Raw genomic sequence first — 135,000 nt, forward strand, 5'->3', positions numbered from 1 at the left:
GAACTAGCATTAGCATTAGCCTTGTAATTAGCATTAGCATACAAACAACTAACACACGGTAACGGTATCACATATGAACAACACATTTATTATACATGACTGATGTATACATCCCCAAATATACATTCCCTCCCCGCCGGCCACACACACACTCAATCACTCACTCATAGTCTCTGGCCTGAACAGGCTTATAGTCCAGGGCGGTGGTGCGCGTTGAGGCCTGGTTGGATGGCATGTGCGTCGATGAAGTTAGCCGACGAAAAGGGGGGGGGGACGTAGCAACGCGGAGGGAAAGGGCCGTCTTCGTGGTCCACAACGAGGTGAAGGGCCCAGGTCCGGTGGTCCGCGTCGAAGCTCCGCTGGAGTCAGTGTTCGGTCGCAGTCCGCTCGTGGAGGCGACGATTATGTCCAGCTGGCGTCTCGCTTGGTCCAACGTTGAACAGCCGGCTGCTGGCAAGGCGGTCCAACGGGAACACTACTAAACGGGCTACAGTGGTACACTCAATAATCGCTTTCCTGGCGTCTTCAGCTGCTGCACGGTGTGCGTGTTGCTGAATCCGCCATCTTAGATTGTCTTCTCTTTACTCTCTCTCGTTCGGTCTCTCTCGTTCTGATTCTCATCACACACTGACTCGCGGACTACTTCCGTCTCTTATATATACACCACCGAACCTAACATCCGGGTCACGGACACACCCCGGATATACTACGTCATCAAACATATACAGAAACATTACAATAATAATACATATACCTTCATAAACGTACAGAATAGTATAGAAAATAAGAAAGTAAATAACAGGGGCAAAATAGGGCTGGTTTGGGGAAACTAAACTGGCACTAAACTGTGGGCCTTCACAACAGCCGCCCCATGAAACCCTCGGTTTCAGTTAACTAAAGAAGGCACACTGGCTAGGCTGCTCTAGCAGCGTGAGGTATGAGGTGATAGGACCTTGGTCACTCTGCCTGTCTGCCAGGCGGCGCGTGGAAGGGACTGGTCGATCACCAGTACCACGGCACCTTCGGACAAGTGGTCTCTCTCCCTCAGCAGAGTCTTCTGCTTCTCCTCCTTCTCCAGGGCGCGGATGTGCTCCTCGAAGCAGATCAGAGCGTCTTCCTGGTCCATGTTCTGCAGCTCCTCGTACTCAGCGAAGGTGGGGTCGTCCAGCAGGTACTGCTGGGCCTCGGACCAGGTGGTGCGGTAGGTGACGTTGGCCATGTTGTCCAGAATGCTCTTCAGCGCCTCCCAGTTCCTCTTCCTGAGCTGCTTGGCTTGTTCCTTCTCCTTCTTAGCCTTGTAGGCCTTAAACGCTTGCTTCTTCTCACTCAGCTTGGGCAGGGCGCTGTAGCGTGGGTCGTTGATGATCATTCTCATGGTTTGCTCCCATGACGCGTTGGATGAACCACCATTCTCCTTCAGAAGCTCTTTGAAGGCCTGCTTGGCCTCCTCTTTTGGGTTCCACTTGTACGTTTTCTTCGCCAACTCCGGCCTTTCCTCCTTGGAGGCGTCTACAATACTGGCTGAGACTTCCATGGCTGACGTGTACTCGACGGAGTTGACGGGCGCGTCAATGCTGACCTCGGCCACGTGAGGGTGCATGGCCACCTGCAGGTGTTCCTCGGCAACAGCTGTTGCCGCCATGGCACGGTAGCGCCACCACCGGGACTCCTTAGTCTGGGAGTTGTAGTAGTAAGGCTTTCCCGTGTCAGACTTGTACTCCTTCCACGGGCACTTAGACAACCTTTGCTCAGCAGGAGATTTCAGGTCGTCTGGTTTCTCCCCTGAGGACTGTTTAGTCTCTGTGTTGTAGAAGTAGGTCTTCCCATCCAGAGACTTATGCTCTGTCCACAGAGACTTCTTCTTTGGTTGGTCATCCTGTGGTGAACCATTTGTGGTACTAACTGTTCCAGGTGCACTGGCAGCAATAGATTCCACTCCAGGCGGTCCGGTTGGTTGGTTTGCTTCTTCGGTTCGGACATGGAGGGATGACGTAGCTCTCCCGTCTCTATCTCTCCCCTCGGTAGCGCCTTGGAGGGCCCACCCAAGCGCAGTCTTAACAGCCATCGGGCAGCCTCGTGGTCCTCTCAGCGGAGGACGGAGCGACACGATCAGTTCAGCGTTGTCCGAGCCGATGAGAAGGGTTGGCTCCGCTCCTTCTATCGGATGTAGGTCTACTCGCCGTAGGTGGGGATATCTTGCGCGTAATCTCTCCAGGGGGTAGTCGTAGCGGGAGAGCGCTAGCTGGTCGGCGGTGAAGACATTCTGAAGCCGATGTCTATCCGACGGCCGCCCCGCCGGGGAGATAGAGAAGTTGATTCTCGCCCCGGTGACCTCTTTAAGGTCGCGACGGATCGTGCGCAGAGTCAGCTTCTCCGCAGTCCCTTGGAGCCCCAACTGGCGCACTGCCCCCTGGAGAAGGATGGTCCGTTCCGACCCGTCGTCTAGAACGGCGTACGTGTCGTACACAGCGTTGTTGTGGTGAAGTCGGACCTTCACCACCTTCAGTAGAACCTTGGAGCCGCTGCTCTGTGGCGAGTCTAGGTAGTAGACAGGGGTTTCCTCTTCCGGTGCGCGACCGGACCTAGGGCTTCTGTTGCCCTCCGTGGACCTGGCGAGGGAGACCTCGTGTAGGATGTTGAGGTGGACCTCCTCACAGCGGTTGCACTTCCTCCTCAAGGTGCAGTTCTTCGCCAGATGGTCGCGCCCACAGTTCCAGCACCTCTTGTGCTCCTCGAGCCACCTCTGCTTGGCCTCGGTACTCAGGTTGTTGAAGTCACTGCACTCATTGAACCAGTGCTCGCTGGGGCAGTACGGACATGGCGGTGGACCTCTCCGTCCCTTTTGAGGGGGTTGAGAGGAATCCTTTCCCTCAGGTCGGGTGGTCCTCTCTCTCCGAGGCTCCTCCTCCGTGTGCAGCACTCCTACTGGGCGTCCTCTGTTCGAGCTCGGCCCGTCCCAGCGGTCTCCCTTCTCCCTCTCCTTCTTCGGCTCAGCGTAACCCATGGCGTCTACGTTGGTGTCATGCACTTCCTCCAGTAGGAACTCCGCGAAGGCAGCCATGCTCAGACCCAACTTCCCGGGGTTACGAACGCGCTGCTGTCGCCGGAACCTCTCCTGCCGGAAGCGTGGGATCTTGCGGAGCAGCCGCTCTACGTTGGAGGTGCTGGTGATCTCGCTGGCGCCAGCTGGGCCCTGCGTCTTCAGCATTCCAACCAAGGTGTGCACGCGGAGCGCGAAGTCATCCAGCGCCCGGTCATCCTTGATGGGGGCCTGCTGTTCGAGGGCTTGCAGTTCAGCAAGGGCGTGGTTCCAGGGACGACCGTAGCGGGCATCCAAGTCAGCGAGCGCTCTGGTGTAAGGTGTCGGTGCGGAGGCATGGGCCAGTACCATGTTGTGGGCTCTGGGGTTCCTCACATGCTGAAGGAGAATCGCATATTTGTAGGACTCTGAGCAGGAGTCGTCCAAGAGCGTGTCTAGGCAGATGCGTAGCTCCACATACTGGCTCCTGTCCTCGTCCTTGAAGAAGGGGAACTTGGGTCCCTCCACCTGGGGGAACATCCTGTAGTGGATCATCGGGGCTGGAGTGACGGTCTGGGTGTCCGGCCTGCATGCATTTTGGTGCACTGGAGGACCTAGGGGTGTGCTACGCTCTTGGGGGATGGCTCCCCTCCCGGGCAGCGACGCTGGCTCCCTCTGGGCCGCGTAGCGGTCGGGTCCCTGGTCCTCTTCCTTCCAGGTGGTCAGCTGGGCCGGTAGTTGGACAGTCATGGCGGGGGTCATGGAGCCATCGGCGGGGGGTTCAGGAGATGGCACTCGAGAGGGCCGTGCGGATGATGCTCTGGAGCTACGGGCCGACGGAGGTCTGCTGATGCACACGTCGCGCATGGTCTGCATCACTTCCTCCATCTTCTCCGCGTGCAGTTGCTCTCTCGCCATCTGCCTCTCCGCCGCGCGTTCCGCCCCCTCCATCTGGAGGCGGTCGCGCTCCATCTGGAAGCGTTCACGTTCTAGCGCCTCCTGGCGCTGTCTCTCCGCCGCCCCCATCTGGAGGCGTTCACGTTCTAGCGCCTCCTGGCGCTGTCTCTCCGCCGCCCCCATCTGGAGGCGCTCGCGCTCGAAATGGATGCGTTCCCTCTCTCGTTCACGCTCGAACTGGAGGCGTTCTCGCTCTAACGTCGCCTCGGCCTGTTGGCGCATACATTCGGACAGCGCGGCACTACTCCCTCTGGAGTGCAGGCTATCCGCCCCAGAGGCAGAACTGCCCACGGAAACCCTGGACCGGGAGGAAGCCACTGAGCGGCAGGAGCTAGGTCTCGAGCGCGCCGTACTGGGAGGCAGATCGTTAAGGCTGAGGCCCTCCCTCTTCCGCCCGCAGGCGCTGTCGGACCGGGCCTCTCCTTCCTGCTCTTCCGTTTCCACGGCAAAACCCTGCGGTTCTGCCATCTCATCCTCAGGCTGGTGCTCTTTGAGGGCTGTCTCAGTGCTAGCCACCCGCGCACCGGCGGACACCTCGGCCTCTCCGACCACTGTATCCCGTGGAGTGCGCTCCTCGCTACCACTCAGTGAGCTTTCGAGCTCAAGCTCATACTCCTGTAACCTCGGAGGCAACCGCGGGACTCTCTGTGGTCGTGGCTCTGGCTCAGGGGGCGGAGAAGGGGGGGTAACTGTCTGGTCTGGTTGGCTGCGCTCAGCCATGCTATCACTACACTACCTATCCGGCTCGAAGGACCAATTGTAACCAGGGAGTAGCTGAAAAGGACTGTATAATTTAGGAAGGGGCTGGTTATCTAACTAATGGAGCTAAATAGGCAGTGTAGGAGGATACAGGCAGGGGGCGCCAGCAAACCGTTAGACTAGCAGTTACTATCGTTAGCATTAGCATGGGAACTAGCATTAGCATTAGCCTTGTAATTAGCATTAGCATACAAACAACTAACACACGGTAACGGTATCACATATGAACAACACATTTATTATACATGACTGATGTATACATCCCCAAATATACATTCCCTCCCCGCCGGCCACACACACACTCAATCACTCACTCATAGTCTCTGGCCTGAACAGGCTTATAGTCCAGGGCGGTGGTGCGCGTTGAGGCCTGGTTGGATGGCATGTGCGTCGATGAAGTTAGCCGACGAAAAGGGGGGGGGGACGTAGCAACGCGGAGGGAAAGGGCCGTCTTCGTGGTCCACAACGAGGTGAAGGGCCCAGGTCCGGTGGTCCGCGTCGAAGCTCCGCTGGAGTCAGTGTTCGGTCGCAGTCCGCTCGTGGAGGCGACGATTATGTCCAGCTGGCGTCTCGCTTGGTCCAACGTTGAACAGCCGGCTGCTGGCAAGGCGGTCCAACGGGAACACAACTAAACGGGCTACAGTGGTACACTCAATAATCGCTTTCCTGGCGTCTTCAGCTGCTGCACGGTGTGCGTGTTGCTGAATCCGCCATCTTAGATTGTCTTCTCTTTACTCTCTCTCGTTCGGTCTCTCTCGTTCTGATTCTCATCACACACTGACTCGCGGACTACTTCCGTCTCTTATATATACACCACCGAACCTAACATCCGGGTCACGGACACACCCCGGATATACTACGTCATCAAACATATACAGAAACATTACAATAATAATACATATACCTTCATAAACGTACAGAATAGTATAGAAAATAAGAAAGTAAATAACAGGGGCAAAATAGGGCTGGTTTGGGGAAACTAAACTGGCACTAAACTGTGGGCCTTCACAACAGTTCTGTTATTATTGTTAATAATATTGTTATTTGGATAGTTGGATGGTTGGCTGTTTGAGTGAGGAAACAGTTGAAACTGGTGCAGAACAGTTCTCACTGACCCCTCTGTCTCAGGGTGAGGCTGGCCATCTCTCCTCCTGACGTCTACTCTCACATAGGGCTTTCACACCGGCAAAGAACCATTTCGGTTCGCGTTTGCGAACCAAGTCTGGAACCGGCCGGCACGTTCAGACCGAAACTCAATTGGTTCGGAGATTGAAAAGTTGGTATGCAGCGGGAACCAGAAAATAATGGTTCTCAAGCGGGAACCAAAACGTAGGACAGTCACGTCGTCAGTAGGTGTGTCATATCAAAACAGGCATGATCAAAACAATTATCAAAAGTTTCATCATTCTCTCTGTCTTCCTCACATGCTCAGCAAACACACACACGCACACACACGCACGCGAACGCAAATTTCGTAAGCCATTTCTATTCCAGCAATGGAGCAGCTGGTTAGTAAGAGAACGCGTGTAGAAAGTGTCTTTTGTTTTGTTTCATAGAAAATAGTGTTTATTTCAGATACTGTAGTGGAAGATATTATCCTCATTTCCAGTGAAATAGCTGCCATCTAGTTGTGACATTTTTGTTCATCCCGCCCCTTCATCACCCATCGTTGATGACGCGGATGGTTCTGGTTACACTGGTATGAACGTGGGCTGGTTCGCCAGACAGCACTAAGGTTCGGAGGTTCCCGCGAACGGTTCTTTGCCGGTGTGAAAGCCCCAACAGTAAAAAAATAAAAATATCCCTCTCTTACATGTTTACCATTTAGCAGACACTATTATCCAAAGTGATTTACAATTTGAGATTACAGGGACAGTCTCCCTGGAGTAATTTAGGGCTAAGTGTCTTACTCAAAGGCACACTAGTGGTGGTGTTCCCAGCTGGGATTTGAATTCATGACCTTCTGATCACCAGTCCAAGTCACTATCCACAAGGCCACCACTACCCATCTCTTCTGGCAAAGGCTGCTGTTGTCACTTGTCCCTTCTCTTATCCCTTCTCTCATTCTTATCTAAAACCCTTGAATGTGATGTCTCTAACCAACTGTCTGTCTCAGTATCTCCTTCAGAACAACCTCCTTTACCCTCACCAATCCGGATTTAAGGATTGTCATGGAGGCCCTCCACTCTACTTATCCTGTGCGGCGAACATCACAGCGACAGCACGCTCGTGTAGATTCTTCCTCTACAACATGTAGGATACGTCCATTCCTCACGAGAGACGCAGAACAACTCCCGACACCCCCCTCCTTTGCACCCTTCACTGGCGCTCCCGGTAGCAGCTCGCATCAGATTCAAGACCTTGGTGCTCGCCTATCAGGCGGCCAAGGGAACAGCCCCTCCCTACTTGCATGCAATGGTCAGCCCCCTAACCCCTGCCCGACCACTCCGCTCTTCCACCTCGGCTGGCCCCTGGCACTGCCACCTCTACGTGGATGCAGCAGTCGCGCTATTTGATCATGACTTTTCACTGTCCTGGTGCCCCGCTGATGGAACAAGCTTCCCACTGCTGTTAGTAATTGTCACTGACTGCAGAGTCACTACCTAGCTTCTGTCGTGAAGAGCTTCTCTTCAGTCTACATCTTGACTGTCCCTCCTAAAGACCTCTTCATCCCCATTACCTCCTGTACAGTTTCTCTAATACATTCTCTGTAAATAAACACACACACATTATATATATATATAAATAAGTAATACTTCCTTCTTCTAGCATTGTGACTGCCAATGGCCCCTGGTCCTAGCATAGATTAGTTTTTCTTATGATGATTCACTTACTTAGACAAATGTAGTTGTTGATGTTAGTGGCTTTGGATAAAGGCGTCTAAAGGTGTCTAAAATGTAAATGTCATGGTCAAATGTCAAATGTGTGTGTGTGTGTGTGTGTGTGTGTGTGTGTGTGTGTGTGTGTGTGTATGAGTAGGGGGGGTAGAATTCCTGCTATTCAAGGTGCTCAATTCAATGTCTCTTTACTCTGGAGAGGGTTTTATGAGCAGAGAGATGACAATGAATCATTTGATTGACAGCAGAACAAAACAATACAGCTCAGATACAAGACTAAATATTTTGAACCAGCATTTAATTAATGTGTTTACTTCATGTTGTCAACAACTTTACAGTGACATAATTATCATGCTTTTTGATCATAGCCGACAACATGTTTATTTAATTGTAGTCACATGAGGAGATAAATCTTTATGTGTTCTCCAAAGTCAGATGATAATGATTACATCTGGAGCTGAAAATAAATGCTCGTTAAACATGAAACGTTTATTTCTGTAAAATGTCTTCCAAGTCGTCAACAGCAGAATCAGGAATTAGTGAACTGTTCTGGCCTTTTCATGGCAAAGATAAAGCTCATGTGAATGGCAGCCACAGCTGACCCACTTCTGGATGCCAGTAGAAAAGAGACATGCGCCAAATCTGTACGGTCATTACTCTGCTGACAGGCATCGTGATCCAAGAACTACAGGGACTTCATACCAGAGCTGGCCCATGAGCAAAGTGCCAACTCTCATCCAGTGCTGGTTCCTCACCTTTAGACCAAAAGTTAGCCCAGTAATAACAGAAAGGTATCAGAGCCACATCCGTCATACCAGAGTTGGCCCACCACATTCAGACCAGTTCTGGCCCATAATACTTGTCATTTCTGGCACTGAGCCATATGTACCCCACACCCAGTGCCTGCTGCTGACTGGGTAATATTGATGTTACGTAAATCTCCCTGGGTGGTATCGGATAGCACTCAAGAGCGTGTCAGTGTTTGCCCACCGTTTCTGCTGGTTCTCTAGCTTGAAGGAAAACAAGTTTTTGCTATTGTGACAACGTTGCTACAGCATTGCTAGAATGTTTGGAAAATGTCATGTGTGCGCTTAGATGGGGCTGTGGTGTGGGTCTGTGTGTGTATGAGAGAGAGAGAGAGAGAGAGAGAGAGAGAGAGAGAGAGAGAGAGAGAGAGAGAGAGTGTGTGTGTGTGTGCATGTGTATGTGTATGTCAATTCTGTGGGGACCTTAGTGTTTACAGTATGCTGTTGTCAGGTTGAGGCCAGGGCACAGCTGGTGCGAGCATTAAGCACTAGAAAAGCAGTACATTCTCCCAGTGTTGTTATGATGCCTTTGAAAACAAACAACATCGCCTCGACGTTCCTTGAATGCTGAGTGTGATCAGGGTCGGGCCCGGTGCTTGTGTTGGCCGAGGACAGAACGACTCAAAGGGTCAGAATTTCCATTTTTTTCTTGTTGGAATGCCAGTCTTTTCCATTCCAGCTTCATTCCTCTCTCCCCCAGAAGGGAATAAAGTGGGCTTACTCTTATTTGGTAATCCCAACCTCATATCAACAGCTGCAGCCTGGCACAATACTGCTCCGACATCCCAACAACCCAGCTGACCAGGATACCCCCTCAGAATTCCGACAGAATTCCCAATGTAGAAATGTGTGTGTGTGTGGGTGGGTGGGTGTGTGCATGTGCATGCGTGTGTGTGTGTGTGTGTGTGCATGTGTCTTCAGCAGTGCTTCCAAGAGCAACAAACATTTCAACGGCTCATTTGCAGAACCCTGCTGGGTCTAAAGAGATGATGTTAGTTGTCCATGCAAAAATAGGTTGTTAGTCGTAGTTTATTAGTCTTTTTTTTTTTTACATTGTTTTTCGCTTGAACTTAAGAGAGTTCACTTTCTCTATCAGTGTGATCAAGTTCAGGTTTGTAGGTCAATGGAACAAGTTGTTATCCCTCACTCTTTCTCTTACCCTGACTCCTAGTCTCTCTCTCTCTCTCTCTCTCTCTCTCTCTCTTTCTCTCTCTTATCCTCTCCCTATACCTCTGTCATGCTCTCTGCCGTTCACTTTCACTCACTCTTAGATTCACTCTCCTCCTTTCTCCCTAACTCTCCCCCCTCTCCCTCTCTCCCTACAGTGTCTGTGAGAGAATACATGGCACAGTCTCAAAGCAAACATTAGCTGAAAGGTTAACTCACTTTGTTCCTGCTGTTTTTGCCTTATTAAGCTATTGGATGAGTACATCGCAGATCTAGTTGGCCTTCCAGCAGCAGAGGTCAGGGGAGAGTTTGTATGCTCTCCTTCCATCAGATCTGGAAAATATGGGTCCATATCTGTAGGTGTAAGGTTAGTGAGGATTATGGTGTCCTGAGAGGTGCTGACCTTTCCCTGAAAAGCTCCCTTAACCCTGTGTGTGTGTGTGTGTGTGTGTGTGTGTGTGTATGTGTGTGTGTGTGTGTGTGTGTGTGTGTGTGTGTGTGTGTGTGTGTGTGCAGGGTGGCCAAGGCCATGAAGGTGGCGCTGTATGAGACTCCCACGGGCTGGAGGTTCTTTGGGAACCTGATGGATTCAGGCAGATGTTCGCTGTGCGGAGAGGAGAGCTTCGGAACAGGTGAGAGCAGCACACCTGGAGTATATACATACATACATACACACACACACACACACGCGCGCGCACACACACACACACACACACACACACACACACACACACACACACACACACACACACACACACACACACACACACATAAACATACCTGAAACACAAACATACCTGAAACACACTTTTAATACACCTACACCTATGTGATAATGTAATACCTCAGTCAAACTTTAGTTTGTCAGCAGCTGCTGACATTTTTTAAAACCTATCAATCAGCAAAGCCCAATCTGTTTTTGGCCCATCCAACAGTACAGAGTTATTTTTTGTTGTTGTTTTAAGTAATTTGTTTCTGAGTGGGGCAGTCCCACTCATATTTTTCATTTTATTGGACAAATACAGTGAAGACAGACAGGAAAGTAAGGAGAAGAAGGTAAAGAGAGCATGTCAGCAGGGCATGGGCCAGATTTGAACCCATGCCGACATGGGCATATGTGTACACTGTAGACCACGGTGCTAGACCACTGGACCACCCCAGGCCACCAGTACAGAGTTCTAAATAGAGTGTCCTGCCTGCCTGTGGCTAGCTGTAGTCATCCCAGTCTAATAGATGAGAGGTGTGTGTATGTGTGTGTGTGTGTGTGTGTGTGTGTGTGTGTGTGTGTGTGTGTGTGTAGCTGTAGTCATCCCAGTCTAATAGATGAGAGGTGTGTGTGTATGTGTGTGTGTGTGTGTGTGTGTGTGTGTGTGTGTGTGTGTGTGTGTGTGTGTGCGTAGCTGTAGTCATTCCAGTCTAATAGATGATGGCTGTGTGTGTAAATAATCCTCATTCTTCTGCTATAAAAGGAGAGAGGGGCTCCTTGAATCACCCAGAATACAAGGCCTCTACTGGCAGCTGCTCACACACCAGGAACACTCTCCCTCTCTCTCTCCCTCTCCCTCTCTCTCTCTCTCTCTCTCTCTCTCTCTCTCTCTCTCTCTCTCTCTCTCTCTCTCTCCCTCTCCCTCTCTCTCTCTCTCTCTCTCTCTCTCTCTCTCTCTCTCTCTCTATACCCCTCTCTTCTCTCTCTCTCTCTCTCTCTCTCTCTCTTTCTCTCTATACCCCTCTCTTCTCTCTCTCTCTCTATCTCTCTCTATCTCTCCCTCTCTATGTTGTAGTGGGAATCTGAGAGAGAGAGAGACATAGAAGTAGTGAAAATAGAAGTAAGGAGAGAGTCCGAGGGAAGGTGAGAAGGAACAGGGGAAGTAGAGCAGGTGGGTGTGAAAAGGAGAGAGAGTCAGAGGGAAGGTGAGAAGGAACAGGGGAAGTAGAGCAGGTGGGTGTGAAAAGGAGAGAGAGAGAGGTAGGGGTTCAGAAAGCAAAAGAGTTATAGAGCGAGAGATGAAGTGCAGAAGGGAGAGAGAGAGAGAGACAGAGAGGACAGAGGACTGTGTGAGTTTATGCCTCACTCAACCCATTTAAGGCCAAAAGCATGGAGCGAGCTCGGAGCAGTAAATCATCTCTGCTCTACTCATGTTCCCTCCTCCCTCTCGCTGTCTAGGGAGGCCTGTCCCTCCCCATTATTTAAAGAGAAATTGAAAACGGGTCTATGCGGGGGTATTTCTTTTTCTTCTTTTTTTCCTGAGGACAGAGCGTGATTGCTGATTAATTGTTCTGTCCTGATTCACCCTGTCAAATTTGAAAGTTGTGCTTTGGATTGTACATCACATCACACCTCCAAGAAACAAATGTCATTCTCTGTTGCATTTTGGGGGGAAATGAGGAGGAAGGAAATCAAGGCGAAATCAGCCAGTGAACTTTACTGTTAATTTTAATAACATTATTATTAACGTTATTATTATTACAAGGTAGGATCTTTGTAGTTGATAAGAAACCTTGAAATACATATTATGATCAATTTCATATGATCTATTACACTTCTTAACTTAAAGTACAGTGTGTTCACATTTCTATGTTATATAGCACTTAAATAACGTTTAACTTTACGACAACATGTTTGAACTGAGAGGGTTTTCTTAGCCCTGGGTTATAATGCAGGCAGGGAAAGGCCTGACTGATCTTGTGATATTATGACAATGCTAGAGAAATTAGATTAGGTTGTTTTACGAGACGACTTATGACAGTACCAACAGTAGGACAGAGAGAGAGAGAGAGAGATAAAGAGATGGAAGGAATGATAAGGAGAGACATGGATTGGCAGCTGTCTATTTCCCCAACAGCTGTATATTGTATTGCTAGAGCCAGATTTCCTGAGAATCTACACCAGGGCAAAGGCTGCGCCTGTTTTTTTCTCCAGAAGGAGTATACAATACAACTGGATACAATACAAATCATAGATTGCTTATAAGTAAGATAAGTAAGAGGTAGGATATCATAAATACAGTATATACATGATGTAAATGAAGACAGCTCAGTTTTTACTATCTTTATTTTGGTCTTTATTCACTTCTAAAAATAACAGGCGCAATCACTCTTTACATCTGGCACTCAGAATGTAACCCCACCACCGTCAGAGACCACTGGCTATGTGAGGCTCTGAGAATAGACGGATCCCTCCATCGAGAGAGTAGCTACATTTAGTTACCAGTCTATCTGTGTCAACATTAGCATACTCTCATCTCCCTAGCCTCCCCTGTTTCCTGGTCTCCTATGGTGAGAGCTAGGCCTGGGCCTCCTTGGTCCACTCCTGTACAGAAGCCCATTATGAATGAATGAATGAATGAATGAATGGTCTTTATTGTCATTTATACAGTACAGGTACCGTACAACGAAATTTAGGAGGGGGGGCTCCCCTGGTGGTTGGAAAAAAGACTAAAAACCAGAGGCCTGGGGAAGGGGGGACGACCACTCAAACTACATCTAAGGGAAAGACTTACGTAAGGTTATGTCATGTCCTTATGACTGTTTGGATGACGTCACGGTTACGACAGGGTTATGACAGGGTTAAGAAGTTTCTTCTTTTTTCTCCACAAGGTTCGGACCACATCCGGGAGAAAGACGGGCTGTGGTCGGTTCTGGTGTGGTTGTCCATCATGGCCGCCAAGAAGCAGGGGGTGGAGGAGATCGTCAAGGAGCACTGGACCAAGCTGGGTCGCAACTACTTCTGCCGGTAGACACTGTGCACTCTGTCATTATCAGAATTCTGAATTCTTTTTATTTATTTGCACATACAGGAAATGTACTTTGTGTGGTTGGTGTGTAGGACATAAAGATACAAACAACAATATAATAACAAACAACAATGTAATAAACAAGAACATATACGCAAAAATGGTTTAAAAAGACAATGACAGAAAGAGGCAGTAGAACAATAATTTTGTAGACTGTAAATTAGAGTATGTAAAACTCATATGGATTACATTGTCAGTTGTGTGTGTGTGTGTGTGTGTGTTTGTTTGTGTGTCTGTGTGTCTGTGACAGGAGGGGGTAGGGGGGGGAGTGGAAGTACCAGAGTCAATGAGAGGCAGGGGGCTTGTTTGTGAGGCCCACTGCCATGGGGAAGATTAATAAACACATTATCTACCAATGGCCTTGTTTTTATGTCCTTATCTGATATCCATGCCCTTGGATGACTCAGGTTTGCTTCTCTTTACAATGGCCCCATTGAAACTACTATTGCCTCGGGATTAGGTTCAGAGGCCTCTAAGGTTGAGTTCCTCTTCCCCTCTATCTCCGCCCCTAATGAGTCCCTTATGCCCTCCCCAATCCCCCATAAGTCCCTTCACCCCACCCCTCCTTTCTAACTCCCTTTTTAGTGTCTCCCCCAAGAGAGAGAAAAGGGACATGTCACTGTTGGATATTGGAAAGCTCCAACATTCCCACACAAACGTTCCCTAATTCGTCACACACTTCCCACAGCACACACAAAGCAACAGGGAGGAGGCCAATAGGGAGGAGAGAGACCATGGAAATAACCTCATATCATGTCCAGTCTGATACTCTGGTATGAGCTTGGCTGTGGTGGTGACCTAGTCCTGGAATATTCATTATGTCCATCTGACAAGGCCAGGTTGATATAAGTCAGAGAGATCAGGGTCAGGGAATGTCTTGGTAGAATGCCAGGCAGTTTTATACTGAATCTCGAAACTTGGTCTCAGATAGTAAGTTGGTGTGTGTGCGTGTGCACGCGCGTGTGTGTGCGTGTGCGTGTGTATGTGTGCCACATTTGTGTGTGTGTCTGTGCTTATGTTCACACCTGTGTGTGTGTGTGTGTTTTGTGTTTCCAGGTTTGACTACGAGGGTGTGGACCCCAGGGCAGCGTTCTACCTTATGAGAGACTTGGAGGGAGTGATTGCAGACAAGGCCTTCACCAGTCAGAAGTTTGCTGTGGGGAACAACGTGTACAGTGTGGAACGGGCTGACAACTTTGAATACATCGACCCAGTAGATGGAACTGTATACCGGAACCAGGTTAGTCTGAGACCGTGAAGAGGACAGGTCACTTTCAATATGATGACTGTAGCCAGGGAGAAGCAGGAGGGGAGAGAGGAGAGGAGAGGAAATGGGAGGGAGGAGGCGGGGAGGTTGGAGAGGTGAGGAGATGGGAGGGAGGAAGGAAGCGGGGGGGAGGGGGAGGAGAAGAGAGGAGGTGAGGAGATGGGAAGAAGATGGGAGGGGTGGGGGGGGGGGGGAGGAGTATGGCTTTTTTATGGTAAGGTCCACATCTTATCAGTCAATTGAATAACACACACGCGCACACGCGCACACACACACACACACACACACACACACACACACACACACACAGACACTCACACACACACACACACACACACACACACACTACCTTGACTGTCTCTCCTCCATCCTGTTCTACCCCCCCGGCCCTCTCTAATCCTTATGGAATACCTCCCCCCCACCTCTCTATCTAGCCCCCCAATACTAACCCTGTCTCTGAAGTCTACCCAGCTGACTCCCTCTGTTCTGTTCAGGAATGTGTGGAAACTCTCCCCTGGCGTCGACGCTTCTCAGCCTCTGGCCCCACCTCATACCACACACAGACCGTCACATGCACACACACACACACACACACACACACACACACACACACATACACACACACACACACACACACACAGACAGTCCCCTGACATTAGTGTGTTTATATTGTGTGTGTGTGTGTGTGTGTGTGTGTGTGTGTGTGTGTGTGCGTGTGCGCATGTGATCGTGCGTGTGTGTGTGTGTGTGTGGTCGGCCAGTCACCCACCCAATATGGCCTGTGACAGAAGTGCATCAGACCTCAGCTATCTTTCACTGTCAGAGTGCGCACGCTCCACAGGGGCACAGCAGCTACTCAGCTAGTTAGTCATTCACCCAAAAGTGTGACAGTGTTTCTGGTCCGCCCAGTAAATCCTGCTAGCCCCTGTGCATATTATTCCAGCAGACATTCCTCACAGGACAGGGTTGTGTCAGCTGTTGTCTCCCTCCCTCTTCTGCCTGTCTGGGAGAGGTGGAGCGAGCGGTGTCAGCTGTCTAGTACACACACACACACACACACTCACACACGCACTCACGCACGCACGTATGCAAGCACACACTCACGCACGCACGTATGCAAGCACGGACATATGCAAGCACACAAGTACGCACACACACACACACACACACACATACACATACACACACACACACACACACACACACACACACACACACACACACACTCCAGTAGGAGAGAGGTAGGCTGGCTGTGGTGACAGGATGAGAGGAGAGGAGAGGGGCTTTACAAAGCTATGCCTTGGCTCCCTCTGCCTTCTGCTACTGAATTCATACTGCATAGACTACATTAACACACTCCCTCACTCCTTCTCTGTAGTGGGGGTAGTGATGGCCTAGTGGTTAGTGAGTTTGACTGGTGATCAGAAGGTCATGAGTTCACATCCCACAACACCACTAGTGTGCCCACTTAGCCCTAAGTTACTGTCCCTGTAATGTCTAATTGTAATTCGCTTACAATTAAAAGCATCTGCTAAATGGTTAAAAATGTTAATAATAAAAAAAAAGAAGATCAAACACAACATTTGCTTGCCCATAGCTCCTCAGAGGAGGATGTTTTTAACTGGCATTACTAACACAACATTACTTAGCTTCCTCATGGTTGCATGGTTCTATTGTTCTATTGTTAGAGATGAGCGGGACATCCCTCATTACCACTGTCTTCACAGGCCCCAGGTCTGTCACCAGCCCAGACACTCACGTGTGTGTCTGGGCTGGGGACAGACCTGGGGCGTGAAAAGACAGTGGTAATGAGAGACGGACTACACTGACATCTAGTGGTAGATGGATGCAAGTTATTTTCGGCCATGATCCATTATCATGACATGCTCTTTTCTGTCTTTTCTCTCTTTGAGCCCACTGAATTATCTTGAAACGCTCTGTTTGCTTTTGGCATGCTTTAGCACTCCTCCTATCATCTAAACCTTGTTGGGTAATTAATAACGGATGGCGTTTGTCCACTGTTCTTCTCATCTGTCTGTCTGTCTGTCTGTCCGTCCGCAGGGTCTGCGGATCGTCTTCACAGACGCATCCCGCCTGGTCTTCCGTCTGAGTGGGAGTGGAGGAGGCGTGGGGGCCACCATCCGCATCTATGCAGAGAGCTTCGAGCGAGACCCAGAGAAGCATGACAGAGAGACTCAGGTAAGGGATTGCTCTTTAGTTGTGGGCATTACTCTTTAGTGTGTGTGCGTGCGTGCGTGTGTGTGTGTGTCTGCTGGGAATATAAACACTTTTATTACTCCCACATATTTCCTTGAGCCAATTCTCTGTCATTTGTTTTATGTGTGTGAACGTCTGACAACGCCAGTGTAAAAACATCCCATGCCAATGCTTTATTGAGCCTAAATGAAGTAGTAACTGTTAATATGCTAGACAGGGTATTCTCCTCCTTCTGTTGTTTTCTTCTACAGTCACAAGCCTTCATGGCCATAAACGAGTGCATTTTGATATGATCAATTTCCTTTATTGTTTAACAATACGTTTAACAGCATTGACACCAATATGAGCACGGGGTCAAAGCAGGTCAACCAATGGAATAACATCCTCTGACACACCCTCTACGCTCAGCATGCAGAGCCCAGCATGCAACGGAATGTTCAGATAGAAATATATCATGTAGAACACACAAGCCTCTATACTATACTATACTAGTAAGATGTTTCTATCCGCAACGTTCAGTACATTGCACTTTGCTGACGGCCCTCTGCGACCATGGTGTATGATCAACACATGACATGACACAAGTTGTTTTGCTTGTAGACTTTGGAGTGAGTGTGTGCTTCTGCTGGTATGGTTGACAGTATAGTGACTGGTAGTTATGTACTGTACTTTAACCACGGCCTGGTGCTATAAAAAAGCTGCTGCTGTTAAGCTGCTGTTCTGATTGGGCAGTTCAGTAGTTTAGGTGAGCCCACCCATACCAGATGATCTAATCAAACATTATGGACATGTATGCCCTTTCTATGTCCTTCAGATAGCGATGATTTCTCTAAACCCAATCCTTGACCAATACATGATGATATCAGATCAGATGATAAAGTCAGTCATGCACACAGTCAGTCACAAACATTCTAGTCAGAAACAACTCACAGGTCAGCTAGAAAACCCTGCTCCTCTATTGGCAGTTTCCTCACACAATAGTTTTGAGGATGTGTGGTTAGTGTGTATGCTTGTTCACAGCAATCAAAGGGGACTACAGGTTAATGGCTGTGCCATACAAACCAATAAATGCTGTAGGTTTCATTGTGTCAGTGTCGTTGCCTTGAACAAGGGTTAGGCTGTACACAGTTCATGAATGCAACGCCAAGTAATATTAACATGAAAAAAGATAATATACGATCACGTATTTAAATATGTACATACATACCGGTAATACCTAACAGCATATAATATATATAATCATATGCACCACAAATTAATAGAAAAACAGTTATTCGGCTACGGCTAATTGATTCATATACTAACTGTAGACACTTGAGTGACGTTGATAGATTCTCACACTTGTTTGTTTACGTGGCGAATTAGCCAAGTATTAGCTTCAGGTGGTTTTATGACCATGCTATGCTAATACAGTCTTAATGAATCATCTCTTTCCTGATGGGTTGTGCGTTAAAGTAGGCTAATGCCTTCTCAATGACCTCCCTATCCACTTGGACGTGGCTATGATACAACTCTAATAAGGTTGCTCCTCTGTAAGGTTTTGGGTAGGATGAGCAGACCCAGGTGCGGTGCACATAAAAGAGGCATACAGGTAGGCAGCGATACCCCCCAAAAATGATTTTTACTTGAAGTTTAGGTAGACAAAACAGGAAACAAACACAGACTTAACTAAGAGCACACAGTCTCAGCGTATATACTAGTATATACTCAATGGCTTACGTATCTCGAGGTGACCAACACACAGCGAAGAACCAGCAGGGAGTGAAGGGAAGTGAGGGTATATAAAGGAATAGTGACAATTAAACACAGGTGCAGGCAGGTGATTAGTCCATGAGTGAGTGAGGCGGCAGTGGGTGGCTTGAGGGAGACACCTAGGGACCGGACTGGGGAGTGTGACCCCTATCCCTAACACTCCTCCTTTTGAACTATGTACTGTACTGGATAACATGATTGTCATCATGTGTGTGATAGTAAAAACTTTTGATAGGATTATGAATGAAGTTCCCTGAAGTCTTGGTGTGTGTGTGTGTGTGTGTGTCCATCTGAGAGTAATGTGTTTATTTTTGTTTGTATTGGCATATAATTCAAATACTCAAATGTGACAGCAGCTGGTGAAAGCGGGAACAAGACCAAATGTTTAGACTTTTATTCTGAAAAATGATACATTTCAACGTTGTTGAAAATCAATGACACACTTGTTAATCAAGCCAAAATATTGTAATGCAATGGATTCGGTGAGTAATCCCCACTACTACCTAGTTCGATTTTCAGTGACGTTGACATTTATTTATATGTTTCTGAATAAAAGTCTGAAAATGTTTGCCGACTTGTTCCCGCTTTCCCCATCTGCTGTCACAAAATATCTGTCTGCGTGTTTCACAGGCGGTGTTGGGTCCCCTGATTGCCATTGCCCTGAAGATATCTGATGTCCATGAGAGAACAGGACGCCGTGGCCCCAGCGTCATCACCTGATCTCTGTCTGACTGGCAACATCCACACACACACACACACACACACACACACACACACACACACACACAAACACACACACACACACACACACACACACACACACACACACACACACATACACACAAACACACACACACACACACACAAACACACGCACACACACACACACACACACACACACACACACACACACACACACACACACACACACACACACACCGGGTGTCAAATCATTGTGCCTTGTCCTACCCCACAGTTCATCACCCTGCCTTTGGCTGCCAATAGCTGTCCATTTCTCTCTCACTTCACCTATCCCTCTTCCTCTCTCAGTACTCAGAATATAATATCATATGAATTGATATTAGGCTTTGATTACTGCTACCATCTGGTTACAAGAACTATTGTGAAAAAAGTCGTTTCTGATCGACGCTATTAGAGCCTGGGCCTTTTGTGTGTGTTTGTGTGTGTTTTTCTGTGTTTGTGTGTGTGTTTGTGTGTCTGTGTGTCTGTGTGCGCCTGCCTTATTTGATTGTAAGATTGTCCTACTGATGAAGATAAAGGGAGTAGAGTCCAGTTTTTTTGATACACCATATTTTCTACATAGCATCATTTTATGCAGTCACCTTTTAGGAACTTATGCCGTGCACACACATGCATTCACGCACCCATGCTTCCAGTATGTTTGTCACTCCAACCTTGAGTTATCAAACGCCATCAAATGTTACAATCACGTAAATGTAGAAAATATGGCTGACATTGTGCCACTTCTGTGTTATCAGACTGAGATCATATGTGACACATTCTAATGCTTTGGTCCTCGTGTCGGGATCCAACGTAATGATTGGACTTTTCTTTTGAAAAATGTAAATACATTTCCGTGTTGTTGAAAATCAATGACACATCGCTAGTCAACCAACACAGCTTGTTTTGTGAACCTGCTAACAATGTAAAATAGTGCTATAGTTAACTAGGTAATTGAAATGTAGTTCTGTTTCAAAAGAAAAGTCAGAACATTTTGGTTGGTTGCCGACATGCGGACCAAATGATCAGACTGTCACATAGCAAAACAATTGAATTTCACATATGTAGGTGATTAAGCAGATATGCCATCTTGATCTGTGAAGTTGGTAGCTTTCAGTCGCCCTGACCATGACCATTTTCCTACCCTAAGATAGGCTACCAATGCCAATGTGAAACTGCTTTAGCAAGACGCTAAACCACTGCTAACAGCAGGCTACTCCCCCTGACCAGATGTTATTTTCACACAGGCTTCTTACAACAATGCGTTTTTATATTTTACCATGCTTTTATCCAGAGCAACTTACAATTAGAGATGACAGTAACTTAGGGCTAAGTGCCTTACTCAAGGGCACACTAGTGGTTGTGTTCCCAGATAGGACTTATGACCTTCTGATCACCAGTCCAACTCACTATCCACTAGGCCACCACTACCCTCGATGTGGTGGTGTCCGTCGAATTGTCACACAGGTCAAGAAGTAGGCTACCTATTCCAAAGGGGATACCACTAGTTTCTTTTCCGTTGTTGTTGTTTATTATATAGCCTGTTTATGTGCTTTGTGATCTGAATAAGCCATAGCTGTATTTAATTTCTTTTCTTTTTATTATTCCAAATAAACTCTATCTTTTGTGTGTGATCTCCTGTGAGTAATTCTTTTTTCCTCTTCTGTTGGTGGGTAATGTCGTGGTACACCTCCTTCAGACCTTTCGAGTTCAACTTGACACAAGTTATTTGCACAGAGTTTCCCATTAGTTAATGGGTTGAAACGTGGTATTGTAGACTGTGAGATGAGGGCTTCTGTAACTTTCTTGTAACATGAGATTATAACTAAATACGTAATCCAACACATAATGGAAACATGATCACGTAGAAATACTTTTGGAAGCGAAACTTTTGGAAGTGATTTGATAAGATTAGATGATTTATATTTGTATTTTACTCTGGCAGCACACAGGGTATACTACTACAGCACATATCACATATGAAGTTGCTTGTATTGTCCTCAAGTCAAGTCAAGTCTCGTTTACTTGTCATTACATTGTACAAGTATACAATGCAAAATGCATTGAGACGCACCTGTTCAAATGCATGCACTGTGAAGGTTTGTGTGACCGCTGTGCTCAGAACAGGTGCATTGACCAAGAACAAAAGCAGAACTCTAAAATAATGTACAGTAGCTGGTCCGCACTGAAAAGAGATTCACAGTAGGGTTTCTTTTGAGTATTTGTTTCATTCAGGGATACGTAGGTAAATGTTTGGGCCTAAGCCTTTGTCATTGTCATCCAAATACATGCACTGTACACCACGTCGTTTTCTTACTGTGCAGAGGTTGTTTGTGTGGTGATAACAGTGAACCAGTGTGTGGTGGATTATTATTATGCTCTATAAAGAGCCTTATTGCAGTCATTAAAATTAGAGTCCATACCTGTCTGTTTCCTTAAGGATACAGACAGATGCTTGTAAAAGCACTGATCGGAACTGATTGTTCCTTTGCATGCACTCTGGACATCTGATCTGTCTGTGAAAGCTAAACAACAGACATTATGTTATTAACCCCTTCAGGCCTGGAGTGTGGATTGACATTGATTGAGAACACATGCTCACACAGTTACCTGGGGAAGAGTTACAGAACACCAGAGGTTTAAAGGGTTGAATGAGCCAATTGGGAACTGTGGGTGATTTTGTGATCATGGTGGTATGATGTTAGTGTGTGTGTGTGTGTGTGTGTGTGTCCTTATCGTTGACTCCTTCCCCCTGACCCCTCCCCCCAAGCTTGTTATGTGCTCCAGAGACCTACTTTTAACCTCTGTTTTATTGACAAATTCTTATGAAATATCCATAAATGTGGAAAAAGTATCAAACACTTTGCTTTTCAGTTGTCATAGATACACAGACAATCACAGTTTGATGCAAATCAGCTTCTTATATTATTTCCATGAATACAGTTTACTTACAAAAAGAGGCTTTTTGAACACATAAACTCTCAAGTAATACAAGTAACCCTCAAGCCATTCAATTTGTTGAACTAAAATAGCATCATCAACAGTTTCTCAGTGGCACAGTATTCTTACACAGATAAAACCAAAAGCAGCTTTAATGACTGAGGATAGATATGTTTAACCTGATGCATACAGTGCTCATCATTGTAAACAGATACCAACACCACCGTCACATCAATAGTAAGCATGAGCAACCAGACTCATAGAGAGAATGATTTCTGTAGTTCTGTGTGTCATCTAGGTTCTAGTCTTATCAAACTGGTTGTCTTGTGCTTCCATGACATTTACATTTCAGGAGAATTTCAGTCATTCAGCAGACGCTCTCATCCAGAGCAACTTATATCAAGTGCATTCATTACTAGCCAACAGCTATTGGTTCAGTACAGCTATACCTGAGATTTGCTAACTCCTACAGCCCAGATATATTTTTATTACATTTGGAGTTGGGCTTTCTGTTCACAGTTCAGCAGCACTTTGGTCAAGGGCCGCTTCATTGAAAAATGTAATTGTTCTTCCTGATTGTGTTTTATAATGCGTTATTTCTGTAATTGTTGTCAACGGTGTAAACAAGGCTCCTTCATAATCCATGATAAAATAAAGGTTCAATACATATATGAGACCACAACTCTGCTCAGTCTCACTGTACAGTGGCTCACTGCAGCTCACACAGCTCGTTTTCTAAACCAGGCAACCATGGAGTCAGGAGAAACACCTGCTTCCCATGTCCACACTAGGCAGAGGACTGCTCTTTCACCGACACTGCCTTGTCATTGTACCCACACTTCTCTCTTGGAGGTCAGAGGTTAGAGGTTAAATGGTCAGGATTGTAGACATTGACACAGCACACAATAGCGATGTCATCACATCCAAAACTGTCCATCACCTATTGGTCGTCCAATGTTGGAACCAGAAGCCACGTCCAACCGGGAAGCTTCCATGGGTCACCATCGCCCAGGATACAAGTTACCCTCAGGGTGCAGATCTAGCATCAGCTTACCCCTTGACCTTAACCATTACGGGTTTAGACTGCAAAACTGTCCTCAGGTCAGTGTCTATGGGGCCACTCCCCCTGCCTCCTCACTGTGGCTGGGGAGGACGGTTAGAGTGTATGGAGGGGGTTCCTCATGGCTGAACGAGTCGTCCGGCGCCTCGGAGCTGTCCTGGGTGTACAGAGGAGGGGCTAGGTTGAGCCGGAACCTCTCTTCGTTGACCACGACCACAGCGGCAGGGAACGGGGAGCCATTGCTCTCCTGGGATTCCTCATAGGAGGGAGGGTAGAAGCTAGGTCTGGAGAGGGAGAGGGGACAATCTTTAGAGGTAATGTCATGTATGTGGTCATAAGGTAATGTAAACTCAGTAGAAACAGTACATTCTGCAGTCTTATGTTATTGGCTTGTGAGAGCTTCTTTGTTGATATCATTCTGAATTTCACGGGCATTTTGATCGGTTAGATCGATGTAACGGATGCACATTTGATATCATTTCTCACATGCATCTGTTCTACATTTACTTTACATTACATAAAAATGTAATGTTTGGCATTTAGCAGACGCCTTATTCCAAAGCGACAAATGATATTCTTATGAAATATCCATAAATGTGGAAAAAGTATCGAACACTTTGCTTTTCAGTTGTCATAGATACACAGAAAATCACAGTTTGATGCAAATCAGCTTCTTTATTTCCATGAATACAGTTTACTTACAAAAGGAGGCTTTTTGAACACTCCTTGAACACTCCTTGAACACTTTTTTGAACAATGTATTACACAATACATTTGACTAAGCAAGTGAATCATCAATCCACCAGTCGTAGCAGGAAGAATAATCCAGCTCAGGCCCGGGGCCATTGGCAGTCTCTGTGATAGAAGGAAGAATCTACTTCTTTCACCATCTTCTAACCTAGACTTTTTATTTATTTATTTTTATTATATAGACACTGGAGAAACAGAGAAACAGTACAAGGCGGGCAATAGAAGTTTTAGGGGACACAGTAAAACCGTACAATACTGTAACGCATAATATTCACTTCCTCAAATTCCTCTGCTTAAAAATCCCATCGCAGAAGTGACTAAAGTAAATGACAGAAGTAATGATCACCCGTAAAGTGCCTTGAGTGTGCCGTCTAAAGTGAAACATAAAAACAGGGTAAGAACATTCCGTTACCTGTCGATGGTGTAGACATCAACATCTGCGGCGTCGAGGTGGTGGCGGTGGCGCCGGCTTCTCCCTCTCTGCAGGGACGTCTTGCTCTTCATCCCGTGGCAGATGATCCAGAACACCCCGGCGAGCAGAGACAGGAAGCCACAGGCGATGAGGACGTAGGCCAAGATCGCCCTGACGGTGTAGTTGTATTGGTCGTGGAGAGAGACCAGATAGGACCCTGTGGAGATGAAGGCAAAGCCCAGCCCTGGTAGGACCATACGGGCCAGGGAATACAGGTGCTTCCTTGTTTCCATGTTCTCTCTCTTTCTCTCTTTATCTCGCTTATCTCTCACTCTTCAGACACCAACTGTCCGGGTGCGAGGTGAAAGGTAGTAAGGGAGATAGTTTTTCATTCCAGGTGCTCCCCTTTCTCTTTCCTGCTGCTCTCTCTGTGCAGGGGAGTGTAAGTGGAGCTGCGGGTTGGCAGGTCGTCAGTAAGGTGATGGCACGGGTCCAGGTAGATGCTCTGTTGCTGCTGTAGCTGTTGTAGCAGTGTAGTAGGTGCAAAAAGCTGTGCTAGTATGAAAATTCACTGAGAGGTGAGGGAAGCGAGTGTCATAGTGTGACTCGATGCGATGATGATGATGCATGTAGAGTATAGTGCACTGTCTGGCTTGACACCCTCTTTATGTCCTCACACAGAGGGGGAGGGTTAGAAGTTGTGTGTGTGTGTGTGTGTGTGTGTGTGTGTCTCGCCCGCCTGGTCTGTTATAAATGAACACAGTGGTAATGTGGGGTCAGTCATATCAGTGAGATAGAGCCGTAAATGAGGCAACAACAGTATCATGGGATCGTCTGGTCAGAAGGCTGCAGGGGAGGAGATAAGACTAACATGATGACAGGATACACTGAGCTGGTGAGTATGTGGGGTTACCAGGTGCTACCGCACCCTATTCCATGGTACTGTTTTCATTTCCTGGCCTTGGAAACAGCATATTTGCATGATCAAGCATCCTTGAATGACTTCCCAGTCATTTAGTAGGCATTTACTTACAGATGGTAAAAAGATAATCTATGTATCTACGTATCTATCTAAAAGATGGCAACTCATACCAGTGCCACTGACATATTATAATACTGGTCAGATATGTTTCAAGAGGGACAGAAATGTAAATCAAATCAATATTATGCAATGGAAAAGCCCTGGTATTTGATCTGTATTTTGTTCTCATGTAACCCATAAAGTGGGTGTATGGCACATACGTAACAGTTATGTAACAGTCTTACACAATGTATGTCGTCAACATGTTTACATTACAACTCATCCGAAAGTAATTGGGTGTGTGTTCAAAGTACACATGTATGTCTTTGAAACTGCACTGTCTTCACTGCACTGCACTGTAATTCTTTCTTCTTTGGGCTAGATTTACATCATTATTATTCCAGCCCTTGGACTTCAAAATGCCCTACCACCCCCATCTTTCCACTTGGTTGCACCTCTCTCTCTCTCTTGACTCAGTAGTCTTGCGAAACATTCATGTCATGTTTTGTTTCAGAAAATATCAAATGTGAATATTGTGTGATTTGGTATAGAAAAAGCAAAAAAACATTTCATTTCTTAGCTATTTTGTCCTTTGTCCATATACTTACTATGCAAATCATTTGGTGTAGTGAGTTAAAGACATGCCCTTGCTTTACCATGCACTTTGGTCCTTAAACCTGTGGAATGGAATAATACCACATAAAGGCAAGTCAAGTCAAGTTAAGGCAAGGCAAGGCAAGGCAAGGCAAGGCAAGGCAAGGCAAGTTAAGGCAAGGCAAGGCAAGGCAAGGCAAGGCAAGGCAAGGCAAGGCAAGGCAAGGCACGCTTATTTGTATAGCACATTTCATACAACAGGGGCAATTCAAAGTGCTTTACATATAGCACTAAAAGAAATACAGAAAAAGAAGGATAGTAATAAAAAATGACTGCATTACACACAGGTGTTTCAAATCAATACTGAGTTTCTGCACGTTGCATATTATTTATCTCCTTTCTTTGTATCTTATCTTCCTTGTCCTGCTGTGCCATTCATCCTTTTATTGTTTATGAATCAACACTGTAGAATTATGAATCAGCATTTCCAGTCTGATATTATGAATGGATGGATGCTCTCCTAACCTCCTCAACACAATCTCGTAAATCCTACTTCTTATCAGTGATTGTATTGACGCTCAGTTTAAGATACAGCTTTACAAGCACTCGTCTTATCAGTAATGTTAATCTTCTACATATCCCTACATTGATGAGCTCACCCTAGGTACGAGGAGAGGTAATGTAGATTACCATAGTCATGTTTTTGAGAAGTAAACCTTCCGTCGCCTGTGACGTCCAAAGAGATATTGCATCTGCACATCTTGGTTTTGCATGATAAATTCCTAATCAATCATAAATCCTCATAAAGGCAAAACTGTAAATCTTAAATAATATGGTCAATCGAATGTCAGGTGCACTCTCTGTGATCATGCAACCTGTGTCCTGTGCGGTGAGGTAAGCTGTTCCGGGCACGTGCAGTGTAGCCTTGGTTAGTAGTGCTTTAATCAATGATGATGATGATGATGATGATGATGATGATGATGATGATGAGATAGCTTGTGCTGGTACAGATTAAAATGGGCATCTAGAATGTTCTGTTGGCGGTGGATAGTAATAGTTGTGCCATAACTGGCATTGGCAACACAAAGTCTAATGTCTAGACTTACAAATAACATTCAGGGCCATATTAAAAAGAGAACGACTTGAATACACTGTCCGAAGTCCAATGAAAACAGCATCAAATCTTCATAGTTGGCTCAAATGATTATAGAATTTATGATAATAAAAACATGTGATTTGTTCACCATTCGAAGGAAGCTACTCTCCGCTTTTATACCTTGAAGTCGGTGTTGAAAAGTGTACTTTTGCATCATGGCTGCCATAACAAATTCTCCTGTGATGCATTTGAAAGGCATCCTTTGGCTTTGACCACAGAGACAAAGATTTACAGAGACAATTATTTATCTTCTGTGTTACTCGAATACATACATTTCACTGACATTCCAAACTAAAAAGCTGATATCAGTAAAAATGAATAGTTTTGACCTAGTTTGTCAGCTTTTTATAACTGTCTGTGGTAAACTTTAACTGAGGGAGGCCTTTGTTGTGTGAGTTGTAGTGGTCAGAGGGGATCTATCAGCCTAGCAGAGCTACTTTATCTCTATCTGTATCTTCTAAGGTATTTATGACTGGTTATGACAGTAGCTGGAAGATTACTTGAGCCTGCATTTTACACATTGTGTGTGTGTGTGTGTGTGTGTGTGTGTGTGTGTGTCTGTGTGTGTATGTGTATGTGTGTGTGTGTGTGTGTGTGTGTGTGTGTGTGTGTGTGGTGTGTGTGTGTGTGTGGCAGACCAGTCATATGCTGAAAAAAAAACGTTGAGCTCTTAGACAATAATGATTCCTTGTGGGCTCCTGTTGGGATCATTATTGAATGATAATTATAGACACGCAAAGAGATCCATCACACGGTTGTGCCCATTACAGGTGAGGGCAGTAGTGAAGGACTGACCATTAATCAACTGGGCTCTGATGAGCGCCTGCCCTCCCCTGTGTCATTAATACACATCAGGGTCAGGGCTGCACACGCAGCAAACTTTACTCATCTGTTATACTGTCACAACTCACACTTCGCGTCAGGACAAAACAAGCACTGAGCACACACACAACTGATCCAGTGTCCGTGCAGTGAATATGAATGCAAATGGATGTGCAGGGGCAAATACAATTGTCTCTGTGCACACACACACACACACACACACACACACACACACACACACACACACACACACGCACACACACACACACACACACACACACACACACACACACACACACACACACACACACACACACACACACACACACACACAGCACAGTGCTGAGAGCATAGGAGCCTGCAGTTACCCTTAAAAACCTAGTGGGGGCGGTATTAGATAGTTATTTTCTCTCCAAGAGCTCTTCAGCAAACTGCTGACTTCACATCACTATGACTTGGCCCTTTTACTGTCAAGGGCCCTGGTCAGGTCAGTGTTGACACACACAATAAACACAAACCCTTCACCTCTGTATGAGATCATTAGCGAACTATATCAGATGCATAACAAAAACAGTTAGCCTAGTTCTTACAGCTTTATTTGCCATACTGGTAGGGGAAGGATTGTGTTACACCCATATCTGTGTTACTTTAACTACGGTACTAAAATAGACATACCAACATTATTTTCCAAACATGACTCTGTCTTCATATCTGTCAAGAGTAATGACGATGTGTCTTAGACATGCAGTACTGTATATCTTCCTAATTTGAAACATTTGAGACAGTGCGGTGGATTTTGCCTGTCTGGTTTTGATAACCAGTGTCCAACAAGGGGAATTGTGGTTCATATTTCCCCCACATTGTCTAGGCTTTATAGTCCTCCTGGGTTCCCAGCATCAGATCACGTCTGCATGAAACTATGCACTCTGTTTGCACTCACATTATTCCTCATCATCATGGAGAGATGCCTTATCGTTCAACTAGGATCGGAGCAAGCAACTGGAGGGAGTGTGATTTCTGCATGTTTACTCTTGGTGTCATTTCTTTTTTAATATTTTTTTGAGTGGGGCAGTCCCACTCATATTTTTCATTTGTATTGGACAGATGTAGTGAAGACAGACAGGAAAGTAAGGAGAAGAAGGGAGAGAGGGTATGTCAGCAGGGCATGGGCCGGATTCGAACCCATGCCGACATGGGCATATGTGTGCACTGTAGACCACGGTGCTAGACCACTGGACCACCCCAGGCCACCTTGGTGTCATTTCAAAGTGAATGACTGAGTGAATGAATGAGTGAGTGAGTGAGTGAGTGAGTGAATGAGGGAGGGAGGGAGGGAGGGATTGAATGAGTGAATGATTGAGTGAGTGAGTGAGTGAGTGAATGAGGGAGGGAGGGAGGGAGGGATTGAATGAGTGAATGAGTGAGTGAGTGGGTGAGTGAGTGAGTGGGTGAGGGAGGGAGGGAGGGAGGGAGGGATTGAATGAGTGAATGATTGAGTGAGTGAGTGAGTGAGTAAATGAACAAAGTACAGCATAATATGAACAAATAAACAAACATACAAACAAATGAACGAATGAACATATCCTGTCATGTCGCTGGGTTCCTCTATCCATGTCACTCACTCCTCTGATCTTGACAATACGGATCATCCCCAGAAAGTGTAACATTGCTTCCTGTTTTGGTGATGAGGTTTACACCAGGTTGTCTAGACTACCTCTGTTAAGCTGAGGCTGCAGGGGGAGGGGATCAATGAGGAGATCGATAGGGTCCCGGGGAGTCCTAATAGTCCAGTTACTGCTCCCCTGTCTGGCTTGTACTACTGCTCAGAGTGGGGGCTCAGCAGAGAGGAGGTATAGATGTCACACCCCGGATCCTTTATTTACACTTGGGGCATGGAGGAGTGTAATGGCCTTTAGGAGAATTGTCATGGAAGGCAGAGGCTGTCTCATCCATGCCAACACAGTAGGTCTATGTGCCATCATGCACACTAGTTGTAACACTAGTATGTTCCTACTGACCAACTATGAAACACCCTACCACATCCTTAGGATAGGATTATGCTTTACACAGAATGCATACATGCTAAGCTATGTGGGATATGAGCGAATGATCTTTCTTTATGCAAATGGGAAGGCAGTCGCAGGTAAAGACAGTCTTCACCAATATTACAGAGGATTCCGTCTGGCCCTAGTGGTGAAGAAGGTGGTCAGTGTTCTCTGGACTTTGAATTGACTCTGTCAGAAGTGTCCTCTAACTCATCCACAAACCTATAGACGTAAGACTGGGGTACTCTCAAAAACAACCATACAAATGTCTACTGTACTTAGAACCAAACAGGTTTTTTTGTATTTTTTGTCTCTAGGAGAACTCATTTTTTGTACATATACTGTAGTACATACAGTACCATAAAAATAGTAGATGTATACCTTCATACATAAGTGAACTAACAACATCTTGGAGGCAGATGTTGTATTGTATAAAAGGAGTCGGCTACTAGAGCTCCAGTGTTACGTTACTCTGGGTGGGTGGTGGGTGGGGGGTGGAGGTGGGGGTGGTGGGGGGGGGGTTGCGGGGGGGTTGCGGGGGGTAGATGGGGCTGGGGAAGGAAATAATCACAGGGTATAACTCAGGGTAATGAAGGCACGACCACTAGATCAGACATAAAGAATGATCGGGAGGCAGTAAGGGAGCTGCTGGTGCGTTTGACCCGCGTTGGCAACTCTCCATGTGCTATAAATCTGTGGCCTGAGTTCAAGCAGCGGAGAGAGGGAGAGAGGGAGGGAGAGAGAGAGAGAGAGGGAGAGAGGGGGAGAGAGAGAGAGAGAGAGAGAGAGAGAGAGAGAGAGAGAGAGAGAGAGAGAGAGAGAGAGAGAGAGAGAGAGAGAGAGAGAGAGAGAGAGAAAGAGAGAGAGAGAAAACACGATTTACGCCTGCCCCCCAGACACAGTCAGGTCAGAATCCTTCTCTGATCTTTCATTCTGGGAAATCTACAGCCTGTCCTCAGTGTGGACTAGTGGGCCCGATATAGAATGCTTACAGCTCTGGGTGGGAAAAACAAGAGAGCAGATCTGCATTGATAACAGAGAAGTTACATTGCTCTTTGGCCTCTTTGCTAATTTGATGAGTGCCAGAGATGACAATGATTAGTGACCGAGATGACAGGGTCCAGAAATTGGTAAACCAGAGATATTCACTTACGCATTATCCAATCGCTTGCTCCCTCTCCCTCTCCCTCTACCTCTGTCTGAGTGTCTCTCTCTCTCTCTCCCTCTCTCTTCCTTCCTCCCTCCATTCCTCTCACTCTCTCTTGTTGCCTCCTTCCCTTTCTTTCTCTCTCTCTCTCTCTCCCTCTTTCTCTCTCTTCCTCTCTCTGTGTGTCTGTTCATCGGTATGCAGGTAGGGTCTGGCTGTAGCTGGGACGTGGGCAGCAGACTGGGCTGAGCTGTTCTCTACATGTCTGCTAAATGACAGTAATTATTTTCCTGGGCTGCGGGCGACTCATGCATGTTTTATTTTCACCTCCACCTCCCCCATCTGCCTGGCTGTGGTGGCACACTGTGGTGAAATCGAAAACATCTCTCACATCTTCTCCCGCTCTCTCTCTCTCTCTTTCTCTCTCCCTCTCTATGGATGCCATGCAGGCTATACGTTTCCTGGCGGATTGAAGTTGAATTCCCCCCCTTGAAAAGTAACATGCTTTAAAACATTAAACTCAACCCATCACTCTTATATGTTCTAACTAAGGGTTTTAAGGTTCTAAAATGGCTACCGTGGCATACCGTGGCACATCACCAGGAAGCGTTCAACACATAACATGATGGACCATGTTGCTTAATAGCCTTAAAAACCAATGCAAAGCAATGTCAGACCTGAGGAAAGGTGCTCGATAAATGCAACCCATTAAATCTGGGAGAGGTTGGCTCTTTTTTATTCATTAGGCACGTTGTGTTGTGTGTCACGTCTCTCTATGACACACGGCTCGTTTGGTGCGACTCAGGGGATCTCTAATACCCCTACAGCTTTCATAATGAACATGTGGCTCTTCTCTCCTGGGCACAATTTGGTGTAATTCATAACCGGAGGATGGGGCATTAGCCAGATGGTGCTGTGGGTGGCATCTCTTTTCTGGCCATTTATTAGAACAGTGTTTGTGACATGTTATAGTCGGTGTGAATGATGCTACTGCTGCATGTCCTGTTCCAGCATCCATCGTCCAGTGTTTCCCCACTAGATATTGCCAAAAGTGACATAGTCCCAATAACAACATGCAGTATAGATTTTTTCTAATGATCAAACAAAGTGTAAGTAATTGAAAATAATAAAATATGTTTAAATGTATGAAATATGATAGCATATCCTCTGTGCAGATGTTCAACTTTGAGGACACACACACATACACACACACACACACACACACACACACACACACACACACACACACACACACACACACAGACACACAGACACACACACAACTCAGCCTTGCATGGCTCTCACTTCATCAGTGGAGGTGTCAGGGTCCCCATGGCAACTGTATAATGGGGTTGCCCTAATTCAATCCCAGGGGCGCCTCTGAGGCCTGATGAGAATGGGTCTGGGCCTGAGTCCTATTCAAGTCAGGTCCAATGTGTCACAGAGCAAGTGGACACACACACTGGAAAGACTCCACTGTCTTGCCTGATATTGAACTCTCTCTCTTACACACACTCTTTTTCTCTCTCTCTTTTCTTGCTCTTTCTTCTTCTTCTTTTCTTAAAATGTCTCATGATATTTCTCTGACTGTTTTGCTCCCACTTCCCTGCCTATTTTCTTTCCTTAGATTTTATTCATTCTGTTCATTCTCTCACTTTCTATTCAGCCCTCTTCTCTATTCTATCTCCCTCTGCCCTTTTCTTTCTGTCAACCCGTTCTCTTTCTTGCACTGTTTATTCTCCCACTCTATATCCCCCCTTCTCTCTCTCTCTCTCTCTCTCTCTCTCTCTCTCTCTCTCTCTCTCTCTCTCTCTGTCTCTCTCTCTCTCTTCTCTCTCTCTCTCTGACATTCAGACTGTGGGTCCTGCTAGGATTTCATTAGTACCTTTGGATCTACTCATGCTATTGTTATCCTTCCCCGAGGAAGACATGGATTATCGCTTTGTCTAGAGACACCTTACGAGTAATAAACCTGGAACAAGCTGCACACTCACACATGCATGCATGCATGCATGCTCATTCACTCACACACACACACACACACACACACACACACACACACACACACACAGACACACGCACACACACACACACACAGACACACACAGACACACACACACAGACACACACACACACACACACACACACACACACATATACACACACGGATGAGAAGGAGAGGATAAGAAGTAGAAGAAGGGAGGAAGGGGAAGACGAGAGGGAGGAGGAAGAGGAGGAGTTGTTGAAATGAATGCAGTATCACAAACAAAGGGCACAGGTTGCACATCATTACTGTATAGCTGTCTGCACAAACTGTCTCCCAGCCTGATCCAATCACACACCTCAATATTGAGGCAGACTGTTCCTGTGGCAGCACGGGACTGGCCTGGGGCCATCTGTATTTCCAGGTGGGGGGAGGGGAAGAGGTACCGAGGCGATTTGCATCCCTTTGACTCTGTATCTGTACACAGCAGAGCAGGAGGAGAGAGGCAGGAGACATGGCACAGCAAGGGGGATATAGGTAAGACAGGCTGAAGTTAGTTAGTTAGTTTAGTGTGTGAAGATACAGTGGGGGAAGATACACTGCTGATTTTGTAAGTCTTTTGTTAAGGTTTATTTTAACAGTGAGAGACTGAATATAAAAAAGAAAATCCAGAAAAACACGTTATATAAAAATGATAAATTGATCAAGGGAAATATGTATTTGATCCCCTAGCAAAACATGACTTAGAACTTGGAGGAGAAACCCTTGTTGGCAAGCATGGAGGTCCCAGCTGCCTTGAGATCATTGACGAGCTCCTCCCGTGTAGTTCTGGGCTGATCCCTCACCTTTCTCACGATCATCCATACCCCACGAGGCGAGATCTTCAGCCAGGACACTGAAAATGGGTCGTGGGATGGGTCTTCCAGCACGACAATGACCCAAAACATACAGCCAATGCAACAAAGGACTGGCTGAAGAAGATGCACATTAAGGTCATGGAGTGGCCTAGTCAGTCTTCGGACCTTAATCCTATAGAACATCTGTGGAGGGAGCTGAAGCTTCCAGTTGCCAAGCGCCAGCCTCAAAACCTTAAGGATTTGGAGAGGATCTGCAAAGAGGAGTGGACCAAAATCTCTCCTGAGGTGTGTGCAAACCTGGTGACCAACTACAAGAAACGTCTGACCTCCGTGCTTGCCAACAAGGGTTTCTCCTCCAAGTTCTAAGTCATGTTTTGCTAGATCAAATACGTATTTCCCTCGATCAAATGCAAATCAATTTATAACTTTTATATAATGTGGTTTTTTTGATTTTTTTTTGATATTCAGTCTCTCACAGTTCAAATAAACCTACCATTAAAATGTATTTAATTAATTAATTAAACCTACTATTAAAATTATAGACCGTTCGTTTGGGCAAATTTTAAAAAATCAGCAAATACGTATTTCCCCCCACTGTATATGAACTATGGCCAGTATGGTACAGCACGGTACAGCACAGCTAAGGTTGGGAAAAAAGGGTATGCAAAATGTCTAATACTGTACATTCAATTATTAATAACCAAATCTGATTAATAACCAAATACAATTTATTTTAAGACTTAATTTCAGCAATTAACCAGTGAACTACTCTCTCACGTTGAAAGTAAAGATGTACAGAAGCAGTACTCTTCAGGTTGTTGGGGTCAAATAGAGAATAGCCTTTGCATAATCTAGTTACTGTCACAATAACAGCAATGAAAAGATGTCCAGTGATGATCGAGTGAACATGGTAAGATACTGCGGTTTTACATTATCTTCCTTAGTGCAGCTTTCCACATACAGCACTGGAGGCTCCCTGAAAACAACCTCGCTATATTGAATGCTCTCCTTCATTTCTCTTTCCCTCCCTCCCTCTCTCTCCCTCTCTTAGTCCCTTCCTTATTCATGCTCAGTGGACACAAAGAAACTGCAGCAGAAAGGAACGGACTGGGTGACAGAGTGGAGGACAGTCTTTCTGTCATTTCTGGAATACTAAATGCTACATCTTTCAGTTAAGATGCACAAAGCATGGCCATGTTATTACTCATTCCTTTAGCAGTGTCTGCAGTCTCCTCTCACTGCAGGCTGTATAGGTGCACTATACTACATGTTGGTGTTGGTCCAGTCTCCTATCTCTGCAGGCTGTATACTGTAGATAACTAGATATATACTATGTATAAGTGCACTATACTACATGTTGTTGGTGTTGGTCCATCCATTCTTTCTATGAACACATACAGTGTAGGTTTTACTCTGAAATCTGAAGAGAAATACCATAGTTTGTTGTACATTCTTACACACTCCTCCTCACTTCCTGTGGAGCCAAATGCCTACAGTACTGTATAGATTCCTACAGTGTACTGTAAAACAATACAAGACATTGGAAACACAATGTTGCTTGGCATCATCAGGACTTACCTGTATAAAAAATAAAATAAACACAAACCCAATATCGCAGAAATGCAATAGGAGGAGTACTGAAGAGTGGAGTGGGTTTTTCCTCTATTTCTTCACATGACATGATTATAAACACTGGGAGAGAGATTTACAGCCTTGGACAGTATAGTCGACAGGGAGTTGGCATTGAGAGTGTGAGATGAAGTGAGAAACTGTTTGGGAACGGGTCACATGGAGCATAAATCTCCCTATTTGTTAATTGTCCTTGGAAACTGTTTCATAACAGAACTGTCGCCTTGGCTCGAGCCAGAAGGACAAGGCACTGCTAGAGGAGAGCGTAGGAGAGTCTTCATGCTATTTCACATTGGCTACTACTTGTGTTGCGATAGAGTGACCGGAGTGGGGCTTGAATCAGCAACCTATAAAAGTCCAGACAACTTGGCAGAGGCCATAGTGGCTTTCAGGCTACAGACGCACTACTCTAAGTTGTACACACAAATGGTAGTGTAGCCCCCCCCCCTGTATGCGAGAGCACCACAAGCTCTGGCAAGAGGCCTAGACCATAAAGGGGTGTTTTACAAGAAAACATAAATTCTCAGCATATATGTTAGTTTATCATTGATTTAGTCTCAAAATATTATTATTTTGTGCAAGCCTCATAGCCGTGCTAATAGCAAGCCTATGTCTACTTTCTGAAAAACATTCAAGACTTTTCCGTGCAGTTAACATGGGTTTTGCTCTTCTTTGGCTGACCTCTGTCCACGGTTCTCAAGGAAAAGGTGTTCTTGTAGATATTTTTTGGGGTGATTCAAAAGCCACTTGGTTGGCTTGTTATGTACAAACCTATCAATACTGACTAGACGTAGGACTACGCCTATGCTATGCCTTTTGGAACAGACACAACATTTTTGAGCCAATGGAAAGAATAAAACTAAATCCACCATGTAACACAGCTCTATAACTTTATTATGCCTCTGGAACTTCTTTTGATGCTTAAGAAATAGTCTCACTGTCCAAGACATAAAGAGTAATATCACTGTGTGCTCAGGATGTAACTTATGGCTATAACTTTCTCACTCTGTCAGGCGCTTTAATTCGCTGTCCTGGAGGACACATTAACTCGGTACCCTTAAATAAAGTCCCTTAAATAAAGCTGGAGTTAAATAATGAGAGCCTCTGCTCCGGCACTCCCCTCAGCTTTTAAATGAACCTCTCCCTTTTATTAATGTCCCCTTATCGCTCATCGCAAGCACTGACCCGCCGCCGCAACCCTTCCCGCTCAACCGAAGAGAAGCTCCGCGGCAAAGCGGTCGCCGTGGACATAATTGAGGGCAATTTTCAAATTAAAATTTAAAAACCCCTCGTCGATCTCCACGAGGCGTGAGGGAGCGCGGGGACCAGTGAGTATATACTATATGCCTAGTAGATGTCTTGATCAGGTTTTTGCTGGGCAGGTACCCCGGGCAGGTGAGGTGGGATGATGAACGAGGAACATTAATCTCTGTGACAGAGAGAGAGGAGTTAGCGCCGGCGATAGCACCGCTAACGGCTTTAATTAGCATTTAATCAGACGCCCCAGGGCCGAAGGAGGGGGAAGAGAGAAGATCAAACTCAAACGGGTGCTCAGAAAAAGAAGGAGAGAATGAGAGAGAGAGTCCCACTGGTGACCAAGCTACTGCACTGTTGACGATTAGGCCTGTGATCCCTTTTGTACGCTCAGACCCCTTAGCACAGAGGCTTTAGTGCACTTACAGTACATACAGGGAGGCTTGCCTAGTGTAGCCTACACCACAAAGACTACAGAGGGATAATGCATAAACTATAAGCTATATCAATACTCACCATTCCTTGAAGCCCCTTTATACCAAGGATAAAGGCGTCATTACTTCTACTGTGCATAGCTGATTTAACCTATCCTTCCACCGACATGCTTGTCGCCTGTGCTTGAATTTGGATTTTAAAAAAAATATATTGTTTTTATGCATTTTACATTTTGGTAATTTAGCAGACGGCAGATGCTCTTATCCAAAGCAACTTACAATAAGTACATTCGCTTAAGTAAGTGATTTTATTTAATTGTATTTTTTTAATTATACCTGTTTTCGTTGACACTGAAGCGTATGCCACTATCATCCAGGCTTCTGCAGCAGTCAATTACACACAAGCAATTGAATGTTAAAAGACCCTCAACATCGAGGAAAGCTTAGCCTACATATTGTAATGTAGGAGAGAGATAGGTAACATTGACTTCATTTCATATTTATTCTTCTATGCAATTATTTTCATTTTTTTGTTTTATATGCTATGCTTTTATATGCTGTGCATTGCACTCCCGCTTCCCTTTGGGGCAAATGGCCTATAAAAAAAGAGAACAACATTTACATAATTTGTGAGAATGTGTATGTTTGATTGTGACGGGTAGGAAGAGGGCTGTTGGCGTAAAGGGAATGTGTGTGATCATAATGACATTAGGAAGATACACTGAGGCAGGCTGGAAGGGGCTGCTATACTGTAGGGGACCCGAGGGACATCATTAAGAACCGCTACTGAGCAGGGACCTATGCACAGGTCAGGCATGTGGACAGTCAGTCAGTCAGTCAGTCACTCTCTCTCACACAGAATCTCACAAGGAGGCATCCATCACATAACAAATGGACAGTTCTGTATACCCTCTGACACAGCGGACTGATGCTCTTGTTGGTGAGCCTGGGCTTTTTCCTTCATTGCATTGATTCATTCCTGATGAGGTATCCATGTGCACACCTCCGTGGACAAATAAGCCTCATTACTGTACATACACACAGACGACCGGACGGGGACCGGCACAGGCACACACACACACAGGGACGCATCCATGCAAACACACACACACACACACAGGGACGCATCCATGCACACACACACACACACACACACACAGGGACGCATCCATGCACACACACACACACACACACACACACACACAGGGACGCATCCATGCAAACACACACACACACACAAATATAGAGACACACACAGCTTGTGCTGCTAAGTTGCTGTGCGTACCTGTGTGTCTGTCTGAGCTTCATTACTGTTCACACACAGACAGTTCTTGTGTTTTTGTGTCAATATTTAATGAGGGGCTGTGAGTCTGGGGACCCCGCTGCTGTCAGGAGCTCCTGTAGTCTGTAGGTACCACCTGTTCCCACTCACTCCCCAATGGCCTCTCAACACACACACACACACACACACACACACACACACACACACACACACAGAGTGCTATTTCAACACTTCAGGGTTGTTGGGGTAACTTGACATGCTTGTAAAGTGGTTATTGTGGGCAAGCATAGCTAGACAGACTCAGATCTGCAACAGAAAACAAGGAAATGTGAATAGCCATCAGCTACTTGCTGACATCCTCTTGAGCCATGATGTTACGTGATATTTCTGGTTATCTGAACCCTCCTGATTGACTTCCTCTCGCTGCTGTGTTTCTATGCCAACAACAAGCACATCATCCTTCCCAGCAGCCTTCGCACAATGCATCCCATAATTCCTGAGAGATGGTGGTCTAAGATGGTAGTCTTTGGATGCATGTGTGAGTGTGTTTATGTATACATTTGGCTCACTGTTTGCCTACCAGCTCACTGCCTAAACTGTAGGTCATGGCAATTATATGTTCCATAATTAAACCCAAATGATTCAAGTAGACCGAAATGTACCTTTCCAAAAAAAAAACTAACTTTAATTGAAACAAACAAACAAAAAAAATCAATCATCGACTCATTAACAAGATTATAAAACAGTGATTTAGTTACATAAATAAATTGATATCGGTGTATCAAATCTTAATTTCATAAGCATGTATACATGGATCATTGTAATAAATAAAACAAGAAAAAAACTGAAGATTCATTTTCCTACACAAACCAAAAAAAGAATACAGCTAGAAAAAGAAAAAAAAAGAGGAATTCCTTTCTTAAGAGAGCGAGAGACACAGGACAACGTTTTTTCACCAAACACACGTGAGGAAATGCTTTGTTCAAAAAGCATGAGTTTTAGAGAGCCATTCAGTTACTAATTAAGGACACTAAAGCTTTCGGAACCAAGGTGGGTTGGCTTTCACTTCTTGGAACGCGTTTGGTTGTTAGAACTCCTGTTTGGTTACTTTAAAGCGTTAAGACAAGGCAAGAGAGAGAAAAGGCTGTTTCTTCTTTAAAGAACACAAGAGAATAGTGTACAGAGAAAGTGTGTAAAGAAAAGAGTAAAAAAAGGCAAGTTATGAATACAACAGCTGGACATTGTTGACTTGAGACACACTGGTCTGTGGTGTGGTGAGACAGAATCAGGACACGTACACGCTGTGGTGGATGGATGTGTGAGTGAACGTGGATGGGCAGAGGCAGTGGCACTGACACCTCTTGTCTCCACTTTGTATTCCATACAAATAGATTTCTATCTGTATCAATGGAATACTGTACACCAGTCTGTTAATACAGCATGAAAAGTCCCAAGTACCGTAGACTTGCTCAACAACGAGAGAGAGAATGAGAGGGAGAGAGAGAGAGAATTAGAGGGAGAGAGAGAGAGAGAGAGAGAGAGAAAGAGAGAGAGAGAGAAAGGACAACATAGTTTCTCTGTACTCTAACCCCTTGAGGAGTTACCTCCTGTACTGCTGATGTCAGTTCATTACTCTGATCCAGTAAGTCTAGTAATAACACAACCTTTGTGAGCCCCCATCCCCCAATAAGCAAGGCCAATTCAGTCCTTCTGATATGTTGTGTTAAAAACAAAAAAAAACAGAAACAAGAAAGAAAAATAGCAAGCTACAGCGGCTTCAAGTATTTCACATTACATAGAATACTCTGTATAAATTAGTTAACATATACTTTCGCATCCTCCATATTCAGACATTATACTATTGTATATATACACAGTACAAGAAATGTTTCGCTCGTGATGTGTCGCCTTTGTTTTTCCTGTAGTCGTTCGTTGTTCCTCGTCCTGTTAGAGAAATCCCTGAGAACGTCTGTTGACAGTTGCTGTAGATTCCGCATTAGAAATAATAGAATTCTAATTCTATGCTTCAAATGCACAGTAAGCATTGACACTGGCCCTTTCAGTACTATAGCAGCCTAACTATAGTAACTGTGGTAACTAACTATGTTACTCTCTCTCTCTGACACGTCAGATAGCCTGGTTGCCGGTCTGTAGAAATAGCCAGGTACCCAGACAAATCATATCGGTCTGGTCTCAAATGTATTTCTTCCGTATACTAAAACACTGTCATTTATCAGTTATGCTGGTCACTGGGTTGGATGGGAGCAGGTACTTTATATGAGGTGTTCTACTTCCTCCAGCAACACTGTTGATCCTATTGAACCAAGAACTAACCCACAGTAAAAAGGTTTGTTGGTTTTAAGTCAGTTTTGGGGTGCATCTGGCTGTATCATAAAGACATATCACGTAAAATGACTAATATAATACTCCACATCCTTATCGCAAAGTCCACGTGCCGTTGAAAGTACTGCATGGCCTGTTATACTGTCCTCAACCTAATACGGATACTCATTATGTATTGGCTTGGGGGTTAAAACAACATTAGGAGTCAGTTAAGAGCATTATTCTCTGATGTATAACTAATGCCTACGACCCAGAGAAAACTAATGGCTGTTGAAGTGCTTAGTCAACAGAAATGCTAATGTAGGGCTTCCTCATCTAGCCGAGTTGTGTGTGCAGTGCTTTCCCAAAGCCTGTAGTACAGTAGGCCGGGGGTCGGAGGTGCTCTGTGTGGTTTTAAAGCCATAGTTTCTCTTTGAGGCTACTGATGCGTTTTTACACGAGCGCTATCGTATGAGGGCTCTTCAGCCACTTGACAACGTATACTCAGTATAAACCCAAAACAAAACTGTAAAAATGCTAACAAAAAAATCTATATAAAAAAAAAAATATACGGGAAAATAAGCCATTTCACCTTTCCTCTTTTTCCTCTTGCACACACATAAAAAGGAACACACACAACATTCACAACGTGACACATTTCCTCTCTTTCTGAAAATAAAAGCACTTCTGTACACATAGGAATAATAATAATAATAATAATAGCAATAATGTTTATAACAATAACAACAGCAAGAACGATAATACCATGTGTGGCTCTGTTGAGATTTATTTTCTTCTTCTTTTGCTTATTCCTCCGTCTCTTTCTCTCCTTTCACTTGTCCATTTTAAGTCCAAAGAAGTTCAAAAGGCAGACTCAAGTTAATAGAAAAGTACTATGGGGGGGGGGGGGGGTTGAAACCCCTCCAGTCAGCCAAACCTCTCCCTAACCAGCATCATGAGTTTCTTCTTGCCCTTATAGATCTGTTTCAGGTTGTCTATGAACTGGGTGAACTGGATGTGTCCGTCGTGCGCCATCAAGAACGTCTCCCGAGCCTTCCCCAGGAACTCGATGAACTCGCTGTAGTGGCGCGGGCTGATGTGTGTGAGCCGCGAGTGTGTGGTGTTAATGTAGGCCCCGATGGTTGCGTCCAACAACTGCCTGAGCGGAGCTTTGTCCAGCGACATCAGCTTCCCAGAGTTCCTGCTGCGGCTGTGCAGCGCGGCTGCGGCCGCCGACACCATCCCCGGCGTGGTCAGCGTACAGCGCCTCAAAATGTCTGATAAAACCGTGGCGCACTTCACACTTTTCACCACCAGGGGGATGACGGCGGCTAGCTCGTTCTTGCCCAGCGAGTGGCTCAGCGCGCAGGCCCACAGCACGTCGTTGATCGCCGGGTGGGTGTCCTGGTTGTAGCTGAGGTTAAGGTGAGCCATCGCTAATGTCGCCAGCTTGTACGCCCTCATAGGGTAACCGCGGTGCTCCATGTAGCGCGCTATGGTGAAAAGCTGAGTGTAGCTCATCCCGGTCGACGCGGCGTCCAACACGATCTGGTAGGCCGTCTCGAAGGCGATGTGGTCTTTTTCGCAGAGGGTGAGGGCGGAGAGGGCGCAGTTCTGAGGGTCCTTCATGGCGCACTGGAGGGCGAGGGTGCGGGCGGAGGAGGCCAGGTTCTCCTGCTGGTGGCAGTCCAGGTGCAGGCGGACGATGGTGCTGTTGGACATGACGGTGGTGGCCACGATGCTGGTGGCCTCCGTGGGGGTGAAGAGGGTGAACCAGCTCTGCATGATGCTGTCCAGTGCGTACACACCTAGAGGACGCACACGCGCACACAAGCACACACGCGCACACGCACACACGCACACACACGAGAGAGAAAAAAAGAAGAAAAAAATCAGGAACACCTCATTTGAAACAATATCATAAACCCATCCACAATCTCTTTTAAGCGCTCTTCTTCAGTTACTGAATAAAGCATCAAAAACAGAAAGGAAGATGTGGGTACATACCTACTTCTGTGGCACATGTAACTAACCACCGTACCATCTCCCTCCTCCTCCAGTTTAACGTTGACAGAGTTATCCTCATCACCTGAGAAACAAGACAAGAGTGATGAGAGGGTGGGAGAGGGAGAGAGTGAGGGATGGAAGAGAGAGGGAGGTTGATATTAGATAATTCCACTTTATTGACATGTAATTAATGCATACGGCATGTTCAGGCCATATGAGAGGCACGTGTGTGTGTGTGTGTGTGGGGGGGGGGGGGGAGGGGGTGTTAATGTGTAGGGGTGTGTGTACTGTATGTGGCTTTGTCTACATGTGTGATTCTGCGTGGGCTGGTGTGTGTATTATTACCTGTAGGCCCAGCTCCAGGGAGACTTTGAGCAGTGTGAGGTCTGGCAGGCTGTCCATGAGCGTGGCGATCTTGAAGGCGTCCTGTGCCAGTTTGAAGATGTGAGAGGAGGAGTGGATGTTCTTCTGGATGGACTCTAGTACTGTCTCCAGCTTACGACTGTCACCTGGGGAGAAGAGAGAAGGCAAATACAGTACTTTACTAGGAGACAGAACAACACATAACTTCTGTGAGTGTGTGTGTCTGTTTGTGTATGCGTGTGTGAGAGAGAGAGAGAGAGAGAGAGAGAGAGAGAGAGAGAGAACCTGTGAGCTGTGTGTGTGTGTCTGTTTGTGTATGTGTGTGTGAGAGAGAGAGAGAGAGAACCTGTGAGCTGTGAGCTGTGTGTGTGTGTGTGTGGTTACCTTTGGCTGCAGTGAGCATGGTGGAGGCCAACTCACACTGCTGGGACTCTATGTGGCTGAGCGTGAACCAGCGGGGGTAACGGTTGGGAACGACAGAGACAATGTGGTGGGGTCGCGACAGGTCACCTGACGAAGCTGTGGACTCCAACACAGGCAACCTGAGGACCAGAGAGACACCACACAGGTGTGAGTTATCATCATCACAACTCGCACAACAAGACATGACAAACATCAAAATAAACCTTCAGGTATGACATGTACGTATATACACCTCTCTCTCTTTTTCACTCTCACTCATTTACGCACACACACACAAAGACATGGAGACACGCGCAGACTTATTCCTACACAAGTGGTCCTCTGTGGCCCAGTTAGTAGAGCATGGCGCTAACAACGCTTAGATTGTGGGTTCAATTCTTCGCTGGGACCGTAAATACTGAAAAATGTACGCCTCGCTGCACTGTAAGTCACATTGGATAAAAAGCGTCAGCTAAATGGCTATGGTATAGTATCAAGCCCTTCACGTGTAGCCAGCCAGACAAAAGTAAGCCTCTGTCATCGGGTTCCTAATCATAAGGCTAGAGCATGTCAGAGGGGCATTGATGTTAGCATGATATTACCCAACCTAGTCCCTAATTACCCAACTGAAGTAACTGGAGCATAATTAGTATTTTCTTGACTTTAATTGGCTATAATGAAGTCAAGGGCCCATAGCACCTGCTAGTGTATGAAGGAGTACCACAAGTCTCTCTCATTACAGTCAGACAGGGGGCCTATTTATTTTTTTATTTTTTTCTACTAGTGCTGTGGGCAGCAGCTCATCTCCCATTCTACCCTTCTTCTCTTTCAAAGGTCTCCCAGCCTTCAGAAGAGGAGAGAACCTGGGTTGCTCTCTCGACCAATCACAAAGCTAATTGAGTCCGCTGGGAAATTAGGGAATTCACCTTCCAGCCTGCTATGCTGGACACACATCAAACGCGCCCAAGCACGCACACGCGCACACACACACGCGCACACACACACGCCAGTTGAATTTCAGTCACAACTCCAGGAGACTCCACAACAAATTCAGCCTAGATGTACCCTTCTTCATCAAGTTGGTCAGGCCCAAAGGAGGCACTTGTGGACAAATCTTACCAAAATAAAGGTGACAAAAACCCAAGAGATGGGTGTGTGAAAACACTGAGACTTGGTGTGAAACTGAGACGTTCCGATGCCATAGCAACAGAGGGTTGGCTCCAAACACCTATCTAAAGAGCTGCTAAAAGCTCCCCAACACCGGGGGATTCTAGAAGATTCCTGGGGTGTAGCAAAGCAAAAAAAGACCCTTGTGGAAGATGTTGCCCTCTTCATCAACATTCCTTTTGTTTGACTCACAAAGAGAGCCTGTGTTAGAATATTTGAAGAGAAAGGTTTATTTACTAGGTTTAATTATTAGGTTAAAATATGGAATGATGCATGGCTCTCAATCTAGACGAGATAGAGCATTTTGACTTTGCACCGTGGCTATCTAGTGCAAACCGCCACCAAGCCTCAGTGGAGGGCAGCTGTAGTGGCAAACTGCTCCTCTGGCTCTCTGGCGCCATGTCAGGGCAGAGTGGGATGCTCTGACTGACACTTTTCACACCAGAGGTGTTCAAGGACGATAGATGTCAGAGGTCGCGTGTGCGTGTGTGTGTATGTGTGTGTGTGTGTGTGTGCATACTAGAGGCTCGGCCAGCTCACAGAGAGACCCCCAGGGACTGTCGCACCATCAGACATTTACATGTTTAGACACTGTGATTGGTAGAAGTGACATCTTACACATGCATGCACACACACACACACACACACACACACACACACACACACACACACACACACACACACACACACGAGAGAGAGAGACTGACAGTGAGAGAAAGCAGCCTAATGCCTTCCAAAACTCCCAGGTTTCTGGTGAATATCATCATGACTACTGAACTCTCTACCTCCTGGTCTGTCCCATTTAGACAGTAAACACAGCTCACTTCCCAATATCCCTCCACACATCCGGCTGGAACAACACTACCGTCAGACCGTGACGGCGAAAGCACATCCGTCTAGCGGTACATGGAAGAGTCATTTGACAGTTTGGCTGGATTTATTTAAGATCTCTACTAAAGCTCTGGTTTCCTGGAACCAGATTGAGCCTAATCCTAATCCTAACCTAAAAAGCATGCTCCGTGGAGAATCTCACATTTTCTTGTCGAGGAGTAGGCTTAATCGGAGTCCAGAAAACCAGTCTTGACACTTATATCTAGGGCCAATCCCATTACACCCCTTACCCCTACACTTTAGCCCTACCCCTCCGTTTTGCGAGTTCACGCGTAGCACACGTTGCTAGCCTACAGAGCACTGCTATTGTGTCTTGAACTGGCCTGGTAATGAAGCGTTGTTCTTTTTTATTTGATGACTTGTTTGATCAATTGATCGCGTGAAACGTAAACCAATCGTGAGCGGCCATGCTTTTCTACGAAACTACTGAAGACGTATGAGGGTTTTGAAGGGCTGTCCCATTTCATAGGAGAATACTTCAACCATTACCCCTTGTAACTCTGTTCCAAGGGTTGAAAAGTGGGCACTCGAAAAAGGGTAAAAATAAGAAATGGGATTGGGCCTACCATCAAAAGAGAGTGAAGGAGCACCCTAACCCTAAGTTATTATATTATTTTACCGAGCAAGGCTAAACCATGACATTGTCTCCTTGTGCCTGACAGAACTAAAAGGCTTACATACTGTCAGCTTCCATGTTACCTCACTTGATGACCTCCAAAAGTAGTTACACACGCAGATACACTCAGATACACGGCTACAGTATCTAAAAACACTACAGACCTCTCCCCCAACACTTTCACAGAGGATAGATAGTGTGGTCAAAATCTTAACACATTCCAATTCTGCCAGCATCAAAACAGTGCTCAGGTATAATTCGTCTTTGTTTTTCAATAAACAAAGCAAGTCAGCAGAACGTAGCAACGTAGCATGCTGCTCCCACTAGTTCTAGTCAACCTACAGCAACAGCAATACACTAACCCACCACGCTCCTGGAAAGAATCCTTCATCTAACGGTGAGACCCTACCCCGGATTTAAACAGAGGTTGAACAAACAGAGACTCCCTGTATAACAATGATAGTGTTATAATGGGGCCATTAAAACCCTGGTCTTTTCACCTGCTCTATATTTAACCGACCACGGTCCTGTGGGAGCAGAGAGGTATAGGCTATCATATTACACTACGCTACATTACACACATTCATTATGTGCTGAGCAGGCAGCCTCCCAGGTCCCAGGAGCGGGTATAAGTGGGCACATTATTCTAAATCACCCATTTTCACACAGGGTGTATGTGTGTGTGTGCGGGGGTTTGTGTTTCGTTGTGTGTGTGTGTGTGTGTGTGTGTGTGTGTGTGTGTCTACTCAGCCTCTCACAAACAAACACACGCACGCACGTACGTACGCAAACACACAAAAGTGCAATATAGCGCAGTGAGGTCTACAAAGCCTGAATTACCAGACAACCTATATCCAGAATATTATTAACAGAGTGCACTCACCGATCTGTTGGTTAACTAAGAATGAAAATATGATGTACGAAACTAAAGTCACTGCGCTCTCTACTAGCGTGGTAGAGCGCCTGATGTAACATGCAACAAGGTAAACGTAACATTGCCTTTGTAAGCCACAACATCTCTCTTCCCTCACGTTGCCCCTTCCCTGTTGGGTTTGGAGATGAGAGCCTCCTCATTAGAGCCACTCATTAAAGCCTAATTAATCTCATTAATATTCACATAGGCAACTCCCCCACCACACAACATCACAACATCTAAAAAGACTGGCCTACTCCAGAACAAACGCAAACTCAGAGGCAGGCAGAGGCACACGCACGCACGCACACACGCGCACGCACACGCAGCAGTGATCAACGATGAGAGGGGATACTCACCGCATGGCTCTCAGTGCAATCTTGTACGCCAGTTCGGCGTCGTGAGGTAGGAGAGAGGTGAAGAGATAGCGAGCGAAGGTGTGCATGGGGACACTCTCTCTGTGGACAATCTCTCCAAGGCCACTGTACGGCCCACCTACAGGCAGAGAAGAGGGCGGGGGGGTTAACGGACGGAACAGACTGGGGGAAGCATTAGGCTGACGGAGCAATCTTCAGGACACAACCAAAGGGACAGAGAGAGGAACCCATGTATAGTAGCGATCAGACAACAATTCTATTTCAACTGGGCCAAGTGGGCCACAGTTGGCAAGGAGAACACACCCTGGCTGTGTGTGTGTGTGTGTGTGTGTGTGTGTGTGTGTGTGTGTGTGTGTGTGTGAGTGTGTGTACTGTGTATGCCAGCATACAGTATTTGAGTGTATTGAGAGTATTTGAGAATTTAGTGTGTGTGTGTGCGTGTATGAATAATTGAGTTTGTTTGAGGAGAGAGAGAGAGTAATAGATGATTGAGGAACAGTGGTTATCATGGTCTCCTCCTCCCGGGCCAGGCAGGAAGAGCCCACTCAGCAGACTACGTGACGTAGAGAATGCCATATGGCCATATGTGCAGACTTGGCTGCCCCGCCCCCCTCGTCTCGTCTCCGGTGGGGTTATTTTAGCCCCCAGACCACAGACCACATCACACGTGGGCCCCATTCCAACCTCTCCAGCAGCCTTAGGCCTCAGAGCCTGGGACTCTATTAGTGACCGACCCCAGAGGTGGGTGGTCGTCCTGGGCAGAGGCAAGGCTGGGGTTAGGGTTAGGGTTAGGGCGGGACTGGAGGTTTTGAGGGTTGGGTCTCCAGGATATGCCATCGCTGCTACCACTCCCATAACCAAAAACCCAGGCATCACATTCTGTTCCAGCACAAGACGCCAGCACGCAGGATGTGTGTGTGTGTGAGTGTGTGTGTGTGTGTGTGTGGCTTCTGACACAATGCCCCTGATGTGTTAGTGTGCAGTGCTTATTTTAGTCTCGCCGAAGGCGGCTCTGGTTATATTTACACCACTAAATGAAAGGATAATAAATATTGAGACAAAGTGAAAAGTGTTTTTTCCTGTTTCGGCCTAAGTGTGTAGATTCTTGGCATGTGAGGGATAGAGAGTTAGGGATATAAAACAGGAAGGATGGCGAGAGGGGAGGGGAAAAGAGTAGGATAGAATGAAAGGTAAAACAAGGGAAGGGATGATAGAGGTTAAGAGACAGAGGAACAGGGGTGTTTAGCACATCAATATCCCATGAACCCTTCACAAGAACTCCTCTCTGCTTTCTCAGCAGTTCATGGTGGAAACTCTTAGAGCACATACTGTACATGAAGGTGAATTGTATTTTTGGTATCATATATAACATGTGTGTGTGTGTGTGTGTGTGTGTGTGTGTGTGGGTGGGTCAAATTGTGTGTGATGTGAGGCACCATGTCTGGGTGTGTCTCCTCCTCACCCTCTAACAGGAAGACGGCTTGTTTCCGGAAGATCTTGACCAGTGTGTCGTCCAGCTCCACTTCCTGCAGCTTGGCCAATAGCTGCTCTTCGTTGCGACACACCTTCTCCTGGGCGTATAGCCCGTCGGGCATCACCCTCTGCTGGCCTAAGCCAATCAGAGCCGTCTCCACTGCGAGCGCCACGTACGATTCGCCTTCGCCGAGCAACCGCTGAACCGGCAACCGCTGTAGCTCAGCGCGACTCACGACACTCGAACAGTCTGACAGAGAGAGAGAGAGAGAGAGAAGTGGTGGTCAGTGTCTGTTCTCTGAGGTTTGGACAGCGGTCACACAGCAGAGGTCCGGCTAGAGAACCCACCAACGCCTCTCGCCTGAGGATAACATTCTTATTTTCCCTGGTCCTGCTTTGAGACTGCTCATTCTATTCATGTGAGTGGAGGATTAGAGGAGAGAGAGAGAGAGAGAGAGAGAGAGAGAGAGAGAGAGAGAGAGAGGGGGGTAGGGAGGGACATAGAGATGCCAGAGAGAACTAGAGAGGAATAGAGAACACACATGATCCATCAATCCGTCCAACTGTCCGTCCGTCCCTCCGTGCGATCTCCGTACCTGAGAGGTCGAGGCAGATGTTGCCCCCGTCCTCGGCCCCCCGCCCCGTCTCGGTGAGAGTGCTGAAGAGTGTTCCGATGGGGTCCAGGGGGTGTCCCACCCAGCCCTCCATGTTGGTGATGGAGGTGACACCTTTATGGAGCAGCTCTGTGATGGGGGACAGACACAGTGTGCCATATTCAAATAATGAAACAACCCTACCCCCCCCCCCCTTGGTTATGATGAATATGAATGCATAAATGGATACTAGAGGACACTCCTATGTGGTCTCATAAAGCCGTACCTTTCTTATGCCGGCGAAAGTGCTCCAGTTGCCTCTGCTGCTGTCGTCGTAGCGTATTCACCACGGCGATGGCCAATCGCAGCGCTTCGCGGGGATAACCATGGGAACGCAGGGCGTCCACTCTTGCACAGGCAGTCGGGACGTGTTCTGAGAGAGAGAGAGAGAGAAATCTATTTCTTTCTATTTTTGTTTTAATATGCATGGTACCCCTGGCTTTGGCGAAATATAATAACACACAGACACACACAGACACACACACACACAAAAACACTCACCATGCCACATGGGCCAGCCGCGTGCGTCAAAGAGGGATCCGTCCTGGTTGTCGTGGTAACAGTAGTTGGCGTACAGGTCACTGGCGATGATGTGCTGCAGGTGGCGGTCCTGCCAGTGGAGGTCACACGCCTCGATGGCCCGGGTGAACACGGTCCGGTGGGGACGAGAGTCTGGGGGAGGAGGGGGCTCTTTGAAAACTGGAAACTTTTATTCAACAGAGAGGCTGGATAGAGATGGAGGGGGGAGGGGAGGGAGGACTCACCTTGGTTGCCATGGGCACCCTGAGGCAGGGAATGGGTGAGGTTGGGCAGCTCGTTGCCATGGTTACCGTCCTCCCAGGGGCAGACGTCCACGCTGTTCCACCTCCGGAGCTGTCTGAGCCACGAACACTTCTGCTCCGACTTGCAGTGGGGGTTCAACACTATACACATCCACAGGGCCCCTACACACACACACACACACACACACACACACACACTTGATGGTTAGCGGACGCAGAGGTACTAAAAAAACGTTTTTGTTATCATTCATGGACCTAAAATAAATTGGCTGTCCCACTTTTCAATTGGGTTTCGAGACTTTATCCATTTCGTTTTACCACTGACACACAAAAGCAAACTTTTCTTGTTGACAAAGTATTTGAAACGGAAAATGTTGTTTGGGAACAGGAACAGACTACACACAAAGAGCGTCTCAGAGGATATAGGAGAACAGTGACACTAACAAAGGCTAATGACATCAGTAATGTTCAGCTGACCATGAAGGCTACAAAGGTACATATGCTACAGTGCAATTATACTGGGCACCCATGTACACCGTTCTACTGTGCTACTGTGATGGACAAAGATAGATGGAAAAAGAGAGGGGGGGGGGCTCAGAAACGGAAGAAGGGGACAGCAGGGACAGGGATAGCTGGGGCGACAAGGACAGATGGAGGGGGAAAAAATGAAAAGGAAGGTTCTGCACGACAGAGATGAAGTGGAGGAGAAATGAAGGAAGGAAGGAAGGAAGGCTTTGTCTAGGAGAGAGGAGTAAAGAGGAGTGAAGTGGCTACTCTACGAAGAGAGAGACAAAAGAAGAGAAGAGAGCAAGGGCAACAGAAGGGAGGAGCATTAGGCACACATCAGGGGGAGAGAGATAGGAACTCGGGGGGGGGGGGGGAAGTACATTAAAGTGGGGAAAATAGCCCCACAGACATGACTGACTCCAAGTCGTTCCTAGAAAACAGAGAACAAGAACAAATGCAGAACAACAACAACAACAACAACAACAACAACACGAAGAAACAAACAACATTGAAGCACACCCCCCCAAAAAAGGATGGCTGTTGTCGTGACAACATGCCATTCGAATTCTGAATTCCAACCGAACGTCTTGCAATTATGGGAAAACAGTACCGGTAATCCACTCAAACACCCCCTCCGACTGGCCCGACAACGTGACAGAGGGCTGTGTATGTGTGTGTGTGTGTGTGAGATAATGGTGTGTATGTGTGTGTGTGGCATAAGAAAAGGAAAAATAAATACATATAATAACAAGCTATGTCTGCACAATCAGTTCTCTTCCTGTCTCTCTCTCTCGTATACATGCATGCATGCATGTACACCCACACACACGCCCGCCCGCACACACACACACACACACACACTCACCTAGTTCGTCCCAGAGCTGTCTGTACTTGTCGGTCATGGTGGTGCCTTGCTGTCTCCATAGCGCCAGCCGGGGGTCGGCCATGAACTGCTCTGTGATCAGTGTTAACATCCGCGCCCCGTTGGAGTCTCTCATACGCAGCATCTCCCTCACCTAGAGATCAGAGACAACACGGTCAGGGTACACGTACACACACACACGTACACGTCTTTGTGTGTGTTAGTGTATACATACTGTACACGCATGTGTAAAAAGGCTAAACACACACACGTACACATACACATACACACGTGTACACACACACACACACACACACACACTCTCTCTCTCTCGCTTCTGGTCTAGCTATAGAGCCTAAGTGCCTGGATGTGTCAAGGGAACGGGCTGTTTAGACTGAGAGTGACTCTGAAGGTAAATGCGTGTGACTGAACACGTCTGTACATGTGTGTCACCTTGCTGAACAGCAGGTTGAGCTGTTTCCCAGAGCCGTGGTAGCCTCCCTGTGAGAGGAACAGCTTCACCTGCTCCTGGACCTGCTCCTCGTCCAGGTGCCAGCAGTTCTCATCGTCCACACTGGCCCCCGCTGTGGGGTCTGGAGCTCCTACACACACGACACAGACATGCACACGGTAAGACACACTGGCCCCCGCCGTGGGGTCTGGAGCTCCTACACACACACAACAGACATGCACACGGTAAGACATCCACACTGGCCCCCGCCGTGGGGTCCGGAGCTCCTACACACACCAAACAGACATGCACACGGTAAGTCTCTCTCTGTCTCTCTGTCTGTCTGTCTGTCTGTCTGTCTGTCTGTCTGTCTGTCTGTCTGTCTGTCTGTCTGTCGTCTGATGTCTGGTCTCTCTCTCTCTCTCTCTCTCTCTCTCTCTCTCTCTCTCTCTCTCTCTCTCTCTCTCTCTCTCTCTCTCTCTCTCTCTCTCTCTCTCTCTCTCTCTCTCTCTCTCTCTCTCTCTCTCTCTCTCTCTCTCTCTCTCTCTCTCTCTCTCTCTCTCTCTCTCTCTCTCTCTCTCTCTCTCTCTCTCTCTCTCTCTCTCTCTGAGGTAAATAACATGTCTCTCCCATCTCTCGTTTACAGGCAGGATCAAACTAATGAGCTGCATTGATCTGTCCAGCCTTTACCTTTATCAGACGATCAATGGTTGCAGCAGGGTGCACGCGCACACACACACACACAAACACTCTCTCTCTCTCTCTTTCTCTACAGATCAGACTCGCTCACCGTGGACCTGGTTGATCTCAGAGTTCTGTGACAGGATCTCGTCGGCCAGTTTCTGCGCCGTGGGCAGCACCTCCGTGTGATGCACCGAGATCAAATACTGAACGAACTTCTGCAGCTGGTCTCGGCTCATCTGGAAAAGGGTTTCCGAAATGGGCAGGTGCAGTTTGACCTGCTCGGGCTTCCGTACGCGGTACAGGGACAGCGCCACCACGTGGGCGCAGTAGAAGATGTCCTTGTTGCCGCAGGTGCACGTGACGGCGGTGATCTTGCAGCGGTCGAAGCTGACGCTCACGCTGCAGACGAGCTCGGGCTGGGCAGCCGTTGCCGGGTCCGTGACGGTACCACTCAAATGGAAACCTGGAGGGCGGAGGGAGAGACGGAGATTTAACATTTCGACAAGGGTATTAAGTCATCCCGACATGCTCATTGGCTAGCCAAATCGAGTGGGGGTCCGGCACAACAAGTGACAGCACAACAAAGAATACGTTTTTAATTCAACTGAACTTGTTTATTAATTGAGGCCCAGAATTGCATGCATCTCTAAGTGCGTACACACACACACACAGAGAGATTTTATTGAATTAGCAAATTGAATATTGTATTGAATTAAATCATTTGGAGCCATCTCCTGTTCAGAAACGACTTAGTTCACAATGGACCTTTAAAAGAGATACAGTTGGACACAAGTCAACAGACTGCACTCCCATGTGTTCTCTGATCATGAAAGCATGACCGCAAACATTACCGACAAATCCTTCTGTAGAACAATGACCTGAAATAGGCCGGGCTGAAATCTAGAGATTAGGCAGGTTAGGACAGCCATGAAGGAGACACAGCTAAGAGATAGGCTCAACTGTGTGTGTGTGTGTGTGTGTGTGTGTGTGTGTGTGTGTGTGTGTATCAATAATGGAGCCTCTCATTTGAATAGCGTTTGATCTTCTCCTGACTGTGCTTCCAGAGGCGGGGGTCATTATGCATGTATGAATATTCATGAGCAGGGCGGGGCTGTGAGCCCTAGTCTAAAATACACACTGATGAGCATATGAAAGAGACACACGCGCACACAGACACACACAGACACACAGACACACACACAGACACACACACACACACACACACACACACAGCATGAGTTCATGCATTTATTAATACAGGGGGAGGGGCCAGTGAAAGATAAGGTTATGAATTCATTTATGCGCTTAGGAGATGGGAAAATGCGCGGGGGCCAAATGAAACATACATCTATAAATACGCTTATCAAAGGACTGTGCTTTGCGCTTATAGCAAGCATGGATTAACATGGATATCAAAGCCACCGCTCCTTAGCATGGGGCTCTGCATTAGGGGGAGGGTAGCTTAATATTTCATGGCATAAAGATAAAGTGTGAGATAGAATAGCCTCTGGTTACTGATCTTAGGCCAGTTTTGTATTGCATCCTCTTGATGCTTAAGGTTAGGGTTGGGGGAGGGTTAGGGTCAACTTCTACCATGGATGGAAATATGAGAGTAGAAGAGTGGTCCTGAAACGTGGTTGGTTATGCCCTTAGGGTTACCATGGATGCATACTTTGTGTGTGTGTGTGTGTGTGTGTGTGTGTGTTTCAGAGCAGGTTCTGTGTGTACTCCAGCCTCCCCCCCAGTGCATCCACGGTCCAGAGAGGGGAGTTACAGAACATCAGAAACATGTGGCGCCTCTGAGACTTGGCCAGTGAACCACGCATGCACAAACACACGCACACACACACACAAATTAAAATCACAAACTGAGACTCAATTTAATGGCTGGATACAAATGGGAATGAATGGGGGAAGGTAATCAAACAAAAGTAAAAAAAACAAAAAACAAAAAACAGAAATCAAATAAAAGTAGTTGAGAAAGGTGTTCGAAAACAAGACTTTTGCTGAGACTCTTTAGTGGGCGGGCACACCCCCTCCTTCACCGTGTGTTCTTTCTCTCACTTGAACTCGCTCCCTCTTCCTCTGACAGATGGGTAAGTAATGAGTTTCGCCTCTCTCCTGTCCACTCGTCTGGGCAGTAGAAACTGCCCCCCTCGCCAAGAAATGCCCTTTTAATTTAGCCAAGTGCTGAGCACAGGGGTATTACTGTTTACACACACACACACACACACACACACACACACACACACACACACACAGGCAAGCGCACACACACACACAGGCAAGCACACACACACACACACACACACAGGCAAGCACACACACACACACACACACACACACACACACACACACACACACACACACACACACACACAGGCAAGCACACACACACACACACACAGGCAAGCGCACACACACACACACAGGCAAGCACACACACACACACACACACACACACACACACACACACACACACAGGCAAGCACGCACACACACACGCACACACACACACACACACAGATCCCCCATTCCTCCATCTCTCTCTTCGTCCCATGACTACTATGAAACCCTCAGTGTCTCATGTGCTAGCTATTAGCCCCTGAGCCCCCTCCCTCCGCGGCCCCGGCCCCCCTCCCATAGTGGTGCTGCTCAGGGGCCGCTCCTCTGAACGTCAGAGGCCAGGGCATGCTTTCAAAGGAACCATGGAGGCCATATTTAGAAACAAGGCCTCTGTGAGGTTGCCCTAGAAACCCCTCATGACCGCCCTGATGAATTCACATTTGGCTCCGAGCGGAATCTGTGTGTGTGTGTGAGAGTGAGAAAGTGTATGTGTGTGTGTGTGAGAGAGAGAGAGAGAGAGAGAGAGGATGCATGTGTGATTGTGCAAGACGAACTGTGTGTGTATGTGGGTGGGTGACTGATATGCACAAACCCACAGCAGCCCCCAGACCACCCATACACATCAAAAGTACCTCCTCCTCCTCCTCCTCTCTCTGCTTTTGAAATCGTATAAGTGCCGATAAGCCAGTGAGTGCTCTCTCTCTCTCTCTCTCGCTCGCTCCCTCTCTCTTGACCATCAACAACCCACTTCTTTCCTCCCATTCAAAAACAAGGGGGCCCCCCGAAAACACCCGGACCCTCCTCCTCTAGTTTCAAGGGAGAGAGAGAGAGAGAGAGAGAGAGAGAGAGAGAGAGAGAGAGAGAGAGAGAGAGAGAGAGAGGGGCCATGGCCACATCTCCTAAAACTCCAGCCCAGGATGTAGCCTATAGCATAGGAGGAACGGATGCTTCTTACGGACCGCTCCCGTCGTAAAGTTGCTTTTGACCGAGGTGCTCCCCACATTAAGAAGCCTAGTAGGAGGGTGGGAGGTTTGGTCTAGTAGGAGGGTGGGAGGTTTGGCCTAGTAGGAGGGTGGGAGGTTTGGTCTAGTAGGAGGGTGGGAGGTTTGCTGGCCTAAGCACAAAAAGCTCTCAGTGTGGAACCACCAGAGTAAATTAGATTGAGCATCATACATATATTTCCCCCCCGATCGAATTAAGATTCCAAGTCGATGAATGGAGGAAATTCAGGCCTCAGCATCGAGCGGGTGATTAACATTACTCGCTGAATTGGTTCATGAGTGAGGGTCGCCGAAATCTAATATGGGATACACACACACCACAGCAGTTCAAGTCCAGATCTGTGTGTGTGTGTGTGTGTCAGAGAGAAAGAGGGGGTTAAGAGAGAGAGAAACAGAGAGAGCTGAGTTGAGGCCCATTCACTCTCCAATTCAGCTTTGAGCAGCTAATCACATTACCACCCAGGGAGCACCTCAGTCCAACTGGACACCGAAAGCCATTGCTAGCGCCGGGGCTAGGCTAGTTTCATTCCAGGAACGCGATAGATGGGGATCCTGTGGTAACCAGAGGGATCCTATTATAACCAAAAGGGTATCCTATGATATCTGGAGAGCATGTTTGCTAGTCTGGAATTCCATTCCAGTCAGGGGACTCTGAAATGAGAGCTGACCACTGAGGAATGGCACTGCTCTGAGCCAGAGCCATACACTCTCTAATAACTGACTTGGGTACTGCTATAGGGTAGCAGAGGGAGGGTGGGAACCAGAGAACTAGAATAGTGGGCTAAGTGAGTTTCGGCATTGTAATTTGATAAGAGTAGAACTGTAAATCCTTTGATGAACGAGTTTTCTAGTGTTCAATGGAATTTGATATTAGTAGTTACCTTAGTTAGACTGTTGACAGCTTGACAGCACAAAACAGGATTGCCTAGTCCCACTCTAAGGATTAGCCAATCTACACACACACACACCTACAGTATGCTAGATCTCCCCCACTGCATTACTACTGTGTACCACTGTAAAGAAGAGGTGGTAAAGGAAAGATTGAGGGAGGTTTTAGGGTGTGTAGTCTTCACATGTGTACAGCCCTATATAAATGTGAGGGGGCAGGAGGTAAGATTGGTTACTCTCGGGAGGGTGTGTGTGTGTGTGTATGTGTGTGTGTGTGTGTGCGTGTAATAGTGGACTAGCAGGTATGTGTGTGGTCCTATAAGGAAGCCCCCACACAGAGACCATAAACACAGATAAATCCAATTCAGCAGGGGACCTTGCCTCAGGCGTGGTGTGTGTGTGTGTGTGCATGTGTATGTGTGTGGCAAGCTGGAATAACACAGCTGAGCACCAAGGGCGGCCATATAATGCCATGAACCCTCTGACAGAGCAAAGGCCTTGTCCTCTGCAGGTGTGGTTTCATCGTGCGCGCACACACACACACACACACACACACACACACACACACACACACACACACACACACACACACACACTTTAAATTCCATTACTTCTACATGAAAATTTGACAGCAAATCTGCATATTAATCATAGTGTATATGTGTGTGTGTGTGCGTGTATGTCGTGCGTGTTAATGGCCCTGTGTGATCGAAGGTGTCATCTCCCGCCTGCTGAAACGACAGTCGACTGGCGGGTCTATCGGGGGTGAAGCCACCACTTAGTTGCCATGCGATATGTCAAGAATGACTGGCAATTTCCAAACTATCACTTACAAAATGGGTTCTAATTTTGTTGGATTCGACTGTCAGGCCAGGCTTGTTGCCCTGCCAGCCTGAGTGATTCCGTTGGGTTGGCATGAGGAGTGCTGTCTGGGCAGCAGCACCACCAGTAGCTTCTAGTGAACGAGTTGGACAGCAGGGCAGCATGAGCAGAGTCTCAAACTGGGTTGGAACATAGGCCACATGGTCCCTGTGTAGCTCAGTTGGTACAGCGTGGTGAACCTAGCGAAGCTTAGGTTGTGGTGGGTTCCGAGTCCCACTAGGGACCACATATACAAAACACGCAGAAATGTGCAGTTGTATGGGTCCCACTGGTGCTGTCGAACACTAGGCCTAAATCAACTCTCTTGATTAGTTAAGAGCATATATGCCTATGGAGCAGATCAAGAGAAGGAGAGGCAGACTCTGCGCTAGCCACAACGTGGATTAACGAGATGACTACCACCTGACTGGAGGACAATTCACTCACCGGGCCTTTTTGTCACACAGCCAGTGGCGGACTGGCCATCGGGCAAGCCTGGCAAATGCCAGGAGGGCCGCGAGACTCTGGGCCGCTCAGAATGTATTATATAAAAAATAAATGAATAACATATTTGTAATTTTGTCTCTGGTGATTTTCATTGAAAATAACTTATTTCAGCAGACCGCGGCCCAAAACATTTTATACCGGCCCGGTCCGGCCGTGCAGGTCTGCGCGTATGCCCAGGGCCTAACACATTTTCTCATGATCAACTCGTTGCTACGCAAAGCTAGATAACTCGAGTAGAAGAAGAAGAATAGAATATAAGAACGAAATCTGTTTGCGAAGCAAGCAGGTGCCAGCAACACTCCTCAACTAGCACTAGGACTAACATTGAACTTGTGGTAGAGGGAGACGACGAGGGAGAGAATGATTGACAGGGTTGTAGAGAAAAACAAACTACTTAGTAGTCTGCTAATTACATGAAGGTAAAACACATTTATTACACTGTGGCTGTGCAGTGGGGGCTGTTGTGTCGCAAATGCCAGCCCTTTTTTTTGATCCCAGTCCGCCCCTGCACACAGCTAACTCGTTGCGTTGCCGTGTACTCTACAGAGTCGCTAGTGAGTGAAACATCATGCTTGGGTGACGCTGAACACATCTCCGAGATCATTTCACCTCCCGTGGTAAAGTCAGACTGATATCCCCAAGTCTAACTTAAAACTACACATCCCAGGGGACTTGCGGTTCCATTATGACACAAGCAGACGCTTGAATTCCCAGCGCCGTCAGACGCGTGGTTTAAAAACTACACATCCCACTAGGCTATACATTGACCGAAGTCAAATGCAGAGCTCATTAGTTTGCACGCAATGATCTATAGAAATGCGAATGTGTGTAATTATGAGAGAGGGGGCCCCCCCCTCCCCCCCGAGGAGTCTCTTAGCTGGAGATGAATGTAAGAGGGATCCATTGAAAAGACATTGTCTGCTCTTCAAGGCTTGAATGTGCTTCTAATGAGGGACCTCGACACTAGGGAATGGATTAGAAGAGCCATGAAGGACGTAGCAGGGAGGGCAAATGAGGCTGGCTACAACAGCCTACATCCCAGCTTGATGGAGCTGTGGAAATGTGACCCAGAGACAAAAGGAGAATAATTGGAGAAACGATTCTCCACGGTGAAGAAAGAAAAAAACATGAAAAAACATGAAATATGAAATATTGTTGTGGGTTCAGTGACTGAGCAGCAAGTCATTAACATGAAAATACGCCTATGAAGGTCTTACAGAAATGTGCACACACACGATTTCCATTTCCATCCGAGAGCCTGGGAGGAGTAGGGGAAATGTGTGTGTGTGTGTGTGTGTGTGTGTGTGTGTGTGTGTGTGTGTGTGTGTGGTTGAGGGTTACTTTACTGGCCTGATCCAGGAAGTAACCTTCCACCGGCCCCTCCTATTGCGTTTGAGTCACCCGACACACTGCACTACACATCCACCCCCCAATAAAGGCACACACGCATTCACACACACACACACACACTTACTCCTTCAGTCAGCCTCCTACACACACAGCCCCTCCTCTTTTTATTCTTCCTCTCTCCAATAAGCAACTCCTCCCCATTCTTCCCCTCCCCCTGACACACACACTCTGTGCTGCCTAGCCCTAAGCTGACCCACTGTGTGTGTGCTGACGTCACGCACCAGACGAGGAGAGGCACCATTCCAGACACACACACACACACACACACACACACACACACACACACACACGCCCCAGCATTCCAGTGCTGCTGACACACACACACACACACACACACATACACACACGCCGGTGGGAAGCATGGGGAGCACTCAGCTGTAGCGAGGGGGAGGTGGGAGGAAGGGGGAGGTTTGGCCGGGAGCCAGTGTTCCTCTGAGCTCAGCACTTCCCCTTTCAGCTCCAGCCAGCCGCCCGTTTGCGTAACGCAGCCCTGCTGCCTCCGACTTAACCCCTTCCTTCCCGGAGTCACCCGTGTCACTAACTGTTCAGTATTCACCACCGCATCCCAACTACCATGCTTCCAATTTCACACCAACACTGGCCCAACGCATTCACATGCCAATCTAACTCACATGCTCACTCACACACACACACACACACACACACACACACACACACACACACACACACACCCACCCCTTCGCCACAAAGAGAGAGAGAGAGGGGGGGGGGGGGGGTGAATCACTTCCAGGAAACAGCTACAAAAAAAGACTTAACGCATTCCATTCCAGGTTCTCTTTGGTTTTTCCATCGATTCACTGAATCCCACCAGAGGATACTGCTCAATATCATCATCTCCTATCGACCTTCTCCCCTAAAAGACTCAAACATCCCTCAAACATACTTTCTGGGAACATTTAAGAACGGCCTGGTTTGGAGTCCATATCTCTCAAAAAGGACAAAGAGGACTGCAACACCACAGCACAGTCATACATTCATTAGCAATTAGATGAGTTATTCATCTACAAACACTGACTGACTGCCTCAGGCATAGATTAGTTTGCATATGAAATCACAAAGCACACCATATGCTATGAAAACACACTGCCTAGCCCTAGACACATCACTGCGCTTACTTGCCCTCCTGTCCTGCGTACACACACACACACACACACACACACACACACAACACACACGTACATACACACGTACACACACACACGTACACACACACACACGTACACACACACACCTCTCTTCTCCCTATGTAGGCCAAACCAATCACCTCCTACTGTCCATTGAGATTGGTGGGGTAATGCATCAGACATAGCGCTTCCCCCCCCAAACAGAGAGGAGAAGTGTCCGTCCTCACACTAACACTAGCAGACACACAAAGTGATGGGGAGGGAGGAGAGGGGGAGGGAGGGAGGAGAGGGGGAGGGTCGCTCTCACGTTTAATATCACTTGACACGCGTCATCCAGCATCTCTCAAAGCGCCGCTGAGCCGGTGTCAGAGCCTTGTCCGTCCCTCACGCACACAGGAGAGAGTGCGCGTATGTGCATGCACACACACACACACACACACACACACACACAGACACACACACACACACACCAAACAAAGACAAACAGCCAAGGAGCCCTACGCTCCAATTGACAGGATGGGGGGAGAGAGGGAGAGAGAGAGAGAGAGAGAGAGAGAGAGAGAGAGAGAGAGAGAGAGAGAGAGAGAGAGAGAGAGAGAGACTGGGACAGAGACTTTGAAGTTAAGAACATTGTTTAAAGGACAGGCTATGAATGGAGCATAGGAAAAGACTACTGACTAGATGAATGACTTAAGCATAGGACACGAACAGAACAGGGAACTAGGCCCAACCATTCTCACTAGGGTTGCAGCTCCTCTCTAGTGTTAGTTTCACCCAACAGCCAAACACAAGTGATAGATACTTCTATATATTTCCCCAAAATGCCTCCTATGTTTTCATTGGTTACTGAGAGTTGGCACACAGCTGGGCAGCAGGGAGAAGCATCACCCTACAGCTCTTTTGTTGACACCCGGATTGCCATGACAACATATCTGCCTGCATGCATCATGGCTGGCTTTGTTTGTGCCAGTCTGTAACTGCCCCTCCCGCCACTTCCCCCCTCGGTGACAAATGCACACACACACACACACACACGTCCACATTGCCATAGCAAAGACAGCCCATCTAATGTAACGTTACGTAAGTACACAATAGTACCGTAGTCAAAAGGCTTACTGAGTTACTGACTATCGTTTTACTTCAATTCCAACACCATATGAAACAAAGAGGTCTACAGATAAACTTGCTATATCAATGTGATGCATCACCCACCCTATGTTACATGCCTATGGACTGAGGTGGTCATTACCTCCATTTGTGATGGTACACTGACTAAGTAGACGGGCCTTGGACAGGGGGGAATGGGGGGTACAACGCAGAGTCAAAGCAGCGTTAATGGGGGGGGGGACAACTATGTGAAGACCCCCTCCTGTCTGTTAGACAGCAGCCATCCATGAATTAGGTCAATGAGATTTGCCCAAATTAGGTCAGTTGGAGTCAGTAGTGCCATCCTGGACAGCCAGGGAAGGAGGGAGGGAAATGGACAAGCCGGGTTAGGAGAGCAGAACCAAGCAGTTTACTTCAGTCAAGCTCATCATATTCATTATACAGTTAATTAGGCTAGTTCTAGGGGCCAGCACACACGCACACACACAGACACACATACCGTACTACTACAGCACGTAGCTAACTCAGTCAAGAGTCAACATAAAACAGGAAAACTTCTCCTCTACAACATCGATGTTTGTTCTGCTAAAAAAAAAAGAAAACACTAAATTTTCTCCACAAATATCCCTGTGATCAGATACACTGTGCATCACAGCTTTATTCTTTGACTGAAAAAGCTTTTGAAAAGCAGTCAACTTCGGTTACACCGCTTATGAATCGCATAGCTGTTTGGTTGTTTTCTTCCTTATCATCTTTTTCTGTTTCATTTCTCCCTTTTTTTTCTCCTCTTCTTGGTGTAGCATTTTGCAAGACTCCATATCGGGCGTGTGTGTGGGTGAGGTTGTTGTGTGTTGTCGTCGTTAATAAACGGCCTTTGCGCAGAAGAGTCTTTGAAGTTGACGACAGGTTTGATTCCCTTTCATGGTCTCTGGCTGTCAGTGTCTGAACCGCTCCGAGAAACTCAAGGGGAAACTTTGAAAGTTTTCCCCAAAAAACAACAACAACAGCAACAACAAAAGATTGTGTCAAAACATGGCCTGCCTCATTTTCCATGTTGAGTGGCTAGGTGTTCTAGAATACAACGGTGTCACGTTAGTCTCCATCACACCGTGCCCTAGCCGTGGGGGGGGGGGGGGGGGGGCTCTGATTCCTCCCTCTGTCAGTACTCAAGACTCTGCTGGACTCTGGCTACAGTTGGGTGTCAGAGAGAGAGAGGCAACAAACTGACAGGTGTCTTCAGCGGGCGACGTCTCATCAAAGACGTGTGATGGAAGGAAGAGAGGCCTGGCTCTAATCAAAGGACCATGCAGCTCCAGTCTGACAGGGGTGGGGGACCAAGGCACTCTCCCTCTGGGCAGCGGTCAAACTCAAGCTCCTGGTCTGCCTGGGGTCTAGGGGTGGGCATCGACGATCGATAATTGATCGATAAGGATCTTGGTCGATCACAAAATAAAACATTTGGTCGATCACAAAAAAAAAAAAAAAAAAAATTTTTTTTTTTTTTGTGATCGACCAAATGTTTTATTTTGTGATCGACCAAATGTTTTATTTTGTGATCGACCAAGATCCTTATCGATCAATTATCGATCGTCGATGCCCACCCCTACTGGGGTCTTTACAAGGCCTGCTTCTCCTGCCATTGTGCTTCCCAAACCTCCCCTGCTGCCAATCACATGTCACATGCTTGATTCTCAGTGGGTGTGAGTGTGTGTTTGTGTATATACAGTGCCCTCCACAATTATTGGTAAAAAGATGAGTAAAAAGGGTTAGAAAAAAAATCACCTTTTGGTGAATTAGCTTAATGTCACACAGAGAAAAAAGGAGAAACATCCAACCTTTAATTATATTGGCAAAATAAATAAATTGGCCATCAAGAAATAATTATAAACCCCTAGAAATTCTTATGAACAAAATGATTTTTTCTCCATTTATTTTTCCCATTTAACCTAGCCTATATTTTACTCTTTCTTTTTAAGTTGAACAGTGTAGGAAAAGTGTGGTGAGCTTCATAAGTCAGGGAATGGCTATAAAAAAGCTACTCACCCAAAAATGCCCATATTTACCGTTAGGGCAATACTTCAGTTCAAAGCAAATGAAACTGTTACAAACTTGCCTGGAACAGGACCCACGTTTATTTTGCCCACATGCACAGTGAAGAGGATGGTAAGAGAGGCAAAAAAAAATCCCCATCACTGTTGGAGAATTACAGAGGAGAGTAGCATCTTGGGGTCACCAGGTCTCCAAAACTACCATTAGATGCCACCTCCATGTCAAATGACTAATTATTTGGGAGGTATGCCAGAAAAAAGCCTTTCCTGTCATTCCACCACAAATGTACAGTATGTGCCTGGAGTATGCTAAACGCTACTGGAACTCTGACTTAAACCGTGTTCTATGGTCAGATGAAACAGAAATGTAGCTTTTTGGCAACAAACAAACACTCAAGGTGGGTAAGAAGAAGGATGGCTATACTCAAAAGAACACGATCCACACTGTTAAGTATGATGGTGGTTCTGTGATGTGGCGAGGCTGTTTGTCCTCCAACAGCCCTGGGAACATTGTTAGGGTACATGGCATCATGAACTCCATGAAATACCATGACATTTTAAATCTGAATGTCTGCCTCTGCCAGGAAACTAAAACTGGGTCGTCATCGGATCTTCCAGCAGGACAATGATCCAAAACATACGTCCAAAATCAACAATGAACAAAAATGGTTCACTGAACACAAAATCCAGCTTCTGCCATGGCCATCTCAGTCGCCTGACCTCAACCCCATTGAAAACCTGTGGGCTGAGCTGAAGAGGAGAGAGCACAAGAGGACTTAGGACCCTGGATGATCTGGAGAGATTCTGTAAAGAGGAAAGGTCTCAGATTCCTTGCCCTGTATTCTCCACCTTATTAGATGTTACAGGAGAAGACTCAGTTCTGTTTTATTGGCAAAGGGAGGCGGCCGCACAGAGTATTAAATGCAGGGGTGCCAATAATTGTGGCACACTTGGTTTTGTTAGAAATAGGCCTAATTCTTTCTTGATGACAGATTTTTTTTTTCTCAGAATAAATTTACTTCAATTGGATGTTTCATGTTTTTTTGTCAGTATGACATTAAGCTAATTCACCAAAAGGTGATTTTATTTTTTTATAACTCATCTTTACCAATAATGGTGCCAATAATTGTGGCGGGCATGTACATGTGTGCATGTGCAAGCTTGTATGTGTGTGTGCATGGTTGTATATGTGTGTGTGTGTGTGTGTGTGTGTTTGTGCATCCTGGTAACACATAGCCAGGACCAGGCCTAGTAAGAGATAAGCCAAGGGACAAAGCCTGGGCAAGCCAAGCACTGGACAGTACCCCTGCACCACCACCAGGGAGGAGCTGGAGGCTGGAGCCAAGACTAAAACTGGGGCCATAGAGAACAAGAGCAAGGGGCCAGAACTGGGGAGCTTATCCCCACAAGGCTGACGCAGGACCAGAGCTAGGGAACCAGGAGCCAAGGCTGGGGGCCAGAGGAGGAAGGAGGAGCCAAGGCTAGGGGCCAGAGGAGGGAAGGAGGAGCCAAGGCTAGGGGCCAGAGGAGGAAGGAGGAGCCAAGGCTAGGGGCCAGAGGAGGAAGGAGGAGCCAAGGCTAGGGGCCAGAGGAGGGAAGGAGGAGTCAAGGCTAGGGGCCAGAGGAGGGAAGGAGGAGCCAAGGCTAGGGGCCAGAGGAGGAAGGAGGAGCCAAGGCTAGTGGCCAGAGGAGGAAGGAGGAGCCAAGGCTAGGGGCCAGAGGAGGAGCCAAGGCTAGGGGCCAGAGGAGGAGCCAAGGCTAGGGGCCAGAGGAGGGAAGGAGGAGTCAAGGCTAGGGGCCAGAGGAGGGAAGGAGGAGCCAAGGCTAGGGGCCAGAGGAGGAAGGAGGAGCCAAGGCTAGGGGCCAGAGGAGGAGCCAAGCCTAGGGGCCAGAGGAGGAAGGAGGAGCCAAGGCTAGGGGCCAGAGGAGGAGCCAAGGCTAGGGGCCAGAGGAGGAAGGAGCCAAGGCTAGGGGCCAGAGGAGGGAAGGAGGCCAGCTGGGAAGCTGCGGCCCATAGTCAGCTGTTACAATGGCCAGCAGCTGGAAAGGAAAGGAGGATAGAGGGAAGGAAAAAGAAGACAGAGAGACAGAGCAGCAGAGAGAGAGAGAGAGAGAGAGAGAGAGAGAGAGATAATGGAGGTTTGGAAGCTGGACAGTGGAAAACCCATTAAGATTCCTATGAGAGAGAAAACACAGCACTCAGAGCAAGCTGACTGACAAGAGGGTGGTTAGGGCTCACTGGTTTTGCAACAGCTCTTCCCTCTCTTCCTCTCTCACTGTCCCTACTCCCTCCCCCTCTTCCTCCTCTTCATTTAGCCATCACTGCTTTATTATCCTCTTCCTCCCTACCCGGTTGTGACTCTTGCAACAGTCAAGCTATTCATTACATTTGACCTGCAACACATGACCCCAAACACACACGACTCCCAAACAGGTGCCCCACACACACAAACACACAGACAGAAAATGGAATTGAGCTTTCTGCGAGGAGGAGGAGGAGGGAGGGAGAAAGGAGTAATTTCACAGATGGGAGGATGAAGGAAAGAGAAAGGGAGAGAGGGAGGGAGGGAGGGCCTGAGAAGGAGAGAGGGGGGGCTACACAAGAGAGAGAGAGGAGAAAGTGTTGAAAGTGGGAGAGAAACACAATTAAGGCAGAGCACATACGTGCCTTGTTTCAATAAAAGTGGCGAAATGAGATTTGGAGTGGGAGCTTGGGAGGGTGAGGGTGAGGGTTTTGCCACGGGGCAAGCTGCCGCTGGTAGAAAAGCACTTTACGGCCTATTATATTCTGTTCAGCTGTGCCAGTCGCCTGTGATAAAAGCATTTGTCTATGCATTAGTGGGTGAGTCAGCAGTTTCAGGCTCCACAGGTGGATACACTCATAACGACACACTGAATATCAATCAAGGGGCCTTCTCAATGCATATGTGAATTACTTTTCACGAGCCCTCCTCCTCCCTCTCCATCCCTTTCTACTTTACAAATAGATCCCTCTATTTTACCTTTCCTCTCCTCCTAAAGTTAAACGGTCACTGTTCCTTATCTTTCCTCTCCTGTCCTCCTTTCATCTCAAACTCACACCTCCTTCTCCTCTCTCAACAGTCCCTTTCATCTCCTCCCTCACTCCTCTCTCTCTCTCTCTCTCTCTCTCTCCCTCACTCCTCTCTCTCTCTCTCTCTCTCTCTCTCTCTCTCTCTCTCTCTCTCTCTCTCTCTCTCTCTCTCTCTCTCTCTCTCTCTCTCTCTCTCTCTCTCTCTCTCTCTCTCTCTCTCTCTCTCTCTCTCTCTCTCTCTCTCTCTCTCTCTCTCTCTCTCTCTCTCTCTCTCTCTCTCTCTCTCTCTCTCTCTCTCTCTCTCTCTCTCTCTCTCTCTCTCTCTCTCTCTCCCCACCCCCCTCTCCTGGTCTCTCCTCACCTCACTGTGAGGGTTAGGCCTAATAGAACCTCTTTCACTCCTCTCTCTCCATTCCCCTTTCCTCCCCTCCCCTCTGTGAAGTCTAATGGTACAGGGAGTCAGTGTGGAATATAGATCAGCGGGAGATGGATAGAGCACCAGGATCTCCAGTCGGTCCCGCAGGTCCCAGACCAGAGATTAACTAAATATTAGCTGACAGAAACAGCGAGAGAGAGAGACCCAGCTGCTGCCTGCAGGACAATGGAGACTGCTTTTATCCTCTGCTCACTAGAGGGGAGACACACACACACACACACACACACACACACACACACAGCGAGCCAGTCCCGGGGCATCCTGGGAAAACCAGTCCGCTAATCACATTCTCTCCTCCCCCTCTCGGCCAGGGCGGATGGAAGGAGGAAAAAAGGAATAAATCTTTATTAGGAGACGTGTCGCTGCTCTATCGATCCGCCCGCCCGCTCCCTCCATCCCTCCTTCCCCCTCTTTCTCTTTCTTTGGTGTTTTTTTAAGCATGTGTCCGCTATCTGCTCCAATCGAGTCTGACTGTACATCAGAGAGTGGGCCATTACCCATCTCTCCCTGGGCTCCACTGTCGCGGTGAGGAGGGCGTGAGTGGATATGGCCGCCCAGGGGGACAGCCAGGCAGGTCGGCCAGGCAGGCGGCCAGGCAGGCAGGCAGCTAGGCAGGCAGCTAGGCAGGCAGCTAGGCAGGCAGGCAGCTAGGCAGGCAGCTAGGCAGGCAGCTAGGCAGGCAGCTAGGCAGGCAGGCAGCCAGGCAGGCAGGCAGCTAGGCAGGCAGCTAGGCAGGCAGGCAGCTAGGCAGGCAGGTAGCTAGGCAGGCAGCTAGGCAGGCAGGCAGCTAGGCAGGCAGAGCAAGCTGCTGAACCACACCACACAGAAATCCGACTGGAACACTACTAGGCTACACAACAGAACAACAATTAGACAACCCAGTAGAACACACAGCTCCACAGGCATAGATATACACCATGCTCCACCAAATGTGGTAGCATATTGGAAACCCATAATGTTGAATGTAGTAGATCACTGAGAACATTCCTAATGGTAGACCAAATACAGCCGCAGTGTCTGTTCTAGTCATTCTCGCTCTAGCTTGACCGCACTAAACAGAGAATATCTAAAAGTGGAGGCAGGGCTAGATAGACCCTCAGGATTGGCCTGTGGTAGTGGAGCAGAGGGGGTTTCCTGTTTCCTGTGGGACACAGGAAATACTATGGAAACATGCTGTATATCTAGATGGGCGAGTGTAAATAAGATATGAGTTTCTGTTGCATTGCTCGGTTTCGTAGGGGAAACTTGGAAAACTGAGAAGGGAACCCGTGAGGGAGCGAGAGAGCGTGAGAGCGGAGGAGGAGAGAGTGGGTATGTGAGAATAAAGAGAAGCAGAGAGAGAGAGAGAGAGAGAGAAGAGAAGAAAGAGAGAAAAAAGAAAAGAGAGAAAGGAGAGTTGAGAAAAATAATCAAGAAAGGGGGAGAGAGAGAGAGAGAAGCAGAGAAAGAAACTCTTTTGGAAAGAACTCTTCAGAAGGCCAAACAAAATTCCAACGCCCCTTAAAGCACCCCTCCCCCCCCCCCCCCCTCCCCCTTCTCTCTCTCTCTCATGCCTGAAGAGGCAATTCACTTCTATTCAGTTCCCCTAGCACAGAGAGGTGAATGCATGTCTGACATGCCACACAGCCACGGCTTCTTCTTCTGAACAGGCAGCGCCAGGGGCACCTCTCACGCCGACACAAAGACCTCTCTCTGTAGGGCCCAGAGACTCCACCCTGCCAGTCAACCAAGGATGGGCCACCTTCTCCTAAAAAATGGCAAACGTGTTATTGATTTTATCATTGGGTTGAAACGACTAGCCCAATAGCCTTGGTCTCGTCACAGCCACAACATTACATCACATCACTAGCTGCCTCTATGTAAACAAACAACCCTCTTTTTCCTTCAGGTTCGGCATTGTTTATTAGAAAACAGTATGGATAGTGTGGGCTTACTTGGAACAGAGTGACTGACACTGAGAGGACAGTTGAACCGGTCTGACCTTCTGATGTCCCTTGGGGATCATATCAAAAGGTCAGACAGAGGTCGGCTCTGTGGAGTTGATGAGTGAACACCTCCAGCCTCCGAGGTGTTTGTGTGTGCGTGTGTGTGCGTGTGCGTGTGTGTGTGTATTGTGGGGTCATTGCCTGGTAAACCCTCACCCTCTACTGTTATTGTTTATTCAGAGACCCTGGCGCCCTAAGGCTATGAAACAAGTGTGTGTGTGTGTGTGTGTGTGTGTGTGTGTGCGTGTGTGTGTGTGTGTGAGTGTGTGTGTGTGTGTGTGTGAGTGTGTGAGTGTGAATGGAAACTAGATAGGGTGAGAACGCTGATTGACGGGAATGCCTTCCACCTTCTTATCAGCATGCCTCAACTGTAACCAGCCTGACACACACACACACACAAAATGAGACCCAAGACAATTACTTTCTCCAAGCAAACATTTACCCTAACCAGAACTGATTTCAATTCCTAAAATTCTTGCACTAAGAGACACCGTGTGTGTGTGTGTGTGTATTCTTGCTAAAGAAGAACCATCTCACAAGATCAGATAAGGACAAGAAGCAACTGTCAAACCCAGCCCCCCAGTCTCCCCTGTGGGTCACCTTGTTTGCATTGGGCTAATATGGACGTTTGCTCTCAATCATCAATAACAGCAAGTAACCATCCACCTCTCTACACCAGGCCTAGGGGGGGAGACACACACACACACTCTCTCACACACACACACACCATCTATCAGGTGCAGAGGAGCTGAACATACAGACGACTCTTTCACACAATTTTCAGATGTGGCCTTTGGGCTGATTCAAAGCACTTTAGCTTCTGCGTGTGTGAGGGGAGAAACAGCTGTTGACCACGCAACACAGAGAGACACTGTTCTTTGGTAATAATGAAAGCATGTGTGTCTTTCACACGCACACAGATGAATATCCAGCAACAGGCAGTCAAACTTCATTCCCCTGGGCTGGGCTGCGGACACGCACACGCACACACGCGCGCACACACGCACACGCACGCACACGCAAACACACACAATCCCCTTCCTCCCGCAGTCAGCAGCCGTGGCTTGGAGCGCTTTGTGCTTATTCCAGCAGCCCATTGGTGCAAAGAGGAATTCATTAAACAGAGAAAAAAAAAAGAGGAGAGAGAATCAGATCGAGAACGCTGAGCACGGCATTCCCTTGTTATTATTGCCAAATCGGAAAAAGAAGAGGCCGTACTGGTAATAAAAGTCATGAAATTAAATAGAAAATAACTTTTAATGGTGCTTGGTCATTGGTGGATTTAGTGCTCTGTCCCACTCATCCGGTTTGAGAAGAGGAGAGAGGAGGAGGAGGGGGAGGAGAAGGAAGAGGAGGAGGAGAAGAGGGGAGAACAGGAGAGGAGGGAAGAGAAGAGGGGAGAAGAGAAGAGGAGAGATGCCGAGGAGACTGGATTCCTGAAGAATCCAACGGAGCCATGATGACGCACTCTCACGCCAACCACAGTCTGGGACTGTGCGGAGTCTGCCCCAGGCCTGGGGACTGAGGTTGGCCTGCAGCACATGATGATTTAGAGTGGGCAGGGCTGAGAGACTGCTGCACTGGAGTCAGGGCCAATGCTGGGGCTTGGGTTTGTACTGGGAATGTGGGCAAGTGATTCTCCAGATTCTGCATTCTGCACCACCTATGTGTCCTATCTCTACAACTAACATTCTTGCTGTGAACACACACACACAGAGCATTTTATACCCACACACACACGCACGCACACACACGCACGCACAGCATTTTCAACTCAGCTAATGTGCTTCCACTACAAAGCAGCTGAAACATATCCCAACTTGTACTCACTCAGCCATCCTAATGGGTGGGTGGCAGAAGACACAGACACAGACACACTCTCCGCACTCAGGATGATGTTCCCTCTAGGAAACCCAGCTGTTTACACTAGCTCCGGCTCAGCCATGTTTCCATGACGATGAGATCCCAGGGTCAGTCACACGGCAAGGGTAAAGGAATTGCTCTGGGTAGACGGGAGCCCGCAGGCACAGATCAAGGCTCCGCTCAGATCCTCACCATTTTGTCAGAAACATGCAAAACTGATCTCAGATCGGCATTATCATATTCTAAAGAGACTCTCGATTGCTCTTTTCAATTTAACAACCTAATCGGGGTGGGTTACTTGGCCATGTGTACAGTTATATTTATAATAATAGAATTGTTATTGTTCTGAAGAAGGACATCAGAAAGGCAGAAAAGGTAGACAAAACAGAAAAAAGCTTCATGTGCTTTTTTTGTTTTTGTTTTTACGATGAGGACAAGAGGGAGCAAAATATGGTACTTTGCCAGGAAGCTGCCATAAAACAGAATGTTTTCAAAGACACCTTACCTTTTAAAAAGAAAGAGAAGAAAAGAAATAGGATGGTAAAAGCCTAGTACTTTCTACCGTCTCTAACTGCACCAAGGAGAGAGCCTCAAAGACAACACACTCATGCAAGATTTAAGTTCCAGATCTTAAATTCTGCACTTCTGTGGACAAAATGCTTGAAATGTCAAAGCAGGCCCCTTGAAAAGGCCCCTGAAAGGCCTGGTAAATTCTTTAGGTGGCTTTTGCTGAAGCACTGAAGCAGAGAAAGTGTGTGTGTGTGTGTGTGCCCTTTACACACATGCGCAATGTCACTTTGTCTCTCTCACAAGTCACACACACCTACACATTCTCTCTTACAAACAACACTATGCTAGTTGTATCTCTCCAGCAGACACACACACACACACACACACACGCACACACACTTTCCCCCTTTCCTCTTTGTTGTTTTATCCCCTACTAATGAGGCTAGTCGTCTCTCTCTGTCTCTCTGGAGTGATTTGCCCCTTGCTGTGCCTATGACAGAGTGCCCGGCGTTCAGCTCAGTGCAGCTGATAAATAAAGATGATTCATAGCCCATATGAAGGCATAAAGTGGGACGAAATACAAAACTGAAAGCTCTTCTATTCGCACACTCATCACTGACACGTAAGAGCTTTAGATATGGTTTATGATGTGTGTGCATGCACACACACGGATTGGTGCCGGCTAAGACTGGATGACACAAACCCTAATCGAGAATCACTAGGGTGTGAACAAATTAATCTGAGTTACACATACACGCACCCTTTTCCACAACCTCCTCCCCCCATCCCCCCCCACACAGACACACACACACACACACACACAACCAAAATAGGTGTACCCAGAGAGGTTGACATTCACACTCCCAACAGGCGTAACTGCAACACACCCACAGACATTTCAGTGATATTTCAGGCCAAATATAGGATAGCAGCAGACTGTGGAAAATAGGCTTGGAATATGTGTCTACTAGTAGGCCTCCATACACTCTCGTTAAACAACACCTGCGAACAACCAAGCTTTGACATCACCCAGGTTCAGAACGGGGGGGGGGCTAGGTCAGGGGCTGGGGTCAGAGATCAGGTGAGGAGTAGGGAGGGGGTTGCTGAAACACAGACAGAGGAGAGAGGGATGAACTTGACCTTAATGAGAGGTCTGGAGGGGAGAGAGAGAGAGAGCGCACCATATCTGGGAAATGTAGCACGAACATGATTTGTCGTGCCAGGTTTGGGCATCTCAGCACATTGCTGTTCCCGCTGATTGGAACCAAAAGACATGAGGCGGTGCCATGTTTCAGTAACTAGGATCACAACAAGCACCAACCATGTACACAGCTAGGATGAATTCCACTCCATTCTCCATCTTCAATTGGCATGGGTAAGCATGCGTGTTTGACAAGCTGAACATAGTTATGACTAGGGGGCGGGGAGTACTGTAGTACTGTAGGCCTCGAGCCATCGCTGAGAGAGACATACATGTTAGGAATCCTGGGACTGCCGTTGCATCCCATTCCCACCAGTGACTTTCATGTCTATGTTTGAATATTAATCCGGAGTGCCAGCGTTCCCAGAGTAGGGAACAGAGGAGCTCATCCGGGACAGGAGGCCCCGATTCATCTGCTGGGGATGAGTGATCGGTCTCTCAATCTCTCCTTCTCTTAGTCTCTTCCCCCATCCCTCTTTCTTTCCATCTTTTACTCACTTTCTTTCTCAATCTGGCCCACTCTTTTTCCTTTCCATCACTTGCTCCCAGTTTATTTATTTATTTATTTCTTCCCCCCCTCTCTTTCAATCTCTCTCTCACTCACTCTTTCTCTTCCTTCCTCCTTCTCACCCTCTATTACCCTCTTCCTCTTTCATTCTATCCCTCTCTCATCTCTTTCTCTGTCTCCTCGTGCTTTTTCTTGCTTTTTTTATTCCAGAGTCGCAGGATTGATGCAGGGGGAGGAAAATAAAAGAGTGTGATTAATGTCTTTCTGAAAAAAGATAAATAATCAAAGGAGACCAGGGGGCTGGTAGTTGGCCTTAGGGGAGTAAATATGGAGAGTTTTATAGCTGTTCACCAGGGAGCGGGGAGGGAGGGAGGAGGGGGAGAAGTACAGCCGCAGATTCATTCAAGTATATTAGCTTTTTCCCCCCATACACAATAACCCTTCTTTCTACTCTGTGCCTCTACTGTCTTTCATCATCAACACCCAATTCCAACCCACACAGACACACACACACTTAAGGCCAGATCTTCTTGCGTTTGATGGGGCCAATACATGTGGTTTGTGATGTGGTTGACAGCCCCCTCCCTCCCATGTCGCCCCCTGCTTTTAAGCCTTCCTCCAGTGGCTGCCTGTCCCCTGGAGAAGATTGCATCTTTTATTTATCACTCCCCCTTTCCTTGGCTTTATTTTCCCAGCAAAAATTCTGGGGCGAAAATTGCAATCAGCACAACAGACCTTCCTCCTGCTGTGTGCTCGCCTGTCATCCTCCCTTTCTGTAAGCATGCAGGATGAGACAGACAAAACACACACACACTCCCCCTTTTTCCCCTTCTCTCTCTCACTCCCCCTCTCTGTCTCTTTCTCTCAACACAGTGAACACACTCCCCCCTTTCTCTTCTCTTTTCTCTCCCCCCCACACACACACATACACACACACACACACACACACACACACACAGCTTCTCATTGGTGCCTCGCAACGTCTGAGCGAACACTCATTTGCAACCCCTGACTGTCTCTGGCTCAGGCTTGCTAAAACCCCGACAGGGCAGGCACACAAATAAGCCCTAATGCTGAGGAATCTGGTAAACAGGCCAGATAGTGGCCCTACTCCGGCTTCCATTGTCCACAACACATTATCCGAGCCCACAAGAGCTGTAGCAGCGCAACAGAGAGCCTTCAGAAGGGAAGAGGGGAGGGAGGGAGGAGAAAGAGCATGCATAAAACCATGTTTGCAGATTGCATTAGAATTCAGATGAACCGGAGAAGGGTAATGGGATTAAAATCCTGAACCGTTTCCAAGGGTGGGGAGCTGGAGTGACAGCTGAGGCTATTGCACTGACGAATGCAGTGAAATATTGTGGCTCTGGCAACAGGGAGGCAGGGGGGGGTTGAGCTCATACAAAGAATACATTTGGAATAGAGGAACTCAGGATTGCTGTTGTTGTTGGCAATCTCATAGCTTTGTGCAATCGCATCTTTTTTTTTCTAGTTGGGAAAAATCTCTAAAAAAAACACAGAAAGACTCAATCTTCAATCTCACAAAGGTGTTTGGCAACAAAAACAGTAGCACTGTGGCTTTAAATCGCCGTCCCTCCCACCCTTTCTAAATATCTTCTATTTAGCCAGCGGTGAAAAGATATAGGGGGCTTTTGTCTAGTAACCCATTGGAGGGGGGGGACATACAGCTGAAAAGACACAGAAATAGGAACAAAGTCGGTGCTAAGCTTTCAATTGGGGATGGCTCAGGGCGATTTTATATACGCGACCTGGCTGGGCAAAAACAAGGGGAAGTAGTATTAGGTTACCCAACCCTGCCCTGGAAAATAAATATTCTCATGGAATGAGCAGCTAGGGCTCACAAAAACAAGTGGCTTATGAATAAAAATGGTTATGCTTCACACGCACATATGATATTAGCCTTTCGAGCGAACGTGGGTCCCATTTAAAAAATCCATACGATTCGGGCTGGCTAGAGCAAGGTTGTTTTTCCCAGCGTTGGTCATATTTCCCAGGCGGCTGAGCTTAGCTTACTCACCGACTTGCAGTACGTTGTCCACCCAGCCCCCCTCCAGCAGAGTGACACCCCGGAGGAAAGGCAGCTGGGTCTCGTCACTGTTGTCCCCGCTAGTCCCACTCTCCTCTCCCCCTGTCCCCGCGTTGAAGGAAGAGTACATGCAGATCTCCTTCTCGCTCCTGGGGAACGACCAGTACACGATCCTCCGCTGGACGGGCTCCGGGATCCGCTCGAACCGCTCCTCCACCCGCTGGAAGGGCCACTTCTCCGCCACTCTCCGCGCCGCGATGTCGAGCAGGGACTCGGGGTTGTGTTGCTTTCCCGATCCCCCCGGAGCGGACCCCGGACCCCCGCCGCATAGGAGGACTCCTCCAGCCCGCTGGCCCTGTCTGCATGTAGCCGGGTGGTTGTAGCCGGGCCGGCAGCAGAGCCGCTTGGCCGGGGGCTGCTGGACTCGCTCCGCCATGATCGCACCGCTTTAACTCGCAGCGCAGCAGTTCCTCCGATCATATAAACGGGATAAGGAAGAGAAAAGGGACACTCTCCCAGCCCGATTGTTTGCCGTACATGGACAGACGAGCCTTATTTGGCGAAGTGGGCGGTGGCTTCGAGTTCCGTGAAGTCCTTTGTGTTGTCAAATGAACCGAGATGGGTGGGATCCTGGGTTGGCGCCAGCGCACGAGTGGCGCTAAAAAAGGAACTGAAGGCGGAATTCCCGAACGTCGGCAGATCCTTTGTAATGCCATTCGGGAGCGAGAGAGAGGGCGGGGCCCCGGCGGTCGGTGCCTTTGAAGTTTGGTGCTCGTTTGAGTTTTAAAGGCGGAGTCTAAATCCATGGGCGGTCTCCTAGTTTCCCACAGGGGTAAAAGGGGGTAAGAGTTGAAAATAAAAGCTGCATTTTTGGGCTGCAAGTTGGGTCTCTAAAGTCTGCAGCAACCACAGTCTCTCTCTGTGAGATGATTCTGAATAACATCACGAGTGACCTGGTTGTTCCTGCCTTAGTTTATGGTTTTCATAACTGTCAACAAGGGAAAGGGCATGGGAGGAAGACATTTAGAAAGCTATTCGCAGTTGGGCTCCGGAGTCCAGCCTGCAGTCGTTTATCAATCATGCATTTACTTACTGGCTAGTGAATGAATAGTGAATGGTGAATGGTGAACACATTGCAAGGTTATGTAAGATGGTTTCATATTTTAGGTCAGAAACACACACACACACACACACACACGCACACGCACACGCACACACACACACACACACACACACACACACACACACACACACACACACACACACACACACACACACACACACACACACACACACACAAGGTTTCCACTTGAATCTAAAATGGGACAAAGGTTCCTTTACTTTGTTTCCTTTCTTGTAACTGCTTCAAGTTGGTCCACATCATTTTAGTTTAGAATTTGTGAAAAATATGTTGTTTTCAAGAAAAGACAATAAAAGCAAAGGATCACCCTAAAACGGGAATAGAGGCCTATAGGTTGGTGGTTTTCTATGTTGCCATCACAAAGATATAGGAACGGAATATAAGTAAAGTATTAAAAACACTATTATGTCAAATGAAGGTCTCTGCCTGGTATGAACGTCTGCTTCGTCTGCATGTGTTTCAGCAGGCAGACCCCCACTACTCCTTCCCCTGTGTGTAAAAGTGTGGCCTTTGAACTGCTCTGAAAGTGATCCATGCCGTATGGACGGAGCAGATGTGAGCAAACCTGATTTGGTTTCAATACTTCCCCACAGGAAGTTCTCAGAGCCTGCAACTCCTTTGTTTTGTTCATCTATTCATCTCTCCTCTTCTCATTATTTTTTCCCTCTAATGTACAAAAAATTGACATCTATGAATTATGTAGAGACAATATACATTTCCCTCTTTAGCTTTACATTGGTATAGCTATATATTTGGTTATATCATAATGTCTTCCTCTATTCTGTTATACTGTTGATAGCTTGAATTGACATTGTGTGTGCAAATTCTTCCTCTTCAACAAATTACCATACATCTTACTACTAATGCACCTAAATTGTATAGGCTATATTATATACGTTATATGTTATATACAAAGACAAGTAATCAAATCAGTAAGGTCCAATACAAAATAATTTCCAAATTCTGTAGAATGTACCTCACATTTGACTTTTGAAGTAAGATTCTATAAAAAACTACAATACCCAGGGCTTTCCGGTGTACACGTCATAACCAATCGCAGGGGCGACGACGACACTTCCTAGTTGTGCCAGAGAGTGACAGATCAGCGTGGGACAAGAATCAAAATCTCCGTTAGGTTAGTATGTCTAACTTGATTAAACCACAGTTATATAACATGTTAATGTGCGTTTGTCCTTTTGATACTTTTCGCAAGACTTTCGTTGAGTTATTCCGGCGAAGTTTGCTAAAAATAGATGAAGATGAAGGCGGGCCGAAGCTTTTTTACAACGCAAATGAGGATGGCTAGAAATGATCACTTAGCCAGCCAGCTACTAGCCAGCTAGCAATAAGCTCGTTTATTAGATAGTTAGCGATCTATACGGAGTCTAAGGTGTCAGTATTTGTATCAAATCCTCATCAATCAAGCAACCCATGTCCACGTTTAAAGCTTGAGATGATCCCTTTACCATTGAAAGGGCCTATCTCACAAGCCACGTATCCTAAATGCTATACGGCAGGGGTATTCAATTACAAATTCAGTTGGGCCAGATTTGAAAACCAAGAAATTTTGCTGGGCCAGACATTTTCAGCGACCAGTAGCCTAGGCACCAGGTAATGACACATTTCAAACCAACACAAATGAATGTAGGCCTAATGAAATACAAGCAGTTTATTTATAGTTTTCCTTTTAAATTAGGTAACATCTGACACAGGCACGTCAAAAAGACTTGACTGAACACAATAAAAGAGCTGTAATTGAACAGAACCTAATAGCAATACTTTTTTCACTTTCTAGGTAAAACAACAACATTTTGGTCTCAACTGACCCATGCACATCTCAAAGTGCATAAAAAAGTGTACAGTAGTATACCAATAAAAAAAAAGTCCTTTTGTAAAATAAACATTTTGGTCATAGCTGAACACAATAAAAGAGCTGTAATTGAACAGAACCTAATATCAATACTTTTTTAATTTTTTAGGTAAAACAACAAAATTTGGGTCTCAACTGACCCATGCACATCTCAAAGTGCATAAAAAAGTGTACATATACAAATAAATAAAAAAGTCCTTTTGTAAAATAAACATTTTGGTCATAGCTGACCCAGGCACATCACAAAGTGCTTTTAACTGAATGAAAATAACCATCAATGCCTTGAGTGCACAATTAAACAAGTTACAGTTACAGTTAAACAATAACATTGAATCTAATCTAATCTAATCTTACCCCGCTGACTTTCTTAGTGTGAGAAGTGACATTTTTTATTCTGAACAAGAGCAGTGACATTTGGCTCATAAGATGTCAATGCAATCCGAAGGCATTGGTGAAGAGTACTGTTAGTCAGAGAACAACGAGAGCTGCTTTTTATTGTGTTCATGTGTGAAAAGCTTGCTTCACAGGTGTATGTTGATCCAAACATACTGAGCACATGGATTGCTACTTTCTTAATGTTAGGGAACTGGTGCACGTTGACATCACTCCAAAACTTCGCAGGTCCATTAGTGCGAAGCTCCTGTGCCATGGTTAAGGATGACTGCATGTCAACAAGTTCAAGTACGAATTTCCCCTCGTCGATGGAAGGCACCACTCCCTTTCCTCTGGTGGATAAGTCCCCTTCTATTGCAGCAGTGAACGGGTCTCTGGCAAAGCCCATCACCTCTGCGGGCAGAGCAAGCCCATCCAGTCGACCAGCAAAGTTCTCTTTCAACCTCGCAATGAAATCAGTCATCACATCTGTGATTTGTGCCGGGGATGAGACGCATTTGCGGAGCGTTGGAAAATGCAGCATTCTGCCGGTGCACAAGTCGGCCGCGAAAAGGTCCAGTTTGATTTGAAACGCGCGCGTCTGTTCCACAAGATCAATCACAGTTTTGTCTCTGCCTTGTAGCCCCACATTTAGGTCATTCAGGTGTTTGAACATGTCGCTCAGAAAGCAGACATCAGCCATGAAGTTGTCGTCCAGTATGCGATTCAAGTGTGTTTCTGCCTTCGTTTGCTTGCTGCTGCGGAGGAAAGTTGTAATCTCCTCTCTGAGATCACAGAAACGCTCCAGTGCCTTGCCTTTGGACAGCCACCTGACGTCGTTGTGCAAAAGCAGGTCGTGGTGCTCAGCAGACATTTCTGACAGCAGCTTGCGGAATAAGCGATGTTGGAGGCTCGAAGTGGAGCGAATAAAATTAATTGTAGCCATCACGTTGTCCATTGTTGTTTTAAGCTCCCCGCTGAGTTTTGCGCACAACACCGTCTGATGCACAATGCAGTGTAAGGATGTTATCTGAGGTGCAACAGCGGACCAGCGTGCTGTCAAACCATTTACTCTCCCTGTCATGGATGGAGCCCCATCCGTCACAAGCATTCCCACACGCTTCATATCTAGACCATTGTCAAATGAGAAAAATTCTGAAATGTTCTTAAAGACTATCTCGCCAGTTGTGTGTCCTTCTAACGGCAGTAAACCGAGCAATTCCTCTCGGAAGCATTTGCCGTCAAAAAAACGGACATATATGCACAATTGTGCGATATCGGTTCTGTCTGTGGACTCGTCTACTGCTATAGACATAACATCAGCTTTCTTCAGTTCTTTTAACAGTGTTTCAAACACATCTGTAGTAGGGCTGCACGATTTGGGGAAAAAATCGAATTGCGATTATTTGGACAGATATCGCGATTGCGATTAATTTGCGATTATTATTTTTTTAAATAGCAAAAAAAAAAAAAAAAAAAAAAAAAACGTTTTTGTAAAGTGTGGCCATATCTCCGGCTAGGAAGGTCGTATCAACGTGCAGTTTGTTTGTACGTCTTCAGGGGACTTAGAGGCTCCCTCCTCTAGCACCCCCACAGCCCGAGCTACGAGTGAAAGAACTAAACTTACATTGGGTTGCTTTAAAGTTGGGTTGCTTTAAAATCAAGCTTCAGATTAAAACATGTGATGGAGCATTACTAACCTGACTCAGGTGGTTTGTTTCACACAACCATCTAGGAAAGCTTAATTGGAAGCTGTTTGGAAAAGGGCAGGTACTTTCAAAAAATACTTGGCAGGTGATTGGATGAATCTATCTATTTTCAGAGAGCATTACCACATGATACCATCAAACTACTTCTGCTGAAGCCATTATCCACCATGAATGTTGCTATTGCTAGCTACCGAAACGTGGGCGTTTCACGTGCGATGTTGTTGGTGTGCGTTCATTGACGTTGACGTTCATTGACGTTCACGTTCATTGTTGACGTTCATTGTTGACGTTCATTGACGTTGACGTTCATTGACGTTGAATACGACGCGCTGTATGACGTATCCCATACGGGTAGTGGTGGTCTAGTGAGTTGGACTTGTGATCGGAAGGTTGTGTGAGTTCAAATCCCGCCTGAAACCACACCACTACTAGTGTGCCCTTGAGTAAGGCACTTAGCCCTCAGTTACTCCAGGGGGAATGTCCCGGTAATTCGTAATTGTAAATCGCTTTGGATTAAAAGCGTCAGCTAAATAGCAAAAAAAAAAAAAAAAGTAAAAAAAAAAAAAAAAAAAAAAAAAAAAAATCGCAGGCAAATCGCAGGCTTTGCGATTAGCTAATCGCATAATTTCAAATCGCGATTTCGATTTAAAATCGATTAATCGTGCAGCCCTAATCTGTAGCAAGAATTTCAACCCTGCGAATGTTTGAAGTGTCTGACAGGGGAACGTTTTTAATAGCAGATGACACACTCGTTTTAATTTTGCTGTCAATTATCACTTCATCTATGACGGCCAGCATACAGTCTTTCATGGTTTCAGAATCAGTGAATGGCCTTTTCTTCTTTGCTAAGATCCAGGAAACACGAAGGGATGCTGCTGTACCTCTCTCTTGGGCTGTGCATGTCCGTACCATCGTTGTACAGCTCCGATTGTAGGATGCAATCAAACTCTGCACTTTTGCAGCCCTCTCCTGAGATCCCTCTGGAAAGTTGGCCCGGAAAGTCGGGTGTTTCTCCATGTGGTGCCTCCGAATATTGTAATCTTTAAGTACCGCAACGCACTCATTGCATATTAAACACATCGGTTTGGCATTTGGACTTTGTGGTAAAATAAACACGTATTTTTCAGTCCAGGCAGGGTTAAACCGACGGTTTTCATCGTCAATTTTGCGTTTCAGGGTGGAGAAAGTCGAAGACATTTTTGGAGTTGATATCGGACTTCTAGCTAGCCTGCCTACAGAACGTGAATATAACGCTCTAGCAACAGTCAACCCAATCAGGGCATTGTTTGTTAAAGTGTGTCTAGCAACGTTATATTAAACAATGCCCTGATTGGGTTGACTGTTCACACGCTCACACGTCACACCTTGCCACGCCCAATGCGTGACATTTGAGAGCCCTGGTGTTATATTCACGTTCTGTAGGCTACTATTGTATGGTAACGATCCTGTATGAGGCCCGTTAACAGCTCCACCAAGGGAGTTAACTATCTTGGTCTAATGGTTAGCGCGGTCGTCGTTTATGCGGGAGATCGGGGTTCGATTCCCGCATGGGGCGAGTTACACTACCAAGTCTCCGTTCGCTACAGTATGAACACTCGCGAAATACGTTTTTCTCTACTTTTATGGCTGGGCCAATCGGGGGTCGCGTCTGGGCCGCATGCGGCCCGTGGGCCGCTAATTGAATAGGCCTGCTATACGGTCTAATCATGGTCCATCTGGCTAGTTAGCTGACTCTCAATAGTAGGTTATAAGTGCATCGGGTGAGTTGAAGTTAGCAAGTAAATACATATCTTATTCGAGACACACTCGACTAATGAAATGACCTCTCTTGAACCAGAACAGAGAGCTGGCTTTATTTCAGACTCTCATACCAACTTGATTGTGGCCACCATTTAATGACTAAATGTGTCATATCTATTGCATTTCAATGATATCGTTTGTTTTGGATTAGCTACTAGACTGAGAAGTTGTGTTATGAGTGTGAATAGAATCTAAGCACGTATGTTATTCATATGCAGACGCTAGCAGCATTTTGTGAGTGAACATTAAAGCTATTGTGTTATTAAGTTGTTATTGTTGTTATAAGCTATTGCTATTGCACAACACATGTGTTGCAAAGACTTTCCAGGAGGGTATAACGTTTAAACTGTGTGGATACCAGGAACATCTTTATTTTAGAATAGATATTTTTGCCTACCTTGTCATCATGCCAGGTGTGTCTGCCTTTAGCCTATAACTAACAGTCTTTCCTTTTCCCACCTCGTTTGAAGTAGACCCAATCACCAATAACTTTTCTTCCTTTTCATTCCGCCCAGGTCTGATTGGAGTTGCCTGTGGTGTTCAGGATGATTGATGTGCGGGCGTGGGCGGAGTACGTGGTGGAGTGGGCGGCCAAAGATCCGTACGGCTTCCTGACGACGGTCATCCTGGCACTCACGCCTCTCTTCATCGCCAGCGCCCTGTTGTCGTGGAAACTGGCCAAGATGATCGAGGCGCGCGACCGCGAGCAGAAGAAGAAGCAGAAACGTCAGGAGAACATCGCCAAGGCAAAGAGGGCCAAGAAAGACTGAGCTCTGCGGAGGGAGGGAGAGAGAGAGAGAGAGAGAGGGATAAAGTGGAGGAATAGCAGCAGCCTTGCTCGATGCTTTCCTCACTTGCAACTCTTCACCCCCACCCCCCCTCCGACTCCACCCTCCCCAGCCCCAGTGCAGTCCCACAACCCCTCACGCCCGTCCAGTGTAGGAGGTGGGACGGGGACACGGGCCCCACATCGAGGCCTTACAGCGCAGAGAGGGGACAGTATAGTGGGGGAGGTTCATCCAACAGGACTGTTGTCAGCGAGAGGACAGTGGTTATCTGTATTAACCACGACGCTGGGATCCACTGTCTGATTGATAGTGGTGTTGCAGTACCTTGCATTCCATTTGTAACAACTCCAATAATTTAATTCCAAATTTCGTTGTTTGGTACCTGTATAGCAATGACAATAAAGACCATTCATTCATTCATTCATTCAATTTAATTGAAATAAGCATACTTCAGTTTACGTTTTTCCAATTCAAGTTACTAATGAAATATCCAAAATTATTTGTTCGTTTTTAATCAATAAAGTTCTGTTTTTAAACAACATCTCAATCTTTTACCAGTGTATACCGATCCAGCTGTTCATTTCATGAGGCAATTGGGGAGGGTGTAGCATGCTCCTCATGTAAAGCCTACAACATGGGCTTTTTCAGGAGGTTGCAACGTTCCAACGTGTCCATTGCATGGATATGGGTCCTGTGTAACTGATGTACAGTGGCCAGAAAAAGTATGTAAACCCTTTGGAATTACCTGGTTTTCTGCATTAAATTGGTCATAAAACACAATGTGCTTAAGCTAATATAACACACAAACAGTTATCTTTCATATCTATATTGAACATTCACAGTGCTAGAGGAAAAAGTAAATGAACCCTTGGATTTAATAACTGGTCGAACCTTCTTTGGCAGCAATAACCTGTGTGCTGCGGATCAGACCTGCACCACGTTCAGGAGGAAGTTTTGACCAGTCTTCCTTACAGAACTGATTCAGCTCAGCCATGTGTAAATGGCTCTCTTGAGGTCATTCCACAGCATCTCTATTGGGTTAAGGTCTGGGCTCTGACTGGGCCACTCCAAAAGGTGGATTTTCTGTTGTAGATTTACATAGATATTGTAGATATTTAGGGTCATTGTCCTGCTGCATCATCAAACTTCTACTGCGCTTCAGCTGGCAGACAGCCACCCTGACGTTGTCCTATAGGATACCTTGATGAACCAGGGTGAACCAATGAATTTTCTCCTGGATGATGGCAAGCTGTCCAGGCCCCGGACAAGGCAAGGCAGCCCCAAATCATGATGCTCTCTCCACGGTACTTCACTGTTGGGATGATGTTTACATGTTGGTATGCGGTGCCCTTTTTACGCCTTTCGTAGTGCTGTGTGTTCTTCGCGAACAATTCAACCTTAGTTTAATGCATTGTGGAGTGCTTTGGCAAACTTCAGGCGTGCAGCAGTGTTTTTTTTGGAGAGCAGCAGCTCAATGTTTTACGTGTGGTACTCATGAACAGAGATGTTAGCCAGTTCCAATGATTCCTTCAAGCCTTTAGCTGTTACTCTAGGGTCATTTTTTTAAACCTAATTGAGCATTCTGCAGTGTCTTTGGAGTCATCTTGGCTGGGCGCCCACTTCTAGTGAGTAGCCTCAGTACTAAATCGTCTTGATTTCTAGACGAATGTGTCCAACTGTGGACTGATGAATATCTAAACTACTTTTTAACCCTTTCCACCCTTTTTTATGCAAATCAAAAATACTAGGGGTTCATACTTTTTCCAACCTACACTGTGAATGTTTGAATGATGTACGAATGTATACATAAATGCAGGTAATTCCAAAGGGTTCACTTACTTTTTATTGCCACTGTAGTATGTGTGGGAGTGATGACAGCTTGATGAATGTATATTTCTATCTGCAAACATTCTAAATGTTTCATCTCACTGACTACATCCCATATCTTTCACAATCTTCACAATGATTTCTTTTTTGAGTAACATAAGACTTGTATGTTTTGGTAGTGTCAGCTTTGTGTGAGTGTTGGGAGAAAAATATACCAAATATGTGAAGCCATACAGAAATGTCACTGTCACACTAAACATATTTATTTCACAGCAATTGCATCATACCCAAGTTTGCTCAAACCTAGCTGAGTTTAATTTGCAATCCACATCATATTCTCTTCATAGTATAACCATCATTATCAAGAGCACAATTATAATATATGTGTTATATTAAATAATACATTCTTATTTACAAAGATAGCAGGTCTAGGAGTAGATATCAGGGCAAATGAGGCTTCCCAACTCATCAAATACAATGCAGTGTATGTCAACAACTCCCTAATACAACACCATATGATCTTTTAAAAAACAAAGCTCACATTTATTCCTGTATCATTACAAATCTAACCCACCCATTTCAGTTCATGAGCCTCAAGTTCCCTTTACCAGGAGGGGAGTGGCTAAGGGTCTGTCCAAAAGTAGGGGTGGGGCTACCTCAAAATATTCCTCTTCCAATCACTCTTGCACATGATAATATTAGTCTTGTCTGTCTACAATACCTTTTTCCAGACCTCACAAATGATGTTCAACGGAACACATCTAACCAGAAACACCTGTCAAGCCATCCATATCGTCTCCTAAAATAGGGGGACGATATATCGAAAGTCATTTCTAAATTGTGAAAACAATATGAATGATAACAACATTGAATTGAAGCTGATAATCTCTACTTTAACCCCATAGTAATTGTATACTGTAGATATGGCTGTAGTATGGGTGTCTATTTCCTGGCTGCGGGCGCCCAGGATCCAGGCTGGAAGGTGTTGGCGGTGCTGACGGGCTCTGTGCTGGTCTCCTCCTTGCCGAAGCTGGGGGCGGAAGCGTGACCTTTGACCAGGGTCTGGGCTGGGCGAGCTACCAGGCCCTCGATGTACTCTTTAGCCTGCAGTGCCAGCTCCCTGTCATCCAGCTCCTTGGCCTTGCCTTTGATTTGCTGCCTGTAGAGCTCGTTCTTCACCAGCTCCTGTGTAGAGACGGACACGCATGCGCGCACACACACACACACGGTTAGATTGTCTTTCAATTATTTAAATTGGGCAGCACGTCGGTCCTATAAAAGGACCAAAGTACATCAAGTCATCCTAACTCATCCAAAGTGTTCAAACACGATTCCTGACCCCAGTGGCAAGCCAAAAGCTAAAGCGAAGGTCCAGTGGTGTTAGCCTGTCCTTGGCACAGAGAGCCTAGCGAAGCCCAGGCCTATTGCTGTTGTGTTGTTGGCAAAATTCAAGGGACTGGGAAAGGAGAGAGGAAGACCAGTTGCCAAAAAGCACTGCTTTGGGGGGATGGAGGGAGGCAGTGTGTTAATGACAGGATTTAATCCAATCAATTTCTGTTAACTTGGACGAGGACGAGACGGGAAACATAATGTGCTGGGGGAGATGTTTTGGCTGCACCATTACAGTCCAGCTGCGGACGGCTGCGACTGGGCAGACAGGAGGCAGAAAATTGGAATAGAATGTCCTGGCAATGCTGAGGTAGCTAGCCTTGGTCAGTGGCATGGAGAGTGTGTGTGTGTGTGGGGGGGGGGGTTGGGTATTTGCCTTCCAAGGGGCTTTCCCATAGCCTACATTTCACAGAGCAAATCATCTCATGACCATTCCTCAACAGAACACACACCTGATGAAAAGCATCTGAGGTGCATCCCGTCTACGGCACGTAGGAAAGAAAAGAAAAGAGGAAGTAGCCTACACTAGGACGAGGGTAGCAGGAAGCCGTGTTCTGTGACTATCTCCAGAATGTTCACCAACACCATCTTCACACTTGAAGCTGGAGTATATTTTTAAACACCTGTCCCCTAAAAAGCACCTTGCTCTGTTGGAAAACTGAGAGAAACAGAATCAAAGCATTTCTCTGAGCTTGTCTCTCCCCCCCCCGCCCACACACCTTGTACCCAGTCCCCTAGAGCCCCTCCAAACACCCGGCAGGGGGACGCATACGCACCTCGATGGAGGGGGGCACCTTCCGTCTGCCTCGGATCCAAGCTGAAGGAGGAAGAGAGAGAGAGAAGCACGAGTTAGAACACCCGTACACCCACTGCACAAACAAAGACAACAGTCGTATTGTCAAGGTGTAGTGATACAATTCTTTGCATCGTGCTTGGTAGGGACTGTAAGTGTAATGGTAGCTACCCAGTACCCTACAGAGGTTTCAGTGGGAGCCGTGAGAGTAGTGAACTGCATCTAAACCCTAGCATGACGCCAGCGAGAGACTGCGGATCTCTTCTCCTCTGATCCTGAGATAAACCTACACTCACACACTCTCTCTCTCTCTCTCTCTTTCTCTTTCTCTGCATCTCTTGCTCTTCTGATCTTTTTTAGGAGCTCTATTTTGGCAGAGCAGGCTGTTACAGTCGAGAGAGAGAGAGAGAGAGAGAGAGAGAGAGAGAGAGAGAGAGAGAGAGAGAGAGAGAGAGAGAGAGAGAGAGAGAGAGAGAGAGAGAGATATTTCCCAGATCTTCCTCCTGCATACAGGGACACTGGGCTTCTTTTATTCCTCTGTTATTTGCATCCCGATGAAAATGCATGAGTGATGGGGGAGAAGAGAGGAGGATGAGGGTTTTAGGTGGATAAAGCAAGCTGAAGGTAAAAAAAAAAAAACCCTGCCTGGTAGAAAAAAGCGAAGCAGTTTTTTTTCTTTTCTTCCGTTGTTGTATAACATTGGCAGAGCGTGATAGGTTCATGAAAAATGTTCTGAAACCTAAGCTTGCAATATGAGAAACAATGGGTTAACCGTTAGAGGTACATACTGTAAATACCATGGAGTTGTAAGTGTTTGTTTATCTCTTGACGGATGCTAACACTGCTATTGATTGACAATCATGTAAACCACATTACCATCCCATTCAGAGGGTATGTTGCCTTCCATATACTCAAACTCTGTAGGGTTGGACGCCACCACCATCCGTTTGGCCCGAACAATCCTTCCTATGAAACAAATGAGAGAGAAAGAAAGAAGGATGGGGGGGATTATGTTTAAAACATCAATGCAGGAACACACATACACACACACGAGGAGAGGGGGGATGACAGTGTTCTGACAGCCCATGGATGATTACCTCGTGGCCCTCGGGCCCTCCTCCTCAGATCTCTCTGTGAGTGTGTCCAAATCTGGGCTAAGCCTTTATGTAAATTAGCCCCCCCTAGCCCACCAATCACAGCCCCCATCACCAACAAGCTCCACCAATCCCAGCCCTCTGCCTAACAATGCCCTCTGAATCAACGTCAAGCCATCCAGGAGACAAAAGAGGTCAGATATCACAGGGAACGAGAGAGAGAGAGAGAGACAGAGAGAGAGCGAGCGCGAGAGAGATGAGCTGCATGGAATATTAAACACTCTTCCTCTCCCCTGGTCTCTGTCTACAGCGCTAGGCTAACAGCAAGGCCACTGTCACCGCCAATTATTTTGATAGAATCTGCTGATTAAACAAGTTGAGCAGGCACAGTGACATGGCGATGGATGGAGGGAGGGAGGAATGTTGGTTAGAAAGAGAGAGAGGGGGGGGTACGTTTAGTATAGGGTACCAAAATGCTCACTAATGACGATTGCTCTCTAGCCATACTGACACATCACGTCGGGCTACATTCCCCTGTGCGTGTGGGAGCGTGCGTGTGTGGGTCTAGACGTCCACACGCCAATGAATAGCCTACGCCTACGGAAACAAGAGAAAGATGATGCATGGGGATGACTGACTGGACATGGAGACACATGGAGCCAGACTGTCCAGACAGAGGAGAGACTGATGGCCTTAACGTCAGCGCAGTAATGACCGATAGCTATGACATGCGGATAGATTACCGTAATGGCAGTGTGGCAGAAATCCTGGGAGTAGCCTATATACGGTAGCTCATCCAACATATAGGCTAGTAATCAGGTCAGCTAATTAGGCTACTATATCTCTGCTTTAGCTCTTTAGAGTTAATGAGGCTACTATACTGTATCGTGCAGGTTTGGCAGTTCCTATGGACCATATTTTAAGTTAACTAAGCCAAACCTTATCAGTTGCTTTCCCTTAATGAGTAAACATTTTCTACAGGCCTAAATGTTGTATTTGTTTACATACACACCATGCCTATACCATTCGGTTGAGAACAGCTCCACGGGAAACCCCATAGGACCCAAAATGAAAACAGAATCAGCAAACAAAAGACCGCGGTCTCTAGGCAATAGCAACAAACACATTAATAACAGGTAGGCTAATTATAAACAGATCCCCATCTGCACTGAGGGATGTGGGTGGTGGTGGATAGAATTATGCTACGGTCCCCGAAAAAGCACTATACATAGCTAATGCTTAACTAATAAGCATAGAAAGAAGACGCTCGCATCTCTCTCTCTCTCTCTCTGCTACTTTAGCAGTGCAGCCATGACTAAATCCTTCCAACACAGCTTTTATCCTTGGATTTGAATAACAAATATGTACATATATTTATGAAACAAGCCCATTTCTTCCACCTAGGGAGGGGGTACACCCCCCCGCCCCTCTCTCCCGGTCTCTGTGTTCACAACAATTGAGCACAGTATTGACAAACCAGTACACACTACGGTACATTTCAATTGCGTAGCTTCAAAAGGATACAAAAAAAAAAGAAGCTTTCTAACCGGTTAGCATTTGACCGCATATTACTGTATTTAAAACAGTATCCTCCATCTATGCAATGCACAGAGGATACACATCTGTCTGTCAATCTCAATACAGCCTGCAATATCCTGGCTTACTGTACAGCACGAGTTCAGGGAGCTTTGAGTCAGTCAGATTTGGGGTATTCTTTTCTACCTCACAGTTCAGAGAAGACCCCCCGCCCACCCGTAACTCCCCTGCCTCCGTCTGTTGCCTCTGTCAGAGCTGGGGGTAGGAGGGTGTGTGTGAGAGAGAGAGGAGGGGCTGAGGAGAGCTTTTCTCTTTCTCTCAGTGGGACCCTCATGACAGATCCGCCCTCCTCTCGCTCACCAGGGGGGCACAGTCAGGCGTGGCACGCACACACACACACACACACACACACAGACACACACAGACACACACACACAGACACACACACACCACACACACACACACACACACACACACAGATTAACCTGAGGGATCCGAGGAGCGAGGACACTGCTACTCACCATGAAGGACAAACGCAGCACAGCGTACCAGAGGAGAGGAGAGGGGGAGGGGCTACAGGCAGGCAAATGAAATCCCACCTCATCCATATTCATGAGCCATCTCACCTGTCTGAGCGCGATTCATCTGTGAGGCTCGGTGATGAGAACGGGGGGAGGGGAGGGGAGGAGGACGGATGGATGGATGAGGGGTTGCCGTGGCAGCCAGAGCAGGAGCCAATCAGAATGCAAGCTGGGTAGGCCACCCCCCCCCGCCCCCCCCTTCCCTTTTCACTGGGATGATGTGCTCTGAAGGATGCTCTTTGAACCCTGAACAGATCCTGTTAAACTCCATCACCTGCTTCAACACTCCACACACGCACGGACACGCGCACGCGTGCACACACACACACACACGCACAAGTCCCAGGTGAGCTCCACCGGGGACGACCAACATTGTGAAATGTAATTTACTGATTTATCTATCTATCCATCTACCTGAATATCAACCCACCCCCCATCCACCCATGTCAGTGACAGTGATTTAAAAACCCACTGACCAATGTAAAAAGGAGCAGCTCTGTCCGCCTCCTCTGGTCTGATGTAGAGGCCACGGTTCTCCTGTGGTCCATCGCTAGCCTAGTGGGTTAGCATGATGACAACAGAGGCAGCCACACTGTACTGTCCTCCTGATTGTGTCTTCATCAGCAACAACAACAACAACAACAACAACAACAACAACAACAACACATTCAACAAGCTCTCACTCCAAGAGACAGAGAGAATGGACCCACCTTGACATAAGCCAGACCACTCGAACAATCACAGTCTATTGAAAAGGCTGTCAAGTCTGTATCCATACACCACATAGATAGGCAGGTTTTCTATTATCGACCCTCACTACAAACCCTTCACATCACACATCAGAGCCAAACCGAGCTGAGCAGTAGGCTGGTGCTAGTCTGCTTACGCATCATAGCCTAGTGGTTGGAACAGGTGCTGAAAATGACAACGTGAACTAGGCCTAGGCCTATATCCTGGCCAGCATAGTAGTAGTACAATGCAGATCAGATCATATCAGCACAATAGGGTGAAAGGCCTCATCAAGGATCAAGCACACGTTTGATACCATTCGTCATTCCATTCCATGCAATAATAAGCCTGTCCTCCGATGTCTACCCCACCCATTTCCCCCTGGGTCAAACAGATATGGCTATTGGGCTGTAGCTGGGCTAACTACTAGCAGACCGTCTATGCTCACCTCCAGTCCCTGTCCTTTAGCTGTGGAGAGGAGACTAGACCGTTTTATGAAGATAGAATGATCTGATAAACAACAGTGATACGCTGGTGCTGGGTATCTGAGCGTGTACACGTGCACAGTGCACATGCACACACACGCGTCTCAATTTCCTCCTTGAAAGGTGATGGGCGGGGGGGGGCGCAGGGGGCGTAACCATGGTTACCTGTTAGCCCCTGATGTTGGGATGATGAGGTTTAGAGGGAAATGGCCAGCTGTGCTTCTGCATCAGTTGGCAGTTGAGGGATAGAACAGTTTAGGCAAAGCTATTCCACCAAAGCACTATTCACAGAGTTAGCCCATGTGTTCTTATTCTATGGTTGGTATTCTTTATTGAATTCATTCTTCATACTTATGCAGGTAATAGTCCAGATGAATAATCATCTCTTCTTTAAGTTCTGAAAAAATCACACACACACACACACACACACACACACACACACACACACACACAATGATGTCCATGCACCGAGCTGTACCTACCCCCTCCCTTTCCCTCCTACCACCACACCTCTCTCATGTTCACTCCCTCTCCCCCACACTATAATTTCACCCACCCTTTCTCTGTCAGTACCTTTCTCTCTCTCCCTCCCTCTCACACCATTTTCTTATTTCATCCTTTCTTGGTCAGTATCCCCCCTCTCCCTCTCTCCCTCTCTCTTTCTGTCTGTCTGATCTCTCTCTCTCTCTCTCTCTCTCTCTCTGCTTGCTGACAATAGTTTGAATTCAATCAGCAGAGGCAGGGTTCAGGTGAAGTCTGTCTGCCCTGCTGGGTTGCTAACAGACAGAGACAAGGTGTCAAACCCTCCCCGCCATCTGACCAGTGAGAAAGCAGTGCACCATGCAGCGAATCCCCAAACTGGATTTAACCGACTCTTAATAGTTTTGTCTCTTCACATTTCTGTCCACCTCTCCCTTCCTAGAGTTAGGGATTACAGAGAGGAATACCTGATCAAAATAAACATGTCAACCTAAAGTGTCGGCTAGGAGGAGTGAGCTGCTAGAACATTCTTCTTTCCCCCCTTCCTTGGTCCTCTTCCGTGGAGTAATCTTCCTCTTCCTGTCTCCCAGATCTAGGGTAGGGTAGTGTAGGGTAGCGTAGGGCAGCAGTAACAGTAGACTACATCTCTACTATAAGCCACACACTCAAACTGGCATGATGTAGCTTTGTCTTGTCAATCATGTCGTTATTGTCAATATTGTGATATGCTCCAAATACCATGAGAGTCGATGATATTGTATCGCAGCCCCTCGCTAGTAAGAGGATGAGCTACCTAGACCGATTTGGCATATTTGCATGATGGGTACGCAAGTAAACAACCTTCATTTAAACCCCATGCATGGCAAAGCTGCTAATCGATTAACATGATTTAATGTACCCATCTAAGGCCAGAGCCCTCCATGATAAACACACTGTTGGCGGTGAAGAGGAGACTAGATCTTCCTTCATCTCACCCTAGGGAGGACTTGTGGCAGAATAAACAGCCATTTGGACCCCAGTCTCTCTCGGCTGCGACTTCTCCCTTGGAAAATGTGCGGCTTGAATTAACGCTCTGATGACACAGAGCCATCTGTTGTTGTGTTAAGTGTGCTGTGGCATGAAGTGTTGAGAATTCACAATCTCCATCTCTCCTTCGCGAAAACACACACACACACTTGAGCATGTGCACACGCACGCGCACGCACCTTCCCTCCCACTCCACCGTCCTGAAAAGGCAGAACCAAGGCCCTTTTCAGTTTTCACTTCACAGGACAGAGCTTGAGAATCAAATAAATAATGGACAAAGAAGGAGGAGGATAGTGATAGGACGACAAGTCAATGCTGCCTTTCTCTCCTCCCAGCGTGAGGCACACCTAGCTGCAAAACCTTGGAATTCCTGAGATTCTCCATACAGCAAAGGACCAATAGATTAAAACTGCATGGCACACAGCGCTTAAGTGAATAGCGCTATAAATATATCCTTTTCACCATGACATGAAAGGAAGCTGCCTTTCCCCTGTCCTGTATTGAGCAGCAATTCATTCCAAGACAAAGACTACACCTCCTCAAAGAGGCGAGGGGGGAAAAAAAACAGCAATCATATACAGGCAATTATTTTCAAATGTGCCTGCAGTGTCCGATAATGTCAGCTCTCCTCTCTTTGCTAAATAAAAGGGAGGAGAGGCGTCAAAGCTGCGGCCGGGCCTGCCATTAAGACAAATGGGCCCATCACCCAGAATGCCTTGCTTTCATCCGGGCAGCGTGACATGCGCCCCATGCCGTGCGTTGGGCTGGGCAGCATATGGAGAGGTTCCATATTCATCTGTTTTAGTAGGAAGCAGGAGGAGTCCTATAGGCTACTACAATTTAGCCTAAATAGCCATATTGATAGATTGATTTCTGCTGGCATGGTTGCCATTTTGTGCTTTTTGCCTTGACAAAGACTGAGACTAAGAAGTTGGCTGAGGAGCCCCCCCACCAGCTCAACTGAGCAGAGAGAGAACATGCTGCTGGCCCCTAGCCTTTCACACAGCTACAAAACCACTCTGATATTTTACAGCGTTGTGCTGGACTGGCATAAAAAAAAACTAAATGCTCGAGGAGAGGAGATGAAGGAGGGAGGGAGGGGCTGGGGGGGGAAGAATGAGAAAGAACGAGAGGGGGGGGGGGGGGAGACAGAGTAGAAATGGTGAAAACAATCCAAAAAACATTGCCTGTCTTAACCTTGGATTGCACTGAGAAGATGGAGAAAGAGAAAGAGAGAGAGAGAGAAAGAGAGAGAGAGAAATAGAGAGAGATAAAAGATAGAAAGAGAGGTCCTCTCCTCTTTTATCCTCCACTTTTGCTGCTGTGAAGAGCCCTGCAGTCTGAGCCACAGGCCTGGGGCCCACGCTTGGCCTATCAGTTTAAGATCAAAAAGAGCTCGCTTTAGCAAGACATATGGAATGAATAATACATCTGCTTTATTTCCACAAGGTTGGAGTGGGAGAGAGTGAGAGAAGAGTGCAAGTAGGTGTATGACAGAGGAGAGACAGTATCAGATGGAAACCATCCTCTCCATGCTTGCTTTAGTAAATATATCGACCTCTCTCTAATATAAGCCTTCATAAAATGTGTTGGAAATAAACATCTATTGTGTTAGCTGAACGTGGCCCTCTGTGATGTCTTGTTGGAGTAGCCTGTCTTCCAAAGGCCTTAGAATCAGCCCTATCGATGAATAATGAATACGAAGTGAGCAAAGGTTTACTACCAAACCGCTTAAGAGAAAAGTCAAGTTCAGTCAAAGAGATTTGATAGAGAATTAACTAGAAGACACAACCATACTGCACGACAACCACTAGCCTAGTCTAAAGCTTGAGATCAGCACTCAATTGAAGGTGTAGGCTAAGCCAATGTTACGGTAGCGCATTTCCTCAAAAGTCCTAGGCCAGAGTGGGAGATGAAATTAAGCCACATTAATTAACATAACACAGATTTGAAAACAAAAGCGAAAACAGGCTTGGATTCAGTCAACCCACCTTACCCAGGCGCAATTAGGCTAGATCTGTCTCTTTATCATTCTGCAGTACTATGCCTATCATTGTATTTTGTATTGTACAAGTACTAGGCCTATCATTGTATGGCAGGTTAACTACCAGCACCATGTCAAGGGCAGAATTGTAAGCCTTTTTTGACCTATGAGCCCTCACCTCTGCCCTATAGTATGGGACGACTGCCGTTGATCACCCAGAGAAAAGTGGTTATTTCGGAAAACCTGGGATTGTGTGTCTCCCTATAGGCCTAGTTGTAGGTTCCCTTCCTAGTAGTCTTTTTTGTTGCATTCAGTCTTAATAGTAGGGGTGTAACGGTACAAACATCTTGGTTCAGTACATACCTCGGTTGTTATGTCACGGTAAATCAAAATAAATATTCTCTCAAATAGGCTAATAATAATCAAATAAATATCCATTACGGTGCAGCATTTAGAAAAGTAACTACTTGAACTGTGCTGTACTTGTGTTCCCATAAGCAGCTTTCAGCTTCACATTAGGACTTGCCAGCTTGTACTAAGCACCCTATTGTGCTGATATACATTGTATATCAGTGTATCGCACATTCGCTTCTTCTTGAAGGTTGAGTTTATTACACCAACTATCAAGCCTCCTTCGCCAATTGTCATTCACGAAGGAGAAGAGACAAGGTAAAGAGGCTATTTCAGTCTACTGGGGCACAGAGCTTGTCCTTGGCCCTGCCTGATAACAGCCAGAGACATATGTATGATGCACCTAGTGACTACTCACCATGGATTAGTCTGGTGACACAGATCTGAAGCTTGGCTTATGCATTACTGCTGCTGCTATGACCTCCTTCTGAATGTGAAGTGTTTCAATGGAGGAATTCTTAATTGTTTGTGTGCTTGTTGGCTTATTTTCTTTATAAATAAAATGCATTCCTGTGAGCTTTGTATTATTATAGAATTGTATTAACAGACTTGAGACAGGAGACTGAGAAAAGGCCAGCTTGTTAGTGATGCTGTGTAACAAAACAACTGCACGCACTCCATCTAGTGGTAGGTCTACCGTACTACACTCACCACTAGCAAAACCAAAACAAAAGTATAGACGAATTAGAGCTAGCTAGGCAACATTTAGCCAGCTGTGGTAACGACATCAGTGTCAAACAATCATTCAAATATGATCATCTTGATGGAAAATAACAATCGACACAGTTATCAATTCACACACTGTCTGGAACACAATCTGAGACAGTTCTCTGTCTTTATGGACATAATTAACAGCACATTCTTGGATATCCAGGAGTTGATCAAGTTCAGCAGTCACAAAAACGAACATAACGAATGACAAATGACAGTAAGGTTTAGGGGACAGCTTAGCTAGGTCAAAGTGTCTGGAAGGGATCAGGTAGCTAAGCTAGCTAACATGCACTTATATTACCTGTCCAAGTCTTTTGCTCAGGAACGGAGTAGTACTTATTTCCCAAAGTATCGGTGCCCACGTGTTCTTTCATTATCCCAAAGGTCCGCCGTAACAGACCCGTGAACCTACTCATGTTGAGAATATGAATATGAATATGAGAGCTATGGGATTCGTAATCTTCACCGCCTAGCCTGTGACCTGCCAACGCATGTTCAAGAGTACGGCTGTGTTCGAAATGGCATACTAGCATACTGCATACTAGCATACTGCATACTAGCTTACTGCATACTAGCATACTGCATACTAGCTTACTGCATACTAGCATACTGCATACTAGCATACTGCATACTAGCGTACTGCATACTAGCATACTGCATACTAGCTTACTGCATACTAGCATACTGCATACTAGCATACTAGCTTACTGCATACTGCATACTAGCATACTAGCATACTAGCTTACTGCATACTGCATACTAGCTTACTGCATACTGCATACTAGCATACTGCATACTAGCATACTCAATTAGTATATACTGCATACTGCCTACTCAATTCATAATAAGTATGCCAATACCAGCCGACCGAAAATCTAGTACCGGTATACATTTCTTGCATACTCACATTTCACATAATCTACAGTGTGAACGCACTGCATACTCAAAATCTACGTCATATCTAGTATGAGTAGTATGCTAGTATGCCATTCCGAACACAGCCTACTTGTTTACGCAACCGCCCCTAAGAAAAGACAGGACAACAGTATGCTGCGTTCTGATTGGAGAATACAGACATAAGTATCCAATGAGGGAACTTGTTATATATAAGGTCGTCTTTACGTAACAACATGGCCGCCTCATTTCTTTGTCGCACTGAGAAAAATGTCCTAGCTACATTTAAATGTGATCAATAGATCACCGACCATCGTCCTCTTTATCAAAATGATTCAAAGTTTTTTTTTTTTACAAAGCCCCGATTACAAAGATCGCTTAGGCATAATACGTGTTTGAAAAACGAGCTAGTGTAGGAGCTGTTTGAACTGTTGGCTAAATTGCTAAGGTTGACAGCTAGCATCACAACAACAGTCCTGCTCCTGCTCCTTATCTGCATAGCAACGTTTAGTCTAGCAGCAAGTCCTCAAAAAAGGCTTTAGTTTTCGAGATACCCCTACCCGAGGTAGAGCAAATGACAACAATCAATTTCATTAATGGGAGACCCTAAAGATAAGAAAAATCATTGTTGTCATTTGCTCTACCTCGGGTAGGGGTATCTCAAAATCTGAGGGCCCTTCCTGCTAGACTAGTTTCTCATATCTTTAAAATCATGTTGGGTTTTCTCACAGCAAGACAAACTGGACTGGACGACCCACTTCGCCTGAGACGGGCAGAGACAACAAGGAGGTGAGGGAAAGTTGTCATAATTGTTATTATTATTATAATTATAATTATAATTATTATTATTATTGTTATTATTATTATCATCATTATTATTATTGTTATTATTATCATTATTATTACTATTATTGTTGTTATTATTACTATTATTATTGTTATTATTACTGTTATTATTGTTATTATTACTATTATTATTGTTATTATTATCATTATTATTATTATTACTGTTATTATTATTATTATCATTATTATTATTACATGACCATCACAGTTGAATGTAACATATATGTTAAGTATATACTTAATCTGCGATTTGATGCCATGGTCATTGTCAGGAGTCTAGTCTAGTGTACACTTAGACATTAATGAATAGCATGCCTATACAAGCTAGCTAGGAATAAACTGGTCAATATTGCCATTAAAACCCATCCATCTCTAATCTTCCTGCTATAAGGGTCCTCAGTCTGGAGCTGAATCACGACAGAGACGTGGCCCGAATCCACAGCAACGGCGTCAACACCGTGGACATCGAGGTCGTTGAGGGCAGATAGTGAGTAGGATTGATGATGGTTAATACCATGTTTGAGTTGTAAATGCATGCTTGCCACTGGTCAGGTGGTGTTTTTTTTGTTGTTGCAATTTTCTTTTTATTTAACAATAAGAACAATAATACAACAATTCAACATCAACAAAAACAACAAAAGAAAAACATTAAAAGGAAAAGAAAAAGCTACTGCTGTCATGTCTCAAGTCTGTGTCAATTGCCATAGAGTCCACTTCATCCATTTGTTGTCCATCTGTGGTCCTAAAAGTCGTAGTCTGTGAGTCATTCTTTCCATAACATGGATTTCCCCCACTGTGTCTACCCATTGGGCCTGAGTAGGTAGGTCTTCCGTACCCCATTTCCTTGTGATAGCCTTTTTCCCAGCCACCATGAGTATCTTGAATAAGGTGGTGTTTTTGAGCCCTCTCCTTGTTTGTTTCCTAGCATGCTGTCCGGGGGAGCAGATGGAGTGATCGTCATCTATGACCTGGAGAACAACAGCAGGAAACCTCAATACACCTGCAAGGCCGTCTGCACGGTAGGCAGGTGTGTGGCCAGCGGCGTGCATGTCAGAGAACATCCACTAGATGGCAGTGTCACTCTGTTTGGAGTCTCCATAAAATAAGTGCAGTATTTTTTTTAGCAGAGCTGCCTTGAGTGTACAGAGTACAGACCAAGGATCGTTCCATGAGTGTTTTACTACCTTTTGATAATAGCAAAGAACAAAATGTGTTCTTCAATTCATGTCAATGTCATTTGCCTCCTAATGTTTTTAGAGTGCTAATGCAGAGTGCTAATGCAGTGCTGTAAAGTACTAAAAATCGAATCAAATTGTAATGGTCTTGTACACAATATACAGGATACAATTTCATAAAGTGATAAAGTGCAACAATCTATCAATATCAATTTGCAGTGCAATGTCATAATAATAGCAAAATGAGGAAACAACAATATGCGTAGCAAAACAATGGCAATAGCATGAAGTGTAAAAGTGTCCCAGATAGCAGCAACAACACTCATATTGAGTAAGAGTGTGAGTGCATGTGCTGTGTGACAGCATTGTCGAATGTCTTTTGTAGAATGACGATGAACCGGGGGTAGGTAGTGCAGTGTTTCCCCTAGGTTTGCTGCCTTGGGGGGGTGGCATGGACCGTGACATGGACCCCCCCCCCAGGGGGTAAGACCCTGCCTCATACCAGCGTCATGTCCAGGGGTGTACTTGTACATTAAGCCGCCTCACGCTATGGAAACAGGAGATAGGCTCCTGCCCTATGGGCCATTAGGCTCCAGAACCATCGGTTCTCAAGGCTACTTACTTATTTGGTCTTGACTACCTGTCCACTTTCTCACCTGGTTCTTGCTGTCTCTCTCTCTGGTGTGCCGACACCATCCTGCTCTCTCTCCTTCTCTCCCTCTCTATCCTCCTCTATCCCTTTTGCTGTCAACCAAAAGGTAAACAAAACAGCCAGAGTATTTATAATCTAATATCCATATCAATTTATAACATAATTATAATTGAATATTGGATTGCTGTGGGCAATCCAGTCAGATAATGTCATTTTGACTTTACTCTCTCACCTGAAAAAAATGTGTATGTCCAACTATAAAAAACAGACATTTCCAATGCTTCAATCAACTGTCCATGTACTGTAAATATGCCATTATGGTATTACCATGAAGCCCAACACTAACAGAATAAGAAAGATAGTATATCTACTTTAAGTAAAATAATAAAGTGCATCCAGTTAGCTCTTTAGCTGGCAAGTGTGCAAGGAGACTAGCTCATCTCATCACCTCTGAGCTAGCTAGCTTGCTAGTTCTTTGACACTATTTACACTATGGAACTATAGTCAGACACTTTGTAGTCACGATAATAACGACCAATTTTAACCAACTTTCTCTGTCAGAACACTCAGCAATTATATTTGCTAACGTTTCAACTTGCTTAGTTTCAATCTGCAGACATCACAGCCGGCAAAAACTCTCGCGTCTCGCGCGCACACTAGCGCAAAATCTTGTATTATTCTCCAGCGCTGGCACAGCGCGAAGTGTGGAGATAGGTTTGGCTATGCGAGACTACGGCGGACTAACGTTACCAACGAGCCTATGGGCTTGCCACTCGCCAGATTCGGGTTGGGTGCGTTTAAAAAACGCACATATTTTAGCCTACTTGTCAGATGTTTGGTGTCTCCGTCAGTAATAATTCCTCTTTCTTGGGGGGGCGGGGGGTTCCGTTGGGAGGGCGGCCCGCCCCCCCAAGGCAATGGTAGGGGAAACACTGTAGTGTGAGGTAGTGTCAGTTGAGAGGTGGCTGGGTCAGTTGAGGTGTGGCCTGCGGGTAGAAACTGCTCCGCTGAGCCTGATGGTGCGGGTCTGGAGGCACCTGTACCGCTTCCCAGATGTAAGGAGTGATAACAGGGCGTGGCTGTCCTGGCAGCTGTCCCTGATGATCTTCCCAGCACTTCCTCTTGCACCTCTCGGAAGTAAATGTCCTGAATGGCTGGGAGCTCACGGCCTGTGATGTACTGGGCTGTTTTCACCACCCTCTGTAGAGCCTTACAGTCTAGGGCCGGTGCAGCTGCCGTACCAGACGGTGATACAGCCAGGTCAGGATACTCTCTGTGGTGCATCTGTAAAAGTTCGTGAGGATCTTGGGGGTCTATGCCAAATCTCCTCAGCCGCTCGAGGAAGAACAGGTGCTGACGTGCCGTCTCGATCACGGAACGAGTGTGGTGTGACCATGTTAGGTCCTCGGTGATGTGGACACTGGGGAACTTGAGGCTTTTGACTCTCTCTAATGTAGGGATGTAGATGAGGGCGTGTCCCTCCCCCCCCCCCTGCTTGAGGCAGGTTACCTTGAAACTGGAATGATTGTGGTTTGCCTTAAAACAGGTGGGGATTACAGACCGGGACAGGGATAAATTGAATATTTCCGTGAAGTCGTCGTCTGCCATCTGGGCGGAGCGTGCTCTGAGAACACGGCCTGGGATGCCGTCTGGTCCAACTGCTTTGTATACAACATAGTTGTTTTTGTGCTGAAATGTGACCTTTTATTTGTGAGCAGGGGACCACTATAGTTTTGTGTGTGTGTGTGTGTGTGTGTGTGAGAGGCTCTGTTGACTGAGTGTGTTTGTGTTGCAGGTCCAGTAAGTATGTGCACAGGTTCAGTGTAGAGACAGTCCAGTGGTACCCTCATGACACGGGCATGTTCGTCTCGAGTTCCTTTGACAAAACCATGAAGGTGTGGGACACAGAGACGCTAAAGGTAAGCAGCTTACCTCTCTTTCTCTTTTTCTCTCCCTCCCTCCCTCTCATGTTCACTGTATAACCTGTATGCCCGTATGGCATGGTCTGTCTGTGGTAAGATAAAATTACACTTCATTACACTACGTCGTCACGGTTACCTCACCCTAGGGTCAGCTAGGGGACTGTAAATCTCTCAGTCCCTTTTGTTTGTTTGTTTTGTGTGTGTGTGTGTGTGTGTGTGTGTCTCAGGCCTTGATGTCATTGACAGCCATTGGCTGCCCGGGCACTTGTGTTTTCAGAAGGATTTGCATTATAACTGCCACTCTGCAATGGCACACCCTCCCTTCCTTACACTGACCTTCTCTGCTCTCCTCCTCCAGCCTCCTAGTCCCATAATCCTATCCATGGTCTCCTAGTGTAGCCTCAAAGTCTTAGGCTGGGTTGCACCAACATTTTAGAACAACAGTTTAGACTTAATCTAGGGTTAGTCAATGTGGCCCTAAATAAAGTAGTGAGTCATTGTCACTAATCTCGTAGTTCCATTTCCATTCAATAACATTTGAAATTACCTCTTATCTCTCCTCAGCAACAACATACTGTAGCCTAGCCACGTGTGGTGGCCTGGTTTGTTTGTAAACCTGTTGAAGTCACTGGATGCGTTCCAGTTAAGAACAAGTCATTACACATGTCTTGATGAATAATCAATGAATAGACGGTAGGAAGAGGCATCTCCTCTACAAGTCCTCTGTCTCTTAACTGTTGCTCTCGGCTGCGGTGTCGGAATGAATAATGTGTTATTGAGTTGAATTGAATGACCAGTGAGTATAGTAGATTGGCTCTTTTGTATTCAGTAGCGTTGACGCCCTATAGCGTAGGATACAGTTCAGCAGGTTCAAATCTGATTGGTGTCTGTGCTGAAGATTGATTTAGTGCTGCTTGTCACCAAACAAATCATCTGGGGGTTTGAACCCTACTCTACTCTACATTCCCACCATCTAAATACAGTTGTTTTCTTACATATCATTCCCTCCCCCTCTGTGCCTCCAGCCTGCTGAAGTGTTCGAGTTTGAAGGGCACGTCTACTGCCACCACATGTCCCCCATCGCCAGGAAACACAGCCTCATCGCAGGTGTGTGTGTGTGTGTGTCTTTGTGTGTGCGTTACTCTCTCTCTCTCTCTCTCACAGTTGAAGCCCTATGGTGTGTAGGGATGGGAATTCTCAACTGGAACCGGTTCCAAATTGTTCGATGCATCGGAATCATATGCCCTTAAGGGCTCTGCACACAGCGTGCGATTTCTGTTGCGCGTCAACATTCCATTTTGAAGTTTGAATGGAAGTCTATGAGAACATCGCATTTCAACACACACGGCCCCGATTTTAATCGCACGGCGAAAATTCGATTCCATTCATTTTGAATGGGAAAAAGCACAAATTTGACAGTGCGACAAAACTCGCACGCCGTGTGCTTTGTCCCATTCAAAAATGAAAAATCGCACGCTGTGTGCAGAGCCCTCTAAGGTGATCGATTGATGCCAGCGTGTTTTGTGCATGCGCTGACAGTTGCGCATTGCAAAAACTTGTGCCTCATGATGTAAAATTCTGAGGAGTCATGGTGGAGTCTCGGAAGAAACGGTCCAAAGCGTAGCTTAATTTCAGAAAGAAAAACATTGACAACTTGTAACATCTGTCAAATTATAATTTCAAGTAAGGGTGGAAACACCAGCAAGTTAAAACATCTTTCGACACAACATTATTTATTATTATTATTATTATTATTTATATTTCCATTATTCTATTTTAAAATGTATTTTTATTTTATTATACACTGTGTTCAGAGGCTACTTTTTTTTCACACAGAAAATTTATCAGGAATTTATAAAGAATCGATAGCGGAATCGGTATCAATAACATCTCATCAGTTCCCATCCCTAATGGTGTGTGAACCTAACCTGTAAACCCAGTTTCAGAGAAAACGTTTACCTAAGGGAGGTGGTGGTGTTGGAGGCATGAGGATGGACGGACATGTTGATGTCACTAAGGGCCTATGGGTGCTGTCACAGTTGGGGGAGGGGGAGGGGGGGGGGGGGCTGCTGATTTAGGAGACAGCCTAGAGAGATCAGTTACAGGCAAGGCCTTGGGGGGGGGAGTACGAAACACACAAACACACAAACACACAAAGATAGACAGACAGACAGACAGACAGACAGACAGACAGACAGACAGACAGACAGACAGACTCACTCACTCACTCACTCACTCACTCATCGTGTGGCTAGATGTCTCTCCGTCCAGTGTGTATGTCAATGAGACTACATCTGTATAAACAAAGGATAAATCAACCAATTGACAGATGAATTACAGCTGATTGTGAAACGTTGTGGTGGTTAGGGTTGTGGGTTGCTTTTGTTTACGGCCGGATTAGACAGCCGTAAGGACTGACTCAGGAACAGTGCAGACAGTGCAGACTTGTAATGTGCCGTTCTGGAGAGACACGATCGGAATCCAGTGCTGCCCTCCTCCTCTCTGACCCTCTTGCCCTCCACCCCTCCTCCTCTCTGCTACTCCTCCCCTCCCCCCCCTGCCTGCCACTGAGCCAGACTAACAGGTTGCACATGCCTTCTCTCACCTCTCACCACCCACACATTGTGCTCGTGCTTCCTTCACAAGACAACCAGTACCACAAAGTCTTCTAGTGTTACACTGATGTGACTTTGATGGGGCAACTTGATGCGGGAGAGTTTTTCCAAAGAGAGTTTTTCCTCTTATCTGATTTAAAAGAACCAGGGACTCCAGTTTGTCTTCCGGTAGATAGTCTCAGTCACAGAGGAGATTAACACACACAGCAACACACACACACGCACGCACGCAAGCACGCACGCACACACACGCACACTGAAGCATATTCAGTCCTTCCAATCAGTTCCAATCAGTTCCATTGTCTCTGTGTACTCAGTCGGCACCCAAGACCCCAAAATCCAGCTGTGTGACCTGAAGTCTGGCTCCCGCATCCACGTTCTGCAGGGTGAGTGATCTATATCCCCCCCTACCACACACACACACACACACGCACGCACATACACACACACTCTGACTGTCTGTTCTCATCCTTCAGGTCACAGGGGTGAGGTCCTGTCTGTCCGATGGTCCCCCAGATACGAGCACATTTTAGCTACAGCCAGGTAGGCACCACCACTGCTGCCCATCCCACACGTCTGCTGACTGCAGCCACACAGGACCACCTACTGGTGGGCTTTAGCACGAGTAGTCATGCCAATGTTCCACAGTCCCTGTTATGCCTTATGTATTAAAACTACAGGCCCTGGCACTGCCACTCTGCCAGCCACATATGTAAACATCGTAGTGAAACGGAAAAGTGAGAGGAATTCCAGTCCAAGCAGATTCCGTAACACTGTGTTGGCAACAAGCTCTGTGTGTGTGTGTGTGTGTGTGTGTGTGTCCGTCCCAAAACAACAACAGTGAGCAGCATGTTCGTGTGTCTACCTCATACAGGCAAACTCTCTCTCTCTCTCTCTCTCTCTCTCTCTCTCTCTCTCTCTCTCTCTCTCTCTCTCTCTCTCTCTCTCTCTCTCTCTCTCTCTCTCAGTACTGACAACAGGGTGAGGGTGTGGGATGTGCGTCGTGCCTCAGGCAGCCTGTTCACTCTGGACCAGGACAATGGGGACAAGTCCAAGGCCTCATCAGAAGCTGGTATGATGACCCATTCCCCCCTTTCCTGTACTCTTTCTCCCTCCCTTCATCATTTACTCCTACTCCCTACAGGATAAGTCATGACATTCACACAACAGCCATATAACATTGCAAACAAGTTGTGCAGAAGATGAGTGACTCATTCACATTAGTACACGTCATCCAACACTCTTTCACACACACACACACACACACACACACACACACACACACACACACACACACACACACACACACACACACACACACACACACACACACACACACACACGCACACACACACACACACACACACACAGCCAGAGCATTAGCTGTTGATGCAATCTTATGCACCTGTCAAGAGCGACGCCCATTAGTCACAGACTCACAGTTCAACTATTCAAGTTAACATGTTTATGATGATGAATGAAAAGCAAAGTGAACATTCTCTAGATGTCTGTATTTGAGCTCTAAGCCAATTGGGTGTGTGTGCGTTGGGGAGGTTTTTTAAGTCACAAATCTTTTTTTTGTATTATTGTTATTATTAGACAGTGGTTTGAGGTCATGATCAACAGCTAGTAACAAAGGGAATATGCCCCCCACACCACCGGAAACAGCCTCAAACTTACTTGAAAACGAGCAAAGTAAAAAAAAAAAGTTTGGTCATTTTCGCGACTTGATGATTCACAACTTTTTACGTCTTTCACCAGACCCTGTCACATATACAGAATTTAGCAGAGCATAGTTTCGCAGTCTGCTCTACTTTTGTCGTCGTCATCGCTTATCCTGAAATATCTCCAAACTGCTGACCTTGCTCCTCAGTCCACCTCTGCCTACCTGGTACGAGAGCTTACGTTACGTTGTTGTAAAGTGGTATCGGAGTAGTGTTACCAGTACAAATACATGGGCACAGTATCAGTTACGAGTACGACTGGTATAGGTATCGTGCATCCCTAATTGAACCCATGTTAATGCAAGTGTGAAGTGGCTTGTGTTTCTGCCAAGACAATGGTTGAAACCACCACTCCCTTTGTATGCATTTTTTAGATACTGTGTGCGCGTGCGTGTGCGTGTGCGTGTGTGTGTGCGTGCTCGCCTTAGGGTTAGACAGTATCACATTTTTAACACTGTTAAACCATCCCCAAATTTCACTGCGGTATACGGTATTACATTATTGGGCAGCAGAAATGTTTGATGACGGTATTGAATCGGACACCATTACTGCTGTATACGGTATTACCGCCCAACCCTAGTGTGCCTGTGACCTTGAGTGTGCTCGTGTGAGTAGACTTAGGAGATGACATCTATCTGTCTCTTCCAGCGAATACAGCCCATAACGGGCGGGTGAACGGCCTCTGCTTCACGGCCGATGGCCTCCACCTCCTCACCACGGGAACAGATGACCGCATGAGGCTATGGAACAGTGCCAATGGAGAGAACACACTGGTAGTGTGTGTGTGTGTGTGTTTGTATGTGTATGTGTGTTACATGTTCCCTAGGAAACTGGGCTTGCAGGTTGTTAGGTACACACATCAAAGGTCTTCAATACACTAAAGGACACACACACACACACACACACACTCTCACACACACACACACACACACGCACACACACACAGGTCCACACCAAAGGAGCTCAAGCTCAAGCTGTCCCTCTTCTGGCTTAGGAGACATCAAGCTGTTTGAAGACATTTTGAATGACAGGAGTAGCGTTCAAGACCAGTGTGACAGGCTCTCTCTATGGCTACCAAACTTTCATTCCTTGGGGATGTTAGAAAACATGCCGAAAACACAGAGGCAAGGACTGTCTCACACAATACACAGTTAGGCCATACATTCATATGGTTTATCTATACATCCGCTTGCTCCCCCTCCCTCCCCCCCGGTCCATCCCTCAGGTGAACTATGGGAAGGTGTGTAACGAGAGTCGGAAGGGGTTAAAGTTCACAGTGTCTCGCGGCTGCAGCCCAGAGGTCGTGTTTGTGCCATGCAGCAGCTCGGTGGCGGTGTACGGCATCCACACAGGCGAGCTGGTCACCATGCTCAACGGACACTACAACAACGTCGACTGCTGCGACTTCCACCCCAACTACCAGGTGAGGTCGCGGACACCGGTACGATGGGACAGGAGAGCTGCGTGTCTGTCTGTCTCTCTGTCTGTCTGTCTGTCTGTCCAGCTGTCTGTCTGTCTGACTGACCAGACCAACCCTGTAGTGATGGCTGTATCTTTTGCAGTGTGTCACTAACGTCTCCCTGTATAAGTCTCCATATTAAAGTCAACAAACGCCTACCTCTCAAGAAATCATCAGCAATGTTGTCACAGGTGTGGGCTATGCAAATACACCATAATCATGAAAGCGGAGGCCACGGGTCTGTCCCTGCCTCTCCCTAAATGGTATGTGATTGTTATAGAGAAGTTCTATGGTTGGGGTTCACCCACACTGTACTTTCTGAAAGAGTAATTATAGTTTCAGATTGTGGTGAACTGGTCACACCTCTGTAGCTTTTGTGCAGGTCGGATATACCACATGTCTGTGTGAGTGTGTGTGAGTCTGTGTGTGTCTGTCTGTGTGTGTCTGTGTGTGTGTGCGCGTGCGTGTGCCTTTCCTCATCGTTTTCTCATGCGACAATGTGTCATTGTTATGAATTCCTCCATGCTCATCACAACACTGACCTACATACCTCATACATACTTCAGTCGTCTGAGTTGTATTTATCTTAGGTGTTTTGTTATGATGTTTTGCCGATCCACTATTGTGGTTCTTTGAGAAAGCAGCCAAGCCCCATGTCACCCGGGAAGCTTTATGGAAAGGATGGAATGTACTTGGCCTAATTATTTTGTTGCTTCAAGTGCATGCTTTGGGAGAAGGGTGGAGAAAAGTTGTTGTAATGACTTTGTGGTGCCTAGTCCTGACCCGCTTCTTTCCTCTCCTCTCCTTTCCTCTGTGTGTTCAGGAGCTCTATAGCGGTGGTAAAGACTGCAACATCCTAGCCTGGGTCCCTGTTCTCCGACCCCCAGACGAGGAAGAAAGGACAATGGATAAAAAAGTAGGAGGGCTTACAATAGCAATGTTTGGATATGGATGTTTGGGTATAGATGTTTGGCAGGCAGTGTTTCAGTTCCTGCTGTGTGTGTGGGTGTTGTTATTTATTAGAAGTGTTTTTCCACCACAGAGAGGAGGCCAGTCTACTGCGAACCCTGCCTTTGAAGACGCATGGAGCAGTGACGATGACTGATGACTCCCTGTACTGTACACACACACAAGAAGGATGTGCGTGTGTGTGCGTGCGTGTGTGTGTGTGTGTGTGTGTGCGTGTGCGTGTGCGTGTGCGTGTGCGTGTGTGTGTGTGTGTGTGTGTGTGTGTGTGTGTGTGTGTGTGTGGGTGGACGTCCACTTGTGTGCCCGCTCTCTACTGAAGAACAGAATGTACAGTACCTTGAATGTCAGCTGTGACAAATGACATGGCCATGAGAAGTTCTCTTGTGTTTTGTTTTTTTATAGATGTTTTTTAAATATTTTTTTATATGAAATAACGATGGACAATTAAAGCATTAGTGACATGTGTAGGTTCAGTAATTGAGCTGTAGGCTTCGTTCACACAGCAGGTCTTGATGCTCAATTCCGATTTTTTACACAGATCCGATTTTTTGGTTTGGAAGTTCAGTTCAAAATGTGACCTATATTTGACCTCCATTGACTCCCGTGTGAACATTCCACGGCCCTGAACAGACCCGCATGTGCAGGACAATAACAATGACGTCAGGATGTCACGCACAACGCACTGTTTACGGAAGTATGGATAATAATAATAATAATAATACATTAGACTTATATTGCGCTTTTCTAGACACTCAAAGACGCTTTACAAACTGAAAAGATAGAGTAGTAAAATAAAAAGAAACAAAAAATAAATAAGTATAGGGGTCTAATTAATTTTTCCTACAAGTCCCTTTGTAGGATACAGGTCTACTCTGTAGTCTCTCTAGATTTATGATATATAATATATATGATAACATGATAACATATATGGGATAACATGATAACGTTACAACCGGTTTCATTTTCAAGTTTTTGTGCAGCGGAAGATATGAGCAAGTGCGTCTAGAGTGCAGGGTTGCCAGATGGGGCGGGTTACCGCCGAATGGGCTACTGGATTTAGCGGTTATAGACAATTTACAGCGGTTAAGCTGTAAATGGTCAATCCCATCTGGCAACCCTGCTAGAGTGACGTAAAAGTCGCATTACAGTTCAGACGGGGGCGCGTTGCTAAATATCAGATATTTAAGCAATATCACACGAGAGGGAGTGTGTTATACTGAATATCAGCACGGCTGTGATTCGGTCGTAGGTACGAGGCCGCAGGCCTCAACAGTTCTACAGCGCGATTTATTAGTTAACAGTAATAAGCAACAACAGATTATGATTTGTTTGTTTATTTAATCATAAAAATAAACAAAAAATAGTTCCGCAACTGAACTTCAAATGGACTGTTGCCTAGTAACCTGAACACAAACATGTAGTCTAATTAACGGTCATTTAGTAGAACATCTGTACGGCGGAGTGATACAGATAGTTAAAGGTCCCAGTGCTGTTATACTGTATATCGTAACTCATGGAATGCCTCTTGTCCAATCAAATTACTTGGTCGGAACTAACTGTTGTATAAGTATCCGATATAATACCACCTCTGAACACGACCCAGGTCGGATTTTAAAAAGTCAGACTTCATGTGACTTCACACGGTCTGTTCACACGGTCATGCATAAATCAGACCTGAGTCGCATGTCGGCAAAAAAATCGGATTTGGGTCACATTTCACTGCCGTGTGAACAAAGCCTTTGTCTCTACTTCCAGTCTAAATGTGACAGCAGCTGGTGAAAGGGGGGACAAGTCACCAGACAATCAACATGTTCTGACCTTTATTTAGAAATATTTAAATAAATGTCAGTATTGTTGAAAATCAATAACTCACTCGCTAGTCAAGCCGAAACATTGCAATGCAATGGATTCGGTGAGTAATTCCTACTACTCTACACTAACTAGGTTTTTTTCGGTTTCACACACGTCTCTCTGACTCTTTCATAGTCTCTCACTTGCTCTCCCCTTTCATTTGCATTGTGTGTTGTCAAAGGCTTAGTTTAAACCTGCTCTGCATTGTTATTGTTGGTTGTAATCACACTCACCCGCACTAAAGGCTCATTCATGTTTACAGATAGATAGATAGCCTACCTGGGGGGTATTCCATCAATGTCGCTAAAGGAAAATCCAGGCTTATTTTTATAACTCTCGCAAGATTTATCAGAATATGCCTGAACTTTTTTTGCGGCGTTAGGGTTATATATATACCCCCCTGTAGGAATCTACTGTGCAGAACCTGTACACACACACACACACACACACACACACACACACACACACACACACACACACACACACAATGCCGGTCTTAATGTAGATATTACTGACATACTGTATCATGCTGTCCAAATGCTTTTTACATTTATTTCTTGACTTTCTCATTCCACTGTGGTTGAAAAACACACTTGGAGCACTAGAGCATTTTGTTGAAAATGATTGGAAAGTGTGTTGTATGTATATAGATATGTGGGCTCATTTGAAAGTTCCTATTTATTCCTATTATAAAAGTTCATATTCTTACATTGTGTCAATCATATGATGTCAATTGTGTGATAACTTCACACTCCTCAGTTTTAGAGGTAAATAGTGTATTAGTATCTCTCAACTCCAAACGCCTTCTGTTATTAACTTAAGATAAGATCTTTCTTCAACCAGGTTGTCTGTGCCAAAAATGTGTCTTAAATTGTATTTATTAACAATAAAGCGATCATGGTTACTTCCTTGTCTTCATTATTTCTGTTAAACCTATTTATCATTTTATGACACAGTATGCTAACACAGTGTGTGGGACTTATTTTTGTTTGTATAACATATGGGACTTTTGTGTTGCTTTATGGTTCTTACACAAGTTGCACATGGTGGTTTAATTGATAAATCGTGACGTTAGAATTATAAAGTTCTCAATTTTTGTCAAAATTTAGTTTTTTACATAATCTGATCCATTAGGTGTTTATGAATGCCTGTGTGGTATTATTTTTAAAATGTTGACATTTTTGAGTTAGTAATTCATAAAATACAAAGGTTCCATCTCACAAAACATAATGGAATGTAAAAACTTTGACGCTCAATATCTCTGAACTACCCTAAACGGAGATAGAACCGTATCATTCTAAGATCACGAAATGAATTGTATTTCGTGAGACAATTTGTTAAATGTAGGATTTCTCCATTCATGTTTTTATTGTTTACAGGGGAAAGAAATAAGTAAAACGTCAGACTGGTATATCTCCTCCCCTCTCAGGAGTAAAAGCTCTTCCCCAGGCTACTGCGCACAACAGGTGTCTGGGTTAGATATTAGTGCACCACTAGCCCAGTAGGGAGGGGATTCCCCATTGTTAAATAGACTTTTACACATCGTTTTAAAGCGCTCACGGCTGCGCCACAGTCCACAGGGAGGTGGAGTATCTAACCACGACGGAGAACAAGGATATATCCAACAATAAGACACTATTGGAGGTTTGTGATATGCATATTACTGTTATATTATTTTAGCCTGGCTGGGTCAGTCTTATCCGATGCATATTTGGCAAGTGACAGCGTTTTACATGAAGAAAACGCTTGTTTCATATTAATAAATCATATGTTACTGCTAGGACATTTTCCCCACAGTCTTTACTCTGAAAACAAATTGACCGGTTTTTATACTGAGGCCGATCTTTTTCTATGGCATCCATTTTTGCACCTGTTGCGATGTCTCTTTTCTGTCATGCTGTGGTTAAAAAATATTTTCCCTAGTCAGTCCTGTCTCTGAATTACATTTCAATTGAATAGGATTACAAAAAAGAGAGAAAGTGAAATCTCTCTCGCTCAGTGATGTTAGATCATTTCATCAAGTGTTCTGGACGCTGAACTTGAGGATGTTGGACGCTGAACTTGAAGAAAACATTACAGGCATACATTTATATACAAGTATTTTATTTACAATGATGGCTGGCATTAGGGACTGGAAACATCTGAATGTGGAATCCTGTTTAAAAGAATAATCTAACGGCTGCTTCAAGCGACGGAAACTTCGGCTACGAAACTGTCAACGTTGTGGATAAGCGCGTCTATACATTGTAAAACCTGTTGCGCGCCTATTCGTGACGTTAGAATTATAAGGTTCTATCTCCATTTTTGTCAAAATTTAGTTTTTTTACATAATCTGATCCATTAGGTGTTTATTAATGCCTGTGTGGTGTTATTTATTAAATGTTGACATTTTTTACTTAGTAATTCATAAAATACAAAGGTTCCATCTCACAAAACATAATGGAATGTAAAAACTTTGACGCTCAATATCTCTGAACTACCCGGGAAACCGCTTAAAATTACAGCCTCAGCAACCAGTGGGTGATGACTACTCAATGTAGTTATTGGGGATTTAAAAATACCGGTCATACCGCTTTTTTATACAGAGAATATTGAGAGTAGAACTTATATTTAGGTTAAAGGGTGGCATTTCTCATTTGCCGTCTGCTTAGGCCTTTAAGGGTCTTAATAAGTAAGCAAATTGTAATCTGTCTCTCTCTATAACTGTGCTGACTCTCTGCATTAGCTAAAGGGGATCCTAATATACTAAAATAAACTAAACACCTCAAGTCAGAGATGTAGTAGTAGTCATAAAACGGTCCCACAACGTGTTTAGTTTGTGTAATAGCTTGTTTGTGATACCGTGATGTATTGTAATAATTGTTTGTAGGGCGTTGAATGTATGAGCTGAAGTGAATAATATCACGGCAACAGCCTTAACTAGTGTGGGAGCTGTCTGGACACACCTATTCCGGTGAGTTAAGGTGTGTCATTATGACTAAATACTGGTTGTCTGTGCAGAATTAAAATGGGCATGTCAAAGCAAGAGAGAGAGTGTGTGTGAGTGTGATTGTGTGTGTGTGTGTGTGTGTGTGTGTACATGTGTACGTGTGTACGTGTGTACATAGTATTAGCACATATCGACCATTGGCACCAGTGACTCAAACTTCCGATTTGTTTGTTTGTTGTGAAAGCCTGGCGTCAGGTGAACACGCCTTGTTGGGCAAAGGGGAAATCTTCATGACCTGTAAAGGTACCGTTTGTACATCCACATCATTGTGTGGCTGTGGCCGGTATGGTCTTACAAGACCAGCTGTCCGCTTATTGGCCTTGGCTTCTGTGTACATACTAAAGGTTTACTATGCGCGTTTAATCAGTTTTGTTCACACAATTTTTCTCTTAGCCTACAGTAAACAATGAAGCATGATGCTTCAATATGTTAACCCTATTGTCCCTATACTGTACCATAGTGTAGTATACTCTGTCCACGTTGAATCAGGGGATCTAATGTTTGTCTACTCTCATGCATTGCCTTGTCTAGACAGTATGCTGTTCAGGAGTTGCTCAGTTAGTTGCTCATTGTAGTTTCAGGGGAAGGAGCATATTTGAACGGGAGTTGTACTTCCCTATGACAGTTTCCTTCTGTAGCACTGAACCCGTCAGACAGCTTTGTCAGGTAACAGTACTGTACATCCCATCATCTGGAACCTTCCACACGGCTATGTCTGATCTCACAACTGCTGTGTAGATGGACGGAGTAGCTGGATATAGATGACTCACTCATGAAACTGTACTGGAATTGTGTATTGTAAGGGTGACTAACAATAACTGCATTCAACTTGGGTAGGTGAGACAACCACATATCACAATCATTGCTTTATCTTCTTCAAAAATAGAAACTAGTAGCACCCACAGTGCTAGAAACTAGCGCTCCTTTCATCCACTGTACATGTAGTTTGACTATAAACTATGTTGCTCCTACATTGTTTGATTTCGTTCAAATGTTTCAAGTTCTTACTACTAACCATACTATAGTATGCCTAGTGATGGTGATATTGGATCACAGGTTTATGTTTAAGTTTCCGCTCTTCCTTATTGCCACAGTTATGCCTCTTATGCCCCTTTTATTTGCACAAATAAGATCTTACTTTTTACTCAACAATGTGATGATGCATTTACATGTTTCAGAGTGTAATGGTCAGAGTAGAAGGGGAGGACAAGAATACTGGAGTCTTTATTGAATTCAGGGCCTATCTATAAAGGAATTAGAAAGTACTGCTACTCAATGGTGTAATCACTGTCATCTCATATATGTGATTTTCTTAATGAAATTGAAGAATAATTAATAATTCTGCCATTTAGCAGACACTTTTAATCCAAAGCGATTTACCATTTCAAATTACAGGGACATTCCCCCTGGAGTAACTGAGGGCTAAGTGCCTTACTCAAGAGCACACTAGTAATGGTGTGGTTTCAGGCGGGATTTGAACTCACAATCTTCCAATCACATGTCCAACTCACTATCCACTACCACCACTAGAGCAGTACTTCCTCTGGTTGATAAAGAAGATTTAAAAAATGCAGGCTTAGAACTGTTGCTTTTTTCAGCCGACAGGAAATATTGTGGTCGGGTGGTGGAACTATAGCTTCCTGTAGCTGTTCACTCTGTGAATGACATTTATCTTGTGTGTATCTTGTGTTTGTTTGTTCCTGTGAACATATGCCACGCACTCAAGTGAATTACTGCTGTCCTGCTCTGTGCATGCTGACCATAACTCTGTGAGGAGTCTTGACTGTCATCCATTGTGCTTCTAACACTCTCCCCCTTGATTGACTGATAAAATATAGAGAATGGCAGAAATGCTGATTTGACTTTTCACTTCTTCCACAATACAGTCTTTCAGTAGCAGTCGTATATTGTTTATGAGCTTACAGAATAACTTGAGTTGAACATTTGTTTCGTTGGATAAAGGCATCTGCTAAATGATAAAAATGTAATGTAATGGATATTGTACTGACCTCTGTGCCGCCTAACCTGTGACATGGCAAAATTGAGTATTGCTTTTACTCCAACTATCAGAGCCTTTCAGATCTACTGGTCAGTGTGGACCTTTAACATCTGACCCCTTGCTTCCTCTCTCCAGGGCAGCTTCAGGAGCTCAGGGTGAGATGGAATTCAGTGATCTTCAGTCCAGAGTGGTACTCATGTATGATGAGTTCATCAAAAATGCAGGTGAGAAGCTGGCAATGGTCAGAAATCACTCCACTAACTACAATGCCTGTACAGTACATGTAGCCATCCTGTAAGTGTACGGTACTGTACTAGCGATGAACTTGATGTGGTCCTTGGTGATACCTGATCAACTGTTCCAGGTGTACGGGAAATTATTTGTCTGACAGACATTTTGTCATTGTTACTCTTGTGACTGTCAGTCAGACTGTCTGAACATAATTAACACACTTAACGACATCAACCTGAAATTTTTAAAAAAAAAACTGTTTTTCTACTTGAAAGTTGACATTGGCGACAACAGACACATTTAATTGATCACAAAAGACCTGATTGACCTTTGTGTTCCTCTTCCACCTTTCTGTATCTAAAGAGAAAGTCCACAGAGAAACTCCCCCATAATCTCATCACAGCTAGTGTCAGGTGACCCCCTATGTAGACAGGAAATCCCTGTGATTGGCTTGGGCCTTTCCTGAGGGCATGACTGTTACTTGTGTTTAAAAATCCATATTTCCTCTCTGTAAACACTTTTCCTGAGAACATTTGACTACCAGACTTGTCTGTTATGCTTGTAAACTGTTCTCCTTTTGCAAAAGACAAATATAAATACCCTTTTCTATACAATTTGAAGAAACCAGGCTACCTTCATCTATTTTGTATTTAGACTACTTGAATAATTCCATTACACAGGTCTCTGACTGTTACTAACCAGAATCTTCTTTAAGTCACCAAAACACTGATGATATTGTTAGTCTTTGATATTGTCGGTCATTGATATTGTTGGTTTACCTCAGCAGGCTGGATGTATGGCATGATGTATTGTATGACATTATTTACTGTTCATACTTTACTGTTATTTTTTACCTTTTAAAGTAAAGTGATATACAGTATATATTTTTAAACTTTTTATTTCACTTGATTTACTCTTTAGTTTACTGTTTACCTTTATCGTTGTCCAGATTCCAGGACCCAGGACTGGATGCTCATGTCATCGCCCCTGCCCCAGACCATAATAATCGTGGCGTACATCTACTTCGTCACGACGCTAGGGCCACGGTTGATGGAGAACCGAGAACCCTTCCAACTAAAAGGCATTCTCATCATCTACAACTTCAGTGTTGTAGCCCTCTCCCTCTACATGGTCTACGAGGTGTGTATTATTATTATTATTATTATTATTATTATGTGTGTGTGTGTGTGTGTGTACATAGTATGAGCACATCTCAGCAAATGACATCAGTGACTCACATTATAATTTTTTCCCCCTTACTTTCCCCTTTTTCATCTTACTTTTGTGGCGGTTTTTCAAAGCAACATTGGATTGGATCACCCTGATCTAGATTCAAACTTTTCAAGATTACCAAATCCGGATTACCAGTGCTCTAAATGGGACAATGTAGGCTACTAGCTATGTAAAGAACAACCTGTAGAATAGCCAGTGTGGAGTGACTTTAAGTGTTTTTATTTGAAGAGACAGAAAACAGCACAATAAAACATCCCTTTCCATTTTTCTTTCCGCTCCTTCACCCTGAGGACAGACCACCAGGCACTGACAGCCCTGCTGTCCACGTTGGGAACAGGCCATAAACCAATGAGGCTACACCGTTGGTCTATGGCCTACAGCCTGCAGTTCACCCCAGGCAGAGAAAATATTGTTGCTGACCTTCTCTCTCGCTCGATCTCCGCCCCAGCCCCACACGCGGGCTCAGACTGTGTGGGACAGGACATTATTCAGATTCTACACACACCCCTCCAAGCCACTGTGTCTCTGCAGGAGCTCAAGGAGGCTTCCCGACAGGACCCTGTCATCCACCAACTCCAGAACGGCTGGCCTCACAAGGTGCAGAGGAACTGGTTGCATTCTCATGAGTCAAACAGGAGCTCTCCTGTTGGAACGACTCCTGTGTCGTGGGCTTTGCACTGTGGTCCCTAGTGCTCTCCGTGCGTGTGTTTCGACTATGGCACACAAGGGTCACCTGGACATAGTGAAGCTGCCGACACCTGGTATGGTGGCCAGGGGTAGACAGAGACATTGAGGCCCTGCCTTGTGAGTGGCAAGACTGGACACCAGGCTCCCCCACCCCTGCAACCTCTTGCTTGGCCCTCCCAGCCGCCCTGGGAGCACCTGCAGCTGGACAACTGTGGTGAGATCCACGGAGTCCCCCTCCACCAACGCTTCTTGGTGGCTGCCTACCGGCATCTGTGACCTCTCAGGTCATTATTGACTTCCTGGACTCTCACTGACGTCCTCAACTGGTCTCTGCAGAGTTAACCTCCCACCTGGAGTGCAAGGGCATCCGTCATGTCCGCACTGCCTATTATCATCCCCAGGCCGACGGTGGAATAGAAGGCGTAGAGCCTTAGAATGGCCTTAGAGCACATCTGGCCCAAGGGTGCTCCTTCAGTAGGCTCCGTGCCTTCACACCCCCGGCGCATTCCCCTGGGGTCAGAGCCTCAGTCACCCGTCGGCAGAGGCAGACGAAGCAGCGTTGAGTTGATGCTACGACTGTGTCGTGTGTTTAATATTACACAATACCTTCCTGTTACCATCACCAATCACACCTTTGCAGATGGGTGATGCCTTAAAGGAAGTAAGAAAGGATATTTGATGCATATCAAAACAAACTCAATCTATGCCTCAGTCTGAGTATTGGGTCTATAAACGTGCTGGGCGAGATTCCTTTTTGCTGGCTGGAGCCCAAGGTTTGTCTTTATGACCAGGGGGTTGAAACCTGAATGGCAGGTGTGTTTGAGGTGGGTGACTGACTGAGCGAGCATTGTGTTTGAAACTTCCTTCCAGTACCCTGCTTTTGTGTCAAGTTTCAGTCTTATCAGCCTTTCCACTTGATTGTATGAATGATGAATGTTCTTACAATGTCAGACATTGTGCTTGGGAGTAAGTACTGTTCAAATTGCCTAACCCTTGATAGAGAACCTGCTATGTTATCCTCCTAATTATTACAGTTATGGTTTGGGGCTACTGGGTAATCTGATCCTAGGCTTGTGGTTAAAAGCAACTTCCCCTTCCTTTGTTATAAGATATTGTGATCTTTCGAATCTCACAAATGTTGTATTCTTCCTCTGCAGTATGTCATGTCGGGGTGGGGGACGGGATACTCATTCCATTGTGACCTGGTGGACTACACTGACAACCCACAAGCAGTCAGGGTAAGAACTTTGGAACGTTACCTGCTACAGGTGTACGTAGTTATGAATGAAAACAAAAGACTGCCAACCCCACGCACAATACAAAACACACTACTGGATTACTTGTAAACTACTTACCTACTGTACTGTATTATATTGCATTTCATCCCATTGTACTTTGTACAGCATTTTTGCACTACTAAGCCACTGTAGTACCATTACTTTATTACTGTAGTATTACTCATTTCACTTGTTTACTTTACTTACTTGTGATTTTGTATCTGATACTGCAACGCTAATGTTGAGGAACCATTGCCAAATAATTGTACTGTTGTGTACTTTTACATTGATATGTAATTAGAGCGATTCTGATTCTGATGAAACTACTATGGTGCAGTTTTTTTTGTCACCAATTTTTTTATTTATTGATTGACTGATTGATTGATTGATTGATTGATTGATAATGTTTATTTTGCTCCCTTATACAATTCACAATACATATATTAAAAAAAAGATAAAATAAATAAATGTACACAGTCACAATGCGTACCAGGACCAAAAAGGTGTAGGCTGAAGCCATGGCTTATTGCGCCTACCCTTTTTACATGCATGTTTTCTTTCCCCATGAGTGCATAATCAAAAACAGCAACAACAAAATGTCACTTGCACATCTTAACAGAAAACTCTAAAGTACCAAACAAAAAACTATATTAATGCGCCTACCCTTTTTACATGAGTGGGTTTCCCCTTATAAGTGCATAATCAAGACATAGAAACATTTATAAACAAAAAATTCAAAAATTCAAAAATACCAAAAAAATTATATATCTATACCTCTGTTCTATACTTGTCAATCATCCTACTTTTTAGTAATTTTTAAAATCCTTTTAGTGTGCTACACATTTTCATTTCCTCTTCAAAGGTTAAAAGTTAAAAGTTAACTCCCTTAACTGTTATACATCTTTGCTTTGCATTTGTTCTAATCTTTGGATCAGTGGATTCTTACATTGAATGATAACAAACTCAAAGAACAAAAGACTTCTGTTGTAGAATGGTGAAAGCAGAGCATTTTATTTCTATGAGTCAGACCATCTCGGTATTTACTTGTCTTGCAAGACTGGTAGCACCCATGCAGCTTTTGCTTCTATTGGCCAAAGGGACATTCTTTGATGGCTTGGTGAAATAGATTAGGCTTCCCCATTTTGTATATTATGGCCTCTGATATGCAAAACACTTAATTGTCCCAGTCTTGCCACAAATTCTCTGACTGTGTCTTTGTGTCTCTCTGTCTCTGTTTCTCTTTCTCTCTCTAGATGGCATGGACATGCTGGCTCTACTATTTCTCCAAGTTTATTGAGATGTTGGACACAGTAAGTCTGCTTCAGCAGCTCTCTGGATTACTACATCTTGTGTTTGTTATCTTGCATCCACCTGATCTGTTACCCATGTTACCCATGACCTGTCACCCAATACCCGTGTATTAAACCCTGCTGTCCTCTTCTCCTCAGATCTTCTTTGTGCTGAGGAAGAAAAACAGCCAGGTGACGTTCCTCCATGTCTACCACCATGCCATCATGCCCTTCACCTGGTGGTTTGGAGTTCGCTTCGCCGCAGGTACTTCTACCCTTGCTCTCGCTCATCTATACTAGTGCTTGTGTTACATCAAGTCCCAGGTATGGCATACATCTCCTGCATTTAGGTATCATTTCAGCAAAGCTCTACGACTCTCTCGCCATAATAATTATTAGTGCAAGCTGTCAGCGTGTGTAACATTGTGGGATATTACACAGTATCATAATTCTCGGTTGCTGATGTCTTTCATAGGTGGCCTGGGGACGTTCCATGCCATGCTGAACTCTATGGTTCATGTCGTCATGTACACCTACTACGGCCTGTCTGCCCTGGGCCCCTCCTTCCAGAAGTACCTCTGGTGGAAGAAGCACCTAACCTCCTTACAGCTGGTACGTACTGCAGTGGGCTATTGTAGCTTTGCCATAGAATTAGACAACCTAGAGGGAGGACTTCCTACTCATCCAGTTGGTACAAGCAACAGGGTGGTGTTGGAATGGAATGGAATGGAATGGAATGGACTTTATTTGTCATTGCTACAGTACAGGTACCAAACAACGAAATTTAGGAGGGGTGGCTCCCCTGGTGTTAGGAAAGGGCTTTTTTTTTTTTTTTTTTTTGAAAAAGCATAAAATCACAAGAAGGTAAGGAGCTGGTTTACATAAATAAAGGCTATGTACACAATCCACTGTACTATACTGCACAGATAGTCAACTAGGGTTGTCATATTGCAACTAGGGTTGTCATATTGCAGTAGGCATCAAACAGGAAAACCTTTTGAAATGTGTTTTACTCTTTAAGTCATTTCAAGTCTTGCCCTCCCTTCTCAGATCCAGTTTGTGATTGTGACCACCCACATCTGCCAGTACTTCTTCATGAAGGACTGCCCCTACCAGTTCCCCATTTTCATCTACATCATTAGCACCTATTCCGTGGTCTTCCTCCTCCTCTTCCTCAACTTCTGGTACCACGCCTACATCAAGGGCAAGAGGCTGCCCAAGGTCCTTCATGCCAAGATCGGTACCCACCCCTACAATGGAAATGGTTTCCACCACGAGTGACGAGTGTCCAACCAAACCAACTGGTCTCATGGGTCGCAGGGTTAGAGAGTTCAATCTCATTTGAATATCAGCCAATTCAGAAACTGAAATTAGACATGGGCAATTTAGAATGCTAGCTAGGTATTCCTGATTGTCTTTCCACATTTAAAAGTCAGTGCACTATGAAATTCAAGTTTGAGTTGACACTCCAGTCCTGTGGGCTCCTGTTTCTCATCACCTCCCTTCTCTGCTTCGGCAATCTCAGAGTTATGACCCAAAGCTGTGCTGTATGTTTGTGTGAGAGATTTTCAAATGTTTATGTCCATGCTTTGTTTCCCCTGTAGAGGGTAAAGCCTTAAAGAAAGTTTTGTGTTTTTATTGATCCCTAGATCGGTGACGTTAGCAGTGTGTTATTAGTTTGGCCAAAGCTAGAGCAGTTCGGTAGTCTAGTTCTGTCCTACTTACCCCTCTTATTGTTAGGAGCTTTCCTTCCTCTAGATAGAAGTTTCCTGTGTGCACAGATCTGGGAACAGCATATCCTTACCGTAACCATTAGGAGGGCAAGTGCAAAATGTACTATTCGGTTGTTAAGTCTGACGTCAAACGTGACGTTTTGCAATTTCCGGGTCCAAACCAGAAATTCCCTGCAGAGTACCAGTGTACTACAGCGGTAGAATGACAGTTCAATCGTTTTTTAGACTCAGATCTATTCATACAACAAGGGACACAGCACTTTCCCGTTTTTCCCATATTTTTCAGCGCCTTTGAGCCTCGGAAAAGCGCTATATAAATATAATGAATTATTATTATTACTGACGCATTTCTAAGACAGAGCCTCAGCCAACTTTGGACCCGGAAACACGTCACGACTTAACAACCGAATAGATCAGTGTCTATAACCTCATCCTACTGTTTTCATCTGATGTTTATTTGGTGCTGCCCTAAAGGGAAATGTTACTCGACAACATGTTTTTGTATATTTCCTGTCACGTCTACAGTTCATATGGTCTTAAAATATAATTATTTTGCACATATGATCCGTGTAGCTATCCAAATACGAAATGCCCCTTTTTAAGTGAACTCCTATATCTATGATTACTGGATTCTATTTTCATTGAGATGTGCTTTCAGATATTTTCTCTCATATATATATTTTTTATAAATGTACTGTAGGTATTTTTTTAATGGATTGTATGTTAACACTCAATTGTAAACACTTTTGTATTGGCCTATTCTGTAATTTTTGTATAGGCATATTCTGTAACTCCACTGTCTAGCTTTAAGGAAGATTTGACTGTCCCAGAGCATGTGCGCCAATTTCCCATAGTGCACCTGTAGTGATGGAATGCAGTTGACCCAGTAAGCGCAGATGTGTACATGTATACCTGAGTGGAGCGTTTTACTAGTATTGACCCATCTCTCTTTACTTCTGACGGTCTGAGCCGCACTTGAAACCAACCTGCTCATTATGGTAAGACTTATGGTAGGCCTATGTATTTATTATGTCCAACTCGAATGACGGCGTGACATTAAAGCCAGAGAAGAAAGATGGGATAAGTGCAGCACTAGTTCTTGCAGGAACCAGAGCAGAGTTCATGTCGTTTTGCCTTCAGTCCTCTTATCATAAGCATGGCACAGCACATTACAATTTAAATTGTCTGGTGTAGTGACTACATTATGGGTTCATGTTCTCCTCTTACTGTTGGTTGTGTAGTGGGAGGGAACCAGTTCTGGCACTAGGGGCAGAGGGGAGGATTATTAACGTTGCACCTTCCTGTTTAGATACACGAGTTTTGGTAACCATTTTCTGGTCCTGTACTGAGAGTACAAGTTGTTGTTTTGATTAAACAGTTATCATTACGTTGCCTACGTCTTTCCTTTTTCCTCCGGCACTACACTGGTGACCCGACGTGGATTTTTGTTAACGTAATTGTGTACAAAAACCAGCGACGAACATTACAATCCTGCAAAATGTCCGGGCGAGGAAGACGTTCAAACCAGCGGCAGCCATCACCATCCCCTGTCAGGGTAACGCGTGGTGCGCACACTCCCACTCTCAAGCTACCAGAATTCTGGGACTCAACGCCTGCTGCATGGTTTGCTATTGTAGAGGCACATTTCAATAAAAGTGACATCGATGACGACGACGACCGGTACAACCATGCTGTGGCAATGTTGGGCAGCTCCACCGCAGCTCGAGTGGTAGGTTTTTTGTCTGCTCCCCCGACGACGAACAAATATGAGCGCCTCAAGGCCCTGCTTCTAGAGACATTTGAACTGTCCACTGCGGAGAGGGTGCGTCGCCTATTTGCCATGTCGGACTTGGGTGACGAGAGGCCTTCTGCGAGCATGGAGAGGATGCTAAACCTGCTCGGTACAGAAGACCCCATGATCCTCTTCACAGAGCTGTTCATGCGCACATTGCCAGCTCAAGTTAGGATGGCGCTGGCCAACACCGCCATCATGGAGCCCCGCGCCCTGGCCAGGGAGGCGGACCGGTTCGTCTTGGCCATGCCTCAACGGTCCCCCGACCTGCTCGCTCCCGCGGCCGCCCCGCCACCCGACCGTCGCAGGAGAGCGAAGGATGACGCCAGACCTTCTGGCCAGCAGGGTAACGCTGCGGGCCATTGTTTCTACCACGCCACTTTTGGCGCCAAGGCCAAACGGTGCCGCTCACCCTGCACCTTCGGACCGACGGGAAACGGCGGGGCCGGCGCTCAGTAGTGGCCCTGAGCGCTGGCGTCACCAACAGGCTGCTCTTCATACAAGACACCGCCTCTGGTCGCAGTTTCCTTTGTGACACAGGTGCCCAGTGGAGCATCATTCCGGCAGAGAGATCGGATATGGCGAAGGAGGAGCGTGGTCCGCAGTTGGCAGGCGCGGACGGCACACCTATCTGCTCTTACGGCACTAGGGCGGTGGACGTGTGCTTCGGAGGGCAATGTTTTTCGTGGGATTTTGTCATAGCGGCTGTCACATTTCCCCTCCTTGGTGCGGATTTTCTGTGCGCCCACAACCTGTTGGTGGACGTGGGGAACAGGCGCCTGGTCAACTCACAGACTTTCGCTTCATTCGCCTGTACGCAGGGGGAGGCGGTCTACAGCGGGTGGTCCAATACGCTCGCCGAAAGTGACCAGTACCTTCGGCTGCTCGCCGAATTCCCCGACCTTACCAAGCCCACCTTCTCCGCGCCCACGGTGAAACACGGAGTGGAGCACCACATCGAGACCGAGGGGCCTCCCCTCCACGCCAGGGCCAGGCGCCTCAACCCGGAGAAGCTGGCCATCGCCAGGGCGGAGTTTGCGCATATGGAGCAGGTGGGCATCGTTCGGCGCTCGAGCAGCCCCTGGGCGTCTCCCCTGCACATCGTCCCTAAGTCAGACGGCGGGTGGCGCCCATGTGGGGACTACCGCCGCCTCAACGACGCGTCCAAGCCTGACCGCTACCCGGTCCCACATGTCCAGGACTTTTCAGCGAACCTGGCAGGCAAACGCTTCTTCTCCAAAGTGGACCTGGTACGGGGGTACCATCAGGTGCCGGTGCACCCCGAGGACGTCCCTAAGACGGCCGTAATCACGCCATTTGGGCTCTTCGAGTTTCTGCGGATGCCGTTCGGCCTGAAGAACGCGGCGCAGACCTTCCAACGCCTCATGCACTCGGTGCTCCGGGACCTACCATTCCTCTTCGTCTACTTGGATGACATCCTCGTCGCAAGCACCACGGAGGAGGAGCACCTGTCCCACCTCCGGGCCCTTTTCACACGGCTCAGCCAACATGGGCTGATTGTCAATCCGGCGAAGTGTGAGTTCGGACGGAACGCCATCGACTTTCTCGGGCACCGGGTCTCCGCAGAGGGGGTGACCCCCCTCCCCTCGAAGGTAGAAGCTGTCGCTGCTTTCCCGCGCCCCAGCACAATCAGCGAGCTCAAGGGGTTCATCGGGATGGTAACCTTCTACTATCGCTTCCTCCACCACATCGCTCACATCCTGCGGCCTCTGTACGATGCCCAGAAGGGCAAGACTCTGAAGCAGCCGGTGGACTGGACGGCGGAGCGTGTCAAAGCCTTTCAGGACACCAAGGCGGCCCTGGCCCGCGCTGCCATGTTGGCCCACCCCTCGCCCTCGGCACCCACTGCTCTCACCACGGACGCCTCTGACTTTGCTGTGGGAGCGGTGTACGAACAGTGGGTTGGGGACGCCTGGCAGCCTCTTGCATTCTTCAGCCGCCAGCTGTCTCCCAGAGAGCAAAGGTACAGCACATTCGACAGGGAGCTCCTCGGGCTGTGGCTTGCTGTCAGACACTTCCGTTTTTTACTGGAGGGCCGCGAGTTTACGGCCTACGTGGACCACAAGCCACTCACGCACGCCATGTCCAAGGTGGCGGAGCCGTGGTCCGACCGCCAACAGCGCCAGCTCGCCTACATATCCGAGTTCACCACAGACATCCAGCACGTTGCTGGGAAGTCCAACCAGGTCGCGGATTGTCTCTCCAGGGCGGTGGTTGGTGCGGTCCAACTGGGTTTGGACTACGCGCGCATGGCTGCAGACCAGGCCGCCGACCCCGCCGTCCAGGCTCTCAAGTTGTCGGACACAGGACTGCGCCTAGAAGAGGTGGTTTTCGGTGACGCAGGGGCCACGCTCCTGTGCGACGTCTCCATGGGTCAGCCACGACCGGTGGTCCCCGCCAACTGGAGGCGCCCCGCCTTCGAGGCGATACACGGCTTGTCTCACCCTGGTAGGAAACCGTCCTCACGGCTGGTGTCAGAGAAATTCGTCTGGCATGGGCTCAAGAGGGATGTGAGGGCCTGGGTTGACACGTGCATCGCCTGCCAGCGCGCCAAGGTGCATCGACACGTCAAGGCCCCCCTGGAGCAGTTCTCTGTGCCTGAGCGGAGGTTCGATCATGTAAACGTGGACCTGGTAGGGCCGCTGCCCCCCTCGCACGGATACACCTATCTCTTTACCATGGTGGACAGGATGACTCGCTGGCCGGAGGCAGTTCCGCTCTCCTCAACGACAGCCCCCGACCTGGCCCGGGCGTTCATCGCGGTGTGGGTCTCCCGCTACGGCACCCCTGCTGATCTCTCCTCTGACCGTGGCTCACAGTTTACTTCAGAGCTGTGGGCAGCGGTGGCGGAGAATCTGGGGGTCAAGCTCCACCGCACAACCGCCTATCACCCGCAGGCGAACGGGCTCTGTGAGCGTTTCCATCGATCCATGAAGGCCGCCCTTCGAGCCAGCCTCACGGACAGCGACTGGCTTGACAAGCTGCCGTGGGTCATGCTGGGGCTCAGGACAGCGCCTAAGGAGGACCTCCAGTCGTCGTCCGCTGAGCTGGTGTTTGGACAGCCGCTGCGGGTCCCCGGTGACTTCATTCCCAAGTCAACGGAGCCCTGGTCCGCCGCCGCTCAGCGCGCCTCCCTGCTGGACAGCGCCAGGACCTTCGTCCCGGTCCCGACTACGCAGCATGGTGTCCCTACTTCGAGGGTGCCCCCGGAGCTGCACTCAGCGAGGTTCGTTTTCATTCGTCATGATGGCCACAGGACTCCACTACGTCCTCCTTATGACGGGCCTTTCCGTGTCATCGAGGCCGGAGCCAAGAACTTCATGGTTGACATGGGGGGTAGGCCTGAGTGTGTGTCCGTTGATCGCCTCAAACCGGCCCACTTGGACCTTGAACTGCCCCTGGACTTGGCCCTGCCACCGCGCAGAGGCCGGCCTCCAGTCCTACCTCCCCTGCCGCGCCCTGGCCATTCCCCCCTCCGACCCCGACAACCCCCCGCAGCTCGCGAGCCCCCGGTCGTCGCTGCCCCCCGTCCTTCCCTGCAGGAGGACGTGATGGGCGATGTCACACCTCCTCCCGCACCTCCTGACTTTACCTACGATCGTAGGGGCCGGGCCATACGCCCTCCTCGCCGTGAGGATTTCCAATATTGAGGTGAACACTGGGGGGGCTGGTGTAGTGACTACATTATGGGTTCATGTTCTCCTCTTACTGTTGGTTGTGTAGTGGGAGGGAACCAGTTCTGGCACTAGGGGCAGAGGGGAGGATTATTAACGTTGCACCTTCCTGTTTAGATACACGAGTTTTGGTAACCATTTTCTGGTCCTGTACTGAGAGTACAAGTTGTTGTTTTGATTAAACAGTTATCATTACGTTGCCTACGTCTTTCCTTTTTCCTCCGGCACTACACTGGCTATATTACTCAAGCTGTAGTTAAACTCGTTGTTGTATATATCATTGTGTGGCAATGCTCCGGCCCCGACATGAAGCACACTGGGTCGTCGGGAAGTGTGTAATTTATTTATTTGCACCACCACACACGCTTAACATGAATGACCAAAACGTAGACATAGGATGGAAGCCCCGTAACTGCGGAACGAACTCGCTCTCCTTCTAGCCAGTGTGCGTGTGGCGGAATTTCTCTCCAACTGCTTTGCAAAGGGGGAAACGTTAATCAGCAACTCCTCACACCTGTGCTAGTTAACCGCTCCGAAACCACACCCAACTACCACACACTGCAATACGTTAGCTTAGAATGATAAGGTTCTATCTCAATTTTTGTCAAAATTGAGTTTTTTTTACATAATCTGATCCATTATGTGTTTATTAATGCCTGTGTGGTGTTATTTTTAAAATGTTGACATTTTTTAGTTAGTAATTCATAAGATACAAAGGTTCCATCTCACAAAACATAATGGAATGTAAAAACGTTGACGTCCAACATCTCTGAACTACCCTAAACGGAGATAGAACCTTATAATTCTAAGATCACGAATAGTCATTAGATTTGCAGCGACGTGTCGTTAGTAGGCTCCATACTAGGGCTGCAACTAACGATTATTTTGGTAGTCGACTAATCTGTCGGTTTTTCCTCGGTTAGTCGCGATTAGTCGTGTGGCTTTTTGCTGCGCGTAAATGGCGACGCAGAAGCATAAATCCGGCTTAACTAGCTATCTAACCTAACGTTACGCCAAGCTACAGCTGCTCACAGAGCTAGTTGACTGGCTAGCTAGCATTGCTGGCTAGACTACAGACAGCTCACGTTAGTAGGCTACGCTTGGCGCTGTTTATCTTACAGACAGCTCGCTGGTGGACTCAACATAATTGAAATAGCATTCACTTATCAAGCATCATTCATGATCATCCACCATGACTACCTGGTATTTTAATAGCGACCACCCCTCACTTCATTTCATCTCGCGTTCTCCTGGCTTCAACATGGAAAACCCCTGCTACGTAACACAAGCGCCTCTGTCTGTCACATGCGTGCCACAGGGCAAATAAATTAATAGCACAAACGCTCATAGCATGTACAGCCCTGTCCATGAGACGTTGTTTTCCAACATGTAACAGTAAAGCTAACATAAACATTACGACGCTAACAATATAACGTTAGCCAGTTGGCTAACAACGTTAGCTAAAACTTACCCAGCTGATTCTTGCATGGCTCCCGTAAAAAAAAAAAAAATCCCGTTTTTTAAAATATATTTTTTTATGCGATTAGTCGACAACAACATTTCACGTCGACGAATTTTCGTAATCGATTAGTCGTGACTAGTCGACTAATCGTTGCAGCCCTACTCCATACCATGCTTATGTCAGCTGAAAGTAGACTGCATGGCTCTGCTGTAGTGGTGAATGAGGACAGCATTACCTTGGTGTAGTAGGGTGGTGGGCATCCACAAGTGTAGTAAGAACCCCAGTGTCTTGGGAAGGACAACGCAGTACCTTGGTGTGAGATATGGGCACCCACAACTGTTGTAAGGACCCCAGTGTCTTGCGTGTGCAGTAGGCTGAGTCCAACACACAGTAGAGATACAGTAGAGATACAGTAGAGATCCAGTACAGCAGCTGATCTCTCATGTGAGCGCGTCTGTCCTAGTCGCTTACAGTTCAGTGCCTTGGTCTGAGACTCGCCCAACCCCCTTTGTGCAGTTGTGAGTGTCCTTCCAGACATGATGCTGCAGGAATGTGTAAAAAAAGAGAAAAGTGTACATTTAGTATTTTTATGTGTATTTATGATATCAAAAATAAATGCTGTATATTCTGTTGTTTGTGATGCTGCTTGTGTGTGTTTCAATATCCAAGTTTTCTTTTGAAGGGACCTCGGTAGTTCAAAAGAATTGATCAAGTTAATATAGGACTTTGGGGTCCCCAAAACCTGTCTTTGAAGTTTTTTGCTGAAAATACCACTCAGATTAAGCATTCTGGCATGCCTCTATACCCCTCTTTTTCAGTCCTGTTCTCAATGGGCTGTTTATGTGGAAAAACTAAATTCCCAATCTAAAATTAAAAACAATTCCTCATTGAAAGTGAGATTAAGTCTAGGACTAGGTTGGGCCGGTTTCACAGACAAGGCTTAAGCCTAGTCCTGGACTAAATCACACTTTCAATGTAAAATCTCCATTGAAGATGCTTTTTAGTCCAGGACTAGGCTTAAGCCTTGTCTGTGAAACTGGCCCTATGTCTGGGAATCCGCTCTAAAGAGTTTCAGATTTAAATGTTGGTGTCAAACACAGGAACATGTACAAGAACCACAACATGGTGGAACAGTGAATGTGTCTGAATGCTCACACTGCAACCTATTTAGTAGGAGTTTTAGGTATGAAGAAAGTTCCAGAAAGTTTTGCTGTATGCAAAATTGACCAACATTTAGTTTGTATAAAATGCCAGGATATCATACTAGATTTGCCTTTCCATGTAGGCTATTATGACTTCACTGCATACTATTCAGGAAGTCCTTTATGATTTTGGTCCCACAATTCAATGTTGCAGTTAAGGGAGGCAGACAGTCACAAAATGTAAACAATTATCATGAACAACATTGTTGAGATACAGATTTCTCAGTATGAATGAGATGTATATTGAATTGTGTAGCTTACTGCATACATTTCTATAGTGTGGCCCTAAAGAGTATGTAGTATGAAGTACACTTTTAGTAATCAATAGGCAGCATGAGTATTTGGCCACAGTGCTCTGAAGTTATTCTTTCTGAGTGGGGCAGTCCCACTCATATTTATTTATTTTTATTGGACAGATACAGTGAAGACAGACAGGAAAGCAAGGAGAGAGGGCATTTCAGCAGGTCGACCCATGCCGACATGGTCATATTATGTGTGCACTGTAGACTGTGGTGATAGACTACTGGGCCACCCCAGGCCACGCTCTGAATGATTTTAACAGGAGACATATCTCCACTGGGTGGTGCTGTTGTATGTGTCATGGCCACAGAGTGATGTACTGTATTACAGTATAGAGTCTGTGCCAGCCCAGCACTGTCACACCTGATTCAACTATTCGTGGTCTTCATATAATCATATAACATAATCAAAACATAGTCAGACAGGATACCTGCGTGCTGATTACAATGCTCTTGATGAAATTAAGCTTTAGATTATCCTATTTACAATTATGCATTAGATAAAGTGAAGTATTACTATGAAGTAAAAAAAAGTAAAATATACTGCATTAGTAAAGTATCAACATAGTTTTAGTCTGAGAGATAATGTATATGTGTATATGCACATGGTATTAGGAGATCTTTAGGTTATCAACACATGTCCTCACAGCAAGTCACCCATAATCATACAAGTTGATCAATTGTTTGGATAGCCTCATCTGTCATCCTGCATAACAGTTTAGTAACAATTAGTCTATCCACTGCAGGCTAGAAATATGGCCCAGATCAAGATGATCATTAATGGGTGATATAGAGATAGTTATTCAATATTAAATGGGACGTGGCCTGGGGTGGTCCAGTGGTCTAGCACTGCGTTCTACAGTGCACACATACGCCCATGTCAGCATGGGCCCACTCTTACTTTTCTGTTCGTCTATATCTGTCCAATAAAATGAAAAATATGAGTGGGACTGCCCAGTAAAATGGAAGCTCTGCCTGACTTGTTACAAGATGTGTAAATGTAAAAAAGAACAAGATGTCTCTTTTACATAAATCTTGATGATGGCATTTGAATGTTTTTTGAGAAATTATCTGTACTGAACATAAGTCTCTCAAAGTCAGACTCCATTTAAATCAGGAAATCAAGCATCTATTTAGGAGTAGCAGCAGGCATATACGGTCATCTTTTACCTCACCTTTCTCCCTCCAAATCATACATCACAGCCATGTGGGGAGAAGAGCACACTGACCTGGTGGTAAGATGGTCAACAAGCTCTCCTCTGCTCAGAGGGACAGAGTGACACAGCTAAACACCCACAGGGTCATTTTTGGAGACTCACTCTCTGCCACTGACAAGTTCAATAGTAGACTTAGTAGTGATGAGTAGCCTACCTCTTATACTGCACATCTAGTTTCTCATATACATACTAATATACCATATTAAGATTATAAAACAACAATGTGATGCAATTCGATGGCAAAATGAAACCTCTCCATCCCTGTGGATGTCTGGGCCCAATCCCATTTCAAATGTTTACCCCTACCCCTCGTTTTGGAATGCCACTCGCTCTTGGGCTTGCCCCTCAGAACAAGGGGTAGTGATTGAAAATCTTCCCCAATGAAATGGGATAACCCTTCAAGACCCTGATATGTCATCAGTAGTATTATAGAAAAGCATGGACGCTCGCGAATTGTTAATAACGCTATCAACCGATCAAACAAGCCATAAAAGAATAAAATAATGCTTCATTATCAGGCCAGTTCATGACAGAATAGCGGTGCTCTGTATGCTAGCAACCTGTGCTAGACAAGACGATCTGCTGAAGTTCAAACCAAGCATCAGAATGGGAAAGAAAGGTGATTTAAGTGACTTTGAACGTGGCATGGTTGATGCCAGACAGGCTAAGTATTTCAGAAAGTGTTGATCTACTGGGATTTTCCTGCACAACCATCTCTAGTGTTTACAGAGAATGGTCAGAAAAAGAGAAAATATCCAGTGAGTGGCAGTTCTCTGGGTGAAAATGGTCGTGGTGGTGTAATGGTGTGGGGGATATTTTCTTGGCACACATTTTCAGCAACTGCGTGAAGCTATAATGTCAATATGGACCAACATCTCTGAGGAATGTTTCCAGCACCTTGTTGAATCTATGCCACGAAGAATTAAGGCAGTTCTGAAGGCAAAAGAGGGGGTCCAAACCTGTACTAGCAAGGTGTGGCCTAATGAAATGGCCGGTGAGTGTAGATCAGTGATCTTGCCCATATGTAGTTCAGTTTAGATCAGAGGAGCTGCAGCAAGCTAGGTCATGCTAATCAGAATAATTGGAGACACACTCAGATTTTATTGACAATAATTCAGAGCTGCCTGATGTTTTCAGGGACAAACTATATTTCCAAACACTCACAAAATGTAATAAATGTGCAAAAAAAATCACATTCCAACAATTGACGATTGAATGCAAATAAAGAATTGAGCTTTTATTCTGTACTGTAGTACTGTCTTCATCATTTAAGCTCTCTACTGATCAGGAGGTGTATATTACTGAGTTGATGATGGTGTTATTGCTGACATCATCTGTTGCTTTTCATAACGTGATATCATACTTAGCTTTTTTATCATCCAGTACAATCAAATTATTCAAAGTGTTCGGTAGCCAACATTAAAGTCTTGTTGAGTGATCTACCAACAGCTGTGATGTAATTTCAAACACAACAGGCATGAGGCCTGTCCTGCTGTGACAAGGTGGTGTGATAAACTATAATTTGGCTGGGCCATATCACGATGTGCCCAGACAGTGGCATCATCACAAACCACCGAGGCAGGGGTTGGCACACTCTGTTGCCCTACCCTTCTCCCATCGTGTATTCCAGACGATGCTGCAATAATAGAAGGCTGTGTGTTGCACCCTGCACCACCACTGAAAGACACAAGAAGTTGCTATCTTTGATTTTGGATGTCAATTCAACTATTTTTCTCAGAAATCTCAACACTGACAGTGTGAATAACTTACTAGAAAAAAATGTAGTCTTCTCCTGTTTGTTTATTTGGCCAGAGAAGTTAATGAGAAAAGTTGTGGTCCAAGTGTGCTCAGAGTCCTTCACTGCTTAACAAGGGCACTGCTCAGCAGGCTGTGTGTGTGTGTGTGTGTGTGTGTGTGTGTGTGTGTGTGTGTGTGTGTGTGTGTGTGTATGTGTGTGTGTGTGTGTGTGTGTGTGTGTGTGTGTGTGTATGCCACTGAGTCGGTTGACAGAGAGCAGATGGCTCTGTGAACATAACCATTGATCTTTAATTTTAGGTTACATTATTATGAAATAACCTAACCTGATCTCTCTGTGTTTTGTCATAGTGAGGGGTGGAAGGGGTCTACAGGGTTGGGAGGGATCTACATGGATGGGAGGGGTCCAGTGATCCTGAGGTTCAAGCCAGGATATTCTTCAGCCCATAACAACGTCCTCAGACAGGACCCATGGAGAATGAATGTTGCCTGGGGGTATGTCTGGTACAGGTGATTATAGTCAAAGCTGTCATTTCAGCTTAGGCGTGAGACATTAAGGGAGGGTCCTTAAATCTTACCATTAAAAACATGTCCACATAAAGAACGGGAGTCAATCTCTCTCTTGTTTTATATTCTCTGAGGTACACATGTGACAGACAGGATTCGAATCCGGGATGTCTCACACAGAGTTAGCCCGACAAGCTAAAGCTTAGGCATTCGCCCGCCAACACAAATGTAAATGATTGTCAATCAAATTCACCTGATTTGGTGCAAATGAAAGTGACAGGACAGGGACAGGAGAGGCAACATCAAGACACAAAAAGGAAATGGTTTTACAGGTGGTGGCCACAGGCCATTTCTCTCGCCTTATCCTTCCTGACTGATTTTCCTCTAGTTTTGCATTTTGACAGTGCCCGTGTCACTACTGGTAGCATGAGGCGGTACCTGCAGCCCATTCAGGTTGCACAGGTAGTCCAGCTCCTCCAGGATGGCACATCCATACATGCCGTTGAAAGGTTTGCTGTGTCTCCCAGCACAGTCTCAAGAGCGTAAAGGAGATACCGGGAGACGGGCCATTACACGAGGAGAGCTGGACAGGGCTGTAGAAGGACAACAACCCAGCAGCAGGACTGGTATCTGCTCCTTTGTTGCGAGGAGGAACAGGAGGAGCACTGCCAGAGCCCTACAAAATGATCGCTTGGCATTTACCAGAGAACAC

At 46.2% G+C, this 135,000-nt stretch overlaps 7 protein-coding genes across 7 annotated transcripts in view; 4 read left to right on the forward strand and 3 right to left on the reverse strand.

Moving 5' to 3' along the window:
* The window catches only part of pgm5 (phosphoglucomutase 5), a gene marked incomplete at both ends in the record, with an annotated part of 27,724 nt that extends 8,429 nt beyond the window's left edge, over nucleotides 1-19,295 (forward strand). The window contains 5 exons of the mRNA XM_080533035.1: nucleotides 10,062-10,177; nucleotides 13,143-13,278; nucleotides 14,396-14,579; nucleotides 16,668-16,805; nucleotides 19,206-19,295. Coding sequence (XP_080389161.1) covers nucleotides 10,062-10,177; nucleotides 13,143-13,278; nucleotides 14,396-14,579; nucleotides 16,668-16,805; nucleotides 19,206-19,295 — 664 coding nt within the window. The remainder of the gene's footprint in view (nucleotides 1-10,061; nucleotides 10,178-13,142; nucleotides 13,279-14,395; nucleotides 14,580-16,667; nucleotides 16,806-19,205) is intronic.
* Nucleotides 19,296-23,365: 4,070 nt separating this feature from the next.
* On the reverse strand, nucleotides 23,366-24,771 carry LOC308157749 (transmembrane protein 252-like; the record flags this gene model as incomplete). The annotated part of the gene is made up of 2 exons (XM_080531356.1): nucleotides 23,366-23,600; nucleotides 24,479-24,771. 2 exons carry the CDS (start codon nucleotides 24,769-24,771, stop codon nucleotides 23,366-23,368), a joined length of 528 nt encoding a protein of 175 aa, XP_080387482.1.
* A 17,181-nt stretch (nucleotides 24,772-41,952) lies between these two features.
* Nucleotides 41,953-76,524, reverse strand: LOC308157011 (zinc finger SWIM domain-containing protein 6-like; the record flags this gene model as incomplete). Its single annotated transcript, XM_080530480.1, has 14 exons — nucleotides 41,953-42,833; nucleotides 43,033-43,114; nucleotides 43,378-43,541; nucleotides 43,780-43,937; nucleotides 47,744-47,879; nucleotides 49,224-49,484; nucleotides 49,831-49,977; nucleotides 50,114-50,260; nucleotides 50,389-50,559; nucleotides 50,652-50,831; nucleotides 52,042-52,192; nucleotides 52,492-52,640; nucleotides 53,280-53,636; nucleotides 76,080-76,524. 14 exons carry the CDS (start codon nucleotides 76,522-76,524, stop codon nucleotides 41,953-41,955), a joined length of 3,429 nt encoding a protein of 1,142 aa, XP_080386606.1.
* Nucleotides 76,525-78,315: 1,791 nt separating this feature from the next.
* On the forward strand, nucleotides 78,316-84,188 carry smim15 (small integral membrane protein 15). Its single transcript, XM_080531043.1, has 2 exons — nucleotides 78,316-78,364; nucleotides 83,496-84,188. Exon 2 carries the CDS (start codon nucleotides 83,526-83,528, stop codon nucleotides 83,748-83,750), a length of 225 nt encoding a protein of 74 aa, XP_080387169.1. The 5' UTR covers nucleotides 78,316-78,364; nucleotides 83,496-83,525; the 3' UTR covers nucleotides 83,751-84,188.
* A 1,719-nt stretch (nucleotides 84,189-85,907) lies between these two features.
* ndufaf2 (NADH:ubiquinone oxidoreductase complex assembly factor 2) lies at nucleotides 85,908-97,285 on the reverse strand. Its single transcript, XM_080530622.1, has 4 exons — nucleotides 97,116-97,285; nucleotides 88,654-88,743; nucleotides 87,761-87,801; nucleotides 85,908-86,780 (listed from the first exon to the last, which is right to left on the reverse strand). The coding sequence occupies exons 1-4, from the start codon at nucleotides 97,228-97,230 to the stop codon at nucleotides 86,538-86,540; spliced, it is 489 nt and encodes a 162-aa protein (XP_080386748.1). The 5' UTR covers nucleotides 97,231-97,285; the 3' UTR covers nucleotides 85,908-86,537.
* A 1,090-nt stretch (nucleotides 97,286-98,375) lies between these two features.
* ercc8 (excision repair cross-complementation group 8) lies at nucleotides 98,376-109,277 on the forward strand. The gene is made up of 12 exons (XM_080532380.1): nucleotides 98,376-98,497; nucleotides 98,946-99,041; nucleotides 99,480-99,581; nucleotides 102,177-102,300; nucleotides 103,329-103,410; nucleotides 105,236-105,304; nucleotides 105,395-105,461; nucleotides 105,887-105,990; nucleotides 107,291-107,415; nucleotides 107,868-108,065; nucleotides 108,925-109,017; nucleotides 109,144-109,277. The coding sequence occupies exons 1-12, from the start codon at nucleotides 98,421-98,423 to the stop codon at nucleotides 109,204-109,206; spliced, it is 1,200 nt and encodes a 399-aa protein (XP_080388506.1). The 5' UTR covers nucleotides 98,376-98,420; the 3' UTR covers nucleotides 109,207-109,277.
* Nucleotides 109,278-116,069: 6,792 nt separating this feature from the next.
* Nucleotides 116,070-121,907, forward strand: elovl7a (ELOVL fatty acid elongase 7a; the record flags this gene model as incomplete). The annotated part of the gene is made up of 7 exons (XM_080531357.1): nucleotides 116,070-116,133; nucleotides 117,090-117,280; nucleotides 119,218-119,298; nucleotides 120,591-120,647; nucleotides 120,786-120,891; nucleotides 121,102-121,238; nucleotides 121,677-121,907. The coding sequence occupies 7 exons, from the start codon at nucleotides 116,070-116,072 to the stop codon at nucleotides 121,905-121,907; spliced, it is 867 nt and encodes a 288-aa protein (XP_080387483.1).
* Between the last annotated feature and the right edge of the window lie 13,093 nt (nucleotides 121,908-135,000).

The sequence above is a fragment of the Nansenia antarctica genome, assembly GCF_963989245.1.
Source record: "Nansenia antarctica genome assembly, chromosome: 5".
Lineage (NCBI taxonomy): Eukaryota > Metazoa > Chordata > Actinopteri > Argentiniformes > Microstomatidae > Nansenia > Nansenia antarctica.

Excerpts from the sequence above, each read along its gene's own strand:
- ercc8 (XM_080532380.1), top strand. The coding sequence starts at position 98,421 with ATGTTGGGTTTTCTCACAGCAAGACAAACTGGACTGGACGACCCACTT. Across the intron at positions 108,066-108,924 it reads ACTTCCACCCCAACTACCAG|GAGCTCTATAGCGGTGGTAA; the intron begins GTGAGGTCGCGG and ends CTGTGTGTTCAG. Across the intron at positions 109,018-109,143 it reads AAAGGACAATGGATAAAAAA|AGAGGAGGCCAGTCTACTGC; the intron begins GTAGGAGGGCTT and ends TTTCCACCACAG.
- ndufaf2 (XM_080530622.1), bottom strand. The coding sequence starts at position 97,230 with ATGAGTAGGTTCACGGGTCTGTTACGGCGGACCTTTGGGATAATGAAA. Across the intron at positions 88,744-97,115 it reads TGAGCAAAAGACTTGGACAG|GAAGGATTGTTCGGGCCAAA; the intron begins GTAATATAAGTG and ends TTTGTTTCATAG. Across the intron at positions 86,781-87,760 it reads AGGTGCCCCCCTCCATCGAG|GAGCTGGTGAAGAACGAGCT; the intron begins GTGCGTATGCGT and ends GTCTCTACACAG.
- smim15 (XM_080531043.1), top strand. The coding sequence starts at position 83,526 with ATGATTGATGTGCGGGCGTGGGCGGAGTACGTGGTGGAGTGGGCGGCC.